Raw genomic sequence first — 121896 nt, 5'->3', positions numbered from 1 at the left:
CAGAAGATAGCCTGAGATCTGGTTTAGTAGCCATGAAATCCATGAACGTCAAGGACCAGGATTTTAGGCTTGTAAAAATGTATTTGTGCATATGAATATGCTCTTGTATGTGGTTGACAACAGCCGCATAAGTGAGGAAATGAAACTGAGTGTTTAAGGAGCTTGGAAAGAAAAGTGTCTGGACTTCTTTAAGTTGCTTGAAAACGTTTCACCTCTCATCCGAGAAGCTTCTTCAGTTCTAGGGTCAAATGGTGAAGAAGCTTCTCGGATGAGAGGTGAAACGTTTTCAAGCAACTTAAAGAAGTCCAGACACTTTTCTTTCCAAGCTCCTTAGACTACGATGACCTGGATGACTGAGAACCTTCACAGACAAACTGAGTGTTAGTGGGTGGTTTCAGCAGGGAAGGCGCCAGAGAGAAATTCAGGGTCTGTTCCAGTCCAATAGTCTATTTTGCTTTGGAAGGTTCCTAACTGAAATAAGTCACCTGGAAGTGTCTGTGTGACAGCCATTATAAGAGATAGACATAGTTCGACATGAACATTTTTAATACAGGGAACAAGGAAACACTTCAGTCATCACATTTACTTACATTTTCACATTAACTTTTAGCTAGAAGACTCAGTTGTTAATGAAAATACTGTATAGAAAAGAGATGCTGACTCCACTCTTCTACTGAACCAAGGATGATAACTGACAAATCAGAACAGGTCTCACTCAACATAATCAGACATTTCATTTGGTCTATGTAAAGTTCCTATCAAACTAAATGGGGAGGGAGAGAATGTCCATTTCAGTGGTCAGTGGGACATAAAAACTGCATGTATGTGGCACCAGTTTAGCTCACTAGTTGAACAGACGATCATATGCCACATGGCTAAATAGCAGTCTGGGTCCAATCTGCAGTCCTTTGGTGTGTGTCTTCCCCAGTTTCTCTTAACACATTCCTGGATGTAAAAAAACTGCATCTGATAACTCAACTCAAATCTGATAAAGAAAAAACCTTTAAGAGTTGGTCTCTTTGGCTGAAAATACGGTTTAAAAAGCTTTTCCATCACAACTTCCATACTTCACTATACAGTCGGAGAACTTGAGTTTCCAAAATTTTGTTGTACAATGACAATAAAGGGATCTTCTATTCTACTGCCTCTTGTATAATTCTTTATTTTAAAAGTATTTTTTTCACATTAACACACTAATTGGTTCAGGTTCCCATCATAAACATCTTCAAATGTACTTAAATATTAATTTTTTTGTGTAGTTTAGTTTTCTTGTGTTCTTTTTGCCCAGTAAAAATAGGCAAGTGAAAGACACTGGGGGGCTGAATGGAGCAAATGATTCACACTAAGAAAACAATTTAAAAAACCCATCAGGGTGCAGCTCAGGTACAGTTGTTAGTGGGTGCTGCTGCACACTCCGCTGGTCAGAGTCAGTTTACTCCACCTCCTCTGGTTGAGGAGTTTTCGGCTCTGTTGAACCTTTACGCGAACATCAAAAACCTCCTGGATGGCTTTTTTGAAGCAGTGAAAGTTGTAGTCAATCAGTCCTGTCAGAGAGAGGACAGAATCACATTTGTTAGAAATGAAAATACTTTCTAGCACTTATATGATGTCTGAAGAACAACCCTTAAATACAAGGGAAAGTCCAAAGGTACCATATCTGAGGCCATAAAAAAAACAAAAAATGTATAGATCTAGATTTGGTTTTCATGGTTTCTTTACGGTCATCTATTTGTGCATCATTGCACTGGTTTTGAACACTCTTGCTCATTTTGTCAGACAATAGAGCACTTTTTGTGTTTGGGAGTGAGATAACAAAACTGTTCAGAGGGTACCAACCCTCTCCCCCGACTCCAGCGTTTGGCAGAATCTAAAAGAGTTCAAGCACAGTCACACCTTAAGATTGTAAACTGCACATGCTCTGTCCCTCCCTCGCAAACAAATTTCTTTAAAGGTGAGGCTGAACAGTAGATCATCTCCATGGAGACTTTTAATCTCAAGGGGAAAGAAAACTCTTCCATTGTCACTCACTGAACATTAATATCCACCTGTTACCAAGCAACATGAGGTAGATAAAGTCAGATGAAAGAATAACAGGAATGAAGCAGAGCTAAACTATAGGTATACAGACACCAAGCACAAAAACTGAATGTAAAGTGTAAATGCTGACAGCAACATCATACAAGGCCCTTATTAAAAAAATCATGAAGGTGAAATTTAGCACCTCAGGACATGATAAAATTGCAAGCACAACTGTCCTCTAAAACCAGAAATGACAAAATTTTCATAAGCCTCCAGGAAAATAATGAAATACGCCATGACCTAGTTGATGAAATTCATCTCAAAATTGTGTTATGGTTCCTTTTTGGAGCCAAGTCTCATGATTATTGACCATTCTCTCCAGCTCACACACAATAACAACCAGAAATGGAGGTAATGAATAGTTACAAATACAATGACTGATTTTAAATTGTGCTTTGATGTGAAAACAGAGGAGTTTAGAAGGCCCTACATTTATAAACTAAGATGACTGAATGGAGATAGGACTTTGAAGGATCGGTGAGTTTAGCTCAGAGTGACGCTGAAAAACTAGTTCATGTATTTATTACTTCCAGGCTGGACTACTGTAATTCATTATTATCAGGAAGTCCTAAAAAGTCCCTGAAAAGCCTTCAGTTAATCCAAAATGCTGCAGCAAGAGTCCTGACAGGGACTAGAAAGAGAGAGCATATTTCTCCTGTTTTGGCTTCCCTTCATTGGCTCCCTGTTAAATCCAGAATTCAAAATCCTGCTCCTCACATACAAGGTCTTAAATAATCTGGCCCCATCTTATCTTAATGACCTTGTAGTACCATATCACGCTACAGGCAGGTTTGCTGGGACAGACAGGGTGAGTCCCCGTGTTCTCAAGGCCAGGAAACCAGCGATCCCTGTTTCAATCCAGGAGGTAAATGTGGAGGACTATAAATACCTATACCTCAGTCTCTATACTCCCAGCCGTTCTTTACAATCTTGCGGTCAGTTACTTCTGGCCCAGCCCAGGCACCAACTAGGGGTGATCGTGCTTTTGCCTCTGTAGCACCAAACCTATGGAATAGTCTTCCTGCTACCATTCGTGCCTCTGACTCCATTCAATCATTTAACGCATGCTTGAAAACTTACCTATTCAACCTGGCTTTTCTTACTCGCTAATTCTCACCGCTCCTTAATTGCTGTATCCCTACTCATTTCTCTGGATAATCATGTTCTCTCCCTGTTTCTATTTACTAATGCTTTTTGTTTGTTTTCTCTACTTTCTGTATTTTACCATGTTTTAACGACTTACTGTTCAGTGTAATCTTTTACCGTTATTTTAACTGTGAAGCACTTTGGTGTACACCCTGGCTTTCAACGTGCTATATCAATAAAATTGTATTGTATTGTAGATAAGTACACGTCTCTATTTTCTGAAGGTGGTTGAGTCTTTTCATATCTGTCAGACAATGCTCAGGATTTTCCATGAGTTTGCTGCAGCCAGTGCCATCCTCTATGATGTGTCATGCTGGGGCAGCAGGTTGCAGATAGCACCAGATTCAATAAACTGGTCTGCAAAGCCAGTAATGTTGTGGGGAGGGAGCTGGACTCTGGAGAGGCAGATGTTGTCCTACATAAGGACGATGCTGGACATTACCTTCCATCCACTTCATGACATGCTGGCCAGTCACAGGAGGACGTTTAGTGAAAGACTACGATTACGCAAATACACCACTGAGGACACAATAATTCATTTCAGCTTGTGGCCAATTCTTTGAATAATTCCACTAAGACAGACACCCTAGATTAGACACCTCAGAGTAGTGTGAAGTGGGGTTGTCAGCTTAATGCTGACAAAACCAGAAGCAGAAGTCCACAACACCAGGCCAGCTCATTCGCATAAGTCTCACATGATCGTGAAGATGCTTCATAGAAGAAAGGCTGGGGAACCAGGATTGTATTAGTGGGGACTAAAGGGATTAGTTGAATGAGGATCACAGTGCTGACGGCAAGTTAGAGAGTGTCTGATACTGTCTGGCCAATCAGATGCTGTGCTCATTCTCTTATGTTTTTACGACAACCTTTCAAAAAAGGTTTATTAACAAAGTTGTAATTTAACAACAACATGAACTGCAGGGCTGTTTTCTGTGGGGATGAAGAGAAGGGTACATTTTAAGCAGGTGAGTGGAAAGACATGCAGGTAATCTGAGTTTGAATCAAAATCCAGTAAATTCCAAACATGCAATAAGAGAATCTGATTAGGCTGTGAGCTTTGTGGAAGAAGAGATGAAAGCGATACTAGAAAAAATGTAAACTACTAAGATATGATCTGGCAAAGGTGGAGCAGCGGAGCCAGTCCTTAAGCACAGTTTTTTTGAAGTCTGTCAGCAGCACCAGCTGAAGGGCATGTCTTCAGAGATATAGAACAAAGAGGCAACCATGCACACACACATGCACATAACAGAATGAAGAGACAAAGAGAAGGAGAGCGAGAGAGAAGTAAAGAGAACGGGACAACAAGGAGACAGAGAAAGCAAAAAAGAAATCTGCCATTGAAAATGAATGACATTTGGCTACTATAAGTCATGTAAAGAGTTGTGATATGAGAGATAACCCTCAAATCACGAAAACTGTTTTGTACTGATTCACTTGTGATCCATAATGCAAAGAAGTTAAATAGAACTACAGTACAGATACTATTTCTTAAACAGAACAAATCAAAATCGTTCACTAGTGTTGCTAACTACATAATTCAACTAACGTGCCATTTCAGAGTGCCCAGCCTACTAAACATTGTTTTGATATTGTTAAAATCAATCAACATCAAAATTCAGGGAAAGGAGACAGAAAGAAAAAGAACAGTGATTTCAACTGAAATTTGGACAGTTGTTACAGACAATTACAATAGTAACAATAATAACGTTTGTTTGTTTTTTTTTACTTAGCTAGACAACTAGTATAAAATACGAGAGGTTTATACTGCACCGTGATTACCTCTGCAGTAAAACAACATAATGCACACGTGACTCGTGCTTTTGAATTGGCTTGATGAAAAAAATTACACTGTAAAAAATTTTGTTTGGGACATTGAAGAGCCATATGTGGTATCTTAATCTTTTTCTTCTTCTTGTAGCCATCCTCTCTTCTTCCTTCCTGGAATCTTTTGTCCCATTTATCCAGATGTCCACACCATCTAAACCTTGCTTCTCTAATTTTGTCTCCAAAGCATCTGACCTTAGCTGTACCACTGATATATTTATGTCTAATCTTTTCCTTTCTGGCCACTCTCAAAGAAAATCTTAACATCTTCAACTCTCCATCTCTAGCTCCGCCACCTGTCTTTTTGTTTGTTCCACCTTCTCCAAACCATTATAGCAGGTCTCTATAGCAGGTATTGAAAGCTTCGCTGTTACATTCATTACCCTGTCATTCACAGACATGTATCCGGTCTTGGTTCTACTGACTTCCATTCCTCTACTCTCCAGACCATGCCTCCACCTCTCTAAAATTTCTTCCACCAGCTCCTCACTCTCACTACAGTGTTGTCTAAGAACATCATAACTCATCTGTCAAACTGTCCATCACAGCGCCAATGACAAAAAAGGGCCAATCATGGATTTCCTTCTCCACCTTCAACTGATATGTCACTCCTACTACACACCTCATCATTATCTTGCTGATCTCATGAATGTCATCCACCACCCTCACCTTGTCTGCCACTCCTGACTTCTTCATCCAGTACCATATTTTCTCTCTTGCCACCCCATCATATGTTTCCTCTAATTTCACAAAGGCACACAGAAGCTCCTTCTGACCTTCTCTATACTTCTCCGTCAGCACACTCGTAAGTCATACTGCTGCTCGTCAGCTCCATTTTTAGCTTAGCTTCAATAACTCTTTACACAGCTATATAGCTAATCACCTTTATGCCTCCAGAATTATTTAAGCTCTGTCTATCACTAGCAATGGGAATCACTAGTGATCCCAGTAGTCCAGTTTCTTGGAACTGTTAGTTTAGTTCCTTCTCTTTTGAGCAGGAACCATCTGCACTCCACATTGGCTGGAGTGCAGGGGGCAAACTGATTGAGAACACCTGAGTTGGACCTTCACCCCAACTCAGGTATTTTGGGCCTGGGTGTTGTGCAGCTGGGTCTATCTTGTGGGAGTGGGAGACCAACATCAACTCCATCCTCAAAAAGACCCAGCAGAGGATGTACTTCCTGAGACAACTGGGGAAGTACAGTCTTCCACAGGAGCTGCTGATCCAGTTCTACACTGCAGTCATTGAGTCTGTCCTGTGCTCCTCCATCACAGTCTGGTATGGAGCAGCCACTAAACAGGACAGGAGCAGACTGCAGCGGACTGTACGGGCAGCAGAAAGGATCATCGGCGCCCCCCTGCCCTCCATCCAGGATCTGTACCTCTCAAGAACCAGGAAACGGGCAGGGAAAATCATCACAGACCCCTCACACCCTGCACACAGACTTTTTGATCTGCTGCCCTCTGGCAGACGGTACAGAAGCCTGCAGACCAGGACCACCCGACACAGGAACAGTTTCTTTCCCCTCGCCATCTCCCTTCTTAACAGTTGACCTGTCACACTGCTCCCACTGCCAGACTGCAACTGCACCTTATGTACATTCTGTAGTATTCATTCCACCTCATTCATTTCTGTATTTTATGTATATAAGTTTAGATTCGTTATTTATAGTTGGTTTACACAGCTTTGTGTATGTATGTGTAATGTGTATATATAGACACGTGTGTGTGTGTGTGTGTGTGTGTGTGTGTGTGTGTGTGTGTGATTTACATTGCTGTGCTTGAGAGCCACCATCTACCGGAACCAAATTCCCTGTATGTGTCTGCACATATACTTGGCCAATAAACACGATTCTGATCTGATCTGATCTTGCCTTCATCTTTGCTCTGCTTGTCCTTCAGGGGTCAGATTTGTTTGCATTTGGTATGGTTTGCTTTGCTCTTACATTTGGTGAGTGCACAAAGCCTAACAATGATTAGTCTATTCCTAATGTTCCTTTCATTAGGGATGGCTTTGTTTCCTTGGTCGGAGGTGACGATAAAGACCCAGTTAAAATTCCGAGTGACACAGGAATCTATGACTTCTATATAGTGAACTCTGTGCTGCCCTTCTCAAAGGAGTCTGACACATGTGACTACATCCTCAGTTATGGGATGGGTTTCACCACTCTTCCTGTTCCTTTGCACAAGCTCAACTTGAATTGCAAGCTCTTCCAAGGTGACATTTCCATGGGAGTACGTCCAGCATTGCCTGTTGATGGTGTTCATTTTATTTTGGGCAATGGTAGCAGGGTTTGGGCAGATGTTCCTCCTTTAACTATTGTGACATCTGTTCCACTGTCTCAGATGAAGGTGTTGGTGAGATTCCAGAGGTTTTTTCTGCTTATGTGGTCAGACATGCTATGGCAATGACTGATGGTGACATACCCTCGAGAAGTGTGACTCTGAGTTGAAGGTTCCGTCTTTAAACGAGTTTCCTTTAACAGTTTCACAGAATGATCAGAGTCTGAAAGATTTATACAATCGAGTGTTGCCTGAAACTGAAATAAACAGCCCAGCGTGTGGTTTATATGTTGCATAATGGTCTGTTGTTTCGAAAGTGAATCACTCTGGCTGACGGCGTTGTTAGAGATGCCATTTTGAAGCTGGTAGTACCGCCCAGTTGTCAAAAGGCTGTGACACGAGATAAATTCCAAATCACATTCTCCTGGGAGTAATTACGTAATATCAATATTACATATTACGCTTCATTTGGACACGCCCACTTTACTGAACACAAGCCTTGGGGCTTTAGTGTCAAATGTATCATTGCCTCCAACAAACATTTGACCACACATAAATGCAATTAATTTGCATGAATGTAATTGCTTTGATATGCTGCTTAGCGATGGTGGTGCCTCTCAAAGCAGAGCCAATGAGAATGGCAGGAGAGGGGTGGAGCAGTGGGTTCAGCGTGTGGTGTCAGGGGAGGCTGACCAACACACCTGTTCTCCTTCGACTGGTCGTGCCTGCCCTATCTCAGTAGGATGCCAGGACGTGACGGGAGAGCAGTGTGCTACACGAGAACAAGACAGCTGGTAAGCTGCACAGGTAAAGAAAATGCAGACTGCACTGTAAATTAAAAAAAACAAAACAAAAAAAGCTGTGCGCCTTGAGTCCTTTATAAAACAGAGGGCAACTACTTTTCACATAGGGCCAGTTAGGTTTAGATCATGTTTTACTTTAATTAAAAAAACCACAATTTAAAAACTACGTTTTGTTTTTATCCAGGCGCTAATATTAAAATTTGATCATCTGAAATATGCAATTTGGACAAATATGCAAAAAATAACAAATTAGGAAGGGGCCAAATTAATTTTTCACTGCACTGCAGTCATCTTTGTAGTGTATGCCTGAATTCTGTATAAATCTTTACCAGTGTTGCACTTGATGAAGAACTTTGGATACTTAATCACATAATAACAAAGCAACTTTACAGGCATTTCAATATGAACACAACGAAATTTATCACACTTTGAAGTGGTTCCTCAACTAGACTGAAGAACTAAACATGTTCTGTGCAAAAATATAACTGTTCATTTTGACATGATCTGCCATCTCTTTTCTGTTTTCAGCTTTCAGTGAGGGCTGTCAGCTGTCCCGTCATCTGTGTCCCCCTTTCACACTGTTTTTGTGTATGTTTAGGGTTGTCTGTTAGGCTTCAACACTGAATTAGCACAAAGATTTAATGAACCTGCTGCTAGATGTTTACTCCTGGTATCTTCACTGTGGTAAGACTTTTTTTTGCACAAGGGAAAAGTTTGCATTCTAAAGTGAAAGAGTATGTTGTAATCCAAAGCATTTCCTGTAAGTAACCAAGTAGTTTTGGTGCTTAAACCGGACTGAAATAGTCCTTGAAAAAAGAAAGAAAACTCAAACAAAAGTCTAAAATGGAACTCCTACATGGGATGCTAATCCTTGTTTTCTGGGTGAAATTGCATTGTAACTCAACCCCACCTACCTACAGAAAATATTTTTTCCTGTTTTAATACTTCCAGACCAGGGGTAGGCAACTCCAGGTCTCAATTGCCAGTGTCCTGCAGGTTTTAGATATTGCCCTTTGTCAACACACCTGAATCAAATGATTAGTCCATTACCAGGCTTCTGGAGAACTGTTGGGGAGGTAATTTGGCCATTTGAATCTGCTGTGTTGGATCAAGGACACATCTAAAACCTGCAGGACACCGGCACTCGAGGCCAGTAGGAGTTGCCTACCCCTGTTCTAGACTCATTGTATTTAGCACTAACCTGCATTATAAAAATGGTCCTAGATAGGTAACACCTGGATTATGTGGGTAGTACTTTAAAGTATGACTAGAAGGGTTCCTGACCAATTCATATCAGTGTGTGTTGAGCTGAGGATAAGAATGTGCTGTTTGTTAATTTCCTACTTGCACGGGATCAATCCATCTTTAACTTAAGAAAAGAAAGCATGATAATGAATTTCGCAATAGGGCTACTTCCTGACATGCTTATAAAGGTAGTGAATATTAATGAACTGACCTTTCCTAGCAAAGCTTTCCTTGCGGAGGAAGCAGACCATGGCAAGAAACTTGGTGACCTCTTTCAGGTATATGACTGTGGTGTTGTTCAGGTGAATGATGGCCATAGAGTCTTTGTCATGGGGTAAACCAGCTTCAGTGTTTGGAATACTGAAGGAAAGAAGACAGAAAAAAATAGCTCAGATGAACTTCAAAGATAATATTTAATTTTACATAATCCTGAGACACAGTGTAGGCTTTTACTGAGGGAGCATTATATTATAGCTTCATTTTTTAGCAGGTTAAAGAAACCAACTGCCTAGGTAAATAACAGAGTCCTGCTTTTATTAAGAACTCACCCAGAGGACTTTCAAAATGTAGCAAGAAAGTTGGAGAGAAAAGACGTAGCACCCTGAAATGGATAGATGGATGGATGTATAGATTCTCTGCAGGTAATCTAAGTTTGCAAAAGCACTGAGGAAGAAGCCTGAACTTTCACTTTTCATCCAAATTCAGAAGTACAAATCAGCATCACTTTCTCTTCTTTATGCTGTATCAGAAATCCTTCCTTACAATCCTTACAACCCCCCCCCCTCCCACACACACACACACACACATACATTATCACACCAAAAAAGTTATCTTCATGGGCTTTCAATTTCCACATCATCTATTTCAATCTGCAGTTGTGAGTTTGAGAATTTAAAAAAACAACATGATTTAAAATGTACTGTCATCAGCAAATAATACTAATTTTAATATATCAGATATCTTTACAAATGTCATTTATACATTTATATAAAAACGAATACATAAACCTGAGGAAGCAATGTCCAAGCATGATAAGGATTATTCTCTCAACTTCACACTTTTAACATGCATCTGGACAAGTCTTCGGTGATTTTTCCTGGAGTCATCAGGTGTTTTGAGTCTTTCAACGTTATATACCCTCACCCAGGTGGGGGTGATCAAGAGTCACCCATCGCTCTCCCCACTGGATCCACAACCATCTTGACACAACCTCTGCGACCTCAGTGACCAACTTGATAACCTTGTGCTTGCTTGCGCCTGTGATGCCCAGCTTGCTGAAGGTCCTGAAGCAGGACTGGACAATGAATCCTCTGCACCCACCTCTGTGTTCACACCTCACTTGCCGCCCATCCCTTCTACACTTTTCTACTAGCCCTGGATATCCTTTTTCTCTCATTAGATCCTCCATGTGATGCTTCCAACAGTCACTTCTATTAGGATGACCTGCTTTTTGGCTTCTGAGATCAGACATGATGCTGATCTCAGGCTTCCCTGATTAGCTGCCTAACTAAGCCTGTGTGCCTCCAGATATCCTGACACTTTTGGGATTCCCCGCTTCTGGACTGAAGTGTCAAGGTAGTTGTGCCTCAGGAGGTAGTCTGTTAGATGCCTGGCAACAATGGTGAAGAAAATCTCAGCTTCAACACTAAGAAGGGAAATAATTCTGAATTGATCAATATTTTTGGACTCTTCCTCCTCTGGAATCCACACCCCTTCTGCAAAACTCCACTGGTAAGCTACCTTGCCCCCCCTCCAGATCACTTTGAGGAGCATCCAGAGTCTGTGGAGTAACCTAGGGCAGTTGTTATACACCTTATACAGTACTCCAGTCAGCCCTGGGGGAGGGGGGCGGGGGGGGGTTCCTCTCGCCGTCTTGACCACCTCCTGGACCTCCTTCCCACAGGGCTCCTTCTCGTCAAAGTCCTGTGTTGGTCCAGGAGGATCTATTAAGGCTCCCGAATTTAACTCCATAGTTGCTTATTAGATGATGGTCTACTCTGTTTTGGAGCAAGTGAGCTGGCCATTGTGCTTCTGTCCCAGCAGCTGTTTCATAAATCCAAATAGATTTTCTAGAAAGACAGCTAGCTTTCTGGCCCTCTCCTTCTTCTGCCTCCTATGCTCCTCAGTCCTTCTCAATGTTAGCAGCTTCTTCCACAGGATGCCACGCAACTCTACGAGGGGTCCTTTCTGAGCATGTGAATTGTTTTTGCTCGGTTGTTCTTCGTGTAAGGTTTTGCTACACTCTCCAGCACTCAAACTGCTCAGCTGCTTGGCTGATGATGATGGTGGCCTCATTGTCTGGAGGTGGTAGTCAGCTTCTCCCTTGGCTTTTGCTTCCAAGATGGCATCGACATCATTGTCGAACAGTGGCCACTCCTCCTTCTTACAAGCTTGGGGCCACTTGACCTATGTTCTGATGACTGGTCATGTGTCACTTGGAGGTTCTGGGCACTCTGAGGTATCTCCCTGCCTGGCTCCTCCAGCATGTCACCAGAAGACACTTTACCCTACCGCCTACTGGTGTTGGCCAGAGGGGCCGATGGCGCGATATGGCAGCCTCGCTTCTGTCAGTCTGCCCCAGGGCAGCTGTGGCTACAACTGTAGCTGCCTCCACTAGTGTGTGAATGCAAGAGTGAATGAATAGTGGCATTGTAAAGCGCTTTGGGTGCCTTGAAAAGCGCTATATAAATCCAGTCCATTATTATTATTATTATTATTATTATTATTATTACTTCATCTTGACCTGGTGGATTTTGGGGCTATACAGGTTCTTACAGATTTTGTTGCAAATGGATCTCATAATCATTATTGTGTTTCCATTGCCATGATCTATTATCATTTGGTCTGTCTGACTAGGATTCTCATTCTCCCTCACTCTCATGCTCTCGGAACCCTTGGGGGTGTTTCTCCATAGGTCAATCTGTAGCTGTAAACAATTTTTAACCCAATGCAGTACAACCGCCTTGACCCCATACCATTCCAGTTTTATTTCATGATCAAATGTAGTAATACTCTGCCTGCATACTGTTTATGATGTCTAGTGTTTGTAATCTCTCAGTTTATTCAATTAATGCGGTTTGATCTGAACCCATATTGAGTGTTAAATGGACTGATTCTTACATAGCAGTTTTCTACTCTCCCAGAGTACTCTATACAACATGCCACATTCACCCATTCAAACGAGCACTGTTTCTATGCTTTGGAGTCCTTTCGAACTACCATTCACACATATTCATACTCACACATATTCATACTCCAATGGATGCATCGGAGAGCAACTTGGGGTTAATATCTTGCCCTGCATTTGGCAGGGGAGCCAGGGATCGAACCGCCAACCTTCCGATGAGTAGACGACCTGCTCTACAGCCACCCAGAGAATAACTAATATTTATCTAAGAATTTATCTAATTGTTTATTGAACAGTTTTTCTGGGATTTTTGAGAATTGTGGTAGTAGACAAACAGGCCTGTAATTTATGGAGTCAGAAATTTTAGCTAGTTTCATTCTGTTTTTGAACTTGCCTCTATGATCTTCTTGACAATTTTCATTGAAATCAGTGGATGTTTTTTATTTTCATTCATTTATGATATATATCAATTATTTTTCATCCACTGCTGTAAGAAACATTGAGTAATATATATATATATTAGGGGTGCAACGATACACAAAATTCACGGTTCGGTTCGGTTCGATACTTTGGTGTCACGGTTCGATATTTTTTCGATACAAAAAAATTGTTCATGCCTTTTTAATTTGTCATTTATTAAAATTATAAATATATATTTTAACTCAAAAGTACAGTTTTTAAATTTAACCCTAACCCTTGTGCGTGTTTTTTATTTTGACAGCGAATGCGCACCTGCGGACCACTTATGTGCAGCCCTGGTTATTTAGCTCGTCATATTGCAGCCACAGAAATTCTTTTGTCCATGAAACCATAAAGCTGCACTTTCTTTTTGCCTTATAGTCTGATTTGTCATAACTTTTCCGTTTTGTGGTAAGCTTTTCTTTGGCTGTCACTTCTTCACCCTGACCTGTCTTATTTGGCTCAGCAGAACTAAAATATATATCTGTCTGTGAAGGTTCTCAGCCATCCAGGTCATCGTAGTCAAATATATATCCTGCTGCTTTTACACACACACTCACATAAGCTCAGTGATTCTCTGCGCGATCAACCTCTCACATGTTTAAGCTGCGGGAGATTTCACTTGTCATGTTTGCATAGTAAGCTAACGATTAATAAGATGATGTCAGAGGAATTGGTGCACAAATTATCATCACTCACAGATCAGTGCTGTCGCTCTCTATACACAGTTCACACGCCTAGGCTGCACTGTCGAGCCTAGGCGGAGTAGTCGAACGCAGATTCACTGAGCGCTCAACACAGACAGCATCGTCAGAAGGAAAGTTGATAAAATAAATTACAAATTTTGTATTGTTCGATACATATGCGTACCGAACTGAAAGCACTGTATCGAACGGTTCAATATCGATACGAATATCGTTGCACCCCTAATACATATATATATATATATATATATATATATATATATATATATATATATATATATATATATATATATATATATACATACATACACACACACACACACACACACATATATATACACATATACTGAACAAAAATATAAACGCAACACTTTTGTTTTTGCTCCCATTCCCCATGGGATGGACGTAGAGACCTAAAATTCATTCCAGATACACAATATAACCATCCCTCCCAAACAGTGGTCACAAATCAGTCCAAATGTGTGGTAGTGGGCACATCTGCTATATTGAGATAATCCATCCCACCTCACAGGTGTGCCACATCAGGATGCTGATCTGACATCATGAGTAGTGCACAGGTGTACCTCAGACTGCCCACAACAAAAGGCCACCCTGGAATGTGCAGTTTTTTGCACTATTGGGGGTCTGGGGACCCAGAACCGGTCAGTATCTGGTGTGACCACCATTTGCCTCATGCAGTGCAACACATCGTCGCATGGAGTCTATCAGATTGTCAATTGTGGCCTGTGGAATGTTGGTCCACTCCACTTCAATGGCTGTGCGAGGTTGTTGGATATTCGTGGGAACTGGTACACGCTGTCGTATACGCCGGTCAAGCACATCCCGAACATGCTCAATGGGTGACATGTCCGGTGAGTATGCTGGCCATGCAAGAACTGGGACATTCTCAGCTGCCATCTGCCCTGAACAATGTGAACCATGATTCATCCGTGAAGCCCACACCTCTCCAACGTGCCAGACGCCATCGAATGTGAGCATTTGCCCACACAAGTCTGTTACGGCGACGAGCTGGAGTCAGGTCAAGACCCCGATGAGGACGACGGGCATGCAGTTGAGCGTCCCTGAGACTGATTCTGACAGTTTGTGCAGAAATTGTTTGGTTGTGCAAACCAATTGTTCCAGCAGCTGTCTGGGTGGCTGGTCTCAGACGATCTTGGAGGTGAACCTGCTGGATTTATTTATAAGTGACTTATGTATGTATGTATGTATATATATGTATATATTGTACTATTCTTAGTTAGCGTATTGTCTGTCTTGTCTTAATGTTGGTTTAAAATGGAGCACTGTAACAAAAAATAATTTCCCCCAGGGATCAATAAAGTATTCTGATTCTGATTCTGATTCTGATTCTGGATGTGGAGGTCCTGGGCTGGTGTGGTTACACGAGGTCTGCGGTTGTGAGGCCGGTTGGATGTGCTGCCATATTCTCTGAAACGCCTGTGGAGACGGCTTATGGTTGAGAAATGAACATTCAATGCACGGGCGACAGATCTGGTTGACATTCCTGCTGTCAGCATGCCAATTGCACGCTCCCTCATTGCTTGTGGCATCTGTGGCATTTTGCTGTGAGACAAAACTGCACATTCCAGGGTGGCCTTTTGTTGTGGGCAGTCTAAGGTACACCTGTGCACTACTCATGATGTCAGATCAGCATCCTGATGTGGCACACCTGTGAGGTGGGATGGATTATCTCAATATAGCAGATGTGCCCACTACCACACATTTGGACTGATTTGTGACCACTGTTTGGGAGGGATGGTTATATTGTGTATCTGGAATGAATTTTAGGTCTCTACGTCCATCCCATGGGGAATGGGAGCAAAAACAAAAGTGTTGCGTTTATATTTTTGTTCAGTGTATATATACATATATGTGTATATATACACATATAAAAACACACCCAGCTCGCCCCTGTGGGCGGTTTATCCTTCAAGCTCGGGTCCTCTACCAGAGGCCTGGGAGCTTGAGGGTCCTGCGCAGTATCTTAGCTGTTCCCAGGACTGCGCTCTTCTGGACAGAGATCTCCGATGTTGTTGCGGGATCTGCTGGAGCCACTCGTCTAGCTTGGGAGTCACCGCACCTAGTGCTCCGATTACCACGGGGACCACCGTTACCTTCACCCTCCACATCCTCTCGAGCTCTTCTCTGAGCCCTTGGTATTTCTCCAGCTTCTCGTGTTCCTTCTTCCTGATATTGCTGTCATTCGGAACCGCTACATCGATCACTACGGCCGTCCTCTTCTGTTTGTCTACCACCACTATGTCTGGTTGGTTAGCCACCACCATTTTGTCGGTCTGTATCTGGAAGTCCCACAGGATCTTAGCTCGGTCATTCTCCATCACCCATGGGGGCATTTCCCATTTTGACCTCGGGACTTCCAGGCCATATTCGGCACAGATGTTCCTGTACACTATGCCAGCCACTTGGTTATGGCGTTCCATGTATGCGCTGCATGCTAGCATCTTGCACCCTGCTGTGATGTGCTGGATGTCCTCAGGGGCATCTTTAGACAGCCTGCACCTGGGTTCTTTCCTGGTGTGATAGACCCCAGCCTCTATGGATCTTGTGCTCAGAGCTTGTTCTTGTGCTGCCATGATCTGTGCTGTCTTTCCGTCCAGCTTTGTCCAGCCACTGGTAGGACTTCTGGATGTCAGCCACTTCTATGCCATACCATATAGAGTAGGGGCCTGTCCTTCCATGATGGTTCCTCCTCTTGCTTCTCTTCTTTCTCTGGTTTCTGCTAGCATGTGTCTGTTGTGGCCATCTTCCTGATGTACTGATGGATGTTTGTTGTCTCATCCTGGATAGTGGTTCTAACACTCACTAGGCATTGGCTTCCTTTCTTTTGCTTAGCATACAGTCTCAGGGTGCTTAATTTGGGCTGAAACCCTGCATGTATGGTAAGGAGCTTCCTTGTCTTGTCAGTGGCTCCTATCTCCTCCCTTTGGCCAGCTTATTATCTAGGTGTTCATTGCCCAGATCATGTTCTTCCCATTCAGCTGACTCTTCAGGACTTGCCTTACTCTCTTCAGGTATTTGGTGGTTCTGGCTTCTCTAGTGGCCTTTTCATAGTTCCTATTTGCCTGCATGATTCCCAGGTACTTGTAGCTGTTCTCAATGTCAGTGTCTGCAATGTTGCCTTTTTGAGAAGAGGCCCCCACTCATATCATTGAGCTTCTTCAAACTCATTCTCCAAACCGGATCCACGGATAGTGGTCTTCTGGCTATTCCGCAGACTGGTTTGAAAACAAAGTACGATCCCGCTTTTCAAACATTAACGCCAAAAGTGTGGAACAGTTTACCTCCCATTCTACACACCATTGACTCTTCTTTTAAAAAAAACAGCTGAAAACGAATCTATTTAGACATGTATTTGGGTAATGTTCTTATGTATTATGTTGTTTTTGTCTGATGTATTTTTAAATTCCCTGAAAAGCACTTTGCAATAGACTCTTGTCTTAAAAAGTGGTATATAAATAAATTTTACTTCACTCTTTTTCTACTTCTGTTCATTATGATTTAGGGTTTTTTTCATATCATTATAAAAAAAACACTGATATGAAATTATTAAAATATTGTTCTTGCACATAGTACATTTTTTTGCAGCAGCTCTATGTATACTAGATGCTCCTGTTCCTGGTCATTTCAAAACATGCATCTCTTTGATTTTGTATGCTCTATGAGAGTTTGTGATGCGTTCAAAAGTTTAATAAAAAAATGTATACCTCATTCATAAAAAAGAAAGATTTGTAACTATCTATAAAGGCTCTGGAGGTCCCTATATATGCACATAAACTGTGTCAAAAAGTTCACCGCGTGCATGCGCGAGTACTCCTTGCTGGCGTACTTGCGCTGTGCTTTGCTCGATGCAGGTGTGAAGTAACTCAAAAGCCAGTTGCCATGTTCTTTCTACTGCGTCATATGTCTGATGTGTACTAGGAGTGTCTAACTACCTTATAATAATACACTCATTGCAGTGCTTTGGACTTTATGACTGCTAAATGCTAAAAACAATGACGCCACTATAAATTAATGAATGTTTTCAGAGTACAAGAGTCTAATGGTGTAGTTGTCCTGCACCATTAGAGGCCAAACTTGAGGCTGAGAACACTTTTTCATATTCTATCAGCTGTTGCAAAGTATTTTAATGAGCAAGGGCCTGCTGCAGTTTTGGCCCAGTGGGTGTGTCTCTCCTGCCTTTGGTACCACTCTTCTGTTTAGTTTACTCTAACCAGAAAAGGAGACCAGAAAAGAAGAGCTATAGGGCTAGAGAGCTTTTGGCTAGGGTGTGTGTTGAGCTTCACTCCTAAACTCAAATAGTGACCTAGATTCTGACTATGGTGTGAAGGCACTCTTCAAGCAGGAGGATTTCTCTGCATATCAAGATGGCAGGAAAGTGCCTTAACTATGGAACGCCAGGACTGCCATAATGAATTAATTAAATACACCATTAAATAATTAATTAAATGTGGCAATAATTAATTAAAATTGGAATTAATTAATTAAATAAATAGTTATGACACATGTAATTAATTAATTATTGACACATTTAATTAATTATTTATGTATTTCACATTTTAATTAATTATTGACACATTTAATTAATTATTTAATGATATATTTATTTATTTCATTTTGGCAGTCCTGACGCCTGGCTCTCGTCATGAAATAATTTTATCTGTCAGCCTCACCCATCAAACTCAGGGGGCGGGGTTAACGCTGCCCATGCAGCTTCTCTAACATTTGATTGGTTGCCGTGCAAAGTAAGTCAAAACAGGTCGATCCTAGAAAATCGATTGCTTGTGTAGACTTGGGGCAGCCAGTTATCCCAGAATGCAGATCAAATCACAAGCAGCAATGGTGGTGGTGTAGTTTTAAAATACCCCGTTTTTCTGTCACCAGCTACACTTTTAACAGTGTTTTAGCCGCGAATGTCGCGCCGTATGTCTGGTCAGGTTGTCAACATAGAACATGTTTGCAAAAGTGCTCAGATGTTTTCAGAGATTTCACTAGCTCTGCTAACAGTTAGCATGCAGAGTGCACCGAGGGGGTTACGTTAACCGGTTTGTTTACATATTCCACTCTCCGTGTTCCACATGTTGCATTCGCAGATTCTCATTTTCACCGAACAATCGTCTCTTTCCGCCTGGTCTTGTGTCTCTGTGCTTCTGTAACATAAAGAACGAGCTGACATTTTTCTCACGAAACCAGCGATCAGCTCAACAGACCCTCAGTTTACCTGCATGCATCCTCCTCCTCATCTGTCAGCTGTTTAACACCTGCTGCTAATTCAAGAAACACGCCTACGTTACCTGGTGATAGTCACAGTTTAACTGGGCAGCTGGTGCTCAATATAAAGCAATGTCAGCGCATTTTTCTGCACAAGATAAGTAAATATAGTGTTTTCCCCGAGCGCAGAGCTGCTGGAGCTCGTTTCCTTACAGAGCACTTTATAGGCGAACAGCTTTATCAGCGGCTGATGTCCAATCACCGGCACACAGCTTTCAAACCTCAGCTGAGTTTTAGCTCTCAGTGGTTAAACGCTGGACTTCATTCACTCAGGTTCTGTCTGTCGGGTCACGTTTACTTCGCTGTTTTATTTACAACTGAGCAAATCGGTTTGGCTGAGGTTAAAGTTACGTTTCATAACTGCATAGTTTCACAGACGTTTAATGGTTCACTGGCACATGTGTTAGACTGAACTATCATCTAAATATCATCTGTTTTTTAATAGTTATTCAACTGTATTCTAAGCACCAGCTGTCTGTTAGAATGTGATTTTTTTCTCTCTCTGTTGGCAGAGGTATAAAAATGCGCAGGAAAATCTGACGTGCATGGCGAACTTCACCGACGATATTTAGGGAGGAATAAACACATCAAACATAAATGAACCATTTGCCTGTCTCCATAATTGAGAGCATTTTCTCTTCTTACGTCAATACTCTCTCGCTCTCTCCTTTTTTTTTTTTTTTTTTTTTTTTTTTTTTGCTTTTTCGGTCATGTTATGTTTACCTGTCAAAGGCTTGTTACAAACTATGAAACACATTGTGCAGACTTCTGGATGTTAGAAGAAAACTAATACTGCTCATGAATGAGACTAAAGGCAGGAAGGTGTCCTTTAAAACTAAACATGTTAATAGGACCTCCCTGTTTATATCATAGTTTATGATATAGCACGTGTATTTCAGTAATAGCCTGCTGAGGCCACTATACGTGCTGGCCTCATATCAAATGTGAAGGCAGACTGAGTCTATGTTTGACATTTTTTAATATCTAATCTTCCTTTTCAAACATTTAAACAGCAGCGAGTCTGCAGCTGAGGGAACACAAATTCAAATTGTCGGAACAGGTTTGCTCGTTTCTTGGATTCATTTGGTGATTTATTAAATGTATAACTGTTATTCTAATCTGCTGCTGAGTCTCTTACACTTTTCTTTATGCTGTATATTTTCACGTCTCTGGAATAGTTGGCAGTTAGATAGTCAGCTGGGAAACTTTGTGTTAACTCATGGAGCTGAGGATATCGTGGATATGCTGACCTCGCTCCGTGGTGTACAGGGCCGTTTACCCTCATGATTAATATTCACAATAAAAATATTAGCCGAACATCATGAAGTCTGTATGTGTTTCATAGTGTCGAACAACCTTTGTACAGTTAAAGCCAGCAGTTACTACATGACGGAAACACCAACGTTATCTCTTTTATGCGTTTATACACAGGTCACGCTGATTACTGAACAAAAACCCAAAGATCAGATGTTAAACAGATTTATTTGCACTTTCTCCTCCTTAAACATGTTTTTAATGTTAGTTATAATTCAGAATTGGCGACTGAAACACGTAGGACACATAAGAACATCAGGAAATAAAACACAGATAAATATAACCTCAGTAAAAGAAGTCAGCGGGGGTTATTACAGCTGTGTACCGGGGCCTGCGCTTTGTCGGTGGGATTGCTTGCGAGGCAAGCGGGTCTATCCCACGCTTTGCCGTGAGACTGGGCAGACATCTCCGAAATCATCGAAACACTTTTGCAAAGAGGCTGTATCTTGACAAACCGACCAGACACATGAAGATTAAACCACTACATGCTCGGCTACAAAAATATTAAAACGGTATTTGGTGACACACAAACAGGGTTTTTCAAAGCTCAGTTCTGTTAGCTTCCACATGCCGGTTGTTGTGTGCTAGAAACAATGGCCACCAGGCCAAAGCAATGGTTTTGACTCGATCAGCGTTAACCCCGCCCCCTGAGTTTGATGGGTGAGGCTGACAGATAAAATTATTTCATGATGAGAGCCAGGCGTCAGGACTGCCAAAATGAAATAAATAAATATATCATTAAATAATTAATTAAATGTGTCAATAATTAATGAAATGTGTCAATAATTAATTAAAATGTGAAATACATAAATAATTAATTAAATGTGTCAATAATTAATTAATTAAATGTGTCAATAATTAATTAAAATGTGGAATACATAAATAATTAATTAAATGTGTCAATAATTAATTAATGAAATGTGTCAATAATTAATTAAAATGTGAAATACATAAATAATTAATTAAATGTGTCAATAATTAATTAATTAAATGTGTCAATAATTAATTAAAATGTGAAATACATAAATAATTAATTAAATGTGTCAATAATTAATTAAAATGTGAAATACATAAATAATTAATTAAATGTGTCAATAATTAATTAATTACATGTGTCATAACTATTTATTTAATTAATTAATTCCAATTTTAATTAATTATTGACACATTTAATTAATTATTTAATGGTGTATTTAATTAATTCATTATGGCAGTCCTGGCGTTCCATACTTAACAACACCGATATTGTGAGTCCAATCACCTGTTTATTTCTGCGGTTGCTCCTTCAGGCTGGACAAACTGAGCACAGTTTGTTTGGGATTCCCTTTGCTGATCGATTGGAAAACGCGAAGTGGAAGGTAGGGTTAATCAGTGCAACTGGCTGCCTCAGCTCTCTCCCCTTCTTTCCATTCACCAAGCACTAGGTTATTTATTTGGTTGGCTTTGTCTGATTGTTGTACACTATTAATTGTATTCAGTTAATAAATTAGTGTATTTTGATTGAAGTCACTTGTCTCCCATTAATTCCATGATGTAAGTAAGTACAATTTTATTTGTGATAAAAATCACAACGTACTTCACAGAAAAGCTAAAACATAAAAACAGAAATCAAACAACAGCAAGTTTAAAAAGAAGAGTTTTTAGCTTTTTTTTTTTAAATGAAACCACTGAGTCCACAGATCTCAGGCTCAAGGGAAGGGAGTTCCAGAGTCTGGGGGCTACATTTACAAACACTCTATCGCCTTTCGTTTTCAGCCTCGTATGATGGACGACCAGCAAGCCCTGGTCACATGACCTCAGGGACCTGCTGGGGATGTAAGGATGTAAAAGATCTCTGATATACGTTGGTGCTTGTCCATGCAAAGTCAAAATCTTAAAGTGGATTCTGAACTTTATGGGGAGCCAGTGCAACTGGATCAGCAGAGGTGTAACGTGAGAGTATTTAGAAGAGTTGGACAGAAGCTTTGCAGCAGCGTTCTCAACAACTTGCAGATGATCCACAGAGGCTTTACATAAACAAGTGAACAAAGACTTACAATAATATAAACAAGATGAGACAAATGCATGGATGACCATTTCTAATTCTGAGCGTGGTACAATGGGACTCAGCTTAGCAATATTTTTTAAATGATAAAAACAGGAGCGAACCAGTGATTTAGCATTAGTGTGAAAATTATTTGCTGTGATGGGTGAGAAGCTGGCAAATGAGACTATGAAGCATCCTACTCTGAAGAACAAACCAGTGGATTATTTTTAAAGAAAAATTGTTGGTCACAGTGTGTAAGGCTATTCATGTGGCTTTGCTGGTTATACTGCGCGGTGACCTCCCCTCCCCCCCAGCCCCCCTTTTTTATTTAGGGCACTGCATTTCACAACATAATACCAGATATTGTGTGTGCATGTCTTTATGCATCATTGTATGGTAGGTAGGTGAGAGTGAATGAGTGACTGAATGAATGGTCTGTCGACTGCCCGTGGCTTCTGGAGGGGTGTTATTCCTTACTTCCCACCCTCATTATGTGATACAAAAGAAATATGAGCAGGAACCACAAGCATGTTGAGGGACTGGCTGTGTTAGTTCAGTGAGAGAGTCAATAAGTACTGTGTACACTTATTAATGCTTTTTTATTTGGTTAAATACGAACAAAATTACAGAAGTGCTGCCACGTGTCTGGCCAGAAAGAAAGGACCAATGTGTTTATTTGGTAGTTCAATAAAAAGCTTCAGTTAGTTAAGAGTGAGAAAAAAAAATTGTGTTCACATTTGCAGATTTGTCTTGTTATACAATATTTGCAAATGAGACAATGAAGCATTCAAAATTACTTTGTCACTTGTAAACTAAACATCCTCCTCTGAAGAACAAACCAGTGGATTGTTTTTAAAGACAATTTGTTGGTCACAGTGTGTAAGGCCATCTATGTGGCTTTGCTGGCAATACTGTGCGGCGACCCTCCCCCCAACCCTCCTTTTTATTTAGGTCATTACAGTTCACAACATATTACCACACAATGTGTGTGCATGTGTGGTTCGTGGTGGGTGACAGTAAGCTTTCTGGGGGGTGGTTATTCCAGCTTCCCAGCCTCACAATCAAGTACTTTTGTGAGACCCACACTCTCTCTGTCTCTCTCACATTCACACTTACACTACACGATTTTGTTGACTTATGTATCTGTGCATATTCAAAGTTTTGTGTTCCAGGTGCTGTATGTTTGTTTTTACCAACAGGTGCAGCAGTTGGCGATACATGCATTTCTATTTGTACTTTATCCTTATATATCACATTGTAGCGGGTCAGGGCTGTTTGGGGTTTTGTTTTGACAGCTATGTTCTGTTGTTATGTTGCCATGGTTACAGGTGACGCTCTCTCTCTGCGACTGTGTGTTTCTGGGTGGGGAGAGTGCCATTTTGTGTTGTTGTTGTTGTTACGCTAGAGATGCGTCGAGCGGGTGTGTTAGCGTGGTGTGTGTTCGTCCGTGAATGCTAATAAACGGCTGTGCTCCTCTGTCTCCTCCTTGTCTGAGCTCGCCACATTGGTGTCAGAAGTGGGATAGCTCACCCTTGCCGTAAGGGAGGGAGACATTTGGAGGCTGGAGCAAGCCGTCGAGGAGAGCATTCGCTGCCTGGGAAGCTGACGATTGAAGAGAGAGGAAGCGAGCGGCCATGTAAGTCCCCCGACGGGTCCCGACGGCGCGAGCGCACCGCGGACGCTAGGACAATGCTTCATGGGCTGCCTCCCATGAAGCAGGGAGCAGCTGACCAACCGGAGCCGTCGGCCGGGGGAGAGCCTGGGCTCCTTTGCGTTTGTGTTGCTGTATGCTCGTCGTGGCTACCTGGAGTTCCCAGCAGCAGCCTGTGAGGAGCTGCTTTTCTGCGAGGACTTTTTCCAGAGTGACTACACCAACACGTCCGCCTGGCCATGCCTCAAACTCTCCGTGAGGCACTCCTTGAGGCTGAAAGGGCAGAGCTGGTGCTCGCCTCGCGACCTAACCAGCAGGTGACCCCCCAAACTACCCCCAAATCAGAACCGCAGACTGCGACAGGGAGGGGGAGGTCGCCAGAGATATGCCAGTTGCAGCCCTCTGCCCTGGAGGCGTCCCCGTCGACTGACTGACCGTTGCTACCGGTGCAATGAGCCTGGTCACGTGGCGCGCAACTGCCTGGCGCCCGCACCAAAGACCAGAACTATGTGGCCTCAGGGAAACAAGAGGGTGTAGTGAGGGGACCACCGCTCCAGCTTCCTGCCCCCCCTCCAAGAACGATGCACGGTGGTGGGCCTAGTCGGGCACCTCAAGGGACTCTACCTGAGCTGCTGTGATGAGGACCAGCCCTGCCGGGCCCTGGTGGATACGGGGTCTACCATTTCCCTAATATGACCTGGTGTGCTCCCTGGAACGTCTGGGCTGCTTGTGATGGGTTGGTCGCCCATCGACACCCAGCTGATGACGGTGATGGGGGAGAGAACTGACATGCTGGGGAAGAAACCGTTGCGGATCTGGAGCTGGTGCATGACTTCTGGCTTGCTGACATCCAAGACCAGTGCATCATCGGCCTTGATCTGCCGACCCGCTGGGGGCCTGCGTTAACACCGCGAAGCTGGCTATCACTCTTGGTACAGAGACTCTGGCCCTCCAGTGCGGTCAAAAGCAGGGAACGGAGGGGATCAGAGACAGACAAGCCGGGCAGGTGCCACTCAACAGACTTCGGACGCCGGTGGCTCTGGACCATCTCTACTCGCCTCAGGCCCAGCCTCTAGGCAAGACAAACCTCCCTCGACCAAGACAACCCAAGCTGTTGATGACCAGCGGCAGCGGTTGAGGTGCCTCCTGGACGAGAATGTGGACATTGTTGCCACTAGTGGCAAAGACTGCAGGCAGACGCGGCTGGTTCAGCGCACCATTGACTCTGCTCAGCCCATCCGTCTGCGCTCACACCGGCTGCCCCTCTCGAAATGACAGGAGGAGCGGGCCCAGGAGGCACTGAGCGTGGCTACTGCTCAGGCCCAGCTAGCGGAGGGGGATGGCTCCCGTTGACCATGCAGCAGCTGAAGTGGGAGCAGGAGGCTGATGTGATGTTGGTTCAGGTGGGGGCCTGGCTGGAGGCGGCACGACGCCCAGGCTGGACAGGGGTGTCAGGACAGGGGCTCGAGGTGAAGGCCTACTACTCCCAGTAAAACAATCTCGAGACCCACAACGGCATCCTATACCGGAGATTGCGGTCCCCCGGTCAGGGCAGAGATCTCCTGCAGCTGTTGGTGCCTCGGTCGCTGCGGTTGCAGGTGCTCGAGCTTGTCCACGGCTTGGTGGGGGCCGGCCACTATGGGAATGCCAAAACTCTCCGCCGTCTCAGGGGATGGTTCTACTGGCCTGGTTCTCGACGGGATGTGGAACTTCACGTGCACTGCTGTGACACCTGCACGGCACGGAAAGGCCCCACTCAACGCCCCACTGCCCCCGTGCAGCAGTATCTGGTGGGGGCATCGATGGAGAGAGTGGGAGTGGACGTCCTAGGGCCTTTCCCCATAACCGAGTCAGGGAACCGGCGGCCATGGACTGCTACAGGAGGCGGAGGTAGCGGCCACGGGTGGTTCACGACTATGCCCACCAGGCTAAGGCCAGCTCCGGAGTTCGACTGAAAGGAGCCTGCGACACCAGGTGCCGAGGGGGAGCTTTCGTGCCTGGCGACAAGGTTTGGGTGTACTGCCCAGTTCGCAAGAGAGGAGTGTCCCCCAAGCTCTGCAGCCACTGGCAAGGGCCGGGGGAGGTCGTGGAGCGGCTAACAGAAGTGGTGTAACGGGTCCGCATGCCGGGCCCGGGGCGCACGGTGTGTTGCACCAGGACAGACTCTCACCGTACCGATCGCTCGCTCCAGCAGCTGCCGGGGCAGGGGATGCTGGTGGCACCCCATGTTCTGATCCGAGTGACTCTTCCCCCGCCGGTCGAGATCGGCCAGTGCGTCGAAAGAAGACACCTGGACATTTGCAGGACTTTGTGTTGGGTAATGGGGTTGTCGGGGACGACTGACCCCTTACGTGGGGGCTATGTAGCGGGTCAGGGCTGTTTAGGGTTTTGTTCTGACAGCTATGTTCTGTTGTTATGTTGCCATGTATACAGGTGACGCTCTCTCTCTGCGACTGTGTGTTTCTGGGTGGGGAGAGCGCCATTTTGTGTTGTTGTTGTTGTTGTTGTTGTTGTTACACTAGAGGTGTGCCGAGCGGATGTGTTAGCGTGGTGTGTGTTTGTCCGTGAATGCTAATAAACGGCTGTGCTACCTGGCTAGCTAGCGGGGAGCAAGACCAAACGATACCTCTGTCTCCTCCTTATCTGAGCTCGCCACAATATTATATTTCCCTCCCTTCCTCTTTCCTTTTTTCCTGCCTTAGACATTGTCATACTATACCACATATAACGTAATAACTGAAATAACACAAATAGAAATAGAAATATATAAACAGCCAAAAGATTGACACGAACAAGAAGAGGTAGAGATTCTTGTAGAGATTCAAGTAGAGATTTTATATAGCTGTTCTTGGAAAAACTAAATGTCTTTGGTACTGAGGTGATTTCAGATCACAATTTTGATTGTCACAAAGGACAGGTTTTATTTAAACACACAAATTTTTTCATGGATTGTAATGTTTAACTGTTTAAGGATGAATTTTGTTTCTTTTAATCTCTATATACAATAATACATTATAAGCAGGTCAGTAGCGCTTATTCTCCTCTCTCTTCCACTGCCAGTCCATCAGAAATGTATCAACTACTGTTCGGTCTGATTTTAGCCGAAACCTGACCTCTAATTACACAAATTTAGATTAGGACACAGGTTCAAGCTGGGTTGATAATTAAATACAAAGCATATCCTTTCTGATCTATGAGGGAATCAGGAGTACCTACCATCCTTTGGGTTTTACATCACAATGAGATCTGTAATATATAATGTCAATTCCCTCTGTTCATGAGACAAATAGATACTTTCCAATTCTAACTTTGAGAAGAGCTGGAATTTTACTCTGACGGCCTAATTTCAGAACTCCAATTCTTTCTCATCAGTTTCTGATGAGAGAGAGAGAGAGAGAGAGAGAGAGAGAGAGAGAGAGAGAGAGAGAGAGAGAGAGAGAGATTACAGGAGAGAATGTGAACATTGAGCTTGTGGCATTAAGAGAAAGTCTACTGACTTACCCATAAATGCAGGAGATGTCAATGACCACGTCAATCATATCACAACACAGTTCATACGTCTGCATATCTACTGGACTGCTGTCTGTAGCGATGTAAATCTTGCTGCCTACGTCAAACAAGAAGGCCTTTTCAATACCCGAGTTCTGAAATCAGAGGCAGAGAAACAAAAGAGAAAAGTAGTTATGGATTTTTTTCTATATAAATACCATTCTATTCATGACCATTCTATGCAGCCAGAATAGTTGCTTTAACAATTAGAGTACTAAAAGGCTGTCCCCCCCAAAAAAGCAAAGGAAAAAGACAACTGCACTGCTGAGTTCTTATTAACACCAGAATACTTTTCCCACCATCATTATCAAGTGCATTTGTGACAAAGAGGGCGGCATTCTCCCTCTCTCTCCCTCTCTTTCTCACACAGTCTATAGGAAGATTGGTGATTGGGTTTTTTTGTCTTTTACAGGGGCAGCAGTTGGCGAAACATTGCGCATTCATCATTCCCCCCCATAGTGACAGACGTAGCGATACCGAATTCAATTAAATTTTATTTATACAGCGCCAAATCACAACAACAGTCGCCTCAAGGCGATTTATATTGAATGACAGGAACATCAGGAAGAAGGAACACGAGAAGCAGGAGAAGTTCCAAGGGCTCAGAGAAGAAGAGTGCAGTCCTAGGAACAGCTAAGATACTGTACAGGACCTGGGAGCTTGAAGGTTAGCCTGCTAGGTTACACTTTGTTAAGAATAATCATTTGTATTAGATTTTATTTATCATATTTTTACCTTGTCCCTTCACTGTATGGAAACCAAGTGTTTCTTGCTGTCAATCCAAACTCTTTCCTAGGAACCTCTATGGACTCAGAAGCCTTCATCACGGAATGATGTCTGCCTTGTCCTATTGTAGAGGCTCCACATTTGTGTCTCCAGCAGACATTGCTCAATGGGCATACTGGAGGAAAGTTATCTGTGGTGATGCTGCATCTTGTCGTTCTGAATCTACTGCACAACTGGACAGATTCTTTCCCCAGATTATATTGAACGTCTTCCGTTGTTTGTCTCCCTGTGTGAACTGTTATGAATATTGCATAGTTCATGTGGGCATCAGAAATGCAGAAGGTCTTCAGGCCACACTTGAGGCTTCAGGCACGTATTATGAATTGCTGTCTCAATGCCAAATGTATGGTGTCTGCTAATTCCTACTGTATAAAATAGTCTTCTGAAGAGGTGACACTGTTGCCCACAAAATATATATTCCTGACAGTCACAGTTGATAAGGAGAAAAAGTTCTCATGAAATTCCATAGGACATTAATGCGATCCATTTTTGGCTCACTTACGAAGTTTGGGGTAGTAATGCAAAAACTACAGTTCTCTAAAATGTATAAAAGGGTTAGGGATCTGATACCATAAAAATTGAAATGGCATAATGTTAAGTCAAATTGTTGAATATTGTCATTGTGTTTCTTAAATTTGTAAAGTCTTGGTTCAAACTATAGGATCAAAGCCATTCCTTTGATCCTGACCACCTCTCCAGCCACTCTGTGCTGGGGGAGGTTTTATTGCAGATACATTCTCTCTGGAAGATCTGTTTCTTCTGTTGTAAGCTTCCTGCTTTTATGATCCTTTTGGTGAGCAGGAGGTCTCTCTCTCTCACACACACACACACACACACACACACACACACACACACACACACACACACACACACGCGTTCCTGCACATGCATACAGGTGCACACACATACATACACATAGTGCCTTGTTTTAGAACCATTGGGGGGTTTTACAGTGGAAGGTGCTTGTGTTGTGCTGTGATGTGTATTGTAACTGTCATGGGAATAAATAGCTGCGATGAGGGCTACTCTTTGAAGGATGTGGGCTAGAGACAGGTGATGAGCATTGCTCCACTGCCTGGTTCTGACTAAAACTAAATAATAACTTTTCATTACAATGATATTGCAAGAAAACAGCCTTACTGGGTAATTTTTGGCCCACTTTTCTCCAAACTATTTCTCTAGGCTAAATGATGGATTTTCTAAAAGTGTGATACACCATTTCCTCTCCAGCTTACGAGTTATCTGCTTTAAGATGCGTGTTTGAGAATTATACCAGGAGTCAAGTACTTCTGATTTCAGGCGTTAGTTTTCACAGGAGCTACAGTATCCAGAATCGTACGTAGTGAAGAGTCAAATATATTAACAAGATGATCGACCTCTGTTGGGGTAGCGTTCAGATAGCTGCTCTGCTCTGTGTTGGTACAGGGCATTGAAGATGATAACAGTGGGTGGATTATATTCTTAAACTTAGTTACAGCGTTTTCAGTAAGACATCTACTGTGATAAAGTCTACTCTCCACTGCTGTGTATTCAATTATTGTAAATGTAAATGTTATCAGGAAATGATCAGACAGGAGAGGGTTTTCAGGAAACTGTTAAATGTTCAGTTTCTATGCCATATGTTAAAACAAGATCTAGAGTGTGATTAAAGTGGAGGGTGGGTTCTTTTACATTTTGAGAGAAGCCAATTGAGTCTAATAACAGATTAAATGCCATGTTGAGGCTGTCACTTTTAGCATCTACATGGATGTTAAAATCAGCCACAATAATGATTTTACCTGAGCTGAGAACTAAATCAGATAAAAAGTCTGAGAAATTTGGGAGGGGACCAGGAGTGACATTACAGACAGAAGAGTGAAAAGAATTATCAAAAGTGTTGTCTCTGATCCAAGGACCACTTGTGGACAGTTACAGGAAGACCTGAAATCAGCAGTTACAATTGTAAAATAATTATAGAAAAACAATAAAGAAAACAATAAGTAATGCACTCAACTGCCATGGCCTGTATGCATACTCATCACACAAGACCCCCACTGCTGAATAAAAAACATAAAAAAGCATGTTTAAAGTTTGCTGAAATACATTTAGACAAGCCTGTGAAATACTGGGGGAATACAGTCTGGTCAGATGAGACCAAAATTGAACTCTTTGGATACTATAATAACACATGACACTATGTTTGGAGGTCAAAAGGCACTGCATATCAACCCAAGAACACTATACCAACAGTGAAGTTTAGAGGTGGGAATATCATGGTGTCGGGCCATTTTGCAACATATGGCAGTGTGTACTTCATGTACACGTACTTCATATAACTGAAGGAAGAATAAATGGAAAAATGTACCGAGACATTCTTGATACAAATCTGCTGCCCTCTACCATGATGATGAAGATGAAACAAGGTTGGATGTTTCAGCAAGACGATGATACCAAACGCACAGCCAAAGAAACTCTCTGTAGGTTTCAGAGAAAGAAAGTAAAGCTGCTAGAATATCCCAGCAAATGGCCAGGCCTGACCTGAAAGTTCATAGATGGGTTCCAAAGAACCTTGAGGATGTGAAGACTGTTTGTGTGGAAGAATAGGCAAAAAAATAACCAACCAAGCCTTTTGTACAAAGTTCAATGATTTATCCATGTGTCAATTCTCATTATTACACATATTTTATGGACATCTGTGGTTTGATTTCTTTGCATGTGTGGATTGGATAGGTTATTAGAGACATCTGGTGACAATTTCTTGTCAATACTACCCTTAGAAATATATTTACTTAGAAAGTTGGTGACATGCTCAATACTTATTTAACCTGCTAAAACATTTAGATCGCAAACAGACAGCAGTCAACCAGGTAATAACCACTATTGGTAAATACCTGGAAAAGGAAGAAACTGATTCTGTGCTACACATGAGTTCAGATCAAGAGTAACTGTCACATGGGCACATAGCCAGTCTAGGAGTAAGAATTCCTACTGGTTTATAGAGGATCAAACACTAATTTTATTCAATAACTTACTGTTTTTTTATACATTTATTTGACGGCAGGGTAAACAGACAACATGTGAGTTTGTCTTTTTAGCCAAAAATCTTAATGGGATGACATGAATATTTGATCCTTATACACACAGAAATACCCCATGGTGTCCAGTGAAGACCCCGTGTAATGCTGGAAGTAAGACTTACTTTCATTCAGTTTGTCAGATCTGACATTTACATATCTCTGTGTGCAGGCCTATTCACAGTGTGCAGCTTTTCTCAGCTGCTAGAGATACTATCATCCCGCAGATATCACAGACGTTTTCAAAGCTTACACGCTCTGGAATTTTAAGCAAATCAAAGAAAATAGATTTTTATCAACTCCAACAATAATACTACATTTTGTTTCAAGTGCTCAAGACAAAATGCTTGGAAATTAATAATGCTTAAATCCCTAAAATAAATAAATAAATGAATAAATAAATAAATAAAACACAGACAAAAACCTTCATCTGTCCTCATTCTGGATTTGGGTATTAATGAAGCTGCAGAAAGATGTTTTGAAGTTGTGTAATGTCATAATAGAATATATATCTTACCAGGAAAAGCTGTATAAACCCTACTTTAGAGCTGAAAGTTTATGCTCTCCCCCGTTCGAGGACATTGGTTTAACCCAGTAGTATTACCTGTGCTAACTAATATAGCAAAGGCAGAAAGATTTGTCTAAGGTGAACTGTTCATTCTACACATAGATATTTATATTCCGATGCATCTCCCAGGACCTCAGAGAAGTCCCTACCTCATTTGGCAGAATGACAATTAGGCCAAAGATCCAGCTAAGTCCATAAATAGCAATACTGAGACACAAAAAGCACAATGCTGCAATTACTTTTCAGTTTTAACTTAGATTGGATGAAAACTCATGAATGAAAGAGCTGAGCTGTGAATAGCTCAACAATAAGCACTGATACAGCAAGTAATGATTTTTGACTCTTTAATATCCTCCTAAAAACAGAGGAAAAAATAATTTTCCCATTGAACTTTTTTTTATAATTCCCTTCCTCTTTAGAGCAAAAAGAGCCCAAATAACACATCAAATATCAGTGGAAAGCCCGAGATGTCCTCTTAAGCACATCAGGACTTAGTATTTAGCTCAAATAAGTCCAAAGACTTTTTTTTTTCTTTAAATGGTCCATTACAGAGGAGATAAATGAATAGGTTGGTTCTCAGCAGGATATGCCATCGTACACTGAAGTTGACCTTATACATTTCTACCATCTAGTGGCTGTTGTAAAGCACAAAAAGGCATGCACATAAAAATTTAGTTACCTGCACATTCCAACTTCAATCAGAAAAGCACACATTAGGTTTGTACAGAGGGTTGACCTAAACATTTAGTAAGTTAGTAAGTAAAATTTATTTATATAGCACTTTTCACAGATAAAAATCACAAAGTGCTCCACAATAAAACCAGAATTATAAATAAAATAATATAAAATAATGACAAAATTAATTAAAAGCTGGTTTGTATAAAAATGTCTTCAGATGCTTTTTAAAGGAGTCAGTGGAGTCTAGACAGCATAAAGACAACAGAAGACAGTTCCACAGCCTTGGTGCCAGTGCCTGAAAAGCCTGAACCCCACGTGTTTTGAACCTAGGACGTGGGACTAACAGTAACCTCTGACCTGAAGACCTAAGTCTAAGACCTATGAAGCATGAGGTTTCAACAGGTCAGAGATGTACTGGGGAGCTTCACCATGAAGAGCTCTAAAAGTTACGACTAAAATTTTAAAATGAACCCTAAAATTTACTGGCAACCAATGAAGACAAGCCAGAACTGGAGTAATGTGTGACCTCTTGTTTGTGCCAGTTAAAAGTCTGCACAGTCTGAAGGCGATCCAGAGCTGATTTGCTGAGACAAGTAAAAAGACCATTACAATAATCCAGTTGCATGCTGTTCACTCAGTGATGCTGTAAGTGTGTTTGTGTGCAAGAAAAGCGAACTACTCACAGATATAAAGATGTTAAGCAGATTTTCCAGCGTTGGCAGCTGTGGGATGAGCTTTTGGACCACTTTGCTGAAGGCCTCAAATATGGAGTGGTCATATATGCTGGTTAAATAAAAGCTGCAGGGTTAGAAAGAGAAATATGAATCAGAACTGGGTTTTTTTTTACCCATTAATAAAAAGACAGCAGTTTAGAGTTTTCAAATCTAGGAAAGGAGGCAGAGCCTTCAGCTGTATGGCCCTCTACTATGGAAGCAGCTCTTAGTTTGAAAAGACAGTAGGGAGACAGACACCTTCTTTACTTTTAGGATTAGGCATAAAACGTTTTTATTTTGATAAAGGATACAGTTAGTCAGGTGACCCTTAACCCTCCCTTAGTTATGCTACAAAAGGCTTAAGCTGTTGGGGGCTTCCTATAATGCACTTAGTGTTCTTCACTCACCTATATTTAGTCTGTGTGTTTATATACCACTTGAGTTTATTTCTGTGAGGTGTTTCCTATTGAAAAGAAATTTGTCTTTCCCACTGTCGCCAAGTGCTTACACATAGGGGGTTATATCAATGTTGGGATTTCTTTCTAATATTGTATTCTTTACCTTACAATATAAACCACCTTGAGGTGAGTGTTTTCATATAAAATTGAATCAAACTGAACCGAATCAAAAGAGTTTCAAGATCCAATAATTGCAGTTTCTGCAATTTAAAAAGAAGCTGGTAACAACCCATCCAATCAACACATGCAAAGAAATCAAACCATATATGTCCATAAATTAAGTTATGTGTAATAATGAGGCGGAAACCTTACTGAAATGTATTTAAGACTTCCTAAAAAAGCCTTTGTTGGTGATAGCTTCAAGTAAACTAGTTGTATGCATTGCGCAGGTATGATTTTGCCCCATTCTTCTATACAATCAGTCTTCAAATCCTGAAGGTTCTGTAGGCCTCTTCTATGAAATTTGAGCTTTAGCTGTTTGCCAGAGATTTTCAGCTACATTCAGGTTAGGCTGGCCATTGGTTGGGCCATTCTCTGAAACCTATAGATTTTCCTTGGCTGTGTTTGGGATCATTGTCTTGCTGAAACGTCCACCCTCATTTCATCTTCATCATACTGCAGATGGCAGCAGATTTCTATCACTGTTCCAGGGCCAGTCTGTCAGTGAATACTATTATTCCTGTCAAACAATCTTTTTGTAGGTTCAGTGGTTCACTGCAGTGCCTGGTAAAGATACCATTTAACATTGCTTTATCAGTTATCAGTTATGTGTAGACAAAACATTAATTTATACCTGGAGTTAGAAGATGTTTTGTGCTTGAATGATTCATATGTCAGTGTTAGGAGGTTTAACAAAAAAACATTCCTCTAAAAATGGGTGGATACACAGGGTTTCCAACTGCTTGTGTTCTGGTTCTATTCCTATATAAAAGGCATTGAAAAGCACCTGTTGTGGAAGTTTTCCATTAAGTAAAGCCTGCAGACAAGCGGTGAGCGGTAGCTAACATTCTTTAATCAAAACAAAGAACAGACAACCAAGCTTGATGGAGAGCCTGCATGATCGCGGGGCAGACGGTCAGCAGAGTCTCCCTGAGCCTAGCATGGCTCTCAGTTAAATACCTTCTCCAGGAACAAAAGGCAGTACACAGCTGTTTCACACCTTAAGGTTCACACTCCCTTGCTACTCGATATATCGAGTTTTTTTAAAAAAGATCTATATATTTTTATACGAGCTATAAGACAATATCGTTTATATCGATATAGTATATGTTACGTTATAATTATACTTGTGGAGCCGCAAGTTTGCCTCTCTTTCGTCCACTTTTGTCTCTACGCAACGTTACTGGGCCTCTGAACACAACTCCCCCTCCCCCATAGCTTCACCTGCAGGCAACACCAAGATGGACACGGCAAATCTCTGTTAACGAGTTACCGCGGATCGCTCCGTGCGTGGGGCTGGACGGCGTCAACGTGTTAGCGCGCTAACCGCGCTAACGACATGCAGGGGCTGCACAGCCTAAAATCCTTTTATTTTCTCAAAAATCGACAGTGCGCCTTATGTATGAATTCTGGTTGTGCTTACTTTCCGCGAACTGATTTTATGTGGTACACGGCGCTCAGCAATCTGTCAAAAAATGTTTTAGTACGACTTTGCTAAGCTACGGAGCTGCACTGCTTGATGGATTGTTGGAGCATTACGACTACCGTGGTCTGGAGCCTCGCGGAGCAATACGTACTGTGCTTCAACGTAATATTACCGTATTGTGTGTGTATAAGGACCATAAATGGCACCTATTAAGAGACATGGTTACGGAGCGGATTTCAAACTCCAGGCTGTCAGTCACCCAGTAGAACTTGGGAATAGAGCAGCTCTGAAATCTGTCTGTCTTTGTTATCATGCTCAGCATCTTTTAGTTTACATTTTGACTCCACAATTGTGAGCTTTTTGTTATGCACAAAAACAACATTGTTTGTTTTTGTGCATAACAGATGTACCTGTGTGACATCTGGGACACAGCTTTGACTAAGAACTCTTTTTTTTCTTACCTAAAATATCAAGATATATATCGTATATTGCCATCCAGCTAAAAAATATCAAGATATGAATTTTGGGTCATATTGCCCAGTCCTACTTGCTACCTCCCAGAGTCGTCGAAGAGACAAAAGATTCTTCCTGTGGAGTTGTCTGCTTCCCCCCAACTTCCTTACTGGACCCCCCACCATCTGTCTAACTGCATGAGTGTGAGACATGCTAAAATTCAGTGGCACTAAGGCATTATACAATAAAATAATGTGAATAATACATAAATACAAGAAATTCTTATACACACCATTGTCACTTTGCAGTTAAATATACTATGCTACACTAACTATGGCGGAATATGTCTAATATGGAGGAATTTCTGAATTTACAAATCTGAGGTTGTGGATAGACTGAAACTCCTGGACCCTGACATCTCCACTGAGAAGGAATTGAATGGTGTATGAGACACATTCAAAAGCATACTATAAATAATTGACTTCTCTTTGAACTGGAAGACAGTGGCATTGCCACAACAGAGGAAAAAGTCTTAAACTAGGAAAAACCTCCCTATTTGGATGCAAGGGAGGATTTAGATGCTGTGAGTCTTGCTTGCTCTGAGGAGAGATTCATTATGGCAGCGTACTGTCACTGAGAGAAAAGCTGAACTATCGATAATTTCTACAAGACAGTGCTGGATTTTTTTGTAGAGTTTTTGAAGTTTACTATATCGCAGTGGTTCCCAAAGTGGGGGGCGCACAGCCATTGCAGGGGGCCGTGGTATGAATAAAAAAAAAGACAAATAGTAGTGGTAGCTGCTTCTACACTGCTAGCATAATGGACAGGTTTTTGACAGGGCTCCCACACAAACACAAAGTGGAAGATGAAGCATCGCCAAATATGCTTCCAAACCAACTTCCTTCCAAGCCAAAGACTAGAAAATATAATGAAGCACACCTTGCCTTTGGCTTCACCTGCACAACAATGGGTAATGAAGGCACAAAGTTTTCTTTGTTAAGATGATCCCACACTGCTTGATGATGAGTTTCAGGCTCTGAGCAGACCAATCCATGACTGATAAAGTTCCAAGGTTCAACGTTCAAGGTTCTTTATTTGTCACATGCATAGTTATACAAGTATAACACACAGTGAAATGTAGCCTGACACGCTCCTCGACATGTGCAAAAGTTGGGGGGGGGGGGGGGGGGGGGTGTAGAGGAAGAACATTATATATATCTACATATAGTATATACACTGGGTGAATGTGCAGTAGTAGCAGCAAGCAGGTGAATTCTGTACATTAATATGAATAGACATCTGACTATTTTACAGGATAGACAATATAAACATATTTAAAATTAAAGGAATTTGAAATGTACATTGTGCCTTGGTTTAGAGTGTTTGGAAGAGTCCTGTCTCAGTCAATTATAGATGATGTGAGAGGGTGGGTGTGTGTGTTTAGGGCACGGATGGCTTGGGGATAGAAGCTCCTCTTGAGTCTCTCTGTCCTTGCCCGGATGATGCGGAACCTTCTACCAGATTGCAGAACAGTTTGTTGCCAGGATGGGACGGGTCCTTCAGTATCTGCGCTGCTCTAGTCCGGCATCTCCTGGTGTAGGTGTCCTGAAGCGGGGGGAGAGCAATCCTGCAGCAGCGTTCTGCTGTACGGATCACTCTCTGGAGAGCTTTTTGGTCCTTCACACAGCTGTTCCCGAACCACGATGTCATGTTCTGTGTGAGGATGCTCTCCACAGCGCCTGTATAGAAAATCCTGAGGATCTTTGGAGAGACCCTGAACTTCCTCAGTTGTCGTAGGTGATACAGGCGCTGCCTAGCCTTTTTGGTCTGGACCTGAATGTGGGCAGCCCATGTCAGGTCTGAGGAGATGTGGACACCAAGATACTTGAAGGACTGCACCCTCTCCACTGGAGCTCCATTGATGATAATGGGCTTGTAGTCTCTGTGCTGACCCCTTCTGAAGTCCACCACCAGCTCCTTGGTCTTGCTGACGTTCAGCTGGAGGTGGTTGTCCTGGCACCACGATGCCAGATTCTTCACTTCGTCCATGTAGGCCGCCTCATCGTTGTTGGAGATGGCACCCAACACCACTGTGTCGTCAGCAAACTTCACAATGGTGTTGGAGCCGTGGGTGGCCACACAGTCTGAAGTGTAGAGGGAGTAGAGCAGTGGCGAGAGGACACATCCCTGAGGTGCTCCTGTGTTGATGGTGATGCTGTTGGAGAAGCACCTGCCCACCCTCACCACCTGAGTTCTGCCAGTGAGGAAGTACAACACCCATGCACACAGACGGCTGTTAAGTCCCAGTTCCCTCAGCTTTGTGAACAGTCTGCAGGGCACTATTGTGTTAAACGCTGAACTGTAATCAACAAACAGCATTCGCACATAGTTACCCTGTTTCTTGTCCACATGGCTGAGAGTGGTGTGTAGGACGTGGGCGATGGCATCCTCTGTGGATCTGTTGGATCTGTAGGCAAACTGCAGCAGATCTGTGGTGTCTGGGATGGAGGAGGAGATGATGTTCTTCAGCAGCCTCTCAAACACCTTCATTACTACTGAGGTCAGTGCAACTGGCCGGTAATCGTTCAGGGATGAGGGTTTGCTGTTCTTGGGCACAGGGATGATGGTGGATCTTTTGAAGCATGTGGGGACCACAGACTTCGCCAGGGACTCGTTGAAGATGTAAGTGAACACACCTGCTAGCTGGTCAGCACAGCAGCGCAGCAGACGGCCGGTGATGCCGTCTGGCCCCGCCGCTTTCCTTGTGTTCACTCTCCTCAGTGCCGCTCGGACATCATGCTCCGCGATGCTGGTCACCGGTCTCTCGCTGATGACGTCACTGTCCTCGGTAGTCAGGCGGTAGATAGCATTAGCCGCCTGGCTAACCTCGAAACGGGCGTAGAACCGATTCAGCTCGTTGGTGAATGCAGAGTCGGCGTTGATCGGCGCAGTGTCCCTGGCTTTGTAGTCCGTAATGGTGCGTAGTCCGTGCCACATACTCCGTGTGTCGCCCTGGTGGAAGCGGGACTCCACACGTTCCCGGTACCGGCGTTTGGCATCTCTCACCGCGCGCCGCACGCCGTATGAGGCCGCTTTGTAGGCGCTCATATCGCCAGTGGCGAGACCCGCGTTGTAGGAGGCGGTCCTGGCGTTTACTGCAGTGCGGATCGATCTGTCCATCCACGGTTTCTGGTTTGGGAATGTGGTGACTCTCGCAGTGGGGATAATCTCCTCCGCTAGCATGTTGACGAAGCATACTGCTACTTCTGTAAACTCGTTGATGTCGACTGCGCATGCTCTGAACATGTCCCAGTCTACGTCGTTGAGTGCGTCCTGTAGCGTAGCTTCTGATTGGGCAGTCCACCGTTTTACCTCCCTCATGGTTACTTCTTCCCTCCGTATGCTTTGTTTATACTGGGGAATGAGGAAGATGGCGTTGTGGTCAGACTTCCCAAAAGCCGGGTGTGAGACAGCTTTGTAGCCCTGCTTGTATGGCGTGTAGCAGTGATCCAAAATCCGATCCCCTCTCGTTGGACACGAGACTGTGTGTTTTTCTATCTGGGTATGCTTTTACTGCATTGGCAGTGTGTTTGAGATCACTGTCACACTGAAAAATGAAGCTGTTATCACTTAGATGCTTTGAAGATGATGTAGCATTGTGGATCAACATCTGATGGAACTTTTCTGTGTTCATAGTTCCATAATTATTGAAAAGATCCCCAACACCACTGGCTGAAATGCAGCTCCACAACAGAGGGCCCATTGTCTTTTAGGGCATTTTTATAAACCTGTAGTTTGTTTACTCTGGTCTGAAACAGTTAAGTTGTAAACTTGTAGCTTTTCCCTGTAATTCAGTTGATTTTCACACAGAAAAATCCAATTGAACTCCAAACAAACTGTAAGGAGTCTAAATTCCACCTGGACACCAGCTCTTTTACCTCTCCTCCTCCGTGATTTGTGTGGACCCAAAAGGGTGCTGTTGGCGACATCTGTCAAAAATCCAGACACCGGCGGCGGAGGAGGGAAGAAGCCATTGTATGAAGGAGCGATATCCAGGCCCACCATAGAGGAGCGAATAGATAGTAGTGTCAGACGATCATAGACTAGGGCAGGCAATACATCAGAGACAAAAACGGAGAGCAGGACAGTCAGAAACAGCAGCATAACAGAGCGAGGGAAACTGCAGCCACCAGCAGCAAGGCCGAACACAGGCGCCATCATACCGGAGATGGTATGGTAAATTTACAACCTACACCTGATTGTTGGGTCGGCTCAAGGCGGAATCATGTTCACACTGTAAACTAACCACCCTGGAGTTCGTTATGAACTGGGCTGAGACCACCAACTCCAAAGCATAATGGGGTGGTTTTTTTCTCTTTGGTTGACACCTAAGTTTTATTACTCTGCTCACATCTGCTTAAGTGAACCGCACTGTGACCAACACATACATAGTATCACAGGGTTTGTGGCATTTTGTTTTCAGTGATTTTAGTTTTCAGACTGCTGTGCAGTTTTTCACCTGTCTTGTTCCCAACAATCTCCTGATATAAGGAAAAACTGATTATTCAATCAGCCCCAGCTGCCATGCCAGCCTCCCTGGCACCAGCCCTGAACCAACTGAAAAACTGCTCCTCTGCAGCAGAGCCGGAGACCACAACCCGCCACATACCCCACTGCCCAACTTAGGCCGGGGACACAACCAGATGAGCTTACTCCCTCACCCCCGCGAGCAGGAGAGGAAATCAGCCACGACTATCTGCACCCCTCGCCTATGGACCAACTTGAACTTAAATAGCCAGAGAGCCAAATACCACTGAGTGACCCAGGCATCGGTATTCTTCATGCGGTGGAGCCATTGCAGGGGGCATGGTCGGAACAGAGGATGAATGAGCGTCCCAGGAGGCAATAACGAAGAGGGTCGACTGCCTGCAAGATTGCTAGACTGTTCTTCTCCACTGTGCTGTATCGGGACTTCCTCTTCCGGCTGACGAACACAATAGGGTGGTCGATCTCACTTACCTGCTGTGACAAAACGGCCCCCAACCCTCTGTTCAAGGCATCCATCAGCAGAATGAAAGGGAGGGAGGGAAAGTTAGGAGCACGGGGCAGGGGTTCCCCAAAGAGAGCATGCCTGGCACCGCGCCATTCACTGGACCAAATCTAGGACACCCTTTCAGGCAAGGTCAGTTAAAGGGCTTGTTTTTTCCGTGAAGTCAAGCGCAAACTGGAGGTAGTAAAATGGTAAATGGCCTGTATTTGTATAGTGCTTTACTTAGTCCCTATGGACCCCAACGCGCTTTACACTACATTCAGTCATCCACCCATTCACACACTGGTGACGGCAAGCTGCATTGTAGCCACAGCTGCCCTGGGGCACACCGACAGAAGCTGCTGACACTGGCGCCACCGGGCCCTCTGACCACCACCAGTAGGCAACGGGTGAAGTGTTTTGCCCAAGGACACAACACCCGAGACTGTCGGAGCCGGGGCTCGAACCGGCAACCTTCCAATTACAAGACGAACTGCCAACTCTTGAGCCACAATTGCCCCGTCTTATCTGTTTGGGGGGTTCGTTTGGACGGTGGGAGACAGACTTTTTGAGGTTGGCTATGACTCCAGCACCGTAGCCACTCAACTAAATATCATCCGCCCAGATGTCGCTGTTGATCATCAAGTAAGCAGCAGTATATGCAGCATGTGGACGCAAGAGCCAGTCCATGAGGTTATGGAAGGTGGCTGTGGTTCTGAACAAGCCAAGCGGAAGTATGACAAAATGCTACAAACCGTACATAGTGGAGAAGGCAGTTTTTTCTTAGATTCAGGGTGGCAACATTAAATTTCATTTTTAGATGGGTTTTAGACCTTCCTCACGGTTTTCTTTAATTACATCCATACCGTATTGAGTACCTGGTCAGTCCAGGACTACCTGCCTGATGCCCTCAAAACTGAGGAAGGAAGAAGTAGATCACTACCCGAGCCTCCCCAGAAAGCAGAGGCAACAGGCCGAGTGACCATTTTTCTTCCAAGCCACAAGTACACTTCCAGCATGGCTTAGAAGACTTCCAGGATCATGCGTGGGTCATCTCCCTCCTCAAACCCAGGGCTGGTGGGTGTTGTGACAGTGACAGTTGAGTTCGTTGCAAAAATACTTTCATTCCTATACAAATCTAATGGACCTCGGTCAACACTCTGCTATTGAGATTATGTTTTCAGTCACTCTTTTCAGATCATTACAGTTTCAGAAAGGAGGATTATCTAGGATATCACTAGCTAATGACTAGTGATTAACAAGTTGTTAGAAGCATGCAGTTTTACAGCCAAACTCGTGATGCCAAAATTGCAACTTACTTCTGATTTAACCCTTTTAGCACTTAAATGCACCTCTCCATTGATTAGTGAGCAATAATCGAAATAGCAAGGTGTTTTGCTTTACCAACATGTAATATCTAGCACTGTCACAGATTTACATAAACATCATCAGCACAAAATGACCGTTAATTAATTCTGTGGCTTTTAAATATGTACACAACAACTGAACTAATATACAAAAAAGAAAAGATTGAAAGTTGAAAGAGGTGTTTAAAAGGGGAAAGAACTATTAATTAACTGAATTGAATCATGAATGAACAAGTACCCAATAATGCAGCCAATATCCAAATATTTTATGAAAGACCTTCAAAAAAGTACTGTTGCTTAATACCACTTTTTAAAAAAAATCTATGCATATAATTAATCCAAACCTCAAACTCAAAATCCCTTTATAAGCTTTAGTTGATGCACAACCTTAGATGTATCTGCTCCAGTCCTGCATCTGTGAGGTCAGTGTTGGTTCGTTTGTGGATATCCCTCTGCTTCTCGATCTTGTGGTCATCAGACAAGCCATCCACTTTGTGAATGAACACTTCAAAGCTGATATCTGGGTTTACTTTGTAAGCCCTGGTCACTGTGAGATGCAGTCTACTCAGAGCTTCCACATAGTCATCCTGTCATGAAAAGAGAAATTCCTTTTAGTCTAAGCTCTTACAAACTGTTCATCAAAAAGCAAGAAGTAGACTAAATTTTAACTTGATTTTAAACCCCTTGAACTAAGCATGACACTTCAATCCCAGTAGTTGAAAAAGGTAAGTCCTGTACCAAAATAAAACAAACAGCCCCAATAAACAAGAATTTAGAACACAAAATGTTTTTTACTTGAGCTAAACACTGCACCAGCATTACAGCCGAATTGGATTTTCTTGTTTCTTAGTACAAGGATACCTCAATTTTGCAAAGGTTAAGTATCTAGGAATCTAGGAAAAAAAGCAAGATATATGACTGCCACGGTGGGCTGTGCGTGTATGTGTGCATGCGCCTTAAGTCCTCCCACCTTGCCACACCTCCATTTATATTCCCCTTCTCCTTTTCTCTCCTACTGATCTCCATGAACTAACTTCAAGCCATCACACAAACATGTCAGTTAAAGCCCATCCACAAAAGTCTGTTAAAAAAATCACCATTAAAACTTAAGTATTAAAAATGATTTAGGGTTCATCATAGCACAGAAACAGAACTAGTGAAGGTTACTAGTGATCAATGTTCCCTCTAATTTTTCATGTGTCTGAGCGAACACAAAAACTCCCTGAGCAGTCCCTTGGACCACTGTGAGCAACATTAGACGTGTGCACTGTGGTCACGCCAGCATCCAATCCATCCAAGTTACCTGGTTTATTAAAATAACAAAATTACAGCATTTATGTTAGACTACTTTTAATTAACTGCTTTAGCCCACTTACAATGAAAATTTTAAAAAATCTTGTTCATGTAGTATGTTAACACTATTGGAAGTAACTTGAACTCCAATTTTGAAAACAAAACTTTAGCTTTTATAAAGCTCTGACTTGTATTATGAGTATGAGTCTGTGGTCTGGGAGAGAGTCCTGTAACTATCTGTCTGCAAAATACAGTATATAATGACCAATGTTGGGTAATTAATTATATTGTTACTTCTTCAAAAAAGTAACAGAGTTATGCAAACAACAACGTTTTTTACAGCTGTTTACCTAGAAATGCAGCCAAGGTGGGGTTTTTTTTTTTTAAACTTTTATTGCCAAAAATAACAAGGCAGTTCACATCAACAACATGACCCGAGACCAAATCTGCAGTATATAATGGTGCGGGATATTCAAAAACTTAATTTAAAAGGAAAAACATATATACACATATACATATTAGAGATGGCACGATACCACTTTTTTATGTCCGATACCGATATCATAAATTTGGATATCTGCCGATACCGATATGAATCCGATATAGTGTTTTTTAATCAACAAAACTGTTTTTTTAAATATCTTGCTGCATTTTGTATAAGTTCATAACTCAAGTTTAAAACAACAACTACACTAAAGCTATTCTGTTATACCTGTATGTAAAAAAAATAAATTTCATAGTTCAGCAATACTGATCAATCTAATAAACTTAAACCTCCACCATCCTCCCTATTCTGGTATTTTAAAGAGTACTTAGCGTAAATATTAAGCAACCTAACTAATAGGGTTCCAACTCCCAGCAACAACAAAAATAAATAAATAAAAAATAGGGAACCACCCCTCACGCTCCACCTCATGATGCTTAATCGACGTAATCAACCTTAATTTGATGCAGTGTGAAAAAAAATGCACAGAAATCAATTATTTTTCAATATATTAAAATATTAAATAGATTCAACATTTTTCTTCAACAGAATTGCAGACTGCACAGATGGTACATTCCCAAAGGAAAAAGTACTATAGTTTACTAGGGTATATATTAGACTTAATAGTCACTATATACAGTAATTGACTTCTATTCATTTTACATCAAATTAAAACTTTGGGTGTCAGATAATTATTTATTAAAAGCTAGACATTTTAAATGAGAATAAGAAAGAAAAGTATGTCTTTGCCCCCTTTTCCCTATTAATGCCCTATCGGCCCCCCTGGCTAAACTTTGCTAGATCCGCCCCTGCACAGTTACCAGCGTCAGCTACGTAGAAAAAGATCCTGGTGTAGAAAGTAATATTAAATACATTCTAGCAACAGCTGATCAAGCTTAAATGTGCTGCTGTTGTTTATCCACTGGTTTCCTCTTTCTGGTGCAAAGTGGGACAAAAACAAACAAGAGAGACGGACTCGCGACAGAAAAGCCGATCAGCTGATCATTAAGCAGTTTCATGATTGAAGTAGCAGCAAGAAGAGGCAGTTGCTCCATATATCGTTTGTTAAGCTTAACGCAGGAATGCTTTACAAACATTCAGAGATGAACTTACACACTTGCTTTACTTCTCTCAGGGATAACTTTGTCGGAGATGAAATGCCGGGTTGCTAGCGAAGCTCCAAATGCTATCCAGACCACCAACAGGTCCCGCATGCCACAGCCGCTCTATCACGTGATGCATACATCAAACATCAGGCATGCTTTCAGAGCGACACCCCTCCCCCACCTGGCTGGATCTGACCACCTCTGCATGTCCCTCACCCCCACCTACACCCCCCTGCTGAGAAAAACAAAGCCCCAGACAAAGACAATAAAAACCTGGCCTGAAGGAGCCCTCTCTCAACTGCAGGACTGCTTCTCAACAACTGTATGGGATTTATTCTCCAGCCACAACCTCCAGGAGTACACGGACACTGTACTCTCGTACATCAGGAACTGTGTTGACAATGTCACCGTCAACAAAAGGGTCAGGGTGTTTCCAAATCAGAAACCCTGGATGAATAGCGAAGTGCAATCCCTCCTAAAAAGCCGCAACACTGCCTTCAAGTCAGGGGACAGGGCTGTGTATAGGGCAGCCAGGGCAGACCTGAGTAGAGGCATCAGGAAAGCTAAGGCTGCCTATAGAAGATGGATTGAAGATCATTTTGCTGACAACGACCCCAGAAAAATGTGGCAGGGGATCAATCACATTACCAACTACAGAAGCAATAACCAGGCGACATCTAGGACTGATGCCTCGCTGGCTGAGGATCTAAACCGTTTCTTCGCCCACTTTGAGACGACCAAGCCCTCAGCTGCCACACCACTTCCACCCGCCCCCAGCACTGGCACACTAACACTCAGGGAGCATCAAGTGAGGTGTGTTCTAAGGTCAGTGAATCCCAGGAAGGCGGCAGGTCCTGATGGAATACATGGAAAGGTTCTCAGAGCATGTGCTGACGAACTGAGTCTTCACTAAAATCTTCAACCTTTCCTTGTCATCAAACACCGTCCCGCCCTGCCTCAAAACCTCCACCATCATCCCCATCGCCAAGAAGACAGCTGTGGCCAGCCCAAATGACTACAGGCCTGTTGCACTTACGCCTGTAGTGATGAAGTGCTTTGAGAGACTGGTCTGTCAGCACATCAGGGCCAGTCTGCCTCCCACTCTGGACCCCCACCAATTTGCCTACAGGACAAATCGATCCACCGAGGACGCTATCACCATAGCTTATTTCAACAGCGCAGTGCTGAGTCACCTGGAGCACAGAGGAAGCTATGTGAGAATGCTCTTCCTGGACTTTAGCTCAGCATTCACCCATATCATCCCGGAGATCCTGGTCCAGAAACTGTCTCACCTGGGACTCTCCACCTCCATCTGCCTCTGGATCAAGGACTTCCTGACAAATAGACCACAGTCTGTCAGACTCGGACCCCACCGGTCCAGCACCATCACACTCAGCACCGGGTCTCCACAAGGATGTGTTTTGAGTCCCCTCCTGTTTACGCTCTACACATCCGACTGCTCCCCTACCCATCTCTCAAACACCATCATAAAGTTCGCGGATGACACCACAGTGGTTGGACTCATCTCAAGGGGAGATGAGTCGGACTACAGAGATGAGGTCAACAGACTGACTGAGTGGTGTTCAGTTAACAACCTCCAACTGAACACCACGAAAACTAAAGAACTTATCTTGGACTTCAGGAAGGGCAGAGCAGACCCGGCCCCACTCTACATCCACGGGAACTGTGTGGAGAGGGTACACTCCATGAGGTTTCTGGGCATGCACATCTCTGATGACCTCTCCTGGACTGCAAATACCACGGCGGTGGTTAAAAAGGCCCAGCAGCGTCTCCAATTTCTGAGAGTGCTCAGGAGGAACAACCTGGAGGAGAGGCTGCTGGTGACATTTTACAGAGCCACCATAGAGAGCATCCTAACGTACGGCATAACAACATGGTATGCAGGGTGCTCAGCTGCGGACAGGAAAGTACTGCAGAGGGTCATCAACACAGCCCAGAAGATCACTGGCTGCTCTCTGCCCAGCCTGGAGGTCACTGCAAACTCTCGGTACCTCAGCAGAGCTGGCAATATCATCAAGGACCACTCTCACCCCAGCAACCAACTGTTTGAACTATTACCGTCAGGCCGACGGTACAGGTCACATAAAACCAGGACAAACAGATTCAGGGATAGCTTCTTTCCCAGAGCTATCACCGTAGTAAATAAGCACAAAAACAATTGAACCTATTCCATACCGTCACTGTCATTATATTATGCTGCTATTCATACTGTCATTATATTAATGCTGCTATCCTGTATATATTGTACATACTATTGTTTGAGTACTCACGATTGTTTTTTTGTACTTTTTATATTTTACATTTATATTTATTATTGAAACTTGCACCAAGGGAGTGGCACTCCAATTTCGTTGTACTCTGTACAATGACAATAAAGGCTATTCTATTCTTAAAAAAAAAAAACTAAAAAAAAGCTGTGGGTGTTTCTGGTTTGAGACAGTGAATTGTTATCATTTTTCTTTATCTATTTTTAAATAGAAAGGTTTTCAGTGGAGTTCTAAAAAACCTTAATTTAACCTTCCAGTCAAATTCCTTCCACATTTGACTACCCGCCCCTCTGTGGCAGCCACAGCAGACACTCTCCCATGTGACATCATCCAAAATTATATTGAGTTCCATTTCCCATTGTTGTTTTATATGATAGGTATTATCAGACATGTCAATCAGCAGTTTCGGGTAGATCAAAGACACTTGGTTTTTCAATGTACCCGACTTTTCAAGCAGTTTTATAAAATGGTTTTCTAAGCCGATTAGTTCTCTTCTAATATTGTCCCAATCTTTATGCTTTGTAATGTAGTCCATTAACTGTAAGTATCTAAAATGGTCCCCTGGGGATAAAGCATATTTAGCCCTTAGCCGAGCAAAACTTTTAAGAGTATTCTTTTTTTTTATGTCTCAAACTTTATTAAGATAACAGAATGGACATTCCCAGTAACAACAACAGAACAAATTGAGAATCAATGAGAAATAAAAAGTGTAATCCGATCCATTAAATATCAAAAAAGCACCTCACAAAACTGGCGACACGGCGTAACTCGGCTCATAACCGTAGCACGTTGGAGCAGTGTGGTCACGTGATAGAGCGGCTGTGTGTATTTGTAGCCTCGCTACCAAGCCGGCATTTCATCTCTGAGGAAGTCATCCCAGAGAGAAGTAAAGCAAGTGTGTAAGTTCATCTCTGAATGTTTGTAAAGCATTCCCGCGTTAAACTTAACAACCGATATATGGAGCGACTGTCTCTCTCCTGCTGCTAATTCAATCATGAAACTGCTTAATGATCAGCTGATCGGCTTTTCTGCCGTGAGTCCGTCTCTCTTGTTTGTTTTTGGCCCACTTTGCACCAGAAAGAGGAAACCAGCAGCTGAACAACAGCAGCACGTTTAACCTTGATAAGCTGTTGTTAGAATTTATTTAATATTACTTTCTAGACCAGGATCCTTTTCTACGCAGCTGACGGCTGTAACTGTGCAGGGGCGGATCTAGCAAAGTTTAGCCAGGGGGGCCGATAAGGCACGAACAGGGAAAAGGGGGCACAAAGACATACTTTTCTTTCTTATTCTCATTTAAAATGTCTAGCTTTAAATAAATGATTATTTGAATCTTACACCCAAAGTTTTAATCTTATGTAAAATCCAAACCAAACTTTGTTCTAGTTTAATGCTTATAATAGAATTTAACAAACACTGAGAATGGACACAGTACAATAGATCCCCTAAGGGTATGAACTCACCGCTCCACCTTGTGTCAATTTCAGTTTAGAGAAGAGGTCCAAGTTAACCTCCAGAATAGTCCTTAATACGAAAATAAAACGAGCACGTAATAATCATCATTTGTATCTCTCTCTAAACATAATCAAAACTCAATTAATAAAACCAGGAGCCACGAGCTGTTCCAGTACTTCGGGGTCCAGGAAAAAAAAACAAAACAAAACAAAAAACACAGGAGAATATTACTACCCAGAAAATAAACAGAACCGACAGGTAAAAGAAGAAACAGAACAACAAAAAAAGGACAAAAACAAACAAGCAAACAAACCGGTTTTACACCATGGAGTGAATGAAAGTCATTGCTTTTTTATGGTCCTCGAAGTGACAGGATCCCTGAGGAGCTTTCACAACAAGCACTGCTGGATAGAATAAGGAGAAACCAATACGTTTGTTGTGCAGAAGCTTCTTGCACTCATTAACAGTGTTGGTCAAGTTACTTGAAAAAAGTAATCAGTAACTAATTACCGATTACTTCCCCAAAAAGTAATCCCATTACTTTACTGATTACTTATTTTCAAAAGTAATTAATTACTTAGTTACTTTTTAAAAACACGATTTACAACCTGAATAGGTGATAAAGCGATAGATCTTTCAGCCCAATTCTACTTTTTCTGCATAATCCATCATACAAAATGTAATCAAATGGAAAAGTCTCTTTTTAAAACTTGTTTTATTAGTTTTAACCTTTTAACTTTATGCATCAAGCAAAAATTTAATTATATGCAACATTCTCTGACTGGAAGAAATTTGTTTAACATTTAAACTTATTTTCTGCACATTATAGCACATAAAATATATTTTTTGTGTGTGTTTACACTCAGTCTTTCAAATAGATGCAAGTAAAACATAGCAGAAAATAAATAACATCAAAGACTCAGCGGTCCTGTTGCTCTATTTTCACCTGTAAAGCAGGAGTGGCGTAGACGGAGGTTTACCCTGGTGCAGGTGTGCAGCGGTCAGTTGAAGAATCCGCGAGTTTCTCTGTGAGTTTCCCATTACGTGGTAGCGCACTCCCAGTGCTTGCTTGGAAGTGTAGGGGTTTTTTTCGGTGTAAAAAGAAGTTTTCTTCCCACGCACAACGGACACTAATGCTTTTGTCACTTTTTATGGAATCAAACTCAAAATAAGGTCAGTACTTCCACGCTTTAAACACTGCACGCATAGATACCCACTGCGTTTCTGAATCATGAATAATCCAGACAGCCATTGATTTTAATTGAGCTGCCCAATAGTACATTCTGAAGTTAGGCAACTTGAGGCCCCCTTTTTCTTTTCCAGACATTAAGATTTTGACTCTGACCCTTGGTCGTTTATTTTGCCAGATAAATTTAGATGTAATGCTTTCTAATAATTTGAATGCAGACTGTGGGATCAAAATGGGTAGGTTCTGAAATAGGAATAGTAGGCGTGGAAGAATATTCATCCTTATACATTCAATCCTCCCCATAAAAGTGAGTGGGAGTAGGTTCCATCTGTCCAAGTCCCCCTTAATCTCCTTGAACATCCGATCATAATTGAGTGCAAGTAACTGATTGGTTTTAGGAGTAATAATTACCCCCAAGTATCTGAAGCCCTGTTTGGAGTGTCTAAAAGATACAAGATGATCTAGCTGTGTGGGCCAGTTGCCAACAATCATTAACGCCTCAGATTTATTTGTATTTATTTTATAACCTGACACTGTACCATAATCTCTAAGGTTGCTCAGAAGGGCCGGGACAGAGGTGACCGGATTCTCTAAAAATAGCAGAATATCATCTGTGAAAAGTGACAGCTTATGTTGTGTATTGGTTTCATCTCTAATTCCTTGTAGGAGAGGGTTGGATTTTTATATAGTGTTTGGACCCATGAGATAAAAGTCTCATTGAAGCCCATGTGCCTGAGAATCTGTTGCAGGAAGTCCCAATCTACCCGGTCAAAGGCCTTTTCCGCATCCAGGCTCAAGAACATTGATGAGGTGTCCCTTTCCTGTGCCATAATCTGAAGATTGAGGGCCCTTCTAACATTATCTGAACCTTGCCTATGGGAAATAAAACCTGTTTGGTCAGGTTTCACTATTTTTTTTATGTTTTTGGATTCTATTTGCAATAATGGCTGTAAGAATTTTTAAATCAACACAAAGCAAGCTGATAGGGCGATAAGACATGCATAAAGTCCGGTCCTTGCTTTCTTTATGGATGACACTAATAATAGCTTCAGACCATGACTGGGGGGGATCACCTTTAAATAATGCATAATTATAAACTTTGCATAACAATGGTGTTAGCTCTTTTTCAAAAAAATTGTAATACTCCCCAGGCAGTCCATCCACTCCGTGAGACTTGTTGTTTTTCACTTTTCCAATACTGTCTTTTATTTCTTCAATGGTGATTGAATTTGTTATTAGTTCAGCCTCTTCCTGAGACAGTTTACTAAGATTGATCAGGTTAAGAAATTGTTCAATCTTTTCAATCTTATTTGGGACATTTTCTTCTTTATATAATTCCTGGTAATACAGAGAAAATGCTTTTGCAACTTCGTTAGGTTGGCACACTATTTTTCCGGAGTGTGGATATTTGATTTTATGAACAACCCTACTTGATTGCTCTTTACGCAGCTGAAATGCCAGCAGTCGGCTTTTTCCTCTGCTCTTTCAATGAGTTCAAAGTCCCAGTGTCTTTAGTTACCTCATAAATTTTTTCTAATTTCTTAATTTTGTTTTCTAGTTCTGTTTGTTCTGCTAGTCTCTCTTTTTTCAGTCTTGATGAAACTGCTATAATTATCTGTCAAATAACTTTTGGCACTCTCCCACAAGATTGAAGGGGACACCTCATTATTATCATTGAATTGAATATATTCAGTCAGACTCTTCTGAAGTTCTTGTCGAGTTGTTTCATTATTCAAGATAGATACATTGGCTCTCAATATTTAAAATGATTGTTTGGATTCATTCTTAATTTCATACAAACTGGGGCGTGATCAGAGATAGTGATTGCTTCTATGCTACACTGTCTAGTCCTATAAAGGTCCGTCCTAGGCATTAAAAACATGTCTATCCTTGAATGGCTGCAATGTATATGTGAATAGAAAGTAAAATCTTTTTCTTGGGGGTGCAACTGGCGCCACACATCCACTAGGCCCAATTCCTTAATCATTGTATTTAAACTACAAGATTTTGAGGTTCCGGTGATGTCACCCCACCGAATGGCAACTTAACGGGTAGCTCTCTCTCATAATTAATTCTTTCCCCCCGTAAAGCATCTAAATTACTAAAAATCTTTCGACATACAGTAAAGGTATACGCGGGGTGAACATCGGGAAAAGAGACAAGCAGAAAGGGTCGGCAGAGGAACGTACAAATGAAGGGCTTCCTGCAGCAGTGTCACCACCTCGATACGAAGCTAATGCTATGGCTAGTGCGGAGGAAGATTCTGCTTTAACCACGATACTGGAAGAAATACGGGACTTTCAGAGAGAGTTCCAAGATTTCAAGTATGACCTGGTCAGAGTCAACAATAAGATAACCGAAGCAGAGACCCGTATTGCGAAAGTGGAAGACCAAGTGCAAAACACAGAAATGGTGATGCTAAAGATGCTAAAAATCATCAGCGAGCAAGAAAATAAAATTGTGGACCAGGAAAGCTGGGCCCGGCGAAAGAATCTAAGGCTGTACAACGTACTCGAAGGAGCGGAGGGCTCCTCAATGCCAGCTTTCTTGGGAAAAATATTGAAGGAATGTGTCGATCTCCCCCAGGGCACAGAGCTTGGCATCGAGAGATCACATCGGGCCCTGGGAGCAGCGAGGAACCGAGAAGAAACTCCCCGCTCAATATTAATACGTTTTGCCTGCTTTACTACAAAGGAGGAAGTTTTGCGCAAAGCGTGGGCCAAGAGGACCGTCCTGTTGAACGGTCAGAGAGTATACTTTGACCAGGACTATGCTCCAGCCATCCTGCGGAAACATAAGGACTATGCTGAAGCTAAAAGGGCTTTGAAACAACAGAACATAAGATTTCAGACTCCCTATCCTTCTAAATTGAGGGTTTTCTATCAGGATGGAACTGTGCTCTACTCGACGGCGGAGGAGGCGACTGCGGATATGCGAACCAGGGGATTCCAGATCGCTAAAGTCACACTGAAGCAAACCCTAACCAAGCACTTGTCAAGTTCAGCGTGGGAGACGATGGGGATGTCGCAGCGGTGCGACTCAGAGGGGCACAGAGAAAGAGCCATTCGTGAGCAGTTTCAGATTTTTAGGAGGCGCTCCCCCTCCACTACAGGAGACCAATGAGGATATACTACTCTGTCAAAGTGGGTGAGACAATAGATACCTTCCCCTTACTAGATGAATAGTTAAGACTATCAGAGAGACGATGGAGAAATGCACCTTAAAGGCGAAATCAGGGGCCCTTATCCTTTAGCAAGGAGAGGCTTCCCCCTGCTGGTGGGACTTACACAACATATGTGCCAGGGTCTGATAGGAATGACCCCAACCTTGGAATCACGTTTTTCTTTTTTCTGTTTGGTTTTGAGCAGTTATTATTGTTCATTGTTCAGTTTCTCAGAGGGAGTTGACCAGTCAATAAGTTATACAAGTTCTGATACTTCATTTTATGAAAAATGAGTGCCACGACCTTCCCCAGTCCCCCAAACCCCTGACAGGCCATCACCCTCCTCCCCCTCCCTTTCTCACTCCTCCCCACACCTGAAATTCACTGAGGAGATGATGGAGCGGGTCAATGCTGGGCTCAGATCTACCCCCCGTCCCAATTCCTTTTTGTCCCCCATAAACCCCCCACCAGAGCGGCCAAAGGTTTGCCATCGAGCCCCACCCTGTCATGGTCCCTGTGCCCCGCTGGTCAATCCTCTATTGGGCAATATGTTTGTGGTTTGTTTGCTCTCTCGCCCTCTCTCTCTCTCACTCTCTCTCTCTCTCGCCACGGCGATGCTCACTGCGGGCTCCCGCTGCTGGCCCACACACCTGCTCATCACCACACCGGCCGCTGATCCCAGCTGATTACTGCACTACTTAGATGGCGAGTCTGCACTAGTCTTCGCTGGATCGTTGAGCTATCAGTGTCAGTTAGACTTGTGTTTCGGCTAACCTTCACCTTGAGAATTTCTTATTATTATCCTGCTAACCCGACGTTTTGTGTGTAGATCGTTTTTGGAACCCGATGCGGAGAGGAGTGATTGAAGGGGGAACGTTTTGTACAGAAAGTGTGGAACACCCTTCTCCCAACCCTGTTTCCCACGGACCCTGGCGACCCGGACCCGTTTCCCCTGCACGTTGTATATAGCCACTTGGTGTATGTGTTCACTGTAAATAAACGCACTGTCCTTCGCTTAAAGGAAAACCCTGGCCTGCGCCTGAGTCTCTTTCGGAACCCCTAACAGAACGATCCAGCCATTATGGACTCAGCAGAACAGGACCCCGTGGGCCAGGCTCTGGCCGCCCAGGAAGCCGCGCTGGCCCGCCATGAACAAATGCTCGGGCAGCTACGGCAGGATGTCGCCGCATTGACCCTGGCGGTGGCGCAGTTAATACCGCTGGAGGGAAATGCGCAACCAGGGAATCCCCAGCCGCCCAGCCCGGCTCCCCAGGCGGCACCGCCCGCCGTAGCGTCAGGTAGCTCACCGCGGGTCAGTACGCCGTCTGATGGACCTTTACCCACACCGGAACCATTCTCGGGTGAGTCTGACAAATGTGCCGGATTTTTGGCTCAGGTGTCTCTGACGTTTCGCGAGCTGCAGCGTTTTCATAGCAACGATGGGGTGAAGATCACTTATTTAGTTCAACTTCTGAGGGGCCGTGCACTAAAGTGGGCCCAGGTTGTGTTAAACTCTGATCCTGTCATCACCTACGCTGACTTTCTCTCCAAATTTAAGAATGTGTTTAACCCAGGCACCGGGGCAGAGGCCGCTGCTCTCCGTCTCCTCAACTTCAAACAAGGTAGGAGAAGCATGTCTGAATACGCTATCGACTTCTGGATTCTGGCAGAAGAGGCAGGGTGGAATCAGGAGGGGCTACGGAGCACGTTGCTGAACAATATCAGAGAAGAATTAAGGGACGAGCTAATCATGCGGGATCTCCCTGCCTCCTTTAATGAGCTAATGTCCCTGTGCATTAAGGTGGATGAGCGGTTACGGGCTCGCCGGTCGCAGCGGAACTACAACCTCCATGAGGCTGCGGGAGTCTCTGGCACCGGCGCCATGGCGGATGCCGGCCCCTCCCAGACTCACGAGAGCGGGGACGGAGAGGAACCCATGCAGCTGGGCGGCTCCCATCTCACCGCGGCGGAGCGTCAGCGCCGGATTACCGCCGGTGAGTGCCTCTATTGTGGTCACAGGGGACATGTTGTGGCTACCTGCCCTTCGCGGGCAAAAGGGCGCGCCCGCCAGTGATGGTAGGAGTACTGGTGGGCGAGCTGAGCCAGGAAGAAGCTCCTCCCCGTTTAACACTATCGGCCACGCTTTCCATTCACTCTAAGAGCCGCTCCCTATCGGTGTTAATCGACTCTGGGGCGGAACAAAACTTTATTGACTGTCAGTTAGCCCGGCAACTTGGGTTACTATTGGAGCCCCTGCCTCATGCATTACGTGTTACGGCATTGTCAGGTCAACGCCTTCCAGACATCACTCTGGTGACGGAGCCTGTCGAGCTCACCCTCTCTGGCAATCATTCTGAAGAAATCTGTTTTTTGGTGTTTAAAGCAACTCGCACTCCACTAGTTCTCGGCCATCCTTGGCTACAACAGCACAACCCTCACATAGATTGGCTAAAGGGGCGTGTCACTGGGTGGGGGGAGGACTGCCACATGACCTGCCTTAAAGCAGCCTCGCCTCCAAGCACTGAAACGCCCTCTCCTGGGGTATTGAAATCAGCTGATTTAACTAATGTGCCCTCTGTTTATCACGACCTAGCTGAGGTGTTTCAAAAGGCCCGCGCCCAGTCACTTCCTCCGCATAGACCCTATGACTGTGCTATCGAACTGCTCCCGGGAGCTCCTTTACCCACCAGTCGGCTATATAGCATCTCACTTCCAGAACGAGACGCTATGGACAAGTACATCACGGAATCCCTGGCTGCCGGCCTCATTCGGGCCTCCACCTCTCCAGTCGCGGCAGGCTTCTTCTTTGTCGAAAAGAAGGATAAAACCCTCCGGCCATGCATTGACTATCGCGGATTAAACAACATCACAGTAAAAAATAAATACCCTCTGCCGCTCCTCAGTTCGGCCTTCGAGCTCCTCCAGGGGGCTACTGTTTTCACCAAACTGGATTTGCGAAACGCATACCATCTGGTTCGCATCCGTGAGGGCGATGAGTGGAAGACCGCCTTCAACACCCACCTCGGCCACTTCGAGTACCTTGTCATGCCCTTTGGTCTCACTAACGCCCCTGCGGTGTTCCAAGCCCTGGTGAACGACGTGCTCAGAGACTTCATTAACCGTTTTGTTTTTGTCTATCTAGATGACATCCTGATCTTTTCCAGAAACCAATCCGAGCACGAGACCCATGTCAGACAGGTCCTGCAACGACTCCTCGAAAACCGATTGTTCGTCAAAGGAGAAAAGTGTGAGTTCCACGTCTCCACCGTTGCATTCCTGGGGTACATAATCGACCAAGGAAACCTCCGCCCGGACCCTGTGAAGGTAAAAGCCGTTGTTGAGTGGCCGGAACCTCCTAATAGGCACCAACTGCAACGTTTCCTTGGGTTTGCCAACTTTTACCGGCGGTTCATTCGGGACTTCAGCCGAGTTGCCTTGCCGCTGACCCAGCTAACCTCTCCCAAGCTTCCTTTTCAGTTGAACAAAGAAGCTCAGGCAGCTTTCCAAGAACTGAAGAAACGATTCGCCTCAGCCCCCATCCTGATCCAACCCGACCTCACGCAGCCATTTGTGGTCGAGGTCGACGCGTCCGACTCAGGGGTTGGAGCGGTTCTGTCGCAACGGAAGGACGGTAAGCTCCACCCTTGTGCCTTCTTCTCCCGCCGTCTGTCCCCTGCAGAGAGAAACTATGATGTCGGGGATCGGGAACTGCTGGCGATAAAACTAGCCCTGGAGGAGTGGCGGCACTGGTTGGAGGGCACGGCTCAGCCTTTCCTCGTCTGGACAGACCACAAGAACCTGGCATACCTACAATCAGCTAAGAGGCTCAACGCTCGACAGGCCAGGTGGGCCCTGTTTTTCACCCGTTTCCACTTCTCCATCTCTTACAGACCCGGTTCCCGGAATGTCAAACCCGACGCCCTGTCCCGTCAGTTCTCAGTCTCGGAGGACACCACTGAGCCCGCTCCCGTTCTCCCCGCCACCTGTGTCGTGGGCGCCATCTCCTGGGGGATCGAAGCAGCCATTCGGGAGGCTCAGGTGTCGGAACCGGATCCGGGAGGTGGGCCAGCCCAACGGCTCTACGTCCCTCAATCAGTACGTTCTCAAGTACTTCAATGGGCCCACACTGCCCGCTTTACGTGCCACCCAGGGGTCCACCGCACTATCAACTTCCTCCAGCGCTACTTCTGGTGGCCCTCTCTGACTAAAGACGCTCGGGAGTACGTCTCCGCCTGCGCGACCTGTGCCCGGAATAAACCGTCTCATCAGCCGCCCACTGGACAGCTCAATCCCCTGCCGACTCCGTCCAGGCCGTGGTCCCATATAGCTTTGGACTTTGTAACCGGACTGCCGCAATCAGCAGGGAACACTGTCATACTTACCATCGTAGACCGTTTTTCTAAAGCTGCCCACTTCATAGCTCTACCCAAGCTTCCCACGACTGCTTACCCGTCATGTGTTTCGTTTGCATGGGATCCCGGAAGACATTGTGTCTGACAGAGGCCCCCAGTTCACGTCTGGTGTCTGGAAGGAATTCTGCTCCTCATTAGGAGCAAAGGTCAGTCTGACCTCCGGTTACCATCCCCAAAGCAACGGTCAGTGTGAGCGAGCTAACCAAGAGCTCGAGGCAATGTTGCGGTGCACAGCGTCCTCCAACCAGTCCATCTGGAGTGATGAACTACCCTGGATTGAGTACGCCCATAACAGTCTGACTTCCTCCGCCACTGGTCTGTCTCCCTTCGAGGTCTCACTGGGTTTCCAGCCACCTCTCTTCCCCTCTGTCGAGGGTGAGTATTCTGTACCATCTGTCCAGGCCCATCTACGTAGGTGCCGACGAGCTTGGCGGGCCGCACGGACGGCGTTGCTGCGCACAAAGGACCGAACCAAACAGACCGCAGATCGCCGCCGCACACCAGCTCCAGCATACAGCGTGGGACAAAAGGTATGGCTGTCCACACGCTTTGTTCCTCTCAGGACTGAGTCCAAGAAGCTCAACCCAAACTTCATTGGTCCTTTTGAGGTTTCGGCGCTGATCAACCCCGTCTCTGTGAAACTCCGGCTGCCGCGCAACATGAGGATTCACAATGTGTTCCACGTCTCCCAAATCAAACCTGTCCGGAATAGCCCTCTGTGCCCTCCTTCCGGGCCCCCTCCGCCCGCCCGGCTTGTGGACGGCTTGCCCGCCTATTCCATCACGCGGATTATGGACTCTCGCCGCCGCGGGCGTGGCTTCCAGTACCTTGTGGACTGGGAGGGCTATGGCATTGAGGAGTGGTCCTGGGTTCCGCGGGCCGCTGTCCTGGACAAGCGTATGCTGCGGGCCTTCCATCTGTCTCATCCTGGTAAGCCTGGTGGGTCGCCGGGGGGCTCCCGTTGAGGGGGGGGGGGGTACTGTCATGGTCCCTGTGCCCCGCTGGTCAATCCTCTATTGGGCAATATGTTTGTGGTTTGTTTGCTCTCTCGCCCTCTCTCTCTCACTCTCTCTCTCTCTCGCCACGGCGATGCTCACTGCGGGCTCCCGCTGCTGGCCCACACACCTGCTCATCACCACACCGGCCGCTGATCCCAGCTGATTACTGCACTACTTAGATGGCGAGTCTGCACTAGTCTTCGCTGGATCGTTGAGCTATGAGTGTCAGTTAGACTTGTGTTTCGGCTAACCTTCAACTTGAGAATTTCTTATTATTATCCTGCTAACCCGACGTTTTGTGTGTAGATCGTTTTTGGAACCCGATGCGGAGAGGAGTGATTGAAGGGGGAACGTTTTGTACAGAAAGTGTGGAACACCCTTCTCCCAACCCTGTTTCCCACGGACCCTGGCGACCCGGACCCGTTTCCCCTGCACGTTGTATATAGCCACTTGGTGTATGTGTTCACTGTAAATAAACGCACTGTCCTTCGCTTAAAGGAAAACCCTGGCCTGCGCCTGAGTCTCTTTCGGAACCCCTAACACACCCTCAACAGAGCAATCGAAGTCACATTGCCCAGCCTCGCCCCCCTTAGTTCCTCTTCATGCCCTGTCTCCGCAGTCTGATGCGTGATGTGTGAAGGGTCCGGGCTGTGAGGATTATGGCAGTGATGACTTTTCCCAGGAGAAGCTGGGACCCTGTTTACTAGAAGGTTTTAAAATTTCTGTACTTTTAGGTGACAGGAGACATGTGGCCTGGTCAAAACACAGAGAGCTGCACTCTAAAAGATCTTTAAACATAGTAAACATACCTTGTGTGCCACAGACTGCTCCCAAACACGAGGGGACAAGTAATACCTCTAAAACACTTAAGTTGGCTTTATTAAACATTAGATCTCTAGCTGGGAAAACATTTTTAATTAATGATTTAATCACTGAGCACAGCCTTGATTTTATGTTTTTAACTGAAACTTGGTTGGACCAAAGTAACAGTGGAGCTGTTCTCATCGAGACGACCCCTCCTAACTACAGTTTTATCAGTGAGGTCAGGGCGAGCAGGAGAGGAGGAGGGGTTGCTGTCTTATTTAATGAATCATTTCAATGTAAGCAGCTATCTCCTGGAAGTTTTCAGTCTTTTGAATATGTGGCTTTACAGCTGAAGGCCCCATCCAAAGTTGTGTTTCTTAATGTTTACAGGCCTCCCAAATACTGCACAGACTTTTTTTAATGACCTCAGTGAACTGCTGTCTGGGATCTGTGTTGATTTTGACTGTGTAATTATTGCTGGGGATTTTAACATTCATGTGGACAACCCTCAGGACAAAGGGACTAAAGACCTGAGTAACACTCTGGGCAACTTTGGGCTGACTCAGCATGTAACAGAGGCCACACATAATAGAGGACACACTCTTGACCTACTGATCTCCAAAGGCCTGAGCATTTCAAAGGTTACTGTGTCTGATGTGGGCCTGTCTGATCATTACTGTGTTTTCTTTGAAAGTAAAATCTCAGCCCACACAAATATATCAACAACAGTGATCACAAAACGGTGTATAACTGAACACAGTAGTGCAATTTTTAACCAGGTCTTCCCATTAACACCTGACCTGCCCAGAGGGTCAGTCAATGAGCTTGTCAATAGCTTCAATGCTAACATGTTAAATGTAATGGACACTATTGCTCCCATTAAGGTGAAGGTTATCTCTGGAAGGAAGAAGTCTCCATGGAGAAACTCCACACTGGTGAAAAATGAAAAAAGAGAGTGTAGGAAAGCTGAGCGCAGATGGAGAAAAACAAACCTCCAGGTTCATTATGACATTTATAAAGAGAAACTTCACAATTATAATTTACAACTGAGGGATGCAAGGAGGTCCTACTTCTCTGACATCATCACTAAAAACAGCCATAATGCTCGGGTCTTATTTTCTACAGTTGACAGGCTAACAAACCCTCCTGTGGCAGCTGAACTTCATTCGACCATGGCCTGCAATGACTTTGCCAAATTCTTCACTGAAAAAATCCAAAAAATTAGACAAGCAATTGGTACATCAACAGCAGATCCAGGATATGTACTGTGTCCACCAAAAAACTGTTTAAACACCATGAAACAGTTTCAACCTATTAACAGCAAAGACCTGGAGGACATCTTAGGTCAACTGAACTCCTCCTCCTGCTGTTTAGATGTCCTGCCAACAAGTTTTTTCAAAAAGGTCTCAAAGAGTTTAGAGTCAGACCTGTTACAGATCGTCAACTTTTCTTTATTATCAGGTGTGTTTCCAGAATCACTAAAAACTGCTGTAATCAAACCTATACTGAAAAAGGACAATCTTGACAAGACACAAATGAACAACTACAGGCCGATCTCAAATCTCCCGTTTTTAAGTAAGATCATTGAAAAAGCAGTTTCTCAACAGCTCAGTTACTTCTTAAAACAGAATAATTGCTACGATGCCTTCCAGTCAGGTTTTAGACAGAACCACAGCACTGAAACCGCTCTGACCAAAGTGTTTAATGACATATGTCTGAATACAGACAGTGGAAAAATGTCAGTCCTAGTTTTACTGGATCTCAGTGCAGCATTTGATACAGTTGACCACAACCTATTACTCAAACGACTGGAGAACTGGACAGGTCTTTCAGGAACTGTACAAAACTGGTTCAAAACATACTTTAAAAAAAGGAAATACTTTGTATCAATAGGTAACTTCACATCTGAGCAGACAAGTATCACATGTGGAGTTCCCCAAGGTTCCATCTTGGGACCCCTTCTGTTTAACATCTACATGCTCCCACTGGCACAGATTATAAACAACAACAAAATAAACTATCACAGCTATGCAGATGACACACAAATATATATCACAATGTCACCAGGAGACCGAGGCCCTGTACAGGCTCTTGGTAAATGCATTGAGGAAATCAATGACTGGTTGTGCCACAATTTTCTCCAGCTAAACAAAAACAAAACTGAGGTAATAGTCTTTGGCGCCAAAGAAAAACGATTACAGGTCACCAGAGAACTTCAATCTATACATCTAAAAACCACAAACCAGGCGAGAAATTTGGGTGTAGTGATGGATGCAGACCTAAACTTAGAAAAACACATTAAGACAATAACAAAGTCAGCTTACTATCACCTCAAGAATATATCAAGGATAAAAGATCTGATGTCTCAACAGGACCTGGAAAAACTAGTCCATGCATTCATCTTTAGTAGGCTTGATTACTGTAACAGCATCTTTACAGGTCTACCTAAAAAATCAGTCAGACAACTACAGCTCATTCAGAACTCTGCTGCTCGAGTCCTCACTAAGACCAAAAAAGTGGACCACATCAGTCCAGCTCTGAGGTCCTTACACTGGCTGCCTGTCCGTCAGAGGATAGACTTTAAAGTTCTGATGCTGGCCTATAAAGCTCTGAATGGTTTAGGACCAAAATACATCAATGACCTCCTGACCCAGTATGAACCATCCAGATCCCTCAGGTCATCTGGATCCGGTCTTTTATCAGTTCCCAGAGTCAGAACCAGACACGGAGAAGCTGCATTCAGCTTTTATGCTCCTTATATCTGGAACAAACTCCCAGAAAGCCTCAGATCAGCTGAAACACTCAGTTTATTTAAATCCAGGTTGAAGACTCACCTGTTCTCAGCTGCATTTGAATAAAGCACCAAATCCACACTTTAAGCTTAAATTTCAAAACTTACATTTAACTACTGATTTTATCTACTGTTCTGATTTTATCTGTTTTGATTTTATATACTGTTGTTTGTTTGTTTGTTTGTTAATTAGTTAGTTTATTTGCTTGTTTTATTCAATTTTAAATCATGCTTTTTATTTGTTCTTGTTTCTAATGTCTCTGTAAAGCACTTTGAATCACCTTGTTGTTGAATTGTGCTATACAAATAAACTTGCCTTGCCTTGCCAAAGGGATTAACCTCCTAGGACCTGGCGTCCACATACAGTGGGGCAAAAAAGTATTTAGTCAGCCACCAATTGTGCAAGTTCCCCCACTTAAAATGATGACAGAGGTCAGTAATTTGCACCAGAGGTACACTTCAACTGTGAGAGACAGAATGTGAAAAAAAAATCCATGAATTCACATGGTAGGATTTGTAAAGAATTTATTCGTAAATTAGGGTGGAAAATAAGTATTTGGTCACCTCAAACATGGAAAATCTCTGGCTCTCACAGACCTGTAACGTCTTCTGTAAGAAGCTTTTCTGTCCCCCACTCGTTACCTGTATGAATGGCACCTGTTTGAACTCATCATCTGTATGAAAGACACCTGTCCACAGCCTCAAACAGTCAGACTCCAAACTCCGCCATGGCCAAGACCAAAGAGCTTTCGAAGGACACCAGGAAAAGTATTGTAGACCTGCACCAGACTGGGAAGAGTGAATCTACAATAGGCAAGCAGCTTGGTGTGAAAAAAATCAACTGTGGGAGCAATCATCAGAAAATGGAAGACATACAAGACCACTGATAATCTCCCTCGATCTGGGGCTCCACGCAAGATCTCATCCCGTGGGGTCAAAATGATCATGAGAACGGTGAGCAAAGATCCCAGAACCACACGGGGGGACCTGGTGAATGACCTGCAGAGAGCTGGGACCAAAGTAACAAAGGTCACCATCAGTAACACACTACAACGGCAGGGAATCAAATCCCGCAGTGCCAGACGTGTTCCGCTGCTGAAGCCAGTGCATGTCCAGGCCCGTCTGAAGTTTGCCAGAGAGCACATGGATGATACAGCAGAGGATTGGGAGAATGTCATGTGGTCAGATGAAACCAAAGTAGAACTTTTTGGTATAAACTCAACTCGTCGTGTTTGGAGGAAGACGAATACTGAGTTGCATCCCAAGAACACCATACCTACTGTGAAGGTGGAAACATCATGCTATGGGGCTGTTTTTCTGCCAAGGGGACAGGACGACTGATCCGTGTTAAGGACAGAATGAATGGGGCCATGTATCGTGAGATTTTGAGCCAAAACCTCCTTCCATCAGTGAGAACTTTGAAGATGAAACGAGGCTGGGTCTTCCAACATGACAATGATCCAAAACACACCGCCCGGGCAACAAAGGAGTGGCTCCGTAAGAAGCATTTGAAAGTCCTGGAGTGGCCTAGCCAGTCTCCAGACCTCAACCCCATAGAAAATCTGTGGCGGGAGTTGAAAGTCCGTGTTGCTCGGCGACAGCCCCAAAACATCACTGCTCTCGAGAAGATCTGCATGGAGGAATGGGCCAAAATACCAGCTACTGTGTGTGCAAACCTGGTAAAGACCTATAGTAAACGTTTGACCTCTGTCATTGCCAACAAAGGTTATGTTACAAAGTATTGAGTTGTATTTTTGTTATTGACCAAATACTTATTTTCCACCCTGATTTACGAATAAATTCTTTACAAATCCTACCATGTGGATTCATGGATTTTTTTTTCACATTCTGTCTCTCACAGTTGAAGTGTACCTCTGGTGCAAATTACTGACCTCTGTCATCCTTTTAGGTGGGGGAACTTGCACAATCGGTGGCTGACTAAATACTTTTTTGCCCCACTGTATGTGGACATCACATTTTGGGATGTCTAGACAAAAAATACAAAATTTTGCTGTACAAGGGCGTAGAGCTGGGCGATAGAACGATAACGATATGTATCGCGATATAACTTTTACTCGATAGAGAAATTAAGCTATCGCGATAGACCTCGCCGCTCTTGTCCTCTTAAAAAAAAAAAAAAGAAAAAAGGTCAGCCAATCCAAATTAAGTAGCGCAGAGCCGAACCAATCACAGCCGCAGCGTCACGTCGCGTGCCTTGTTACGTACAGCACAAGTGCCAAGCTGCACGTGTGTTTGTTTGGGAAGCAGCCAGCGGGTAATGGAGGAAATGAGTGTGCCGACTAGAAAAATCAACCGAGCGTGACCGAAGAGAAAACAGATGATGGTTCCAATGCCGGAGAGATTGTCGAACGGAAGAGCCATAGAAGTTCCGTAGTGTGAAGGTATTTTGGCTATTTCAAGTCTGACAAAAAACAGAGTAGCTGCACTGTAAATTGTGCCGAAAGCAAGTCTGGAAATACAATAAACTGGTGCATGCCTCACACTGTGCGCCACGTTATTGTTTCGGTGAAATGAATTTCTACAATACTGTTACTGTTAATTCTACTCTCTGCAGTGTTTAAATGCTTACATATACACACAGTTACTGTCCCTCCACACATACGACTCGGTTCTGCTTCTATGCCCCAGCTTTGTTTACTTTTTCCCACCGAGGCTTCTAGACTTCTGATTGGCCAACATTTCTGCACGGTTAGGAATCTAGCACCACCTGCTGCTTTGGCATGTTCATAGCAGCGTTTTCCTTCATTTCTGCCTTTATGTGTGGACGGGATTATTTTTTAAAATGAAAACGGAAAATCTCCGTTTTCAAAAATACCCGTGTACGTGTGGACGTAGCCTCAGTCTCTGACTGGAAGCGCTAATTCGTCATTCGGCTTTTGTCAGACTAAAGTAACTGTTAAAACTGTTTGAAAAGCTAAGCTATACAACAAGGAGAGATTGAGAATTTCCTTTTAGTTCTCAGTTTATTTGATATTGACAAAAGTTAGTCAGTTTTGTCTGTTCTTCTGTAAAACAAACTAAGATTTATTTTTAGAATTAATATTTTGTTTCTAAGTGGAATTGACAATTTAGTCTGTTTCGTTTGTTCTATTTTGAAACTTAAACGCTTTAGCGGCTGCCTTTTGTGTAGTTTGCAATATTTGCCTTTATTTATCTGAAAAAGTCTCATGTTCCTTAAGTACATCTACCCTGTTGAACTTATTATGGGAAATAAATATTTAAATCAAAACAAGCTGCTGATTATTTCACATTTTACTTGTGAGCAACGGCACATTTAAATCTTACAAATATAGTTATTTGGCTTATATCGTGATAGATATCGTTATCGCCTGAAATGAAAAAAACATATCGTGATATGAAAAAATCTCATATCGCCCAGCTCTACAAGGGCGTGATATTCACTTATGAGGACATTATACTGCATCTGTTCTATTCTAAATTTAAAGCTAATATCCTCATATGTGGATCTAATTTCTCTCAGAAACAAAAATCAGGTAAAAAAAATGCATGCCATGAAAGAGTTCGGGTCTTAGGAGGTTAAGGTTATTTCTTTTAATGTAAATGGGCTTACAAATCCTATTAAGCGAAGCAGGATTCTAACTAAAATGAAGAAAGATCGAGCACAAATCGTATATTTCCAAGAAACCCACTTGACTAATAAAGAACATGAAAAATTCAAGAGAATGGGCTTTACAAACATGTTCTCCTCATCATACAAATCTGGCCGCAGGCGAGGTGTGATGATCCTAATCTCTAGGGATCTAAATTTTGAAAAGTTGTCTGAAATTAAGGATAAGGAAGGGAGGTTTATACTGGCTCGGGGAACGGTTGATGGTAATCTGGTTACATTAATGAATGTTTATGCACCACCAGGAAGTTACCTGAGTTTCTTTAAAAAAATTATTAATATAATGGTGACAGAAACCCAAGGCCCCTTGATTTGTGGCGGCGATCTGAATATTCGCCTGCGGCCGGATTTAGATAGCTCTAATAGAAGAATACTGGAATCAAGTACTCTGTATAAAAGAGTCTCTGCACTTTTTGAAGAGGTAGATTTAATTGACGTATGGAGAAATCGTTTCCCTACAAGGAGAGATTATTCTCATTACTCAGCTCCACATTCCCTTTATACAAGGATAGATTATTTCATGATGTTTGGAAAAGATAGGGATAAAATCCAATCATGTGAGATGGGTACAATAGACATAAGTGACCATGCACCACAGTATCTGACAATTGATTTAAACGTATACCCCAAAACATCAACATGGACATTGAACTCATCTTTACTTAAAGATGTAAAATTTAAGAAAGAAGTAATGAAAGAACTCAAAGATTACCTTGAAATAAATGATAACGGAGAAGTGTCACCTCCAATACTATGGGGATGCATTAAAAGCTGTCATAAGAGGGAAGATCATAGCATTTGCCTCTTTTTAGAAAAAAGCTCGAGAGAAAAAAATGGCAGAATTACAAAAGACTCAAAAACAATTAGAAAGTGAGCATAAACAAATGCCTTCAACCAGCACTCTAAAACAACTAACAATGATCAGAAATGAAATAAATAAGCTGAATACACAAGCGATAAAGAGAAAATTACTATATTTGAAACAGAAATATTATGAATGTGTATCAAAATCAATGAAAATTCTTAGCATGGAAACTTAAAAAGAAAATTGCAGAGAATACTATAACTAAAATTAAACACCCAGAGACTGGCAACATGATGACTAATCTACATAAGATACAGGAAGCCTTTGAATCATTTTATAAAACATTATACGCTAAGGTTCCAGGTGGAGCCGAGTACGAAATTGACAATTTTCTGAATTCTTTATACCTACCAAGTTTGAATGAGGAACAAAATAAAATAATGATTGCAGAAGTGACAGAAACTGAACTCATGAAAGCCATCAATAGATTAAAAACAAACAAGTCACCGGGCTCCGATGGTTATACCGCAGAGTGGTACCAGGGAATTTAAACAGAAATTGATCCCTATATTACTCTCTACTTTCAACTGGGTGTTAAAAAAAAGCGCAAATCCCACCGAGTTGGAATGAGGCTATCATCTCGGCTATCCCAAAAGAAGGTAAAGACAAAATTGAGTGTGGCTCATATAGAATAGAATAGAATAGAATTCAACTTTATTGTCATTGCACATGCACAGGTACAGGGCAACGAAATGCAGTTTGCATCCATCCAGAAGTGCTTTAGTGATATAGATATATTACAATATATATTAGCAATAATATACACCCATCTCTGTCCTCAACATAGATTACAGACTGTTTACCTCTATAATTGCCAGACGAATGGAAGAATCTTTACCCAACCTAATTAGTAATGACCAAACGGGGTTCATAAGAAATCAGCAGACACAGGACAATATACGCAGAACTCTTCATGTAATAAATCAGATACAAACATCTAAAAGTAAAGACATGCTTATGAGTATCGATGCAGAAAAAACTTTTGACTCTGTAAATTGGGACTTTCTTTACAAAGTCTTGAACAAATTTGGCTTACATAATAGAATTATTGATACGGTGAAGGCATTATATACTAACCCTACTGCAAGAATTAAAGTTAATGGTTATCTCTCAAATAGCTTCGCTCTGCAAAGAGGAAATAAACAAGGCTGCGCTTGGTCTCTACTTTTATTCGCATTATACTTAGAACCTCTGGCACAATCAATCAGACAAAACAAAGACATCAAGGGAATAAACATTAGAGAACAGGAACATAAGCTTGCTTGCTATGCAGATGAGATATTAACACACATAACACATAACTCCCTACCTGAACTGATGAATCTATGCCAAAAATTTGGGAAACTTTCTGGGTATAAAATTAATATGTCCAAAACTCAAATACTTAACTATAACTTTAGCCCCCCAGCTCACTTGGTTGCTCAATATCCAATGAGATGGCAAGCAAAATCATTGAAATATTTGGAGTTGTCATACCTAAAGACCTAACTAAATTATTTGAGGAGAATTTTGGTTCCCTGCAGAAGAGAATAGTGGATGATATCAAACGATGGAACATGATTCCCTTTCTAACTTTATACGATCACGAATTGAATCCATCAAAATGAATATTCTGCCAAGATTACTGTATTTATTCCAAACACTACCAATACAAATTGATCAAAGCCAATTTAACGAATGGGACAAAATTATATCACGATTTATACGGGGAGGGAAGAGACCAAGGGTTTGTTTTAAAACTTTACAATTACAAAAAAAGACAGGAGGATGGGGGCTGCTGTCACTAAAAAATTATTTTCGGGCTGCTCAGTTGAAGACTGTGATTAACTGGTGTGATATAAGCTATAAAGCACAATGGAAAAATATTGAGGAGAGCATCTTTTCTTTTCCAATACAAGCTGTCCTGATGGACTTAAACATTAAAAAATATATAGACAAGGTCTACAACCCTTGGGTGAAATGTACACTTAATGTATGGAGAAATGTTATGAGGGAATTTAAATTGGAACAGGACTTGGCTTTATTTAAATAGTATGCATATGACTCTGATTTGCCCCAAATAAATTGGACTCACGTTTTAAAAGTTGGTCTGCTAAAGGATTACCTGCATTCGATAGTCTGACTAAAGATGGGAACTTAATTAGTTTGGATACATTGAAACAAAAATACAATCTGGAAAAGCAGGATTTTTATCGATACTTGCAAATAAGACATATTAAGACAACAATCAGAGTGGCGTCGAACACTAATGTAGATTTGATAGCTATGCTTAAAAAGGCATATAGTGGCAACGTAAATAAAAAACATATTTCCTTTTTGTATACATTTCTTACAAATAAGCTTTCTCACTCAAATGAATATGTGAAGATATTATGGGAACAGGAGGGAGGAGTGTATATAACAAAGGATGAATGGACTCAAATATGGGAACAACAATGGAAATGCACTTCCTCACGAAGATGGAGGGAATTTGGATGGAAAACTATGATACGGTTCTTTATCACCCCTTGTCAAAAGACTCATTATGACGGGAATCCCCCTGTATGTTGGAGAAAATGTGGACACCAACGAGCACACCACGCTCACATAATGTGGGACTGCTCTTTGATCAGGACTTATTGGAAAGACATTCACGAAACACTACAAGAAATTTTCAACTGTACATTCCCTTTTGGGATGAAAACATTTCTTTTTGGATGTACGCCACAGGAATGGTCTAAAAAAGATAAATGTTTACTAAGTGCCTTGCTAGTTGCAAGTAAAAAATGTATAACAAAGAAATGGTTATTACAAGATGTACCAACTTTATCATTGTGGTGGGAAATAACACTAGAGATTTATAGGATGGAGGAGTTAACGGCATATGTGAATAACAGAGTAAGTTGTTTTTTGTCGTGCTGGGATAAGTGGGTCCAATACACCAATATACATAAGCCGAATTTAATTCTCAAATCTTAAAATCAATAATCTGGCTACTGGTCACTCCCGATTGTTCAGTGTTTCTGTTTTGTTTGGTCTATTGCAAATTGTGTTAATCAATGCCTGTAACCCGCATCGTAAACTGTAAAACCCAAAAATAAAAAATGAAAAAAATAAATAAATAAATAAACTACAAGATTTTTTGGATTTGGGGCCATTGTGTGCCAGGAGTCTGGCGACAGCTGTTTTCAAAGTACAATTGAAATCACCTCCCACCAAGATCATTCCTTCAGATGTATCACTCCTGTAACACCTGTAACATTCAGCAGTCGCCTCATTGCTCTGACACACACAACAAAACTATTGACTAGACTACACATTAACTACACAAGATTTGCGCTAAACGTCGCAAATCTGTCACATCTCAAGACACCGCCGTCACTCCTAAAACTTCCCCCTTCCTAAACAACTAAATTCCATGTTGCCATATCATTTTTTGATTGGTCGACATGGTACATTTTTCCACCAATAGTGGGTGGGTTTGTTTTGGTTTTGTTTTTGCTCACAGACAGAGAGTGCTTTCGAGCGTTTTCCTTATAAAACGTCGTTTTTACCGTTTCTTCTCGCAGTAAATATAAACAACGATAGTATTCAGGAAGAAAACCAAACATTGCATATATTTAGCAATATGTGTATATTACCACACAGTGTTGGTATTATAGGAACTGCACTGCAAAGGTTTGAGTCCCATCTAACTGAGATTTGGATTTTATCATGTAAATAAGAAGTCTTCATCATATATAAAAGTTAGCCATGCAGTTTCACAGGTTTCCGTGTTGGGACCAATACTTTTTACATTATATATGCTTCTACTGGTTAATGTTGTGTGAAAATACTACATATACTTTCATTGCAATGTAGATGTCTCCCACTTAGAATTATTTAGGAAGACAGATGACAAATCAACTAAATTATGGACATGTCTTAGAGACCTGAAGGTTTGAATGACATATAATTTTCTAATTATAAAATTGGACAAAACTGAGATTACTTTAAATCTCACACGCCATATAATTCCTCTGGATGGCCTCACTGTGGTCTGTGAGGAATCATGGAGGCATTTTTGGTCAGGACAAGTCATGCACACATTAAACAAACATATAGGACTCCTTTCCTTTATCTATGTAATATAGCAAAAATTAGAAATATATGTTTCAGATTTATGCTGAAAAACTGGTTCATGCATTTGCTGTTCTAAAAGTTCCCTGAAAGTTTTCTGTTTTCTTTGTATTATTGTAGGAGTTACCTTAGATTATGATACACCTTGAGGCAAATGTTGTTGTGATTTGGCACTGTATAAATAAAACTCCACTGAACCTTACTTTCCAGGTAGAATATCATAGAGCTGGGCGATATATCGAGTTTTTAAAACATATCGATATATTTTTATACGAGATATAAGATGTGACAATATCCTTTATATCGATATAGTCTATGTTACGTTATAATTATAGTTGTGGAGCCGCAAGTTTGCCTCTCTTTCGTCCACTTTTGTCTCTACGCAACGTTACTCCGCCTCGCCTTCACTGAAGACAACTCCCCCTCCTCCCCCATCGCTTCACGTGCAGGCAGCGACAAGACGGACACGGCAAATCTCCGTTAACGAGTTACTGCGCATCGCCCCATGCGTGGGGCTGGACGGCGTCAACGTGCTAACGAGCTAAACATGCTAACGAGCTAACCGCGCTAACGAGCTAACAGCGCTAACCCTAAAATCCTTTCATTCTCTCAAAAGTTGATAGCGCGCCTTATGTATGAATTCTGGTTGTGCTTGATGGCCGCGAACCGATTTTATGTGGTACACGGCGCTCAGCAATCTGTCAAAAAATGTTTTAGTACGACTTTGGTAAGCTACGGAGCTGCACCGCTTGATAGATTGTCGGCGCATTACGGCTACCGAGGAGCTTCGCGGAGTGATACGTACTGTGCATCAACGTAATATTACCGTATTGTGTGTGTATAAAGTCCATAAATGGCACCTGTAAGAGACGTGGTTATGAAGCGGATTTCAAACTCCAGGCTATCAGTCACACAGTAAAACTTGGGAACAGAGCAGCTGTGAAATCTGTCTGTCTTTGTTATTACGCTCAGCGTCTTTTAGTTTACATTTTGACTGCACAATTGTGAGCTCTTTGTTTAGCACAAAAACAACCTTGTTTTCTTTTATTTATGGAGCATTATTATTTAATGAATGCTCATAATTTAATTTTGAGTAATTTTTCATGTACATCTGTGCTGTATGTTAATAAAAGTGCCTGTGTGACATCTGGGACACAGCTTTGACTAAGAACTCTCTTTTTGTTCTTACTTTATGGCTTAAAAAAAAAATTATCAAGATATATATCTTATATCGCCATCCAGCTAAAAAATATCGAGATATGAATTTTGGGTCTAGAATATCATATCATAATATATCTCTGATTAACCGGAATTACCCTTTATCACATAAACATTTATAATGGTATCACCACAAACAATAATATGACACAGCCCTACTTGACAGATATGCAAATTCTGAAAACATCATTAAAGTTAAGCAGTATACTAAGCATGTCATTACCCTCTTATTAATCCTTCCACTGCCATTCAGTTCTCTCTTGCCTTTAATGATGTGGTACAGTCAGATTTGATTTTACCACAGAGCAGAGCCGATCATCAGTATGGGGACCAGTATGCTGCATAATTTGCACAGTACAGTTTTCTGTTCTGGTGGCTGCTCATTTACAAACAAGCTCCTTGATTCGTTTTGGCTGGTCTTTCTGTGGTGACGAGGTGACTATTGCAAACAGTCATCTAAAGCAATGAAAAAAATACTGCAGTAAACAGTTTGCTATGATAGCTCAAAATAAACAACAGAGTTAAATATGAAACGATAGACTTGTGTTTAACGTTGTCATATCTCACAGCCCTAATAGCAGCTGTTCTGAAAAAGTAACAGTGCACAGAGGACCTGGATGGGGGAATCAGCCAAATGTGAATCTGTTAAGCTTTGGATTTTTACTGCTCCATTTCCAAAACTTTTAATCACATTTTGCTATTATGGTAACATGACAACAGTATATAGTATATACTGTTTCACTGTATTTCCTTGTGAACTGACCTGTGAATCAATGACAAAGATTAATGCTCCAGTGCCTCTGAAGATCATTTCGTAGTCAAAAGTGGGGTCAAAGAAGTCAATCTGACCAGGAAAGTCCCAGATCTGGAAACTGACAAAGGAGCTGCTGGAGACATCCTCTCTGCAGATCTTATTAGTACTCTCCAGGAACAGAGTCTCACTGGGAGACATTTTATGGAAAACCACTTTCTGGATGGAGGACTTCCCACTCCTTCTCAAGCCCATCAACAAAATACGAGGTTTGACCACACCATTCACGGAATCACTGAAGCCTGGAGCTATAAAACAGCAAAGGGAAACCTTTAGGTGAGCAATTCTAAATTAGACAAGTTCTAAAGATTGGTGCGCACGGTACTCTTAATTGGTGACGGCCAAATGAAGCTTTCTGAAACACTGAGACTTGTATTGAAAAAGGTGTCATTACTCAAAGCTTCTCAACACAGTCCTCTGCGGTGCCATCTGGTGTCCAAAAATATGAAGAGCAGCTTGAATCTACAACTTAAATTGAACTGCTTCAATTAACATTACAACACATCTCAGTACATTTTCCACCAGAGATGGGTGACGTTAGACACTTCAATATATTTCCAGTATGTCAATATAGTATTCACAGCACTTCACTGGTTTCACATTTTACCATCTTACACCCTGGAGTTTGCCAAAAGGCAAAGACGCACGACGTCTAGAGGAAACCAGCCACTGCTCATCACCAGCCAATACCATCCCTCCAGTGAAGCATGGTGGTGACAACATTATGCTGTGGAGATGTTTTGCAGCAGCAGGAACTGAGAGATTATTTACAGTCGAGGGAACGATGTACAATGTACAGAGTCATGAAACAGGAACTGCTAATCCAGTCTGGGTCTTTTTGGACTCCTTTTATCGTAAAGTTCCTGGGAGGGAATTTGCCAAATCTATTATGAAGGAGGGATGGAGGTTAACGAATCTGTTGATTTTAAACATTTAGAGAATTATTGTCAATAGTCCCACTGTTAACTTATTATTATATTATATTTACATTAAATCTGGCTTCTTTCAATTGCGCCAGATTTCTAAAGCTAAGTGTTATATACCACGCAGGGACCTTGAAAAACTTCCACGCTTTTGTGAACTCCAGGTTAGACTATTGTAATTCTCTTTACGTTGGTCTCTAATCCATTCCTCTTCATAGGCTACAGCTTGTTCAGAATGCTGCGGCTCGCCTTCTTACTGGTGCTGGAAAATTTGATTCTATTACTCCAGCTCTTGTTGATTTACACTGGTTCATGTAACTTTTTATCAAATATCGTATTGAGTTTAAAATTTTGTTACTCACTTTTAAAATTCTGAATAACATTGCGCCCAGTTATCTCACTGATCTCCTTATCTGTATGTTGCCGAGCGCTAAGATCATCGGGTCAATTACTAGTGCCATCGTGCCTTTGCTTCAGCTGCACCTAATCCTTGGAATAGGCTCCCCGCTTCTATTCGTGCCTCAGACTCTATCCAATCCTTCAAATCACAACTGAAAGCTTACTTATTTAACCTGGCCTTCCTGACCAGTTAGTGCCCTTATCGCATCTAAACGAATTAATTTCACTACTGGTTCTTTTAACTTCTTAGTTGATATTCTGTATCTATGAACTGACCTTCCTTCTGAACTGAGGTCTGATACCTTTTTTTTTTTTTTTACCTCACTCTTCTTGTCTATTAGTGCCTCCCTTCTGTCTGTGCTAGTACCTGATCTGTATTTTGTTAATTGATTTATTTTGATCTTGTGTATTATTGTGAAGCACTTTGAAATACCTTTGGTTTATAAATGTGCTATACAAATAAAACTGTATTGCATTGTGTTGTATTGTATATTTGAATGACACATTGATCATTGTTATTACTTTTTTAATTGCTAATTGGTATTTAATAGCCATTTCAAGGAGTGGGAGGAGCCACTGGATATTTAGTCAGGGACTAGTGTGCCAGGTCATGATGGAGAGTGGACCATAGTAGCCTATTGTTAGGAGCCCTCATTAACGCGGTTTAGGCTAGTGCAGAGCTGTTTCTATTTAATTTAGAATTATCTTTAAATTGAAGGTTTCTTGTTTTTCCTTTGTTTCTTTGTAAAGTCTTTCTACTCCTACTTGGCTGCAAAAGTAGTTCTACTTGAGCAAAAGTTGTGAATATTTTTGTACACCTTATATTGTTATATTGTTCTTATATTGTTTTTTAATCATTTGCAATCGTTTTTTTTAGATTTCTCCATATAATTTGTTAATTTGCAAGAATTTTGAAACTTTGTCTTCATGGGGTGTTATTACAAATTCATTTCATCTATTTAATTGTATTTAATCTAACATGACAACATGTGGAACAAGTGAAGCGCTGTCGATAAATGCCAGTACCCCTGGCACTTCTGTAGGTGTGCACAGTTGACATTATCATGCTGTACACAACTTCGCTAATTACGCCCACGATTGTAGAGAAAACAGCCCGTTTTCCGAGTGTGTGACCTTCCAAAGCAGTGAAGTTGCAAAAATCCCATACCTCTGTCCTCACAGCTCAGGTCGGCATCAGAGAACGCCTCCAGGTCGTACTCGTCGTCGTCATATTCCAGAGCTTCGTCCTCCTCTCCGCACAGGACTGAAACTTTCTCACTGGTCATGCTGATGTTTTGTTTTGGATTCAAACTGCTCGTGGTATCCAGCTTTCCCACAGCGTTCACCTGATACGTGAGCGCCATGCCGGTGAACTTTCACCCGCGGTCCCCGCCTCCAGTCGCTGCATACGCAGCCAAGCAGGGAGGTGTCAAAGCGTAGGTTTAGTCTTGGTAGCTTTACAACACTCCGTCTCATACTGTAGTAAAGTATTTAGAAGCAAATTAAAATTACATTTCTGATAAATATTTATTTAAGATTTGCTTTACTATTTATTTCAAAAAAGGTCTACACTAAAAGAAAGCAAAGCATTAGGGTAATAGGGAAAAGACATCTGAATGATCTTCAGACGTATGTGGCTGTGAAACAATAGCTGCATCCATCTTGGGGTGACTGTGGCTCAGGGGATTTGGAAGCTCATCTGTAACTGGAAGGTTGCTGGTTCAGGCTGCTCTCTCTGTCCTGGTCGTTGTGTCCTTGGGCAAGACACCTTACCCTACTGGTGATAGCCAGAGGGGCCGATGGCACGATATGGCAGCCTCGCTTCTGTCAGTCTTCCCCCAGGGCAGCTGTGGCTACAACTGTAGCTGCCTCCACCAGTGTGTGAATGTGAGAGTGAATGAATAGTGGCATTGGAAAGCGCTTTGGGTGCCTAGAAAAGCGCTATATAAATGCACTCCATTATTATTAAAACATGATAATAATAATAATAGCACCATGCCGAGTGTGTGTTTTGTTGTTGTTTTCCCATCGACCTATTTATCTGTGCTGTGCTTTTTTGGAAATCGAATTTCCCAGAGGAACCCACCCGAGGGATTAATAAAGTTCTATCTTATCCTTATTACTAAATATGTGTTTCATTTTTACACCTTTTTCTGAGTCTTCTTGTTTGTTTCTTGTTTGTCTCTGTGGAGAACCTAATTGTTTTCACATGGGACCAACTGAACACATCAGTGATACTGAATGGAACCAGACCTGTGAGGAGCCAAGGAGGACAGAACGGGGCTGTAGAACTAAGCAAAGAGTTAAGAGGGGGATATACACTTACTGTCCACTTTATTGGGGACACTTATTCAACTTCTCATTAACACAGATGTCTAATTAGCCAATTACAAAACAGCAACTCAATAATATTTTATTTATTCTTTTTATTATTAGTCCTTTATTTATCCAGGTAAAACAAATCTTATTGAGATAAAAATTCTCATTTCCAAGAGAGACCTGACATCATGGCAGCAAAAGTCAAAAACATGTACACAACAAATAGAATATCCCATACAAACATGTGAACAATATACAATAACAGATTAATTAAGAGCAACATTAAAAACAATCACACTGAGTAAAAGAGTCATTGTCTTGTTCCTTTAAGAGGGACTTAAACTCCCCCAAGGTAAGCAATTCTGATCATTTCAGTTCCTTCTGCAGATTATTCCAGAAAACAGGGGCAGCATATTTAAAAACCTTTTTTCCTAATTCTCTTCTGATTTTTGTGGACAATCAATTGTGAGAACGAAGGCTGTATTGGTTGTGTTTTTACCAGTGTTGGGTAAGTTACTTTAAATTAGTAACTTAGTTACATTACTAGTTACTCCTATCAAAAGTAACTCAGTTACTTCAAGTTACTCGTTACTTTCAAAGTAACTAGTTACTAGGGAACGGAACTTTGGTTTTACCCAGAATTCTCTTATTAATGTGTTGCTTCCCTAACTGGATGCCCAGCAAGGATGCCAGTCTTCTAGCTTGCTTACATGTTAGCACTATCCTGCCACAAGTACACTGTGCCACCTAATGGCCTGAACCTAAAATGGTTAAAATGGCAGTGTAGTAGTGCGAGTGCAAGTTAATGATGAAATGCATGAAACTAAATTAGAAATTAACAAAAAGCTGAAAATTTAAATTGTTAAAAGTTTCAATGTGAATAGTTGTTTTTTGTATTATATGATTTATTTATTACATTTTATGTGGAGTGAATAAATAAAAGTATATTTACGGTGGCCCCCAGAGACAAAGCACGTACAAACTCCAAAACACGTACGAACTCCGAAGCACGTACAAAACACAACAGAAGTGCTCCAGGATGCTAGGGGCAGTGTTGAGCTTTTGTTGTTGTTTTAAAATTATTTATATGAGTGCTTGTGTATAAATACACAAACAATACACATATGCTTTCAATTGTGTAATTTAAGTGATCCAGGTAGCTCTGTTTTGCAAGTTCAGTTACGCTAGAAATGTGGTTTGGAGTTTGTACATTCTTTGGAGTTTGTGCGTGCTTTGTCTCTAGGGGCCACTGTATATATTTATATATAAACATATATAAATAAACCACTTTTTTTTTTACATGAGTAATTCCGTTCGTGCATAATTTTATATTGTTGTTAATAATAAATTAATTAAAGCAACAAAACAACCTGAAGAGCCGGTTGGGAGCCGAAAGAGCCGGCTCTTTTTAGTGAGCCGAACTGAAAGAGACGGGTCTCTAAAAAGAGCCAGAAATCCCATCACTAACAGAGCCGCCTCCAGCCACAGGTGAGTTTCCTTGTCAGGGTGTGCACTCCTGGTTTGTCCAATCAAAGCCTCCTTCCTCTAATTAACTGGAGATCCTCAAATTGACACCAGCCTGCAGTCTGTGGACCTGGGGAAATGGTGAGCAAAGGGAGAGGGAAAGAAAAGATGCAGCCTGCAGACATGTAACAGCCATGTACAGTACACAAGTTCCATAGAGGACTGTGCTGTTACCTTGCACACGTCAGACTTTCAGGACATCTTCAGGTCATGCCACCAACAGAAGTACTCTGATGACTCTGCAGTGGCTGGATGTATTAGTAATGGGCATGAGAAGTAGAGAGCACTAGATAATTTTATGAAATGGGCAAGGAGAAACCATTTGCTTCTGAATGTGAATAAGACCAGAGACATGATAATCGAAAAAGACAGCTACATGTCAGGGTAATACCCTGGGACAGGATGTTGATGTGATAGAGAAGTAAAAGGAAAGTTTTAAGCTTAACCTTGAGAGTAGAGAGGGTGGCTGTTCCTTAATCCAAACTAGGAGCTGGTTTCACAGAAGAGGGGCCCGAGAGCTGAAGACTCTGCCTCTCATTTAATTTTTAAAAATTGTAATCCAGTAGTCTGTGAATGAATTGTTCTATCTGGGTGATATGGTGCTATGATGTCTTTAAGATAAGATAGGGCCTGATTATTCAAGACCTTGTATGTGTTGCATGCGAGGAGAAGGATATTAAATTTGATTCTTGAAAGAGCCAATGAAGAGAATGTCTTTCTCTCTAGTCCACGTCAGTACCATTGCTGATACAACCAAAGGGGTTTCAGCGAGTTTTTAGGATAACCTAATAACAATTTATTTCAGTAGTCCTGCCTAGAAGTAATAAATGCACTGTCAAGAAATAGTAGAGTTTAGGTAACTGTTCTGAACTGTGTTGGGCCCATGGCACTGAACAACTTAGACATAAACTTCAAAATACAGCTGCTATAATAAAATGTGTTCCCCTCTGCTGTAGAATCCATTATTATAAATATGAATGTTATGAAGAAATAAGTTGCCCAAAGAGGGGTCACAGGGAATCAGTTTCTATGCCATGTGTCTCAGTATATGATTTAAAGGTTTATTATTACCTGAGATACACAGATTAAGCTACACTAAACACCAATGCATATTGTAACAGGAACAGGAAGTGATACAATATCAGAGTGAGAGCCAGCACCAAATGAGAGCACCACCAATGCAAATATAGTGCCAAATCTCAACAAGCGACTAAACTAAATTAAATAATATAATATATTACACTTAAAAATATAAGAAATAGCTCTAATATATACAAATAGATCAATATAAATATCAAGAACATTACAGAGATTAAATATATATAATCACACGAGCCAAGGGGTGAAAATGGGTGTGGGTCACAATCAGCCAAGGTTTCAGGTGAATTCATTGTGAAACCTAGCTCCAACCTGTCATGTGATTTACTGAGGTCAAATGGCCCAGGATGTGAGTGGGCATTAAGGCGTCTGGGGGTGGATCTCAAAACTGGATTATAGATGGCAGACAGTTGGTCACACATATATTTCCCTTAGTATTTAGATATGAACACAAAGCAAAGATGATCAAACCAGCACAAAGAGACTTTAAAGTGATTCTACTGTAAAAGCATTGAACAGGTAGAAACAGAGGCTGCAGCCTGACTGTTCATCAGTTTGTTACCTGTTGAAGTTAAGCAGTGACTGGCTTCACCGCAAATGATGGCTCACGTTATCACAGTGCTGGGCTAGGGCCAGCATTCATTCAGCTTTATCATCACTCTGGGTTCTTGGCTTGCATGCTAAGTACAGGTGCTTGCGAAGAGAGGGAAGCAAGAGTACTATATGTGTCACATTTGTCTTCTTTTTTTTTTACATGAACCATAGCAGGGGTACCAAACATGAGGCTTAGGGGCTAGAATTGCCCCGGCAAAGACTCCTATCCACTCCAGTCCCACTGCATGGTTATGGAAAATGTAAAGGAGGACATACATTTATTTGGTAAAAAAAAAGTTGCTGTGAATTAACAAAAATGTTCTGTTTTCTAATTAATAAGCAGCTTTCACTGCTAATTACAAGCCTGTCTGGACAATAAGCTACTGAAACTTTTTCTGCAATTTTACACAATTGGTTTAAGGCCCAAAGAGTCATGCCTGACATCCCTGAAGGAGAGAGAGAGAGAAACATGGGCAACATAACAAAAACTGTTTCTTTTTTTTATTGAAAAATAAGTCCTTTCTTGCCTTTTTCCTTTAGACCCTGATATGGTTACTCCAAAGGTCAGTTGTTAAAACGGCTCCTTTGAAACATACAGCAATAAATCAGAGAGACTTGACTCTCTGATTTATCCTAAAGAACAATTTCAAGGTATTACACTGTATAAGCAATAGTAACTTGATTTCAAAATAAACCTGCACATTTCTTGCAGCAGTGAGTTATTGTGCTTTGAAGATCATCACTGGGAGTGACTAGGATGGACAAGGTTAGACAGGATTATTGAAGAGGAAGAATTCAGGTTGTGTGTTTTTTTTGGGATAAAATTAGAGAAGCAAGACTGAGATGGTTTAGATAACTGCAGAGGAGGGATAGTGGATATATTGGACAAAGGATATTTAATATGGAGCTGCCAGGCAGGAGGAAAAGAGAAGGATGATATTAAAGATTCATTGATGTAGTGAAAGAGGACATGCTGCTACTGACATCCTCTTGGTCCTTTTACACCAGCCCTAATCGAGCCCCACTTGTTCCAGCCACCTCTCATGTGGAGATCGGATCATCTTATAACTCCTGATCTCCATGATCTATATTTACAAAGACATCAGTAAAAAACTCTCCCAAGCTAATTTAGCATATTAAAGGAAGAATTAACTAAGAAAAGAATTAATCTAAGCACTCGGGGCAGTGACCCCCAAACTGGGTGCGTGGCTTGAGCAGATGATCTGATCTGAAACATAGGTGTTACAAATGTGCAAAAAAACGAAGCCATCAAGAATGGGGCAAACAGTTTCTAATGACACGAAGACTCCTGCACGCCTTTTGGGCCATGTTTTGAGGATGTAGAAATCCATGTTGTGAAGTGAGATTTGGGCATAGGTCTTTTCTTCCACGTTCGGGGGACTACCCTTGGTTGCAGTCTTTTTTCAGATCTACCCACATCTTAATGTGTTTACATTTTCTACATTTTTTACCTAAAGCACATTTAGACTAGCTTTGTCAGACAACCCAAGAAAGACTGATGAGCTGACGAGTGCCTGATGCTGTGCAGTGACACAAGCCAACGCAACCATTACCCTCGAGTTTTTCATCAATTGTCCCGCTGAGCCAACATTCAGCCAGGAGAGAAACAATCTGCACGCAGTGGAGATGAGTGCCCTAACAGATGGGATCAGATCAGGCCAGAAAGCAGTAGGATTGGTCTGAAGTGATCATTTTAGCATTTATACTTCAGAATTTGCTTTTGAGGTGATATCTGTCTTCCTAGAATATTTGTTTTATTTCTAAAGGTTTGGGTCATTTCTAAGCTTTAGTTACAGTAACTGGACAAACTATAGCTGCAACTATAGCTGAACTTTAAAAAACACCCAACCAATAACATGATCACAGATTGTGGAAACAAGCCTTAATGAGAACTACGAGTACAGTTATTTCATTCATTGTCTGCTGAGGTCACCCCTTACAGTTAGAGCCACTTCGTGCTTCAGCATGGATGTGTCAGGTGTCATTTAGTTTGAACTATTGTCCTAGATTGAAGGAACTTCATGAACTAAAAGAAATGACAGGATACTATACTAACTGGTAGGGGTGCAACGATACACAAAATTCACGGTTCGGTTCGGTTCGATACTTTGGTGTCACGGTTCGATATTTTTTCGATACAAAAAAAATGTTCATGCCTTATTAATTTGTCATTTATTAAAATTATAAATATATATTTTAACTCAAAAGTACAGTTTTTAAATTTAACCCTAACCCTTGTGCGTGTTTTTTATTTTGACAGCGAATGCGCACCTGCGGACCACTTATGTGCAGCCCTGGTTATTTAGCTCGTCATATTGCAGCCACAGAAATTCTTTTGTCCATGAAACCATAAAGCTGCACTTTCTTTTTGCCTTATAGTCTGATTTGTCATAACTTTTCCATTTTGTGGTAAGCTTTTCTTTGGCTGTCACTTCTTCACCCTGACCTGTCTTATTTGGCTCAGCAGAACTAAAATATATATACTGCTACTTTTACACACGGACTCACATAAGCTCAGCGATTCTCTGCGCGATCAACCTCTCACATGTTTAAGCTGCGGGAGATTTCACTTGTCATGTTTGCATAGTAAGCTAACGATTAATAAGACGATGTCAGAGGAATTGGTGCACAAATTATCATCACTCACAGATCAGTGCTGTCGCTCTCTATACACAGTTTGCACGATTGCAAAGTGAAAGCAAAAAAACAAGCGCAAATTCAAACGCGATTTCAATATGTCACATATTGACAGTGGCTCACCGATGCCAATGACATAATTACCCAGCTACATTTCTGAAAGAATGCAAAAGCATTGACATATATTTTTCCTTCCTACAATAGCCCGACGGGCAGGGTAGCCCGTCTGAAAAAAATCGCTAGCCCCCGGACGTCGGGCAGGCGATTTTGCGAGCCCTGTATCTGATTGAGGAATCACTCATCTTTGGAAAAGAGAGTTTATTACAGAGAAATGTCTCTTTCCAAAATAAAAGCTATACTATCCGCTTCTTCTGGGCTATATTATCAGCAGCATAAAGAGAATCATGTGCTAACAGCTGTCTAAATGACTCGCTAAAGTTAGTAGCATGCTTGTTGTATTTGTCTTTGCACCAGGATGATGTCGGCGTAAATGTGCAGTCATATTCGTTGTGTTCCCACTAGTGCTTTCAGGTTAATCTCGTTGAAATGACCTTAACGCCACAACACGGCAAATCTCCGTTAACGAGCTACCGCCGATCACTCCGTGCATGGGGCTAGACGGCCAACACGTTAACGAGCTAACTGCGCTAACACACTAGTTCACACCCATGTAATTGAGCATTGCATGGCACATCCAACATACTGTTTTACTTTAGTCCATGACTCGCTTACCTTCAGGGTCATACGTCACATGAAAACCAAAATAATTCCAAACGCCAGATCTGAATGAGGGGTGGGGGAGGTGCCCTGCGCTCTTCCTTCTGACGATGCTGTCTGTGTTGAGCGCTCAGTGGATCTGCGCTCGACAGTGCAGCCTAGGCGGAGTAGTCGAACGCAGATTCACTGAGCGCTCAACACAGACAGCATCATCAGAAGGAAAGTTGATAAAATAAATTACAAATGTTGTATTGTTCGATACATATGCGTACCGAACCGAAAGCACTGTATCGAACGGTTCAATATCGATACGAATATCGTTGCACCCCTAATAACTGGATACTATAGCTCCTCTGAAAAGAAAGCCTCAAATCAGAAGTATTTGACTTTTTGCACCTTAAAACAGATAACTGGTGTCCTTGAAAAGAAATGGCGCCTGACTAATTTAGAAGATCATCATTATTGTTGCACATAGTATAGAGGAAAAAATAGTTCCACTATTTAAAAAAAAGCCCTCTGTGATGCTATATAAAGAAATAAGAAGCCAAGGATTCCTTCAGTAATTACTTCCTCTTTTAGACCCCATTCCTACAAGACTGCTCAAAGAAGTCCTGCCATTAATTAATGCTTCAATCTAAAATATGATCATTCTATCTCTATTGATAGGCTACGTAACACGGGAGTTTCAGTCAGGTTTTAGAGCTCATCACAGCACAGAAACAGCTTTAGTGAAGGTTACAAATGATCTTCTTATGGCCTCTGACAGTGGACTCATTGGCGTTTGTTACTTTTGACTATTTTATTACAGCAATTAGAGCACGCTGTAGATATTAAACATACTGTGCTGTATTGGTTTGAATCTATCTGTCTATCTAACAGACTCCAATTTGTTCATGTAAATGGAGAGACCTCTTCACACTGAGGTTAATTTTGGAGTTCCACAGGGCTTCGTGCTAGGGCCAGTTCTGTTTGCATTATACATGCTTCCCTTAGGCAGTGTCATTAAAAGCCACAGCATAAATTTTCACTGCTATGCAGATGACACCAATCTTTATTTATCCATGAAGCCACATAACAGATATATATATATATTTACACCACAGGAATGTCTTAAAGTCAGAAACACTTGGATGACCTCTAATTTTCTGCGTCTGAATTGAGATAATCCTTAAAAGTCTTAGAAATATGGTATCTAACCAGATGCTTAATCTGCATGGCATTACCTTGGCCTCCAGTAACATTGTGAGGAACCTTGTAGTTGTTTTGGACCAGGATATATCCTTCAAAGTGTATATTAAAAAATGATGACAGATGGCCACAACTCTGTGAGCCTGGTTCTGGTGGAGGTTTCTTCTTGTTAAAAGGGAGTTTTTCCTTCCCACTGTCACCAAAAACCTGTTCATAGGGGTCATCTGACTTTTCTCTGTTTTCTCTGTGTATTGTAGGGTCTTTACCCTACAATATAAAGTACCTTAAGGCAACTGTTGTGAGTTGGTGCTTTATAAATAAAATTGAATTGAATAGCTTGCTTCATGACCACTTTCCTGACTGCTGATAGTGCATCGCAAAAACAGAAACACACACTGGGTATGTTGTACTCATGTCATAGTATATGTCCCTAAATGTGGGTGTTTTTACACAAAGTGTCATTGCTTAGACAAAGTCCCACCCTTGCAGCTCAGATGTTAGTCAGGCAGTTGGGTGTAGCTCCTCATAAAGCTTGCATTTGTTGTGTAACACAGTGATCCTGGTGTGACATCTAGCATTTGGCCTCAGTGGCCACAGCAGTAGCTTCTGAAGGGAAAATCAAATCAATGCTTCATTGACTCTGTCAGAAAGTGATGGAAACCTAATTAAAGGCCCTACAGGCAAAGCTGGTCATTTTATGCAGGCAAGCAGTAGGGCTCTAAAATCAAGCTAGTAATATGCACTATTACTGCGATCTGTGTTCTATGGGAGGGAATCTGTAAGCACAAACATGTATGAGAGACAGTTAAATGTTAATTGTCAGGGGAAGTATAGAAACCTTTCAATTTCATTTTTTGCTGTGGAGTTTTCAAAAAGCTGCAGAATGTTTGTTTGCTACAACTTTTCAAATGTCCACATAACTGACTAAAGAATTCATCACAACATGAAACAAATATGCGATATATGAGAATGTTTCTGCAGCAGCTCAAGTCAGGAGACTGCAAAGACACTGTACCTGTCCATTTTGCAGAGACCCTTCAGTCACAAGATAATAAACCAAATAAGAATGTGAGTCATTTACTCAAAAAAGTCAGCTGGTACAACATACCTTAGCCCTTGTTGGAGATTTAAAGCACCTCTGCAGTTGCTTCACTTCAGACACTGAAGCTGGGCATCCCCATTTTTATATTGTCTATGTAATTGTGTTTTTCATAATCACTATGTGTAACACGACATACTAGTCCTATTGCACACTGCATTGACAGTGTGAGATCAGTGTTTTAATATCATCGTGACATGAATGCAAAAACATGTGCTCACTGACTGGATCTGTGGGAAATCGTTCAATAGTTAAAATATCATCTAAGCTAAATGTTAAAGTATTTTTAGAAGAAATAGAATACACTGTCAAAATAGGAGTGTCAGTGTGTTTTTGGCCAAAGTCATGAATATTCTTTCATTACCTTCATGTGAGAGTTTACAATAAGCCTGTATGCACTTTGTTGGATTGAATTTACACAGCAGGGTTTGTAATGTATCTAATCACATGCATAAGACAACTCCTAAAGTATAAGTTGTTTACACTGAGGCAGGTAGGACATAAACCATAAAACCACAGTCTCTACATTAGATGAGTGAACTTTTAACTTTGACATTAAGATGTCCATGCTGGCTCAGTTATCTTTAGGTTGAGTATACCAGAAGCAGGCCCTGTGCGAAAGACCAGCCATAAACATAAACATAAACTCTCTCCACATGGAAGAATTATATTGAATGCACTGTTTGGAGTTGGAACTGTTGGCGTGGGAGAAAGGAGTAGGGTGGGGGCAATGTCCCGTCGAGAGGCAATCAATGCTTACATCCTGTGAACTCTGCATGTAACACGGGAAAGCACTCACAACAAACAAGCAGCCAGAAAACGCACAGCCATATAGAACCAAAGAGAGAGGAGAGTTCTGGGATGTGGACTGGAGTTTTGGATGGGCACAAAAGAACCTCTAGATAGCTCAATGGGGTAGCCGTACAGACCCATTTGGTTCCCAGGATAAACATAAACACAATGAAGTGCATCAAGAGGCCAAGAGGGAAGCCATACCAGTGACATGTAAGTGCTTCTGAAATGGTTGATGCGTTGAAACGAAAAGATCTGTTATGTCATCCTCTCCAATGAGGCCCTGAATGACTCGCGTAAGCTAGTTTTCTCAAACGACCAAATTAGTCTTCCCATATGGAAAATAAAGAAAGAAACTTTAGTAAATGTTTATGTTTAATATATGTATTGTGTGTGTTGTAAGACCTATATTCTTTATACTGTGATTTACCTTAAAATGTCACCTATTTGATTTTCTCAGGCTACATAATTATAAGAACAGGGATGATATAACATAAATTAAAAAACCTATTATTGGATTGAATGGGAAACATTTTTTCACTCATTGTATGTACTTAAAGTTTTGCATTTTGTTGTGGTTATTGTAAAGCAACAGAACATTTTTCCAACTGAATTTATGACTTTGTAAATAATAACACAAGAGCATTTAGTTTGCGTATCTACAGACACTAACATCCAGTGTATAGTATGCATTTCTATTGCCAGTCCCTTTTTTTCTCAGGCCTTGAAGCAAACCAGGTATGGTTTAAAGAATAAAATCATTGGCTCAAAGTCATCTTGCTTTCAAACAGCCCTAGACTCTTGTGTGAATTTCTATGAGGATAATGATAATGTTAGTGGAAATGGACTGCATTTATATAGAACTTTTCAAGTCTTACCAACCATTTAAAGTGCAACATGCAACATTAAACAATATATTCATACACACACATATATATATAACCATATATTCAACTTTTGTCTACCTTTCATCCATGCTCAATTTAGAATCCCATTTGACCTAACATACATATCTTTGGATTGTGGTAGGAAGCTGGAACACCCAGAAGAAAACTGCGCAAGCTAGTCATGGGTCTCCTCACATTCCTTATTTTTTTTATGCTTATTTACGTTAACTATAAAGCTGCTGTGTTATAAAACAGCAAAGTCCCACTGTATCTTCTCTTAGCTCTTCACCCCACATTTGATGCAGTTTTGTTACCGTTTCTTTTTAGTTTATTGCTGAATTTGTACACAAACAGGTCAAAATTATATCAGCTGGGTTCATAGGCTGGAATCTTGGTTGTGCGTTGTCCTGCATATAAGGGCATTGATGTGCATGCTCTGCAGGGCAAAATCTGTGCAGAAAAGTGTGCAGGCCATTGTTTGTTTGCAACCATTCTGTCTTCTTGTGTTTTTTGTATTTTTGGCGCTATTTTAATGATTATCAGAAAATACAGTAATCACATTGGTATCTATAGAATTGTCATAAATAGTAGAATCTGTTGATACAATGAACAATATTTAAAAGTTAACTGTGCATGGTTCTAGCCAACATGCACAGCGGCATGGTGATTAGCACTGTTTCCTCACAGCATGAAGGTCCTGAGTTCAATTCTGCCATCAGGCCTGCGTCTTTCTGTGTGGAGTTTGCATCGGGTACTCCAACTTCCTCCCACAGTCCAAAGACATGTAGTTAGTGTGGATAGATTTACTGTAAACTTGGATTTGTGGTAGAGAATGGATGGATCTTAAAATGTATTGTGTTTTGTGTGATAATGGGTTGTGTTTGCATGCTGTATCTCCACAGTTTGAGTATGTGACAGTGACATGGTGAGAAGCTGACCATGGGTGACTGGAACCTGCTGGGCAGCATCCTAGAAGAGGTCCATATACATTCCACCATTGTGGGAAAGATCTGGCTTACTATACTCTTCATCTTTCGCATGCTTATTCTGGGAGCAGCTGCTGAGGATGTATGGGATGATGAGCAGTCAGAGTTTGTCTGCAATACTGACCAACCAGGCTGTAAGGCAGTCTGCTACGATCGTGCTTTCCCCATTTCCCTAATTCGCTTCTGGGTCTTGCAAGTGATTTTTGTGTCTGCGCCTTCACTCGTCTACATGGGCCATGCTCTTTACTGCATTCGTTCATTGGAGAAGGAACGTCACCGACGACGGGCCCAGCTAAAGGAGGAGCTTGATGAGGCTGAGTTGGCGTTGGATGAACAAAAGCGGGTGGAAAGAGAGCTGAGGAGATTGGAAGAGCAGAGGAAGGTGAAGAAGGCACCTCTGAGAGGCTCTCTATTGAGAACATACATCATCCATATCCTTACACGCTCCGTGGTGGAGATCTGCTTCATCCTGGGCCAGTATATACTATATGGTGTCCAGCTGGAGCCTCTCTATAAGTGTGAGAGACTGCCTTGCCCCAACAGCGTAGACTGTTACATCTCTAGGCCCACAGAGAAGACGATATTTATGGCCTTCATGATTGCCATCGCTGGTGTCTCACTTTTCCTAAACATTCTAGAAATATCCCACTTAGGTATCAGGAAAATCAAACAGGTGTTGTATGCAGAGAGGTACACAGAAGATGACAGTTTGATTTACAAGTCCAAGAGGAAGTCATCCCTACCACATCTCTGTGTAACAAGCAATGTATCACCTCACGATGGGCCTTTAACTCAAACCTTCAAAGTGATTCCAGGGGCGGACCTGAAACCGAGTCATTACAACAGTGGGCTCAAAGCCAATCAGGACGCACCAAGACACAACAGCTTGGCTCATGTGGGGCACAGTCAAACCATCTATATCTATCCCCAAGCAAGGAATCCACCCACGTCTGCCCTGAGCTGTGCAATCCAAGCTCCCCAAACTAGTGAGGGTTCAGAGGTCCCCACAAACCTGGACCTCAGTCAAGCCTGGATCCCTGTCATGTCCACTGCAGATGGGACTCAAACAAGCCACAAGGACATTCATGAGGAAGACCATCCTCACCCCAGCCATTTGGAAGCTCTGCTGGCCAGTAGCAACGTCAGGCCCAGAGCTATTCCAAATCTTAATGAAAATGAAAGAAGGGAGTCAGTGGGGAGCGAGTTCCTGATCCCCAACACTCGGAAGACTAGCTTTATGATCAGGCCGCCATCTGAGAGCTTGTCGTCCATGACTGGCTCCACAAGTCCCTCCTTACATACATCAGAAGAGTCAGATGAACTGGGGTCCTTGCAGGGAGACATGCCGATGATGCCACCAGCCGGAGGCCGAAGAATGTCAATGGCAAGTAAACAGCAGTCTCATGTGCCTAAATAACAGAACACAATTGTCCAGAAAGTTGACCTCAGCTATTCAAAGTCTAAATTAGACTGTACAGTACTATAATTATATACACACAGAACTGTATGTGTAATTGTAGATACTCTACTTGTGAATCTAGCTAAGGCCCAGTACTATCGATTCAGTATTCTGTGGAAATAATGATTAGAATTCCAAATTCCCCTAAATTATTAGAGATAAAGGCATTAAATGGCTTCTCATTTGTTTGACCTCTTGTCAGAAATTTAAGGACAAATCAGAGTTACAGAGTTGGCAAATAATTATTTCACTATAATTTTAATTGAAAAGCTCAAAATGTCAGTCCTAATGAAATATTCAAAATTGGAACATATTGTATTTTTATTTTATAAGACAAATTTCATGCATGGTTTGCCAATGTTTAATTGTTCTGAAATTAAGAGTAATTAGAATAGATTAGAAATTAAGCATATATGTTAAGCACACATGCTTTAACAGATTTTTAAATAACACTGCATTAACCTTAAGATCCCATGTCTAACTAAACTGGTTGGTCCAAAGCTGCATAGTAGCCCTGACACAAATAAAATAAGTTTTATAATAAAAATAATATAATAAGTCATTCATCTTTTTGCTTTTTCTGAATGTGATGAAAATGTGCCAATACATTAAATGTCAGAGTTGTCTTTTTGTCTTTTCCAGAGTATGTTTCTGGATATCTCCTCAATCATGAAGAAGTGAAGAGATAAGGCTAATGTCATGGCTGTAAGAGCTGTTGTCCACAACCCAGCTAGGTCACAAACAAGGGAGAAACTGTATCAATGATCCAGCCATCAACATTGATCCACTCGAGTCACATGTGGCCCAAACCACTCAGCCATGATGAGGCAGCAGACTCAGTGCCAAAGCACCTTACAATGTCTACATGTTCACATTAATAGAAAAGGATTTTTTGAAAATGGACATCTTTCAGTGTGTTGGCCAAATTTTTGATAATTTTTAAGCAAAAAACAAAAAGAATTATTAATCATTGCGCTTAAGAGGATCTGTTTGTTTCTGTAACATGGACTTTATAAGCTTAAATACCTTTTCTAAGTCAAAGACTTCATTAGAATGTGTGTGTGAGTGTGTTCTGGTTGCTCCTACCTTGGTGCGGACCAAAATCTGAAAGTTACTGTACTGGTGGGAACCAACAGCCCTCATGGAGACCAAAATCCAGGTCCCCACGGGGTTGAAGGCATTTTTTACACTCAAAATGTGGTTTTAGTGTCAGGGTTACAGTTGGGTTATGATTAGGTTTAGGGTAAGAGTTAGGTTTAGGCATTCATCTTTGATGGTTGGGGTAAGGGTAAGTGAAAACATTATGTCAATGGGATGTCCCCACGAGAATAGCAACCGCAGACGTGTGTGTGTGTAGTGCAGTGCAGTGATTTCATGTGGAGTTATACTTTATATTGTATTAAAATGAAATATTTATTAGCAAAACAAAACAAACAACCCCACAAAAAGCTTTTTTCAACAACTATTTAAACAAAATACACACAAACACACACACACCACTATGGAATTTCCATGCTTTTTATTTTATTTTTCAACAACGATTGCCCAGGCAAAATGTATGTTTTTCTCATATCAAATAACCAAGGCATGGCATTGCACAATAGTTACAAAAAAAACCTAAACACTGGTCATTTGAATATTCAAAGATAAAAAAGAAATGAAAAATACTAAATCTGTTTCTAACAGTCATGTTGCAGATAAAATGAAAATGTAAAATGTACAAATACTATAAAAAGTTACAAACAATGCCACAGAAGCTGTCTACTTGTCTGTCCTATGGTCTTTACTCATGAAGAGGTATGCTGAAGCATGCAGGTAGATACATGTTAAAAGTGTGTTCAACTGTTTATTTTTGTTAGCTTTGTTTTCTTAAAACAACAAGTTCACAATCCAAGATTCATTCATTCTGTAAACTGGCTGGATAAAATAGGTAACGCTATTAGTCTGCTATCAGATATCAGATCACTGCAAACTGGAGGCATCTGAAACTTTAATGAATGTCAGAAAACTCTTCCCATATACCCAGTGCTGTGTGCCAAATAAACACTGTCTTCAATTTCCTGGTAATGCTGACAAATTTATCTTTCAAAATATAACATTACATAAAATAATTTAAAGCGGCATTTCATTTTATTGTTTCAAGTACAATGATATCATTTTACCATAGTAACTAGGGGTGCAACGATATTCGTATCGATATTGAACCGTTCGATACAGTGCTTTCGGTTCGGTACGCATATGTATCGAACAATACAACATTTGTAATTTATTTTATCAACTTTCCTTCTAACGATGCTGTCTGTGTTGAGCGCTCAGTGAATCTGCGTTCAACTACTCCGCCTAGGCTGCACTGTCGAGCGCAGATCCACTGAGCGCTCAACACAGACAGCATCGTCAGAAGGAAGAGCGCAGGGCACCTCCCCCACCCCTCATTCAGATCTGGCGTTTGGAATTATTTTGGTTTTCATGTGACGTATGACCCTGAAGGTAAGCGAGTCATGGACTAAAGTAAAACAGTATGTTGGATGTGCCATGCAATGCTCAATTACATGGGTGGGAACTAGTGTGTTAGCGCAGTTAGCTCGTTAACGTGTTGGCCGTCTAGCCCCATGCACGGGGCGATCGGCGGTAGCTCGTTAACGGAGATTTGCCGTGTTGTGGCGTTAAGGTCATTTCAACGAGATTAACCTGAAAGCACTAGTGGGAACACAACGAATATGACTGCACATTTACTCCGACATCATCCTAGTGCAAAGACAAAAACAACAAGCATGCTACTAACTTTAGCCGAGTCATTTAGACAGCTGTTAGCACATGATTCTCCTTATGCTGCTGATAATATAGCCCAGAAGAAGCGGATAGTATAGCTTTTATTTTGGAAAGAGACATTTCTCTGTAATAAACTCTCTTTTCCAAAGATGAGTGATTCCTCAATCAGATACAGGGCTCGCAAAATCGCTAGCCCGACGTCCGGGGGCTAGCGATTTTTTTCAGACGGGCTACTCTGCCCGTCGGCCTATCGTAGGAAGGAAAAATATATGTCAATGCTTTTGCATTCTTTCAGAAATGTAGCTGGGTAATTATGTCATTGGCATCGGTGAGCCACTGTCAATATGTGACATATTGAAATCGCGTTTGAATTTGCGCTTGTTTTTTTGCTTTCACTTTGCAATCGTGCGAACTGTGTATAGAGAGCGACAGCACTGATCTGTGACTGATGATAATTTGTGCACCAATTCCTCTGACATCGTCTTATTAATCGTTAGCTTACTACGCAAACATGACAAGTGAAATCTCCCGCAGCTTAAACATGTGAGAGGTTGATCGCGCAGAGAATCGCTGAGCTTATGTGAGTCCGTGTGTAAAAGTAGCAGTATATATATTTTAGTTCTGCTGAGCCAAATAAGACAGGTCAGGGTGAAGAAGTGACAGCCAAAGAAAAGCTTACCACAAAACGGAGAAGTTATGACAAATCAGACTATAAGGCAAAAAGAAAGTGCAGCTTTATGGTTTCATGGACAAAAGAATTTCTGTGGCTGCAATATGACGAGCTAAATAACCAGGGCTGCACATAAGTGGTCCGCAGGTGCGCATTCGCTGTCAAAATAAAAAACACGCACAAGGGTTAGGGTTAAATTTAAAAACTGTACTTTTGAATTAAAATATATATTTATAATTTTAATAAATGACAAATTAAAAAGGCATGAACATTTTTTTTGTATCGAAAAAATATCGAACCATGACACCAAAGTATCGAACCGAACCGAACCGTGAATTTTGTGTATCGTTGCACCCCTAATAGTAACATATGCTGCCCCGATAGTCTCTGGCTTAAATTTACATTTGAAATGGAATTACATGCACTACATGACTGAAAATATTTATCAAAAAGACTACTAGACATTCTACAAATGTTGTACCCTGACATTTGGATTTCTAAAATTCAGACCACCAAATGATACCTTTTACTTCACTGAAGTGAAACCTTCAATTAAACCAAAATCTTGTTAAATTTACAGCCAAAACAAGGCACAGAATCACTGCATGAAGTTTCTTCATGACTGCACAAAGCGCATGTGGTGAACAGGAGTAAAAAAATATGGCAACATAATTCTATGATATGACGTTTTCCAGTCTTACAGCAGTTTTATATCACTCCTTTATTAAAATTAGGGATTAAATATTCCAAAATGTACAACAAAATTTAATGTTGACTCAAAGGCAAGTGTAGGTGATATTATGATTGCACACACTACATTCCCAAAAAATATCAAAACCCCAAATATTTATCACATATCTTTGCAATTAGTGTTTTTTCCCCTCACAAGACATTTTCTTTTAGAAACCAGACATAAAATAGGTGGGTGTAACTGGATTAAGCATTTTATATTGACCTCTTTAAAATTTGAAGGTGTTTTGTAACAGGGAAAGTGAATATTCTGTGAGAAACAGTGTTGTAAGCTCATCAACAAATATGGATCAGATTAATTAGATCAAGTGTACATCTCCTTTATCCAGGAGGACATTTGAGAAAGCATTGGGCATATGAAAAAACCAACACACACAAAGGAAAAGAAGTTATAGCACATAATCTTATGGATAAATACAAATAAAAACAATGATAGATGTATGATACTGTGAGATAACCCAACACATTTTCAAAACAAAGTGTTTTTAATTTTCAAAACATCTATTTATTTCAAGTAATTTTTCCATTTCAGCACTTTTATACAAACCATGCATGTTCTGTGATTATTCCACATTTTCATAACAATGTTTCCCAGTTTAATGATGTTTCTTAATTACATAAGTTTTTAATATATTGATTGCTGGCTCTCAATATTTTCAGAGGGGAGGAAATGGAAGGTTCATCAATAATGAAACAAAATGCCTGAAATAAACTTGTGGAAATTCTACTACTAGACCCCGGTGATGACAAAATTTGATTGCCTTGTTTTGTGACACTTACAGTGTAGTTTTTTATAAGAGCAGTGGAATTTCCAGTGAATAAAATATTACTTTGATGGTTAAGCCTATACCCTCTAGCAGCACCAGTTAGAATCCTACTCTTATCACAAAGTCTTGAAACTTTTAACCAATCTAAATAAAACATCATCATTTCTATTAAAATGAACTATCTGTGTTAATTTTATCACTACAGTTAAAAGACCATTTACTATACTACATTGTAACTGACTCACACCTCTTTATGTTAAAATATTACAACTTAAAAGTACAAGTGACTTGCAAATAAAGAACAGTGTGTGTGGCAATAGTGAGTGAGGGACCTGCTCATGTAATTGCCTGTCATTCTCATGTGTTAAAGCGGGCATGTCAAGCTCACATCCTATCCATTAAGAGTACTTTTTGAATTTAAATATCCTATCATCTTTGCCACACTAATAGCTTCACATTTACATAATCACACAGGGAAGTTTTGACTCTTTAGTTCCTGGGTTGATATCTGAGAATAAAGATGAGTGTCATATTAGACTTTCCTGTGCTAAAAGTGGCACAACCCACATTAAAATGCCATGGGCATGCTTCATCATAATGTTCACTGTGTAGCAGCAACAACACAGACACCAGCAGCACTCACCCCTGCCACGTGCCTCACCATTGACATTTCAACAGATGAATCTGGCATCCCTTTAAATCAATATGTGCCAGTGTGCTTGAAACTTTGAACCACCATGCAGTATTACAGATACTGATGCGTATGTAGAAATTCACTATTTGCTTGGAGTTTCAGCACATTGAAATCATTTGTTAATTTGAAACTGAACATGCTGCACTGAATACTTTTCAGCACAGTTGTCTTATGAACAATGCAAGATGAGTGCAATTTAATACATAATTACTACAAACACTAAAATATTACTAATACAATAAATACATGGGTCAAAAGGAAAGAAATAACAGAATATGATTTCCTTACACTTCTCCTTCTGAGCATGGAAAGTTATAAATTCTATTATCCAGTTCCACAAATAGATTCTATGTACTGGTCTTTTAAACTGTCGGTTACAGATCGTACCAGTATAACTGAATTTTAAACCCATTATAATGGTTAATGTATCCCAATGATCCAAGACATTATGACCTCTCTCAGACAAAGCCAATGATTATTCGATTATTTTATAATTTCACATGTCAACAACTGGGATTTACTAAAGTTTAAAATCCAGCAAAAACAGTGACTTCTCATTGTTAGCATGTTGCAATTGAGAGAAATGCCTAGCCTAATTTAAAGCCTAATTTTCTGGGGCTAATCAAACACAGTGGTAATAGTGATAACATGGTCAGCAAACCATTTGGGAGGAGCTTCTTTGGAATCACCAATCTTTCCTGGCCAAATTCCCAAAGAGAAGAATCCAGATAAACAAACAACAAAAACATCTCTGTAGAAATGATCCATATAAGATGATAATTTTTTAACAGTGTCTATGGCAATATTGAAGTGAGGGACTAGTTCAATCAAGCACAGTAATAACATGGTCAGCAAACCATTTGGTAGGAGTTTCCTACCAATCTGGATATAAAAGGAAATTCTGCATAAAGCTTGTCAGCAGATGGAAGCATTAGGTGTCTCCTGGTAGACAGCTACACTCACGTTGGACTTTGGTGTGACTGTGTGAAACAACCATGACCAACACCAGCTGACGGCGTGTTACCTCAAATCATCACAAACTTTCGAAACTTCTCATTGGACACCTTGGATTCTGTTGCTCTCCACTCTTCCTCTGGAACTTGATTTTCAAATGAATTACAAAATTTGCCTTCATCTGAAAATATGACTTTGGACCACTGAGAAACAGACCAGCTCCTTTGCTTTTTACCTTAGCTCTGGTAAGATGCTTCTGACATTGTCTTTAATTAGATGGTGAATTTATAAAAGGAGCAACATCTGTGCATGGTGCTTTTGATGCACCAGTACCAGCCTCAGTACACTCTCTGTGAAGCTCTCCCAAGTTTCCAAGTGGATATATGCTATTTATACTATTTTACTCAAGCTCAACATTATTTTTTATGACTTCTGATTTTCAAATGTTTTGAATGTAATGAATACAGAATATATGGAAGTTGATGTTTTTTATAGGAAAAAACTTTTCGCAATATTCAAATATTCTTATATGCAGTAGTAACTGTTTTGAGTTATATGCTTTAAAATCAAAGGCAGTAATTTCTTTGTAAGCTTTGTTAAAGAAGGGCCAGCAATTAATACTTCATTTTAGTTTTTGTCAGGATCAAGTGAAACAGGTCTCTCTAGAAACCCCAAACCCAGTTTGACCACCAGTTTTGACAAGGATGTGCCAAGCTTAATTTTACAGTTTTTGCATTCTGATTTTTATACTAAACTCATATTAGAAAGACCAAGTGAGAAAACATTTTAAAAATCTTCAGGAGAAATATAAAGTAACCCCTATGGAAACCATCTATTGGAAACCACTTAGTTGGCTTCATACTTAATTTTAGTGCTAAAGTCACAAAGCATGTAACCAATGCCACATCTTCCCCCTCAGATGTACTGGACAGTGCTTTGACTCTGTAATGTATCTCTGCCTCTTTAGTAGAATCATTTAAAAAAAACACAGAAGAAGAAGATTAAAAAAAATACACAAAAAAGTGAAGATCAAGTCTGACATAAGAAACGCTAAATGCGTATGACAGCTCATTTATTTGTTTTTCTCCCAATGTGAAATTTTATAAATACAGAACTTTGGTAACATTTTACTTTAAAGTCCTGCATCACTTAACAGTTACTGCATCAATTTATAGAGTCAAGCCTAAACTGTTTTATATAATCAGATTCACTTCAATAGTTTAAGAGATACGTATGTTTTTCTTTTTCAGGCCAATTAGCCAATTGTTGATTACAACATTTAGATGGAATATTTGTATCATTAATTTCATTATCTGTCTAAGGTGCCATGGTCTGCAAGAGAGTGTGGATACCCATGCAAAAATATCCAGGAAAGTCAGCATGGCCTAGCTGAGCTCTCACTAAAATTAAAAACATTCAGACTTGTCCAATTATAGCTCCATTGTTTAACCCAAACACCAAAAAGATCTCTAAAAATGGCTTTAGTGGTTTTAGTGTGGATTTATGTCATCTTGGTCATGCCCCAGCCATAAGTAAAGGTGGGATTCCTTAAAATATAGATATTAGAATATTTTTTTAACAAATTCCAATTCATGGTAAAATAACTGGAGGAGCATCAACACACTGAAGTAAAATGGGTGCATATTCAAAACAGCTTAAAGCTACTTTATATAAATAACATTAATAGAAATAATAATACTAAACTAAACTTTTCCACATTTTAGTGGTTCAAACTGAAAACTGACTTACAATATATCCAAACATTTACCACAAATCATTTTGCACATAAGTAACTGTCAAGATTAGACAGGACTGCAAAGTAAAGTTCAGGTTTATGTTAACAAGCATATTACTGTACATTCTGTAGAATTCCTGAGTTTAGCCTCCCATGATGCATGAGAGAAGAAGAGAATCCAATGGAACACAGAAAGAGAGAAAGCTGCCAGTGCTTTTATTTTATACCAGTCCAAAAAATACCTGCTGAACAATATTGAAAGACAATACTGGTATCATTCATTTAAAAAAACAGAAAAGAAACAAATGCTTTAAATATCAAAGTATGCACCGATCGTGTCATTTAGCCCCAAACTCTAAGCACAGTCTTGTCTGTTGTGTTCTTCTGTTGTGCATTTCACAGTCATCTCCTGACAGAAATCCACTGTTACAGTGGGGCTACATACTTCGTCAGTAGATTCAAGCACTAGTGAAAGCTCAGGATCCTCCTGCCTTAAAGGCAACATCTCCTCTGCGGGCTGCCTATCCTCTAACCCCTCCTGATTGGCATTCAAATTAGATGTACAAGCAACCTCACTTTGTTGGGTCACAGGTGACGTGGGTTGGACAGACCCGTCCTCAGTTGAAGGTGATGAGGGGTTGGATGTGAGATCAATGCTGGCAAAGTCGGGTGATGGCTGGCTGCCCTGCACCTCCCTACACACTTGCTGGGAGAGGAAAGAGAGGTTCTGCAACAGCTCGGACATACAAACCTTCAGCCTGTTTCGCTCGCTAAGCAGCTTCTCCTTCTCACGTACCTGGGTTCATAAGACAAAGCATCATCAGGTTATCATGACATTGCTGTTCCCTCATTGCTGATCACTTCATCAGGTTAACTGCAGCCCACTTCCTATCTGGCCCCACACCGATCATTACAGTTATAAGCCTGTGAAGAATCTTTTAACTCAATCTCATGTCTACACGAGCAGCCTCTTTGCTTTTCAATAAAAGTTGCAACGTCAAGTTTAGACCTAGTAAAATTTATATATCATATATTGTTACATTACAGACAAGTGCTTACAAGATTGATATTAGTGAGTTTCTTAATAGGCGTAATAGCACTGGAGCTGGGAATCAATGTAACAACTGTCAATATATTCCAACAGATATTTACGTACAGCAGGAAAAACCCCTGCAAAAGTGGACTGACAATGATCCACTATTGCTTAACATGAGAAAAATCAAGGAGGGTTTCCCTTCTGGCAGTCTTTAGTAGTGACGCCATTTAATTTTCTTTTTTTTTTCAAATTAAGATTCCACTAAGGTGGAAGCCTTCCACCCCTTGGCTTTGCATTAAAATTCTGAGAGGAATTGGTGACAAAGGGGAGCCCTGGAAAAGTCCAACTTCCATTGCAAACAAGTCTGCCTACTTGCCAGCAAAGCAGGAAGTCACTGCAGGTGTATGGTGTGTAACAGCAAGCTGGATATCGCATACTCCCACAGAGTTCCACAGAATTCCCACAGAATCCACAAACCAAAGGTGGACTTGTTGGGCAAACTCGCATGCACCCTGAAACAAGAGCTAGTTCAAAGTTCCATGACCAGGGTCAACACCACATAGTGTAGTGAAATATTAATAATGATGATAATCTCCTTTTCAGTATTTTGGAGTAGACTTTTCCAGTGAAGCTGAGTAGCATGATCACCCCATAAGTGGAGCACACCCTCCATGAATCGCTAGTCCACACAGGAAAGTACAAATGGAGAGGGTGAGTGGAGGCACTCACACAGATTCTGTCACTACAGCATCTGTGTTAGGTCTGTTATTCCAAAAAGCCAAATATAATAAATGTGAGGTTAGTACCAGCATTTGTGGATTTAAATTATAGTTCAAGCTTATGGATCACTAAGGGTTTACAAAATGCATGTAAAAAGAAAAATACATTGCACCGGAATTCCTAAAACAAAAAGAAAAGAGGCAAAAAAATATAAAAAATACAAAAATAAATAATTTATTACTCTATATAACATATAACATACTCCGATGGACCTCAAGAGCAACTTAGTTAGTATCTTGCCCATATTTGGCATGCAGACTGGAGCAGCCAGGGATTGAACAACCAACCTTTCAATTAGTAGATGACCTGTGGTACCTCCTGAGCTACACCCACACCCATATTGTTTTCTTTCACCATATTTACAAATTCCCTGTAAAAAGTTCATACTTTTAATTGCTTTTAAATCTGTGAATGGCTTAGATACATTGTTAACACGCTCACTGGACAGACCTGTAGAGCATTAGCTTTTCAATGTGGATACTGGAGAACATGTTATATTAAAATATGGCTTAAGAAGTGTCACATTTCCATTTTATACCCACAAACCTGTGTGTATGTGTATTAGTTGACCATACCAGTTTGTGAATCTCGCTCTCCAGGTTCTGGATGCAGTCTAGCTTCCTCTTGCGACAGCGCTGGGCAGCAATGCGATTTTTGCTGCGCCTGCGGATGTCATGGATGAATTCCAACTGTTCTGAGTTCAGTTTATGCATCTTGATGAGAATCTGGAAGTCATTGCGTGGCAAGTTGGTGATCTGGTCCACAGGAAAAGGCAGCTTCACCTACAAAAACCAGGTCTTTATTGCAGTCTATTTAATTTTAAACCAAATGAATCAGGACTGTTGCCATGGAAATTAAGAAAACTATATTTTATGCTTAAGATATTTTCTATTTACATTTACAAATATAGTTTATATAAAATGCTGTTTGGAAGTCTGCGAACCCTCAAATGTTTCCTTTTTTATTTTTATTTTGCAAAAATATGACCTAAAACATTAGATTTTAACCTGTCCTAAAATTAGATGAAGTGAACTCAATCAAAAAAAAAAAATCAGACTCTTCACGTATTTATACAAGAAAATTATTTAACATACATATCTGCAATTTTTCTATATCTACGACTTCAGTGGGATCACACACTCTGATCTTTTCTCTGCTTTTTGCAGATGATCTGGTTTTGTTGGTGTCACCAAGTGACAACCACGAGCCTGCACTGTTGAGAAGATGTAACTGAGATGAGAAATGGCATTTCTAACTCTGGAGTCATGGCTCTCACCCGAGTGGCTGTCCCAAGTGGAGATGTTCAGCTGTCTCAGGGTCTTGGTCATAAATCATTATATTAAGTGGTGCCCCCAGTAAAGTACTTAACTATAAATTTGAATATTTTTACACTGTGAATATAAGACTTCAACATAGAAAGACTTATTATAGACATAACTGTTATTAGTATGTGTTCAGAAATGGAAGAAGTATCAATTGCTGCAGTTGCATGTTGTCAGATGGAGTGCACTGTGATATAAAATCCACTAGATGTCAGTATTAGTATTGCTGTTTGTGCACCAGCTCAGGCACAAAGAACAGAGACTATCGGCTTACCTTTCTATGCAACTCTGCCTTATCAAAACGGTTATAGTTCTGTGTATTCTTCTTCTTTCCATGGAAACACACTGACATTTTTTTTTATCTATTGACTGAATAAATAAAAGACTCATAAACAAATTTCAATGCATCTGATTTAAAATACTAAGGCATTGACAGCATGTGTATGTTGACCACTTCTTTTTTCTCTTAGCTTTACATTGCATCAGAACAGTCCACTACAACAGCACAAACTGTTCTCTTCAAACAAGCAATGCTCAGCACAACAATGCCAACATTCAAGTATGGTATCATTTATTGCGCTGACAATGGGAAGAGGCACTTATTTGCTCACAACCTGTCACAAAAATATACCATTTGCACCCATTTCTTTTGTTGAACTTAGGAAAAATATGAAAGATATCCCATTTTGACAGCTATAAAATTTAATTTTTGATCCAACAAGGTGATTCGAGCTATTATATTTTATATCGGCATGGGGTGCTATGTTTAACCTGGACAAACTGGACACGGTTTGAACTGAGGAGAAAAGAAGAAGTGACAGGCTCAAAAACGGCAAATGAATACTATCTGAAAGTCACTTTCTTTGAAAAAGACCTAACACAGGACGTCAGAGATGCATGTGGCCCTTCAGCTGATTCACAAACTGTTCGTAAATGGTCTCAGTGGAAGGGTGGCTGGAGAGAAGCCATTCCTCAGTAAAGGCTATAGGGAGCAACGACCTAGGTATGCCACACTATACAAGAACTGGACTGAACATCAGTGCCGATGGGTCTTATACAGTGGTCAGGTTTTGATCCACACGGCAATATCATCTGGAAAGAGTCTGTTTAGCAAAAGCTTCATTTGTCAGTATGAAACCATCCCAAACACACTAACAATGTAGTAAAAGCACAACTGGCTAGAAAAACACACAGTCGGCCCATCAGTCACGGACTGGCCTCCAACATTTGCTCAGTACTGTATATATTCATAACCTGCATAACTGGAGCTTGGGTCAGCAGATGGGAGATGTGGGCAGCACATCCATGGACATCCTGCCTGCACTCTCTTCTTTGCCTTTTTGTGCAGTTTGGTATTTAAATTCATCAAACTTCACTATCTCTACTTCTGCTCTTGACATCGTCAGTTTTACACCTGCCTCCCTCTCAACATGTATTCTGTCTCGCTTCTACTGACTTTCATTCCTCTTCTTTTCTGCTGCAAACCAAATATATACAGTTCTGCTTTTATGCAGTTCTCATGCCAGAAAGACAGTTCCCAGACGACCTCAATGCCAACACACTGACATTTTAGCCAATGGAGTATAATAAAGAGCCATACTAACCTCAGGTCCAGAGATTCGAGAGGTGCCACTTTCACTGTCTCCCTCTGAGAAAGAGCCTGATTCATCACTGGAGTTCCCACCACTAGCACTGAATGTCTTTTCAGATTTAATCTTTGTGTAGTCTTGAGTGAGGACTACTTCATTGTGGGGATTCCTGTGCTCCACCATCCCAGCCAGGCAGTGAGGAAGTCCAGAAATTGAGCCTGACTGTGACGATGAGGAAAAGTCAAACTGGGACGAAGTAGAAGATGAGCTACCAATGGTTGCATCCTCTGGGTAAGAGTATGAGGCACGGGGGCTGGAAATCTGGTTGCATGATGTAGAAGTAGTAGGAGAGTCCACTGATGTTTTCATTGAAACGGGGCAGCTGGTAATAAGGAATGACTGACTAGAGGGAAGGGATTCCTCCTGCATCAAGGTTGAGATGGCCTCATCAACATATGTATGGGACAGCATATGTTGCTTGATAGGCACAGAAGAGAAAATGACACTGCGTCTGTCCAGCTTCCCTTCATGCTTAGACACCGAATTTTCAAGGTTTCTACTTATACCAGTAAGTGCTGCTGGTATCACATTGGCAATGCCAGTGTTGAGGTCAACTTCATCCAGAGATTCCCTCTTGGTTTGTGGTCTCTGTATGACCAGTTCTTTGTAATGGTTGAGAGACAGTTGGTTGCTTAGTAGCTGCTGAATGGTGGTGCTTGGCATGCTGCTGAGACCACCTCTCTGGAGGTATGAATGCAAACAGGAAGAGTATGATACTTGGCTGGAAGATTGCACATCTTCTACTGGAACCTCTTCTACCTCTAACTCCATCTCCAATACCTCCTCAGTACACAAGTCTGAGTTGCTGTCATTCCTTTCATCTCCTTCTTCCTCAAATAAACAGGGTTCTTCTTTGATCCTGGAGGGAGTAAGACGTGTTTGCGGAACAGCGCTACTGTCGGTGAAGTGTGAGCTCAGAGGGCTAATTGAGGTATGGTTAACCAAAATGATGTCATTACTAATATGATGGTTCTCTACATTGTGCTTGTTGTCACAAACTGCATCCTGATATTTCTTATATTTTGGACACTGCGGCAGGTCAGCAAGAACATGACTGTCCTGCTGCCTTATTTCTGCAGAATCATAACAGGATATTTCCTCAGAAAAGATTGGATTCTCTGTTGTGATATGATCATCGTATTCCACCGTGCCATTATGGTTAGGTTGGCTGTCATTCTTAAGCTGGGCTTGAAGGAACCGGAAGCAAGAGTCCTCCAAATTATGGATACCTAGGACGTCCGCGCACACAATTACTTCATGGATGTTTTCCTGACTTAAAACCAGCTTGGCGGTGTAGGCAAACTGAAGCAGTGGAGCGAAACCTTTGGCTGTCACCTGTGGAACAGAATTGAGGAGTCAAATTAAAGAATGAAAAACATCTACAGTGGGGCAAAAAAGTATTTAGTCAGCCACCGATTGTGCAAGTTCCCCCACCTAAAATGATGACAGAGGTCAGTAATTTGCACCAGAGGTACACTTCAACTGTGAGAGACAGAATGTGAAAAAAAAATCCATGAATCCACATGGTAGGATTTGTAAAGAATTTATTCGTAAATCAGGGTGGAAAATAAGTATTTGGTCAATAACAAAAATACAACTCAATACTTTGTAACATAACCTTTGTTGGCAATAACAGAGGTCAAACGTTTACTATAGGTCTTTACCAGGTTTGCACACACAGTAGCTGGTATTTTGGCCCATTCCTCCATGCAGATCTTCTCGAGAGCAGTGATGTTTTGGGGCTGTCGCCGAGCAACACGGACTTTCAACTCCCGCCACAGATTTTCTATGGGGTTGAGGTCTGGAGACTGGCTAGGCCACTCCAGGACTTTCAAATGCTTCTTACGGAGCCACTCCTTTGTTGCCCGGGCGGTGTGTTTTGGATCATTGTCATGTTGGAAGACCCAGCCTGGTTTCATCTTCAAAGTTCTCACTGATGGAAGGAGGTTTTGGCTCAAAATCTCACGATACATGGCCCCATTCATTCTGTCCTTAACACGGATCAGTCGTCCTGTCCCCTTGGCAGAAAAACAGCCCCATAGCATGATGTTTCCACCCCCATGCTTCACAGTAGGTATGGTGTTCTTGGGATGCAACTCAGTATTCTTCTTCCTCCAAACACGACGAGTTGAGTTTATTCCAAAAAGTTCTACTTTGGTTTCATCTGACCACATGACATTCTCCCAATCCTCTGCTGTATCATCCATGTGCTCTCTGGCAAACTTCAGACGGGCCTGGACATGCACTGGCTTCAGCAGCGAACACGTCTGGCACTGCGGGATTTGATTCCCTGCCGTTGTAGTGTGTTACTGATGGTGACCTTTGTTACTTTGGTCCCAGCTCTCTGCAGGTCATTCACCAGGTCCCCCCGTGTGGTTCTGGGATCTTTGCTCACCGTTCTCATGATCATTTTGACCCCACGGGATGAGATCTTGCGTGGAGCCCCAGATCGAGGGAGATTATCAGTGGTCTTGTATGTCTTCCATTTTCTGATGATTGCTCCCACAGTTGATTTTTTCACACCAAGCTGCTTGCCTATTGTAGATTCACTCTTCCCAGTCTGGTGCAGGTCTACAATACTTTTCCTGGTGTCCTTCGAAAGCTCTTTGGTCTTGGCCATGGCGGAGTTTGGAGTCTGACTGTTTGAGGCTGTGGACAGGTGTCTTTTATACAGATGATGAGTTCAAACAGGTGCCATTCATACAGGTAACGAGTGGGGGACAGAAAAGCTTCTTACAGAAGACGTTACAGGTCTGTGAGAGCCAGAGATTTTCCATGTTTGAGGTGACCAAATACTTATTTTCCACCCTGATTTACCAATAAATTCTTTACAAATCCTACCGTGTGAATTCATGGATTTTTTTTTCACATTCTGTCTCTCACAGTTGAAGTGTACCTCTGGTGCAAATTACTGACCTCTGTCATCATTTTAGGTGGGGGAACTTGCACAATCGGTGGCTGACTAAATACTTTTTTGCCCCACTGTATTTAAAAATTAGATCATATTATATCGATGCAAATTTCTTTTGGAAGACCAGATCACAGCTAACACCAAAAGCTGAGCTAGCAAACCTCAACACCTCCCCTAAATATGGACTGAAGTCAAATCTTCAGTATCACTACACTAATCACTGTCACTCCCTCCCTCAGTTACTTGCCATATACAAGCAGTGACCTTACATCAGGACAAGCAAGCCAAACACTGCTCGTCAAGTGAAATCCTAAAATTTAACATCAATTATAACCAAATCAGAAGTGAAGCACCATTTTTTTTCAATTACTGTGGCCACAGTTAGCTTTTGTCTTTGGAAGCACATTTAAGTGTGTTTGACTTGAATCTACTGGAAACTCTTGCATTTATTGTTTTTATAGGTGTGTCCATGCCCCGTTTACCATCTTAATATTTTTTGATTTTCCTATAGATATAGACAGTTAACACACAATGCTCAACTCTTTTAAGTCAGCTCTGTTATCTTCTGCTTCTAAATTCAGGTAAAATAGAGGTTATTGTACTTGGCCCTAAAAAATATGTTTATACACCACTTTGCATTTAATCGTTACTTATTATTAATATCTGTCTCTCTTCCACAGCATGCTTGTTCTGTCTTCCTCACTTCACCCCAAATCGGTCATGGCAGATGGCCGCCACTCTCTGAGCCTTGTTCTGCCAAAGTTTTCTTCCTGTTAAAAGGGAGTTTTTTTCTTCCCACTGTCCCCAAGCACTTGCTCACAGGGAGTTATCTGATTGTTGGGGTTTTTCTGTCTTCTCTGTATCATCGCAGCGCCTTGAAGCAACTGTGATTTGGTTCTATATAAATAAAACTGAATTACATTTTTGTTATCAATATTTTAATATACAGTGAAAAAATTCCCAGCACTTCACTTGTACCACGTTTTGTCATATTACAGCTTTATTCCAAAGTACACCACATTGCCAAAGGTATTCATGTTTGCAGACAAGCTAGTTCCTGGTGACCATACAGGAGCAGTAATGATAGCCAGAGGCCTCAGGAAAGCACTTGCATGACTGTGTGGGGTCATCTAATGTGTGTCACTACGGTATAACGTCAGGTAAGGCCTATAAAACAACTGGAGCACTGTTATTACTTTCCGGATGCACTGCATAGTACTTATTTCAGTTGAAATGTGGCCTGTTTTTTGAGTAAATCTGTGTTTTTAGAGATATGTAGAAAAGTAATCACACACCACAGTACACAAGTGTACTATATTACACATCTCCAACTACTGCATAAGCTTTGCTGAAAATACCAAGTGCTATAATTTAAGGGCACTTACAAACTCTTTGCTATAGGACAAACACTGGCATAAGAATCACAGAGTACAGGGGGACACTAACAGCACTATGTAAATAAAACATTTTTCCAAAGAAAAAATAAATTTTCCAAAATGATGTAACAACTGTAACGACGGAGTGCAGATCATCATCCTATTATATCCACTAATTTCAGACAACTTTTAACATCACATTTGACTAGAATACTATAGGAGTTCATGGTCAGCTCAGTTACTTCAACGTGTCCAAGTCGTGTGGCTGAAAAACAATGAGGTATAATGCTTGTAGCTGTGAGAGACCAAGAACAGTGTATTATGTGTACACACGGGCTGATATAATATTTAGTAGCTTTAAACTTATAATACATAATAAATCTATTAATTTAGTCACAGAGTGCTTATGAAACTGGAAGAGATCAATTACAACACTCTTCCTCATAGTAAAAGAAGAAAAAGGAGATGGCACATAACAGTTGGGGGTTAGATATTGTGAGCTGATAATTGTGCCCCATAAGTGACCAATCAACCACTGTCATGGTTATTTTTTCACATTTCTGATTTACTCATTCTTGTCTGGATCCCAGGCAGCACGGTGGCACGGTGGTTAGCACTGTTGCCGCACAGCAAGAAGGTCCTGAGTTCAATTCCACCATCAGGCCGGGGTCTTTCTGTGTGGAGTTTGCATGTTCTCCCCGTGTTTGCGTGGGTTCCCTCCGGGTACTCCGGCTTCTTCCCAAAGACATGCACTTTGTGGGGATAGGTTAATTGGATAATCCAAATTGTCACTAGGTGTGAATGAATGTGAGTGTGAATGGTTGTCTGTCCCTGTGTGTTGGCCCTGTGACAGACTGGCGACCTGTCCAGGGTGTACCCCGCCTCTCGCCCTACAGACAGCTGGGATAGGCTCCAGCGCCCCCCGCGACCCTGAAAAGGATAAGCGGTAGCGAATGGATGGATTGTCTGGATCCCTTCACTTCTTACCGTTATTCATCCTTCAACTCTTTTGCATTAGGTTTACTTTAGAGTGGAGTTGTTAAGTGTGAATGTGATGGACAGGGTTTTTGACACAGTTACAAAATGTATACGTTTACTCTATGTGGGTGTGTGTATGTGCTTGTTCAGTAACATGTGTGTATAATGGTATTTATATAACATAAGTCTATTGTGAGCTAGCATCGTCTACAGCTCTCTATTGTTGAGATAGGTGGGAAAGTGTATTACCTGTCATCACATCTTCAGAGAAGGTAAAAGGTCTTAACATCCAGCCTTTTAGGTTAAAATACAGAGTGCTAAAACAGAGTTTATCTATACATGCTCTTGCTAATAATAAATCATCTTTATTCTTAGTTAACAATATAATGAAAGTAGAAGTCTGATTAATATTTTGAACGAGAAATGCATTTTAAATAATGACAGCGTCTGTTTTAATGCTTTAAGGGATTTTGTGTGCACCGACATGACCTTGGCAGATTAGTATCGTGATCAATATACTCAATACTTGTACATGAATAGTAAAAAGAAGAATTATTCTTATGGACAATGTCAGTACTGCAGACATCCACGGCACTCTACACTGTCACACTGTTGTGTCTTGTGTAAATGTTTTCAGGTTCTCAGAACATCGCACTTCTCTTTTTCTCATGCCCATTTATACCAGTTGTTGTCACTCTTACAAATAGAAGTTGTCATGAAATTCTCTGTTAATAAAGTCTGCAATGCGATCAGCTGTGGCCAAGGCATAGTGACAAATGAATGTCCTTCACCTGAGAAATAAAAGGCTATACAACATTCTACAGTAAAATTCTGAGCACCTGAATCTAAATGTGAGCATAAACCACAAAACTTCCATCACAAAGTGGAGGGCCTTTTTTGTTTCAGCTTTTTGTGCACTTGGCAGTTTACTAGGGTATGACATGGGGTGTGAAATGTTAATGGCTTGTCAATGACATAACCGTTCCAAGATTTGAGAGTAGGAGATGGTGCAACAGCTTAAACTTATGATTTCTTTGTGGAGGGAACAGTTTGTTTCAAATTTTGTTACTTCAATGCTGATGTGGAGGTTTGTCTGAGTGTTGGTGACCTTGTGCTGTGTCCACTGAGGTTGAGGAAACGTGGTTAGGAGACAGGAGGTAACTTTTAGGGCTATTTAACCTTATCCCTTAGTGACTCAATGGAGGAAACGTCTGGAGGAAAAGTTGCTTAAAAAGTGTTGCCAATGCTTATCTACACTGAAAGCAAGTCAAGCCCCCTCAACCCCCTCATTGAGATCATTAACAAGACTGGCTATGGATATTGTCTATGGAATAGTGCAATCATTAGCCACCTCCTCTACATTGATGGCACCAAGCTGTATGCCAGGAGTGACCAAGATATCAATTTACTGATGCATACCACTAGAATCTACAGCAATGAGCTGGGATAATAAAGTGTCCAAAGGAGGAAACAGAAGCCACTGACATCAAGACACAGAAGCTCCTCACCATGCATGGAGGGTTTCACCCCAAGTCCAGCACCCTGAGACTATACGCTAAGCAGAAGGAAGGAGGCTTAAAACTAGTGAATGTCACAACCACTATCCAGGATTAAACAACAAAGATCCATGAGGGAGAGTACCTGAGCTCGAAGGTTAAAGACCGACCGACTACAGGGCAAGGGGGGAATTATATACACGCATTCACGCACACACATATATATAAATCAACTCCACACTATGTGCCTATATTTTAATTAAACAACAAACAAAAAAAAAAACAATACAATGACAAAGTTCAGGCATGCTCATGGGTGTTGGTTGCCACAACAACAAAGAGACAACTGCAAATACTGATTGGTTTTGTTGTATACATGCTGTATTTCCTTACCAAAGCATTTCAGTACAGTACAACATTCATGTTGTATTACATGCCTCAGTGCAACATGGAGGCATGTAAGGCAGATTGCAATCACATAACTATATTCATCATTATGACAGATCTGGGGCATTACAGTGCTAGCCAGTGGTTCCCTAATGAGCATAGGAGTGGCAGTAACTAGGAGACTACTTCCATTAATACTCTTGCCTTATGTGCCAAAAAATAGCTCAATTTCTGCCAACCCTACTGTTCCATCCATTCTCCCTACCCCTCTTGAGCAAGAAAGGTTATGTTTTCTCCATGTTTTTTATCTGGTATACTCTTGAACATCAACCGGCATAGACGCGCAGCTCCACCGTCTCCTTTTCATGCTTTGTTTCTCCAAAACATGAAATGGTAATCCATTCCTGCATGCAGAAATTGCATTACCAGCAGAGGGAGATAATGTATTTAAAGCCCCGAAGTCAGTAGTGAGCAAAAAACATAGCAAGTACATTTGAGGGTCCTTAATCGTCAGAATCGATTAATCTAGGCAGCTAATATGTGTGTGCATGTAAATGTGTTGATAATGTCTGTGATTATTTTCCTGTTGGCCACCTCCATCTGTTGTTACTGCAGATTACTGCAACTTCTACATATGTGTATATTTTATGTTTTAGAAAGGCAAAGTGGGAAATGGACACGGTGGACCATAATAGCGTCCACTGTTTGTAACAGAAGCAGGAATTTCTCTGTCCATCTACTGTTAAATTTTACATTTTACAGGATTCAGGATGTGTTAAAACCCAAATTGCTGTGTATCAAGTGTATCCCCACATGCTTGCTATTAAAAGCCATTTTAGTCTTATAATTGTTTTCTCACAAACACATCTATGTTTATGTTGTCTATTAACTTGCAGTTGTTTACAAAAATCAATTCATTATAAAAATCTCAAATAACTATGAGAAAAACTGAATGTTCACCTGCGCATGTTCTTTTCCCACTGTTATTCTTGTATATGTACTGCTGTGTGCTGTGGTGCATGGGGAAGCTGTACTCTCTCAGAGATAACAGTACATTAAAAAAAAGAGTGACCTGAAACCAAGAGGAGAAAAATCATTCTTTATTTTAAAACAAGATTAATATAATCATCGATTAAAACAACAACAAATACAGCAAATCATATTCAAGTAATAAATATTTTTTCTTACAAACAAAGCCCAAAATACTGGCAAATATAGTGTTCGCTTCATAAGCTTGAAACACTCAGGGATATGAGTCTTATGGTCAGGGTGCTGCCTTAGTGCAAAGTTTTCAGGCTGAATTATCCTGAGATGCCTGAGCTGGCAGAGTTAAGAGAGAGAAAGAAAATGTTAGACATACCAGTGTAGACCTGGACGGGTAAATGCATCAGGAGATAAGGTGTGATTTCTAACAACCAATTTGAATGATGTAAATGAATTAGTTGTTGATGGTAAACAGTGTGCCATCAGTTACTATGAATTTGTGTGCTCAATATACACTAAAAAAAGAGTGTGTGGTAACATACGTAATACAGCTGTATAAAACTGCTTTATTAGATGATTCTTCTTTTCAGAGCTGGTGTCATATTTTAAACTTACCTTGTCGTTTTAGTCTCATTCTGAGTCCTCCGCCTTCCCTCTGTTTCTGTCATCAGCTGAGCTGTAACGTCACACAGATGCTAACAGTCAACTGTATACAAAACTTCTCAAAAATACTGTTTTTTTTATTTAAAGCCATATATCAGAAAAATAGCTATCAGTTTCCCTGATTGTTGTGCAGTTATCATACCAGTTTGTACATAGCAGAGGATAAATGACTTTAAACAGACCAGACAGCTTAATTCCTCAATGCTATATTTAGCTAATATTTCACTTGGTCAACACAGCAAAAAATCACAACTGAAAGCTTTTCTTTCTGATTTCATAACATTTAAAAAACCCGAGCTCAAACTTCTTACCTTCTAAAAGTGCATCTGAAACTTCGGTGCTGGCACAGCTGTTACTAACTTCCAGGAACTATTTGCGAGGCTCCATGATCCACCATTGCTGTAAAAAATGGTCCATTGGAGTGAATGGAGATGACAAGACTGTAGTTTCAACAGCTTTGCTATGTATGGCTTTCTGCATTTGAACTGAAACAATGCTGCCCCTTAATCGCCTGGCTGGTGTTTCAGTGCCTGTAACTTCTTATAACTAAAGTACCTGGACCTTTCACCCAGGAACATAAGAAAATGTTTTTTCAGATTGCTGGGTAGCTATTTTGACATATTTGACTTTTTTTTTAAAAAAAATAAGACAGAAAGAAAAAGAAAAGAGAGAAAGAAGGAAGCTGTGTACTTTAAAGTAAGCAAACAGATTTTACTTATCTACCTGTATGTTTATGTTTAGTCCTGTTAAGCCACATCTGTAAGCTGTCACTTCTATTTGTTTTTAACTCACTCAGATCTTTATTGCTTTATAATGAGTCTTTTGACAATATTTTAACCGACCAGTTAATAAAACATTATTAACCAGTTATTAAGTTATTTCTTTCAATACTTTTCCAAATAATTTTGGAATGAGAAAAAGATAGAGAGGGAGATAACTAAGTTCTCAAAAGGCAGATGCCATGTAAAGGTAAATGCACTGGTCCTTGAATAGCACTTTTTTTTTTTTTACTGTACTTGAGCACTCAAATCACTACATACAACACAGCTCATTCACCCATTCTTACAAGCACTTGTATGTATGCAGGCAGCACAATGGCACAGTGGTTAGCACTGTTGCCTCACAGACAAAGACATGCACTTTGTGGGGATGGGTTAATTGAAAAGTCTAAATTGCCCATAGGAGTGAATGTGAGTGCGAATGGTTGTCTGTCCCTGTGTGTTGGCCCTGCGACAGACTGGCGACCTGTCCAGGGTGTACCCCGCCTCCCGCCCTATGACAGCTGGGATAGACTCCAGCATCCCCCTGCGACCCTGAAAAGGATAAGCGGAAGCAAATGGATGGATGGATGATAGATGCATCAGAGAGCCACTTGGGATTCAGTATCTTGTCAAATTAAACTTGAATGCAACAAACCTTCTGATTAGTAGATAATCTACTTCCTGAGCTACAACCACCCCTATGTACTATAATACTGCTGTAATACAACATTACTTTTTAGTACATTTAAATTTGCTATATTTGTCCTTCAAAACATTTTAAAATGAAGAAAGAATCTACTGCTGGCATAAGACCCGTTCATTGCTGCCCTTAAAACCACACTGTGGTTAAATGACAAATTACCGAATGATGCGAGTTACTTTTAAAATGACAACGCACTTCCTGTATCTCAAGATTTAATTCTGTTAACAAACAAACCACAAGAGAAAACTTCTGAAATAAAAATGTTACCTGCCAAATTACTTTTAATGAGTCATACAAACAAAGCAGAACAACAAATAAAAGCATTTAAACCAAGACTATCCTAAATTTAGAGTCTCAGTGAGCATGCAAAGTTCTGTTGGTCAAAGATGTTTGGGCATTTGTAGACACCTACCTCTCCTTTTTGCTGCGGTCTTGGCCAACACCGTATTACACACTCAATACCATTTTTAATACTGCAGAGAAAATTCTGACCCCATCCTGCAAAACCACAAGTGACAGTGAAGAAGTCACATTAAGTTTACTTCTTACTTCTTCTTCTTTAATTAATTTTCCCAATTATTTAAATAAATATTTAAGATTAAGTTCACAAATTATTGTGATAATTATTATTTAGATAAATATAATTATTTACATAATTCCTTTAGAACTTAACAAAGGGTAAAACTGTAAAATTCCTTTAAATTTTAATAATTAAATGCATCTGTCTGGAGCAGTGCTATGCATTTCTGATCTGTCAGGAAGCGTGGGATGAGGCAAATACAGCACTCAGAACCCAGCAGACTAAAGTGAAAACTAACCTTTAATAAAGTTGTATACAGATGTCAATGATACAGTAAAACACAGGTTCGCAGAGGGAAAAAAATCCAGCAAACACTAAATTTCTCCAGACTACAGGGATTATATGACAGAAGGTTCACAAACAATCTGAAAAAAAAAAAATCCAAAGAAAATAGGTTCTAAATACACACAAGGGAATTAAGGTAAGTAGAGATGGGAAATAAAGTACAGCTAAAACTAATTAACACAGTGATACAAATGGAAGAAAACTGAATGCAACATACAACAACAGACAGTTGACTAACAAAATAAAATAGGAAGGGAGAAACAATCATTTCAAACAGGGAGGAACGGACTACAGATTGAATAATAATAAGGGCTGCACATATGCATTTCGGAATAAAAACACTGTGGTATAATAGCTAGCTAATGCTACTGAATTTAGGTTAGAAATACTTGCCTTGCAGATGCACTACGTTCCGTGGTGCCCACTGCTGACTGTGAATGGTCCTTTTTTCTCACTCTAAACTCACTATTGTTACTTTTATAAAAACATTTTTAAAATGTTCCCCCGTTCATGCTGCTTATCTGAAAAAAACGCTATAAGATGACACTAAATTATATTGTATTTTTAATAATGCGAGCCTGTAATTTTGCAGGCATCTTATATGTATTGCTCAAACTCAATAAACTTGCAGATTCATTAAGAATAATATAGAATATGCATGCTATTGCAATAGTATTAGAAAGGCAATGCATTTCTATTATTATTACTTAATAGAAAATAATATAATAATACTATATTATTTTAAGATAGGCAAGTAAAATTAAATACACCATTTGTGATATTACCATACCTTTTAACAGTTTACTAATTCTTGCAGATATTATGTCCTAATGATCGTAGCGTATGTATATATGTATGTTTGTATATTCCCCATCTCCTTTTAGACTAGTTGACCAAGCTTGATGAAACTTTGCTTAAACAATGCCTAAAGCAATGTGAATGCCAACATCTATATGACGTATATAAGTATTTCATACACATCACAAAAATATATTTGACAGCTCAACTGAGCACCAAATGGAATACCATAGTATAAAGAGGAACGTCAGAATACAGAATGAAATTTCAGATTGGAGTAGTGCCCCAATAATATGTATCATAGCATCATACTATAATGATTTATATGCAAGTTCTTTAAACTTAAGATGAAGAAAAACTACAATATCTACAGTTACGCCATTATAAATAAGGATAAGTTGAGTTCATGGAGTTTTGTGATTTCTTTGTGTTGTAATTGTAACCCAGTGAGTTTACACGACTCAGTAATGCACTACAACATTGTTATTGTTAATTGTGATTCATCATTACTCTGTTAATCACTGAGTTGAGCTAAAGTAAATCAATAATAAAATATAAATAATATAAATATAAAAATAAAACTCCAGAGAGTATATTTGACACCCCTACTGGTTAGGAAGGAACAAGCCCCGCCTTCCCCTGCTCTGTACGGTAGTGATGGGATTTCTGGCTCTTTTTAGAGAACCGGCTCTTTCGGCTCGGCTCACTAAAAAGAGTTTTGTTGTGTTTTGTTGCTTTAATTAATTAATTTTCAACAACAATATAAAATTATGCACAAAAGGAATTAGTAATGTAAAAAAACGTGGTTTTCTTTATGTATTGTTGAGCTAGTTAATAGGTATGCCCTCATTGTCATCTGTTGTGATTTTATTTTGAAAGGATGCTTCCTGTTATGCTGCGGAGTATACACGAGAGTTCAATAAACAAAGTCACCTTTTGGTGTGAATGTTCCGGTAAAAGCCGATGCCCCACGTGTGATTATTCCTCTGTCTAGACAATAAGTATCTTTAATATTCATGCAGATTCTGCTGGAAGACCCGTCTCTGCTAACAGGTTATGGGCCCAGGAAAATATTGAAGCTACGCCAGGGGAAAGTTTACCACCAGAAAAGTCGCAAGGTACAGCGTGTTCGGTGAGGACTAGCATGCTAAGTTAGCACCATGAGTAAGCGTGCAGGTGAAGTGGCCGATGGGTAAGGTTGGTTTTTGACGGAGACGAGAAGAATTATGAACTGTGGGAGACAAGTTTTTTGGGACATCTTAGATTACAAGGTCTGAAAGACACAATATTTAAAAGTGATGACGAAGATGAGGACGACGAAGATAAGAATGCCCAGGCCTATGCAGAGAGAAAGAAGCTGCCGATGATGGACGCGAGGCATTGAAAATTTTACGAGACTATTATGCGGGAAAAGGTAAACCAAGAATTATCAGCCTTTATCAGAGAAGTCAGAGAACTGACTTCTCTGAAGAAAGCAAGCAGTGAAAGCGTCACCGAGTACATCATACGCGCAGAGACATTTATTACAGCCCTGAGAAATGCTGGAGAGACACTTAGTGATGGTCTGCTTGTAGCGATGGTGTTAAAATGTTTACCAGAAGCATTTAAACCTTTTTCTCTTCACATTACGCAAAGTGAATCAGAAATCAAGTTTGCGGAATTTAAAACAAAACTCCGCAGCTAACAACAAGAACAAGAGGATAACATCATGAAGGCGAGAGTGCAACCCAACGCGAGACCCGCAGCAGCTGCTAGTGATCACAGGAGAGACATGTCAGACATAGTCTGTTTTAAGTGTGGCCAGCGGGGACACAAGGCCAGAGCATGCCGCTACAAACAGTGGTGCGGTCACTGTAGAAGCAACACCCATCGAGAGTCAACTTGCAGGAGACGACAACGGAATGATGAAGCGCGCACAGCCTCGGAGGAGGGCGGCAACGCAGAGAGCGACGACGCCTATGTCTTCCGGATGAGCGATGACTACCCGGTATGAGGTGCCGTAAGGGACATTATTACTGAAACACTCTCACACACACTACTGAAATTTTAGCTCTCACACACACAACTGAAACGCTCTCACACACACAACTGAAACGCTCTCACACACACTACTGAAATTTTAGCTCTCACACACACTACTGAAATTTTAGCTCTCACACACACTACTGAAACGCTCTCACACACACTACTGAAATTTTAGCTCTCACACACACTACTGAAACGCTCTCACACACACTACTGAAACGCTCTCACACACACCACTGAAACCAGAGGCATTTCTGCTGAACAGGAAGTTGTTTCCTGACAAGGAAACTGATGGAAAAAGTGGTATATTTCAAAACACTACAAGGATTTCTACTCAGCAACCTGCTAGTACAGCAGTCCCCAACCTTTTTTGCGCCACGTAAACAATATAAAAATAAAAAAACGATAAATACTATGAAAACCATAAATAGAAATGTGTTCGAATTTTTGTGGAGGAATAAAACCCATTACATAGAAAGATCTCAGCTTGTGAAGGGATACAATAAAGGTGGTATCAAAACTCCAGAATTGGAATTTATGGTTGGCACCCTTAGAATTAAATGGTTAAAATCTTGTCTGTCACAGCCAGACTCTACTTAGCTCCACATCCCATGATTCTTGTTTAATAAAATAGTATACAGGATTAGACTTTATTTTGAAATGTGATTTTGCGGCAAATAAAATCCCCATAAAGATATCAAACTTTCCAAAACAGACGTTGCATTTTTGGGAAAATGAGATTTACCCACAACTTCTCCCCATAATTCAACCTTATGGAATAATAGGGTAATAACACTTAATCAAAAATCAATTTTCAAGAGTGACTGGTTTGAACAAAAATATTATATTCATAACAGATTTGTTGGATGATAACGGTGTCATTCTAAGTTACACAGACTTTTCAGAAAAATATTGTCTAAACTGTTCTCAAAGAGAATATAACAAATTTTGTGAACTGGTCCCACTGCCTCTGCTTCATTTGATTAAAATTTTTATGATATACAATAATTTCTCATCAGTGCTCCCAAATTTATTGCTAGGGCAATGTCAGCTGTTTGATAAAAATGCAATAAGAAATTTGTTAGTAGTTTCTTCAAAGACAAAATATTTCATAGTTACAACAGAATGGTTACATGGCATGGTTCTAATTTAGTTATTTCATATACACTGGATAAAGCATACTAAAAATTTATGAAATAGCCTATTCTACCTAAAGTTAAAGAAACACACTTTAAACAAAACTAATACTGTGGCAGAATTTCTAAAAAAAAAAAGAGATTTGGCTTTGAGGTGGATCAGTGTTCTTTTTGTACTGATGAAAATGAAACCCTAGAACATCTTTTTTTTCCTATGCCCTATCACACAATGTATTTGGTGCAACTTAAAAAATTGGATTTCCCTAAATATTAATGATGTGCCACTGTTTGAATTACATCATAATTTTTTTTATATGGATCATCTAGCATTGGATGTCTCAGACATTATTAACATCATCATACTTTTGAGTAAATATCATATCCATTGTGCTAAATGGAGGAACGCTAAGCCTTCTCTCCCTGGTTTTATTGATGATTTTAAGATATTTTTCTTTGCTAAAAAAGACAAAAAGCACATATGCCAAAAAAATAACCAGGATAATGCACGTCTCCCGCTATTCTAAACTTTGACTTATGCTGAGGCTAATATATTGTTAAGTAATGCAGCTGTCTCACTAAGGTCCAGAATCGATTTGTTCCACGATTCAATTCAATTCGATTTGATTATGGGGAATTTTGACAGTCAGAAATATTATAATTCAGATCAGTACATTTACATATTTTTGTATTTAAAAAAAGGAAGCTGACACACGCAAGACTTTATCAAAGGTGTGAGCATCACAGCAGATGTCTTTGTGTCAAAGTAGCTGAAGATAAAACACAGAAAAACATGAAGGTGGTTTTCCTGGCCTGGGATTTTATAAAAATATTCTGCAGTACATCAAAAACGAAAGAAAACCATTAATCAACATATGAACGTTACCTCTGACGTTACAGCGGTTTTATTAGAGACACGGCTAACGTTTTGCATTTTGCATAATTTTAAAAAGTTTAAATTTATTCAGTATTGAACGGCAGAAATTAGGTTTTCTTTTCGGAAGTATGTAAAATGAAAAAAAAAAAAAACAGCGGCCGACTGCGCTGTAAACAACAGTAGACTTGTGCGTAACAAGCAAGCGAATAATATAGAAAACAGATTTTTAGACGGGAAACTGTTCTTGAAGTACAGAGAGAGAGAAAGATGCATGACGTGCGATTTTATCGTGGTGGAAGCAAAACAGTGAGGGAATTCATGACGATGTTTATGTGAAGCGCAGTTTGGATCTTCTTTTGCTGCTGGTTCAGTCAATATTGTTTGGAGAGAGATCAAACTAACAGCTTTAGAATCGGCGCAAAAACGGCGTGAAAACAAAGCGCGGACCCGCTGACAGATCAGAGTCAGCGAGCTGTCGGCTTTCAGCCCCGACCGTGTCCGTGCTGTCGGGTGAGAAAGGCGACATCTCACTGATTCTGATCCGCGGGTCCGCGCTGTGTGTTCACGTCTTTGTGCAGAAGCCGTGTACCTGCTCTCATTTACTGTCTTAGCTGTTTGGTGGTTGTTGAAATTTTGTGAGGTTTCACCAGAGATTCTGGCATTTCGGGCAAAATAAATTTATATTAAAAAATCGATTCAGGATTTTAATGAATCGATTTCACGTTATCCAAGCCAGAATCGATTTTAATCAATAAATCGATTATAAAAACCCACCCCTAACTAACAGGTTGCTGAGTAGACATCTGTGTAGTGGTTTGTTTGAAATCTAACACTTTTTCTTTCAGTTTCCTTGTCAAGAATTAACTTCCTGTTTAACTGAAATGCCTTCCTGTTCAACTGAAACACCTTCCTGTTTAACTGAAATGCCTTCCTGTTCAACTGAAATGACTTGGTTTTTCAGTAGTGTGTGTGAGAGCGTTTCAGTAGTGTGTGTGAGAGCGTTTCAGTTGTGTGTGTGTGAGAGCTAAAATTTCAGTAGTGTGTGTGAGAGCGTTTCAGTAGTGTGTGTGAGAGCGTTTCAGTTGTGTGTGTGAGAGCGTTTCAGTAGTGTGTGTGAGAGCGTTTCAGTTGTGTGTGTGAGAGCGTTTCAGTTGTGTGTGTGTGAGAGCTAAAATTTCAGTAGTGTGTGTGAGAGTGTTTCAGTTGTGTGTGTGTGAGAGCTAAAATTTCAGTAGTGTGTGTGAGAGCGTTTCAGTAGTGTGTGTGAGAACTAAAATTTCAGTAGTGTGTGTGAGAGCGTTTCAGTAGTGTGTGTGAGAACTAAAATTTCAGTAGTGTGTGTGAGAGCGTTTCAGTAGTGTGTGTGAGAACTAAAATTTCAGTAGTGTGTGTGAGAGCGTTTCAGTAGTGTGTGTGAGAGCATTTCAGTTGTGTGTGTGAGAGCGTTTCAGTTGTGTGTGTGTGAGAGCTAAAATTTCAGTAGTGTGTGTGAGAGCGTTTCAGTAGTGTGTGTGAGAGCATTTCAGTAGTGTGTGTGAGAGCGTTTCAGTTGTGTGTGTGTGAGAGCTAAAATTTCAGTAGTGTGTGTGAGAGCGTTTCAGTAGTGTGTGTGAGAACTAAAATTTCAGTAGTGTGTGTGAGAGCGTTTCAGTAGTGTGTGTGAGAGCATTTCAGTTGTGTGTGTGAGAGCGTTTCAGTTGTGTGTGTGAGAACTAAAATTTCAGTAGTGTGTGTGAGAGCGTTTCAGTTGTGTGTGTGAGAGCGTTTCAGTAGTGTGTGTGTGAGAGCTAAAATTTCAGTAGTGTGTGTGAGAGCGTTTCAGTAGTGTGTGTGAGAGCGTTTCAGTAGTGTGTGTGAGAGCGTTTCAGTTGTGTGTGTGAGAGCGTTTCAGTTGTGTGTGTGAGAGCGTTTCAGTAGTGTGTGTGAGAGCGTTTCAGTAGTGTGTGTGAGAGCGTTTCAGTTGTGTGTGTGAGAGCGTTTCAGTTGTGTGTGTGAGAGCGTTTCAGTAATAATGTCCCTTACGGCACCTCATAACGCGGAACCTCAACAGCGACAGGACATCAGGACTAAAGGCCTGATGGTGGATACTGGCGCAACATCACACATCCTGAATGATAAAACAGCGTTCAAGAAATTTAATGACGACTTCCAGCCGGGAACACACTGTGTGGAATTAGCTGATGGCACCAGGTGTAAAGGAGTGGCTGAAGGCAGAGGAGATGCAGAGGTGTGCTTGATTGACAGCAGAGGGAGACAGTGTAAAACAACACTGAAAGACGCCCTATGCATTCCCTCATTTCCACAGAATATCTTCTCTGTGAGAGCGGCCACCACGAACGGAGCTACTATCATCTTTAAGAAAGGAAGGAACGTCCTTCAACACAGAGACGGTACAAAGTTCTACATCCATGAGCACAACAGACTTTATTACCTTGAAACTGTAAGTGAGTATGATGATAAGTGTAATAATTGTTTTGATGTGCAGACATGGCACGAAATTTTGGGACATTGCAATCATAGAGACATTCTGAAGTTACAAAATGTGGTTGAAGGTATGAAAATCAAGGGGAAAACAGACAACCAAAGTTTGAACTGTGAGGTGTGTATCCAGGGAAAATTTGTCCAGACTAGGAATAGAAACCCTGAGAGAAGAGCTGAGAAACCTCTCGAGCTGGTACATACGGATCTAGCAGGGCCGATAGATCCAGAATCACGAGATGGACACAGATATGCATTATTGTTTACCGATGACTTTTCCGGTGCAGTATTTGTATATTTTCTCAAAAACAAAAGTGAAAAAATGCAGCAACTGAAATCTTTTTGGCCGATACAGCCCCACACGGGAAGGTAAAGTGTATCAGGTCAGACAACGGCACAGAGTTCATGGCAAAGAGTTACCAGGTATTGTTAAACAAACATGGAATAAGACATGAAACTTCAGCCCCATATTCCCCTCACCAGAATGGTACAGCAGAACGTGGCTGGAGAACACTTTTTAATATGCGAAGGTGCATGCTTATTGAGAGTGCCATACCAAAGGAATTATGGACGTATGCAGTTCAAACAGCAGCTATTGTGAGAAACAGGTGCTTTAACAACCGGACAGGGCAGACACCTTACTTTTTGCTGACTGGGCGGAAGCCCAATCTATCCAGAATGCGAAAGTTTGGGAGTGAGTGTTATGCTTACAAGCAAGACAAGGGTAAGCTGGATTCTAAGTGTACAAAAGGGACTTTTGTAGGCTACGACAAAAACAGTCCAGCATACAAGGTTTATTTCCCAGACAGCGCTAAAGTGCAAAAGTTTAGGCTGGTTAAGTTTTTAACCAAACACAAT

The 121896-nt window shown here is 41.3% G+C and overlaps 3 protein-coding genes across 3 annotated transcripts in view; 1 reads left to right on the top strand and 2 right to left on the bottom strand.

The window, feature by feature from the left end:
• Nucleotides 1-384: 384 nt before the first annotated feature.
• Nucleotides 385-75525, bottom strand: rragd (ras-related GTP binding D). Its single transcript, XM_004564179.4, has 7 exons — nucleotides 75325-75525; nucleotides 72787-73082; nucleotides 42598-42797; nucleotides 33289-33403; nucleotides 27473-27615; nucleotides 9592-9740; nucleotides 385-1544 (listed from the first exon to the last, which is right to left on the bottom strand). The coding sequence occupies exons 1-7, from the start codon at nucleotides 75518-75520 to the stop codon at nucleotides 1393-1395; spliced, it is 1251 nt and encodes a 416-aa protein (XP_004564236.2). The 5' UTR covers nucleotides 75521-75525; the 3' UTR covers nucleotides 385-1392.
• A 10633-nt stretch (nucleotides 75526-86158) lies between these two features.
• On the top strand, nucleotides 86159-90992 carry gja10a (gap junction protein alpha 10 a). The gene is made up of 3 exons (XM_076877239.1): nucleotides 86159-86358; nucleotides 87935-89402; nucleotides 90120-90992. The coding sequence occupies exons 2-3, from the start codon at nucleotides 87972-87974 to the stop codon at nucleotides 90156-90158; spliced, it is 1470 nt and encodes a 489-aa protein (XP_076733354.1). The 5' UTR covers nucleotides 86159-86358; nucleotides 87935-87971; the 3' UTR covers nucleotides 90159-90992.
• Nucleotides 90985-121896, bottom strand: part of bach2a (BTB and CNC homology 1, basic leucine zipper transcription factor 2a) — a 66139-nt gene continuing 35227 nt past the window's right edge. Inside the window, exons 3-5 of the mRNA XM_076877238.1 lie at nucleotides 102559-103938; nucleotides 100208-100414; nucleotides 90985-98612 (exon numbers count right to left, since the gene is read on the bottom strand). Of these exons, the coding sequence (XP_076733353.1) occupies nucleotides 98172-98612; nucleotides 100208-100414; nucleotides 102559-103938 (2028 nt within the window). The 3' untranslated portion in view covers nucleotides 90985-98171. The remainder of the gene's footprint in view (nucleotides 98613-100207; nucleotides 100415-102558; nucleotides 103939-121896) is intronic.

Source organism: Maylandia zebra, linkage group LG19 (genome assembly GCF_041146795.1).
Source record: "Maylandia zebra isolate NMK-2024a linkage group LG19, Mzebra_GT3a, whole genome shotgun sequence".
In the NCBI taxonomy this organism is placed as follows: domain Eukaryota; kingdom Metazoa; phylum Chordata; class Actinopteri; order Cichliformes; family Cichlidae; genus Maylandia; species Maylandia zebra.
The sequence above is the reverse complement of the archived record's forward strand: the minus strand, read 5'-3'. Positions and strand labels throughout refer to the sequence as shown.

Bases quoted from the DNA above. Each gene is read 5' to 3' on its own strand.
- gja10a (XM_076877239.1), top strand. From the start codon at position 87,972: ATGGGTGACTGGAACCTGCTGGGCAGCATCCTAGAAGAGGTCCATATA. The intron at 89,403-90,119 runs GCAAGTAAACAG...TGTCTTTTCCAG, and splicing joins GAGGCCGAAGAATGTCAATG to AGTATGTTTCTGGATATCTC.
- rragd (XM_004564179.4), bottom strand. From the start codon at position 75,520: ATGGCGCTCACGTATCAGGTGAACGCTGTGGGAAAGCTGGATACCACG. The intron at 33,404-42,597 runs GTTGTGCATCAA...CTAACCCTGCAG, and splicing joins CTGGAGCAGATACATCTAAG to CTTTTATTTAACCAGCATAT. The intron at 27,616-33,288 runs GTGAGTAGTTCG...CTCTGATTTCAG, and splicing joins TGCTTAACATCTTTATATCT to AACTCGGGTATTGAAAAGGC.